The 130,228-nt window shown below is 47.6% G+C and overlaps 1 protein-coding gene across 1 annotated transcript; it reads right to left on the bottom strand.

Moving 5' to 3' along the window:
• Window positions 1–48,919: 48,919 nt before the first annotated feature.
• Window positions 48,920–87,508, bottom strand: LOC149362550 (sodium-coupled monocarboxylate transporter 2-like). Its single transcript, XM_089569752.1, has 15 exons — window positions 87,170–87,508; window positions 85,309–85,374; window positions 79,688–79,739; window positions 75,908–75,975; window positions 72,399–72,550; window positions 70,902–71,042; window positions 67,209–67,338; window positions 65,843–65,931; window positions 61,369–61,478; window positions 60,985–61,052; window positions 59,228–59,314; window positions 56,512–56,684; window positions 50,361–50,461; window positions 49,726–49,820; window positions 48,920–49,042 (listed from the first exon to the last, which is right to left on the bottom strand). The coding sequence occupies exons 1-15, from the start codon at window positions 87,506–87,508 to the stop codon at window positions 48,920–48,922; spliced, it is 1,794 nt and encodes a 597-aa protein (XP_089425878.1).
• Between the last annotated feature and the right edge of the window lie 42,720 nt (window positions 87,509–130,228).

The raw sequence follows: 130,228 nt of genomic DNA, 5'->3' as shown, positions 1-130,228 counted from the left end.
AGCACGCTTGTTGCTACGCCGTCGCTGCGAGATTCAATTCTTTACGGGCACAAGTCAGCCCAAATAAAGAGTTTCGTTTAGGAACCATTCTCGATGTTTTCCTGTTTGCCAGACTGCAGTCCACACTACGTGAAAATATCATCCGCACATATGGTAAAGTCGACATTTGAAAGTGCTTGTAGTGCATGCGAGAGCCTGAACATAGCAATGTCGAAAAGCAGGCGAGAAATAGCTATTTGAGGTGTGCCTTTGTGTGGCATATATTTGATGTCGGAGCAGGTGTGACCGATGCCTATAGCGGCCGTGCGCCCCGTGAAGAACGCATGCACGTAAGCAAAGACCTTTTGACTAGCGTTAACGTCATTTATGGCTTGACTGATTGTCCCGCCGAGTATGTTGTCGAAGGCGCCCTTTAAATCTGAGGCCAAGATGAAATGTACTTGACATGTGGGGATGTTGTAAGCACTTCTCAAAGGAACGGGAAGGCGTCTTGGGCTGAACGCCCTGGACTGAACCCAACCAGAGGTGGGAGGAAGAGGTCATTGTATTCAATATAATTTTGGAGGCAGGTGTCGATGACCCGTTCATGGAGTTTTCCTAAACATGATGCTAGGGAGATGGGCCGGAGGAAATCAAGTGAGGTCGCTTGTCGGGCTTGAGAATGGTGATAATTTCATCATGCCGCCGGTCCTCAGGTACAATGCCCTTCTCTCAGTGTTCATCATTGAAGCAGTCAGTCATGGCTTTGATATGCGCATGATTGATGTTCCGAATATTAGCGTTTGTGATTTAATCCGCTCCAGGAGCAGTTTTGAGCTGCGATGCACGGGCCGCGGCTTGCACCTCGGCTATTGCTATTGGGACATCAAGTATGGGGTTTTTCAGACTGTTGTTGGTGGTTCGACAAAGTGGTAATGGAGTGTCGCTAATATAAAGCTAATATAGTTCCTTGACGGACCCATGGAGTTGTTGAGCTATTGTTTGGATTGCACGATTTGTGGCCGATTTGGCTTTGTCCTGTTCAATGAGACTGCGGAGGATGGACTAGGTTTTAGCAGTACGGAGGGTTCCTTTCAAGGCGGCACAGAACTGTGCCCAATTCTGTTGGGCATGTTGGGTGGAGAATCGCAGAGCTTCCTCCGCGGTGGTGGGAACGCGCAGGCGGAGTTATTTATTAAGTCTCTGCTGTTTCCTAGGCCTCATGAGTTTCTCTCTCGTCTCCCACAACGCCAGAATATGTCGATCGACTTCCTGAGTGGCGGCCGTGCGTTTTATGGTTTGGGTAGCGGAAGCATGAGCATCTCGTACGTGTTGCGTCCACTGTTATGTGCGTGATCCTTCCTTCGGGCGGTGGGCATTTACGAAACGCTTTACAATTAGTGATCTCTCTATCCCCAGTGATAAGCCTGAGCTTGGGTTTGGAGATTGCTGCACTCAGGATGCAATGATCACTCCCTAGGGTCTCACCGAGGCTTGTTCATGTGAGGTTAGTAGTGTTCTTCGTAGAAGATAGATCAGGAGTGGTGACCCCGCCAATTATGTTGCCGATTCCGCTAGGTATTGTAAAGTCCGTGGCTAGCCTGAAGCCATCCATTACTGAAAGTGAAGAAATAAATGAATTTACATCTGAATGAATTTTTTTCTCTGTTCAAACGCTCTATTTGTACTCGCTGTGAATTAGACTTTTCTCGCTTCGTATGATCATGATTTTTTTTGCAAGCAGGGGAAGGAATACAGATTCATATTTTCACATCAATCCGAAAAAAGATGCATTGTGCAGTTGTCCAAGTACTTGTCTAGAGTGGTCGAACGGCGCTCTCTGTTCTGCATATATGGCAATTGCTGGTGCCTGCACTCTCCGATAGAACTTTTAAAGAGATGACTAGTTAAATACGATCCATGGGAATATGCATGCGCGATATGTTAAGGTTTCGAACGCTGGCCATTTGTAAATCAGAAATCTATAGTCCGCGGTGCGTCGTTCAAGAGCTGTACACCGGTGTGTGTGCGTTCGACTGCACTATGAGTGCACTGAAAGCTATTCTCAACTGTTTGGGAGATTTTTGCCTAGATGTCGCACTGAAACCGAGTCCAGAGCATCACATCCAGGTCGTCGTTAGAAGTGCTACATTTTAATTGACTGCTCTTTCCCGACAAAGCTTCAGTGCTGATATGAAGTGTTCTTTTTTTGGTGGAAATATCTCGTAGGTATTCGTTGCCTGACGCATCGTTGCCTATCCAGCATTCTTGGATAAAAAGTTTTGAATATTTGATAATGGTAAGCTACGGTTATAGAAATATTGAAGATAATGGTCCCTTTTTCCGAGGCGTAGTAAAATATTTATTTTATTTTTGCCATAGAAAACCAATCAGGAACATTTTTGCCGATACGAGAAACTTTAATAGTAAAAAAAACGCAAATGTGCTCACAAGAGATCTCCGGATATGTTAATTGTTATGAATAAATCTTACAATATGTGAAAATATTGCGTTGATAGGTGCCTTTCTTTTAGAAAGAGCTTTTTTTTTGTCCAGAATTATCGGGTGTGGGTGTGTTGTACGTATTCATATATCTATCTCACGTTTGATATCCCACCTGATAGCTAGCAGGTAATTGATGTCAATCTCTGGTTTCGCTAGGAAATGCTCGGCTGGCTACCGGCACAGATGTAAACTAGAGAGTATGATCAAGAGGTTTTATCTTCCGGTGCTTCTAGGTTTTGCGCTTTTTTTAACATATAAACAGTTTTCATTTAAAAGAGCAGAAAGTTCTTGATAGGAGCCATGCTCCGTGGGGTCATTGGTGTCCATGTACTTATCCGTACTTAAAGAGCGAGTGACAGGACAAGTCTTCGAAGGAGACCTCTGAATATGTGGCCGCTTGTCACAGCACGAAAATATATTTTATGCATTTAAAGCTCATATTTTAGTCCCAGGTTAAAGTTCTTCGTTTTTAGGTGTATTGTATAAAATTCTCCAAAATAGCTCACTGCTTTTTCCGCATTCTGCTTCTAATAAAACAGGCAAATTCTGCTAAACGCTAATTATAAGGGCCAAAGGGTCTACTTTTCCTCGAAGGTCTCGTGAGAGCAGCGGGTGTTATGAACTTCTTCAGGCTGCACAATGAAGACGACAAGATGGTTCATTTTTAAATATTTACTTGACTTGTGTTACTGAGTAACTTCTACACACAAAAAAAACTATGTCCTTGCAGTCGTGATCATCAAGTGGATTACAAGTTTCAGGTTTCTTTTTTCGCACATTCTTAGCCTAGCAAAGCATGCGGGACCAACAAACATTTTCCATCCCAGCCTGACAGTCTATTGTTATCGTTGAGTTAAAGGCACACTAGAGTCTGGATATCACGTAAATGTGGCCTCAAGATGAAAGCTGTGCGTCACTTATTTGCTTTAACCAAGATCATGACATCATAGCGTGAAATGACGATTGTCGTTTTCTTTAAAAAATTGTATAAATCTGAGAAGAGATCTGGTTTTGCTGCTGTTTCATGTGTCGTATACAAGAAATATTCCTCCTGCTAATATGAAATAGTCCTTCTGCAGGCGTTCTGTCAAAATGTCGCTACCTATTGCGAAATACTAACCGTATGAAGAAGGGAACAGAAACCAAAAAGAGGAACCTCACAGCTGTTGACATTTAACTGTTTGCTTCTCCCCGTGCTTTCAGTTTAAACGCACGCGTATAAGCAAAATAATGAAAACCTTTGTGAGCAAGCAAAACAGAGTCAACTCCGATAGGAATGAAACAATTTATAAATATAAATAATATGTCACCGCTCCTAAAAAAACATTCTGCACGGCTGAGAAACACGAAATGACAGCGCGCCTAATGCGAACTGCAATAAAAGAAAAGGACACCTCAAACTATATCAATCACTTGAGCTAGTTCAGCCCAGCAGTAAACACGCTAGAGCACAGTCTATAAATAAAATATTTGCGCCAACGAGCGAGAAAGAGAGCTAACGGCATCCAACAGAAATACAATACTTGAACGTGGGAACAATCTGTCAGTGCAACTTTGATAAACAGCCAGCACGAGAAAAAGAAGCACCGATCAAGGCAATCGTAATGGCAGGATAACCTTTCAAAAAAGCCATCTCGAGCGAACTAAAAGATGACACGCAGGAGCAATTGTCCCAACCTGCGCTACAAATATGCCTTTCCTAAATTCGCTTCCTATAACGTCAAAACCCTCCTTTACCAAGTTCATTGTATGCCGGTCTACTGTCGAGTACGTATGAAAACCTAAACCAATATCCCAGATGGTTTTGGCTGTCTACGGTCGAGTACATATAAAAGCCTAAACCAATACCCCAGATAGTTTTGGCTCCAGTTCAAATCCCGACTTGATTATTTTACTAGCTCGGCAAAAGAGCTGCATGCTATGCTCATTAGCTATCGTGCTCAGTGAGACAAACAATATCCAAGCGCATGCTGAAGCGCGCTCCGTATCTGCACCGTGACACCGATCACGACTACTTCCCTCGTGAACAGAAGGTGGCGCTTCCTGCAATCCGTATCGCCGGCACTTTCTCTTGAGATGTTCACTTGCCGGACGCAAAAGCCGTGAAAGCTTCAGCGTTGGGACTATATAGGACAATGGAGCAAGGGCCGATGAACCCTCTGGGTTCATCGCAATACTGCAGCAGTCCACGGAAGGCCGGGAAGGGAGGACCTGGCTTAGGGAAGACAATCCTAGACATAGCTACGGAATGATTCATTGTATCGAGGAGTCGGGGGAACTGGCAAGCTTCCCATGGTAAGGAAGTCTACTTGGAGAATGAGGTTTACCTACATTCTTGAAGAACGAAAACTCGCCTTTTAGAGGGGATTTAAAGGGAGCTACAATCTGTCATTGTCATTTCAAAAGCTCACTCTGTCAGGCTGCAATGCAAGCAGCCATAGACCGCCCTGACAGCCAAATTTCTCTTCCCCATATATCCCACCCGACCGCTATTTCCGCAAGACCGATTAGTGGAGTTCACCCGGTCCCGCACCCTGGCAGTGTGGTTTTGGTGCTCACATGCACATTAAACACGCATCCGCCTACATAAGAATTTGAGTGGGGCGTACGGCAATTGAAGTTCCATGCTCAAGGTACCGTATTTACTCGCATAATCCTCGCACTTTTTTTCGCAGAAAATTGGTGCGAAGTTAGGGGGTGCGATAATTACGCGGGGAAAATTTTTGAACAATGTTTTGGAGTGCTGAAAGCAAATGTAAATAGGCTGTGAACCGGGGTTCTCAAGCCAGCTATTGTAAATTTAACCAAAACTTCAATTGCAAGCAGGACTTACGTTTGTAATAAAACCACAGAGACGACAAACACTAGCTGCAGAAACACTTTATTTGCGAAGGCTGGCCGCCCGCAACATCACCATCACTCAGAGTCCGCGGAGCCCACGTCGACATTGCCATCGCTATCGCTGGCCGCTGCTTCGTCGGCTTCCTCAGCTTCACCCTCTTCATCTTCGTCCCACACCAAGTGGTCTTCTGTCGCGTCCAGGGCGTTGGAAATGCCAGTTTTCTTGAAACTCTTCACGACCACGTCAGCGCCAATCATGCTCCATGCATCTGCTACCCAACCCAACTGCACAGCAGCTCCACAGATGGCCTCTTTATCTTGCCACCCGGCGTAAGAGCGTGTTGGCCTTCGGCCATCCATTCTGCATACAGCCTCCGAACGTTATCTTTGAACGGCTTGTTCAAAGACACGTCCAGAGGCTGCAGCATCGATGTGAGGCCACCTGGTATTACTGCGATGTCCGTACGCAATTCCGTCAACTTCGCGCGAACAGAGTCCATGAGGTGACCGCGGAAGCTATCAAGAACGAGAAGCGACGGACAAAGAAGTGCTCCCGGTCGCCGTGCCCACACCGTCTTCAACCAGTCGATCATCAATTCTGCCGTCATCGAACCTTGGCAGAAAAAATGGCAGAACTATGCGCGGAACTCGGGAGAACGTGCGGCGGTACCAGCGGAACAAAACTGACGAAACACCTTCTCGCCTTCTCGCTCTCTTGAATGTTTTTATGTAGCCCAAAGATTCCGCTTTGCTTTGAAGTAATCATTTTCTTTCCTATCTGAGCTGTAGTTGTCTTAGGCTGTAGCTGGGTCATCCGCTCCTTTGTATCTGTTAGTCCTTTTATCATTAGTTTGGTAATGCTATATTTTGATAGTGCATGCACTTTTCCTTAGTTCTGTCGAGTGATGTTGGGGATGCGATGATTATGCGAGGAGAAAAAAAATTCCAATTTGCGATAGGCAATGTGGGGGGTGCGAGCATTATGCGAGTGCGAGCATTATGCGAGTAAATACGGCATATGAATTACCTTACATGGGATTATGTATGAATATGGCACATGCTGTCATCGAATCCCTTGCTGTACGGGACGACATAGAAAGACTGCACCGTTTGGCTCATTCCGTTTCACAATTTCACAACCGCAATAAATTTCCCATAAATGCGAATGATAGTTTAATCAATGGAAGATCGTTCAGTTGACCTGCTTGAAGTGGTTTCAAGGTTATTTACATGTGACTGTGAAGAGACCCGGAGCAAGCTCAACTGACCAACCGCTGTTATCCATACGCTTATTCAAACAGCTAAGATTGGTTATCATGGTCGTGACAATGTGCCTCATGCAGTTTATCATGGCTGCCAACATATCAAGCGCCGTCCGTTCTATGACTGCGCCGTTCCACCCGTACCAAAAAATCGAAGATGTCGCGAACCTCCAGCTCGGAGTTAGCAGATCTGATTAGACTTTGAATGCGGTTTCGATAAATTGAACCCTGCCTGTTAGATAGGCTGCTTAACTTTATCAATACGAACCAGCGACTTAGTGCTGGCCAAGTGTTTTAGTGTTTCGTAAAGACTACCTCGTTGCTTTTTGCATTTCTTTTGTGACAGTTTGACTTGAGTCTTGTCTTCACCTGAATTGCGAGGGTGGAGTTTGGAACAAACCTGTAGTTCACATCAAGCTGTTAGGCACGATACAGCCCCAAATGTGTTTTGTATGTGAATTTTGAGTGGCGGCCATAACAGCAAAACCGCGTGCGGTACGCTGCGCGGTGCGCAGCCGCAGCTCGCTCCGTATCGTCTCGTGGAGGTGTGCGTGGTGGAGTGGCTGCTCGCGCCGGCAGGCCCAGCCGTTTGTTCGACAGATATCGACTGTACGTTTAACGCGGCAGCGTTAAGGGCCTCGCATCGCAGAAAAGCCGGCGTCGTCATCGGCGGCGTTGGCTGTGAGCGAAAAATCTCTTCGCTTGGCGCGCATGTAGTGCCATCTTACGACGCCCATAAAACCTCGCAATGAACGCCTCTGCCCCAATAGAGAGCGCGACGGCATCGTCTCCCGCTCGTCTCGTTCGGGCGCAGTGGGGATTTGCGGGGTCGCAGGCATCACGCGGTGACCGGCGAACAACGCAGAGCACATCCTGGGCGCGTTCGCCACGAAGCTTGGGGCTTGCTGCCCGTTCGTTCGGTGCGGAAGCTATGCTGGCGTTCATGGCATCGGGTTTGTTGAGAGGTCTCTCAGAGACTCAGAGCAGTTTGTCGAACGGGCTAGGCGTCGCGCCAAACGGGCGATGGCGTTCCGTGGGCTCCCTGGCAGGCTGCGACAAGCTGTCGCGTTCCGCTCATAAGGACGAGACTCAAGCGTCCTCGAATGTTTTTTCTGTGGCGATGAGAAATGCGGTGTACAGATATCATAATCAAAAAGGTAGAGTCGCGAACTCTTGTGAAGCGCAGTACATGACGGGAAGGGACAAGTTTTAGTAAGTCCCATAATAACCACTCTCCGTCAATTGCTTCCGAAGCAGGCGGTAACGCCGCGGCTCGGACTGCAATATGACTCCAGCTTAAACTATTAAGCTGGAGTCCACACAAAAAATATTATATTCATTTCATAGAGCCTATTGATCTTTTATCCGTGCAGTTCATATTTTAAACTTACATAAGTAAAGAGTTCCAAACCTACGAAATGCTTGCAGAGCGCTGACATACATAAAAATTATAGACAAAAGCATTTTCCAAGGAGAAAGAGCTTATGGACGCAATTTTTTCATATATGATATGATTCCACTATACCAGTCATTATACCTGGACATCACCCTTCAGCATGGTTGAAAGTTTTTGCTATTACCGTCTTTCTGTCGTCAAAATTATTCTCCGTTGGTTTTTTATCTTAATTGCTTTATGCAGGCGTTGAATAAAGTTTAAAAGTGACTTTTCTACACATCAGAAGAACGGACTCTTACATTCTATATTTTCATAACAGAACCTTAATATTTTCCACTTGTCAGTCTTTGAACAGCCATGTGGAACATGAATCTTCAGACTAAAATTGTTACACCTGCATGGCTATTTCAAAATGTCCTGTTCAGTTTTTCACCATGAACCATTTAGACCTTCTGCATGTGCTAACCACATTAAAGCAGGACTAGAACCAAGCACTCATATTAATTCTCATAAAGATGCATTGCTGCCAATTGCGATGGCCGATTAAAATAATATTCCTGCTGCTGCAAAGCGTTCAGCTTGTGCAATGCGCCGACGACATTCGAGCGAATGATGGACACTATTCTCAGCATGCGAAGTGGCACACGTGTCTCTGTTACTTGCACGATGTCATCGTCTTTTCTAGAGACTTTTCGTCCCACCTGGTGCGCCTAGAGCATGTATTGCAACGTCCGACCGACGCCGGCTTGCAAATGAACTTGAAGAACTGATCCTTCGCTGCCTGACGGCTTCCCATCTTTGGCCACGTCGTCTCCTAAGAAGGCGTTCTTCCCGATCCTGCAGAACAACGTGCAGTCGCCGAGTTCCCTCGACCCACTTCACTGAAAGAGCTGCGTAGCTGCACCGGCTGTGCTCTTATTTTCGCCTCTTCGTGCGCAACTTCGCTTCCATCCTGTCTCCACTGACTGAGCTGCTTACTAGCGACCCTGACCTCTTGTCTTGGACACCAGCCTGTGATGCTGTGTTATCCACTCTTCGGCGCCTGCTTGGTGCCCGTTCGATAACCCGCCATTTAGAAATCCACTTCGACCTCGAAGTACATTACCACCTCTGCTTGGACGCAAAAATGGCATGAATTATTTGTTAATGAAATAAAATACAATAAAACCCCTGCGCGGCACACATCACGGATCCGGCATTTCTCCCCACAGGGCTGTCGTCTTCCTGCCGGCGAGTGAAAGGTGGCATCTGCCATCTAGGCTTTCTCACCTCCTTCCCTGCTTGCTCCAGCCACGACGCCCGCTCTCACGGGACCCCATCGTTTCTCGCGCAGCTTGACTTCCGCCGAATCGTTTTCGCTGCCGGCCATCCTTCGACATACTTCACCGCGGCTCTGGTCACAGTGGTTCCTTCAGGGGCCCAATTCCCTGCCACCGCGCGGCTACTCGACTCCGCGGCGAACACGACAAGTGCCTCGAGTTCAGCTTCCTTTTCCGACCTGTGTGTGCCCGCTACACTTCAACCTGGATCGCAAGTCCGGCCGTGCTGGCAGGCCTTCGAAAGGCCCTTAGTTGTGTACACCCATCGCTGTTTCATACTCACCTCGGGGCGTAGTTTTATGGATTACGAGACTCCCTCAAACAGCTTCTCGAGCCATTCGGACGGCGGTTCCGCGTGTTGCGGCAGCGCTGCGCGGCGGTGGCTGTCGATGCTGGTGGTGTTCGGTGCATTCTTGTATAGCCAGAGTTATGCCCTTTAGATCTGGGGAGGGACGGGGCTTTTTGTGTGTGCCGGGAGCAGCACTTTGTGCAGACGTGTCCGCCGGCCTAGCTCCGCGGAAGGTCTAAGCTGCTTAGTATAGCGCTGCATCCCGATGGATAATACTTGTCCCAGGGCTTGTCCTCGCGGGGTTGCTCTGGGTTTAGCGTTGAGTGTCCCCGTGGGGTTGGGACCTACCTCCCTGGATTATGCCGCCTCATACCTAAGGGAACAACCAAATTGGTTTTATTCTTCAGCTGTTCCCTTGAGCGTGGGAACCGTGTTACTGGATTGTGTTTCTGTAATATTTACTATGGTTACAGTACAATGCATCATCTGCACTACAATTAAATTTTTGCACACTATCACTCCGGCGCTCGCTGAAAGGATGCCAGAAAAAAAAACATCCCCTTCCTTGATATCAATGACTCTTGGCTTGCTTCATGTATGTCATAACGAACCCCTCTTTTCTTTTCCCTTGTCTCTTCAGTATCTCATGAGGGCTTCGATTCTGGCATTTGTGATGCCATAGGCAGCATAACAGGGTTCTCTCACAGCTTCCTTCCTCACCGTTCGATGCCGTTCCTACGTAGCACTCAAGGTAATACAGGGCGGTCTACACCGGCTGCTGTTTTGAAGATGGCGCTGGTGAATACTCTCAAGGTTCCGTCACATTACACGTAATCGTAATTACCCCCGAAAGCAGAAGACTGGACACCGGTCTCCGTAGCTCTGTTGGTAGAACACCAATCGCGAAATTCGGTGATCGTGAGTTGGGATTCCACCGGCGGCAAGTTGTTTTTACTTATCCTTTCTAATCAGTCATCGCTAAAAGAATAATAAAAATGAGTACCATGGTAATCTTCCATTCATGACCACCGCAAAATTAAGAACAAAAATATTCCTCTGTGCTTCTTGGTTTCCGTGTCTGTTGGCTTCCGTCACTAAAGCAAGAGAAACATCACTTGACAAACGACGCGTTAAGAGCATGTCGTGAATTTATGAGTAAATGGTCGCTTAATTTGGGCTTTGATAAAAACGTTTTTTTCATTCTGCGATGGTTATGCGTTTTGCTTTGTACACCTGCACTGACCTGCCGCCTACACACATGCAATGTGTGCTGAAGTGCGGTAACAAATTGATCAAAATTTTATAGTGCAGTAAGTTTTCAATACCGTTTTTATTCGTTTCTGGGACTAGAGTTCTTGCCAATATTTTTATTTTACAGACGTAGTGGTCGCTGTCTTGACTTTTGCAGGGTAAACTTGGGGTGTTCAGCATGAACGATGCTTGTCTTTATTGTTTGTCGGCCTAATGTCTTCGCTGAACTGAAATGATCGCAAGCATTTCGTGATCAAAACAGTCTATAATCACCTGAAAAAAAAACAAGATTTTTCCAGAATTTTTGAAAAACTTTGTGCAGGACAGAGTTCATTGGAGGAGGATGAACTTTATTTTAAGAAAAGTCTTCCCGTGAAGATTAAAAAGCTTTAAATAAATGCGTGTAATATTCTTTTCTGGAGAACTGTGGCGAGAGAGCTCGTAAGGATTTTAGAAAGTAGAACTACAGATAATGTTTACTACATTCGAATCCAAGAGAAAGCATGTATTGGTGCTACGTTAAGACGAAGGCAGTTCCGCGGTACGGAGCAGATGGATGTTGATGAAGACGACGCTCCGCAATGTGCAGCGTGAGAGTGTGGGGTAGCTTAACATGAGGCACGTTGGCTGCGGCGATAGAGTAGTGGTCTCGGTGAGTGGCCCTTAAAGGAGGTCTGTTCGAGCAGCAACGGATTCTACTGATAGTCATGGATATTGATGGAATTTCTTTTTCTCTTTTTCGTAGTTTGACCTCTACTCAGCTGAAGGAAAAATTTACACGGTCCGCGATTGAAGATCCAGGTCCCGTAGTGACGATTTCGCTTCAAAATAAGCTACACAATGTACGATGAACTGAGAAAGGTAACATGAACATGCTACAGCCAATTCCTAGCTGATATTACCTCCCACAACGATGACATTACATGGAGGCTGGTAACGTCCTCGCCAGTAGAGAAAAGAGTACTGCTGACTGTGTTCTTTAAATTTCGTAAATGCAGGGTAAAGCAATGGCAGACTACTTCCGTCAGAAACTTGCGAACATTTCACGTACCGATATCTGTCTTCAGTCAGGCGCATAAAGGAGAGCAATTTCATGCTGCAGGTGTAGCATCCGCAGGTCGGAGAAATCTGTCCTTCGGAAGCTTCGGATGGTTATTGACAAAGTGGACATAGAAAGCGCAGAGGAAAGACGGAGAGAGCGGAAGGCGGCGCGAACGGGAAGAGGGTGGAAACTGCATAGACGGCGTGTAAAACTGTGGGTGCTGGATTTGATCTTGAGAGTGGAGGGGGGTGCGACACGTCACACGATGATGGACGGACTAGTTAACGCCACCCATTCATACGATCTCAACCTATCAGCAAAAAGAGCTGCGCCGTTCGGGAGTAACGCTAATGATAACGTAAAGTGTACCGCATCAATTCTATTTATCGTCTACAGTTTTTCTTTATCTGACTGAGTAATTCCTCAGTTTCGGTGACTGCCGGCTTCCTTAATATGCGTGACGTTACGAATCTTTCACTTCCGTATCTTTTTCTGACCAATACTTTAAAAACAACCCCCGTTCTGTCAGTCTTGATGCCAAAGGTAGCATAAGAGGATTCTCGCGCACCTTCCTCTATCTCCATTCTATCACCTTCCAGGTAGCACTTTAGGTGATGTACAACGTACTCCGCCAGCCTCTACGGATGAGGATGGCGCTGGTAAAGATTCTATGTTGTATTTCGGACATCCGTTGTTACACGTACCATAAATACATCCTAAACTAGAAAACTGCACAGCCGCTGAACCAGCTCAGTTGGTATAGAGCATCGTACGGTGAATTCGAACGCCGTGGTTTGAGATGCTACGGGTGCCATATGGTTGTTTTTCTTGTTCTACTTTCTGCTAAGTTATAGGTATTTCAGTTATAACTTAACCGCAGAGTATTTTCTCTCTTATAAAAATTTCATATTAATATAATTTAAGAAAGAAACAATCTCTTACGCTCTCCATAGTTGTATGTACTGTTGGCTTCCTTCGTATAAATAAATGTAAAGTCCATAGCGATTTGCAAGCTCAGCCAGCAGTTAAACATTATGTGTTGATGATATCGACACCAAGCCAAACTGCATACATTTCGGAACGGATTACTTCAGGACATCGTCATAATTTTAACTTATTTAGAGAGTTACACTTTTCCTAATGCAAAAACCAGCTGAGGGTTCAGTATTGTTCAGAGAAGAAGGCCACATTTGACGGACTAACTACTGGCACATGCCTGCGTTACCTGATTTTTATGAATGAATTCGATATTTTTCTCGCACAGGTTCCTCCAGCAGAAAGAAGCTGCTTGGCATCAAATTTTTGTTTCTGGAAAGACAGGCAATAACCAGAAGTCCTGGGCAGGCATCTTTTCGCTGGTAAGTTGTTTCTGAATGCAATTTTTTCGCATATGTTAAGATTGCACCATATCAGTCACCATTGACTGCTATTTATCGTCAAAAACGCACCTCGCTGGTTTTTTATGGCAGCCTTGAATAATCGGTGGGAGCGCAGATGTTTGGTATGTGTCGGAAGAAAAGAACATTCCGTTGAATATGTTTATAATAATCGCTAACAATATCCTACGTTCGCCTAGCATATATTGTCAACAACGGACCCCCATGGTTTTCTGCGGTGGTCTTAAATACTTGGTATGAGCACAGGACAATCTCTATACGCAAGATTTTGCAACGTATTGGTAGCTCAGACTATTCCTTCCAATCAGTTTACAACACTACCTAAAAAGATTCCACAGTTGCGCCACAAAGAAAAGTGATGCCCAAGAAAAATGGAGTTACACTGTAAACATTTATAATAAGTAATTTAAGATAAATAAATAAACAGTTGCTTACACAAGTGATCTTGTAAGATTTCACAGTGGGCTTGCGTTTCCCTTGATCGTAATTTTAGTCCCACTGAGATTCATTCCTGTGGATGAAGGAGAATTTCATGAATGGTACCGGAATCTCTAAGAGGAATGACACGGCCTGTACTTATAAATGATCGTATCACTCTGTTCCTGTCTGTTCTTCATAGGGTTCCGTAAGAGAGTGCATTAAATCTTGTGTAATGTCTTCTTGTTAAACAGACCATTCTAAGCATAGATGCTGCGAATCATTTCATTATATACGCAAACAACAGCATTATGCTTAGCTTCGGTTGTAATGTTCAGCATATAAAAAGAAATCTCAGTAAAGTTTCTGAGATGTTATCTAATAAGGAAAAAAGAACTTAATTATGTTGTATGCATTTCAGATAAATACCATATACTTCATTGCCGTCGCGTTGGCTCAGTGGTTATGGTGCTCGACTGCTCACCCCAAAGACGCGGGTTCGATCCCGGCCGCGGCGGTTGAATTTCTTTGGAGGCGAAATTCTAGAGGCCCGTGTTCTGTGCGATGTCAGTGCACGTTAAAGAACCCCAGGTGGTCAAAATTTCCGGAGCCCTCCACCACGGCGTCTCTCGCTTTGGGACGTTAAACCCCATAAACCAAACCAAACCATATACTTCATTGAAGAAATAGGCGGAGATATGAGAAAATATTATTATTGAGGGTGTAGGGTCTGCTCGCGGGCAGGTCAAATCCCGCGCCGCTCACCGCGGGTAGCCTCGACCCCTTCTTCCCGAGTGGTGGGGCGAGGGGAGCGAGGCTAGGAGGAAGCCTTCTTAAGGCGCGACCGCGAAGGCTCGCTCGCTCTCTCTTGGACCAGCCCTGCCAGAGGACCACCTGACCCCGCTGCCCCACGACGACGACCGGCCCCCCTGCCCTTTCATACAAAGACCTGCCTCGAGTCACTGCCTGTGCGTCCCCGCGCAGAGGAATCGCCCACAAATAATGGCGCCCAGCGTGCGGCTTTAATTAACACCTTGTGGACGATTTCTCTGCCGATTTTGGGACGGGCAGCCAGACTCGTGGCAGGCCCTCTTTGTTCAGGGCCACGCCGGACCGCTAGGGTTAAGGAGCGGGTCAGGCGGAATGTTCGCGGGGTAGCGACTTGTGTAGTGTTGTAAATTTGTTAGGGGTTTTGTGTTATTTATGTAGTTTTCGGGCGTTTTCTGTTGTGTATTTCCGTGTGTTTGTAGATAGATTGTTGTGTATATGAATGTTCTTGTTGCCATGAGCAGTTAGCCGGTGCAGCCGCACAGTTAGCGCGAACTATGCCTCCCAAAAAGGATGTTTCAGCCACGGCTTTGGATGGTGGGGCAGCCGGTAGTGAGACGGCCGACGCGGCGGCCGTAATAGGGCAGGTGACTGAGATGTTTGCCGCATTAGCCCGTCAGCTCGGTTCGGTGGCTGGCGCCAACCAGGCCGCAGCATCGGTAGCATCGGCGACAGCATCGCGCCCGCGGATAAATATGGAGGTCCCCTCCTTTTCCGGGTACACGGACGCGAAATCAGTCCACGAGTTTTTACAACTCGAGGACTACCAGACTGCTCTGGGCGCCCCAGATGACGTAATGCTAGGGCAGGTCCTGCCTGTAGCACTCGTCGAGAGCGCGGCGCGATGGAGGCGCTGCCAGCCGACTTTCCAGTCGATGGCGGACTTCAAAGACCGTTTCCGCGCCGAGTTCTTGCCGCCTGATTATGAGCGCCGGATGCTGGAGGAGCTCGCGTTGCGCACCCAACACCCAGAGGAAAGCCTCCTCGAGTACGTACGCGCAATGCAAGAGCTGTACAAGAGGGTGATCCGACGGCAACCGACCGAGATCAGGTTGCGCGTGTGGTCAGGCAGAGCCATCCACGCTTCAAGCCGTATCTGCGGGGCCGCAGTTTTACAAACCTCGGGGCCCTAGCGCAGGAGGCCAAGACCATGCAGGCGGATTTACTGGCCGAACTGCGCTACCAGCCACCCCCCAGGCCAGCCGAATCGCTAGAACCGGGATGCGCATTGGATGGAGGCCGAGAATGCGCGATGAGGGCTCGGCGCGCCGAGGTAATGGCCGTGGAAAGGCAGGCGGAACCCCCTGTTGTACCTCGCGCGCTGGACCCGTACTCATTCGAGCAGCGGCGTCGTGCCGGCCTCACAGGCCGCGCGCCGAGCGAGCGTCAGGAAGGCGCGGAGAAAGGGGAGAGTCGTCCCCAACCGCTTCGTGGAACGAGGGGTCCTCCGTCCACGCGGCGGGTGAACGACCGGCTTTGCTGGAATTGCAACCAGCCCGGCCACATGGCACGCGAGTGCCAAGCTAGGCGTATGCAGGGAAACGCCAGACGCTGGCGGTGATGTCTGGTGGCACCGGCCTTTCACCGTCAGCGGGAGAATTTCATGGTTGTCAAGGCGCTAGTCAGGAAAAGAACCCCCGCGCCGGCGACGCGGAGGCCTTTGTCCCGCTCGCCTGTAGAGCTCAGGGAGTCGTTCCGCGCTCAAGCCCATTTATGCTAGTGCGGTTAGCGGGTCGATGCTACTCCGCACTCGTAGACACGGGCTCAACGCTGTCACTGGTCGGTGATGAGGTGTACGAGGCCTGCCGGATAGGTAACATCCGTGTCAGACCGGCCGAAACCCCGTTAAGCTTAGCAGCTGGGGCGGCAAAGGCAAAGGGAGCAGTGCGTCTTACGGTGCGCTTTGACGGCAGAAAGCGGAGACATCGCTTCGTCTATCTGCCTGGCTTGTCGATACCAGTAACTCTGGGAAGGGATTTTCTCTCGAGCGAAGGCATTGTGCTCGACATGGGGGAGAATGGCTATCGTTACAACCCGCTCGCCCCCCTCATTCCCTTCGAAAGCGCACCATTGCCCGGCTGTCCGGCACAAAAGGTGGGTGTCCACACCTGTGCGACAGAAAGGCAGGGGAGGTCCCTCGAGATGCTGAGAGACGGTGGCCCGTTAGAAGCGATTATTGCGTCTTTCTCAGGAGCCATTAGTCAGCGCCGAAGGCTCGCGGAAACTTTACTCCCGTTTTCGGATTGCTTCACGGAGAAACCGGGCAGAACCGACCTGCTTCAGCACGAGATTCAGACAGGTGATACGCGCCCTTTCAGGTGTAACCCGAGGCCGTTAAGTGCGCATAAGAGGCAGCCTCTCGACTGTGCCCTTGACGAGATGATTGATACCGGTGCGGTGAGACCCTCACAAAGTCCCTGGGCGTCACCAGTGGTTCTAGCACCGAAGAAAGGTGGATCGGTCAGGCTGTGTGTTGATTATCGTAAGCTCAACTCACTGACGCCTACGGTTGCGTACCCTTTTCAGTCGATCGAGGCTGTGATGTACGCGTTAGGGAACGCGAGGTTCGTCACAGTGCTAGATGCAAGCAGAGGGTACCTGCAGATTGAGGTGGCCGAAGGTGACATTGAGAAAACCGCATCCACCTGCCACCGCGGGCTTTTCGAATTTACTCGACTCCCGTTTGGTTTGTCTAACGCCCCAAGCACGTTCATGCGACTGATGGACATCGTGCTGGGCGATGCAAGGTTCAACTACGCCATGGCGTACCTCGACGACGTTGTGATATTCTCACAGTCGTTCGAGCAGCACCTCGTTCACCTGAATTCCGTTCTCGATAGAATGAGACGTGCCGGTCTAACCATCAATCCAAAGAAAGTGCAGTTGGCATCGAAGAGAGTGAACCTCTTGGGCTTTGTCGTGGATGATGGCACACTGAGACCGAATGATGACAAACTGCAGGCAATTCTGAACTACCCCTGCCCCATGGATGTGAAAAGCTTGCAGAGGTTTTGGGGATGGTTGCGTTCTACAGGCAATTCATCCCGCGCTGTTCGGAGCTTGCAAGGCCGCTGAACCTGCTGTTGCGTAAAGGCTCGAAGTGGGTCTGGGGCAAGGAACATAGTGACGCATTTGCTGTCTTGGCTCGCGCGATAGCGACTACCGCTAGTCTGCGCCTCCCCGACCTGAACAAGCAGTTTGTCTTGCAGACACGCTAGTGACTACGGTGTTGGAGCTGTTTTGTTGCAGGAACACGAGGGCAAACTGCGCCCTGTTGCGTTCGCTAGTCGCACGCTCACATCGGCGGAGCGGAATTACTCCGTGACCGAAAAGGAATGCCTGGCGATCATGTTCGCATTGTCGAAGTTCGACATGTACCTAGACGGAGCGGTCTTCACCGTGCAGACAGATCATCAGGCATTGTCTTGGTTAAAGAGGCTCAAGAACCCCGCAAGCAGACTCGCGAGATGGGCGCTGACGTTGCAACGTTACGCGTACGCCATCGAGCACCGCCGGGGCAGCTTGAACAAGGTGGCCGATGCTTTATCGCGCGCACCGTGGAAGGCTGGCGGAAGCGCTTCAGAGGCGCAGCCCAGCTTTGTAGAAAGCGGCGTCACCGCTGTTAGAGAGGAGGAGAGGGCGGACGGGAGTGTCGCGCCCGGTTTGGCGAAAGAGCAGGCGGACAAAGGTCCCGCACGGTGCTGTGAGAGAACGGAAACACAGCAGCTCGTGGCGGCGACCGCTCGCCTGCCAAGGAGCGAGGCAGAAATAAATCTGTCTTGGGGAGTAGCGGTCAGTAGAGGAGAGCTGATCGAGGCCCAGAAAGCAGACGGTCTTTGCCAGCGGGTGTTGAAGGAGCTTGCGAGCAGCGCAGCTTGCACCGGGAACGCTGAGGGCAAGTACGACGCGTGTCTGCTGGGCGATGATGGCTTGCTGCTCCGCTATATTCCCCAACTTGACGAGGAAGAGGCGATAGCATCCCCTTTCCGAGTCGTGGTCCCGAGAAGGTTGCGGAAACGGTTCCTGCAGTACTTCCATGACTCAGCGCTGGCAGGACATGGCAGCGGCAGTAAGACTTACGACAAGTTATGCCGTGTCGCGACCTGGCCAGGCATGAGAAAGGATGTGCTTGGATACGCCCTTACCTGCCCGGTATGCCAGGTAGCCAAGCCTCGGGCGGGCAAGCCCGCTGGCATGATGAAGGCGGTAGTTAGCAATTACCCGTGGCAAGTGGTCGCGTGCGATATCATGGGACCCCTCCCTCGGTCCGCGCGTGGAAACCAATTCATCCTGGTAATAACGGACCACTATTCCAAGTGGGTTGAGGTTTTCCCCCTTAGGAAGCTTGTGTCGGAACGAATTTGGGAAACACTGTTGGAGACTTTCACTCGTTTCGGTTTCCTTTCCGACCTGATTACAGACAATGCTTCTTATTTCACAAGCAAAGTCTTTGTAGACTCTTGTCGGGCGCTTCAAATCCGCCACAGGAGAACGAGTCCCTTCCACGCTCAGAGCAACATAACCGAGCGGGTGAATCGAAATCTGAAGAGCATGCTGGTCGCGACGACCGAGCAGCACAGAGATTGGGACGCGCAGCTGTTCGAACTGGCGTTCACTACAAGGACAACCGTGAACAGGTCAGTGGGTATTACACCCGCTTACTTGAATTTTGGGAGAGAGATCGCTTTTCCGCTAAAGAATGCTCTACTCGACGCGGCGGGGCCCGCGCCCCCTCCGCTTTCGCAGTACGCGGCAAGGCTCCGGGAGCGCCTGGAGGCAGCGCAGCGCGCAGCCCGCGAAAACCACGATGTCGCGCGCATGGAGCAGGCGGATCAGTACAACAAAGGTCGCCGTCACGTCGTTTTCAACACGGGCGACTTAGTACTCAAGAGAACGCACCCACTTAGTAACGAAGCGCGCGGTTTCGCCGCGTCGCTAGCGCACAAGTGGGCTGGGTCGTACGAAGTTACGGCTCGGACTACGCCGCTCACCTACCAGCTGCGGTTGTTGACAAACGGCGAAACCGCCGGTCCGGTGCATGTCGCTGATTTGAAGGCTTTCCACCTTCGCAAGGACGATGGCTGCGAAGCGGTGGAAAATCAGCGCGATGCGGCGATCTCACCCCCGGGGGGACGAGCAGGTAGCGGTGCGGTTCGCAACCGAGGCTACGACCTGAAGGCCAGGTAGCACCCGTGTCTATCGATCAATAATCACTCGCCATGCTCTCGCCCTCTCAGTATGTCTTCTAGGAAGCTCCAGCGGACCGACGCCCGTGGCTCGGACTCCAGAAGGCAAGGCAGACCACCGTCCAACGGTGGCCGCCATCAAGGCACGCCACCCGGCTGGCGGCAGGAGCCGCGCGAGTGGCGCAGGTTCCACGGCCGCGGTGGCCCCCACCGCCAGCCAAACCACGTGCCTAACCACTGGAGAGCACCTCCCAGTGGTGCAGGCCAACGCAAGGGCGCCAGGGATCATCAAGCGCAGGGCACCCCTCAGCACCCAGCCAGCGCTTCGGCCGCCGAGCAGCCGCAACCCAGGCGGTCCAGGAGCCATCGGCCGCTTGTACAACGACGCGGAGCGGGCCGGCCTGTGCTCGCTCTGCGGCACACTTGTTGTGCACCGGCTCCGCCATGAGGCCGGTGCGTTGCATACCTGGCATACCGGCGGCTGCAGCACCTTTCCCTGCTGCGCCACTGCAGAGGGGCAGCCCGGAGGAGGCGGCCCTCCGCATCCTCCAGTCCAGCCGCCCAGACCTGCTGTCCCCGGCGGCCGAGGAGCTTTGGAGGGCGCTGCCGGCAGGGCCCCCAGTGGAGCCAGGCGCCTCGCTCCCCCAGGCGGCTCGTGAGGAGCCTATCCAGCTAGCGGTGAGCGGCCCCCCGGCGAGCTCCCCTCCCCCCTGCGACGACTCCATGGATAACGACCCGGACCCAGGGGTCATCGAACGCCTACTGGCGGACCCCGGGACGGACGTTTGAGGGGGGGGGGATGTAGGGTCTGCTCGCGGGCAGGTCAAATCCCGCGCCGCTCACCGCGGGTAGCCTCGATCCCTTCTTCCCGAGTGGTGGGGCGGGGGGAGCGAGGCTAGGAGGAAGCCTTCTTAAGGCGCGACCACGAAGGCTCGCTCGCTCTCTCTTGGACCAGCCCTGCCAGAGGACCACCTGACCCCGCTGCCCCACGACGACGACCGGCCCCCCTGATATGAGATTAAACCTTTTCATACAAAGACCTGCCTCGAGTCACTTCCTGTGCGTCCCCGCGCAGAGTAATCGCCCACAAGGGTCAGAAAAACGATATTGCTACCGAACATAAACTTTCTGGTGTTCCTTTGCGGTTAGCATGAAGCGTGGATATACACTTCATTTAGTTGAGCAAAAAATAATTTTCGCTTCGATTCATAGCATGACGCTGCCCAAAGTTGCTTCCAATAGATTGGCTTCAAACTTACAAAGCAGGACTGCATTCACACTTGGCCTACTGAATCTCAGTTAGTGCACATCAATAAACTAAGCAAAAGATATCTTTCGTATACCCTAATCAAGAGCCATATGAATATTTCAACTCTGTACTCGTGAAAAATTTGCACGGGATACTTTTACTGCAGCGAGCCTACCACATTTCCTTCGAAATCCCAATTATATAGCGCAGGTACCATGAGTAAAAACATCAATTTGAAGTAAAGTAATCGCCAGAAAGACAGCGGTTGGGGCAATCACGAATTTTTGAACTTTCTGCAGTCATCAAGCTGTGATGTGCAACCTTGCGCTTGGATTTCAGACATGTTTTTTTGAATGAGAGTTTCAGTCGAAGGGCGTTGCGGCAGTATTCTCCTAAATACTTATTTCAGCTCTTGTCTTCAGACACTAGTATTCATATTGGCGCGTGCTCATTGGAGCGCGCCGACGATGAAGACGAAGCGTGCGTGTGTCGGTGGATGAATACGAAGTGTGTGTGTGGTTCGGACAGCCATCTTGTGAGTGGCCTGCTGTGCGCTGAACTTCGCTGAAGCTGTGATCTGTGACGGTCCTGTCCTCGTTACATTTTTGGTGGAGGTGCTGGGTGCTTTCCAACATCTACGTGCCCCGAAGGGTGTCTATGAGCACAGATTTGACTCCGATTCATCGCAGTGTGAGCCGCCGACTCCAAGGTCAGTCACCAGAGTTCGGCCCGTTATCCCCTAAGACCAGGGCTCCAGCCGCGACGCGCAGGACTGACGCGGCACCTATGGCTAACAACGGAGACGCGGCAGCTATGGCTGACAACGGAAACTCAGCTGCTCATTTGCTGGTACTCCAGCCGCGAACGCCGCCGACCTTCCATGCGAAGTGTTTGAGGACGCGGAGGACTGGCTTGACCAGTTCGAGCGCGTTGCCAGGTACAACGGCTGGGATGCGGAGCGGAAGCTGCACAATGTTTACTTCGCTCTTGACGACTCGGCGCGGACGTGGTACGAGAACCACAAGACAACGTTTCCTTCTTGGGAACGGTTCCGTAGCCAGTTGCTGGCGACCTACGTCAACACCGACCCTCGGGAACGAGCTGAGTCGGCACTGCAGTCAAGGAACCAGCGACCCAATGAGAGCGTCGCAACGTATTATGAGGACATGACACGACTGTTCCGAAGGGCGGATCCAAACATGGCCGAGGTCAAGAAAGTGCGCCACCTGATGCGCGGGATAAAAGAATAACTATTCTCTGGGCTTGTGCGAAACCCACCTAACACCACTTCGGAGATTCTATCGGAGGCCACTACCGTCGAAAAGACCCTGCAACAACGCGCCCGCTATAACAATCGCGCCGTGAACACCGTATGTACTGCGGACTTTGCGCCAGCCTCCAGCGACTCCGCTGACACCCTGCGGGAGCTGCTTCGATCTATCGTCAAGGAAGAGCTGCACCAAAATGCACCTCTCTGCCCAGTCGCAGCCGCAGTGTCCGTCGTTAGCACAAAGTATCCGAGAGGAAGTGCAGCAGGCGGTCCCTGAACCTGTTGCCCCTGCTGCCCTTACACCGACGCCCCCGCGCCAGACGTACGCGTCGGTACTCCGGCAGAACTGCGACCTCAGCCATTCGAGCGCAAGCCCATCTGATTTCCAGCCGCGGCCCCCGCCTGTCCCTGTGTTGGCCGAATCGAGGCTGCGGAAGACGGACGTGTGGCGGGCACCTGACCAGAGGCCCCTTTGTTACCACTGCGGTGAGGCTGGCCATATCTTGCGGAGGTGCCCTTATCGCCGAGCTGGAATTCGTGGATTTCATCCGCGAGTCCGCTCAATGGCGAACGGCCCCGCGAAATTGAGGAGCACCTGTCAACGTGCCGGGATCACATTGATTTCCCTCGCCCTGACTACCGCCCACCAACCTCTACCCGCTATCGTTCGCCGAGTCCCCGTCCTTCGACAAGCCGTTTCAGCCGCTCACCGAGTCCTCGCCGGGGAAACTAGACCCAGCGGCCTGCGGAGGTAAGGCCGCTGACAAGCGAACAACCGAACATCCTCCATCGCGTTCCGTACCAGACGACGGCTATCAAACCAGGGGACACGTGACGGTCACAAAGAATGTGCAGCTTCGGACTTACCGGTCGATATCGACGATTTAGCAGTTACGGCATTGGTTGACACGGGAGCGGACTATTCGGTTATGAGCAACGAGCTAGCAAAGGAACTGAGGAAGGTTTTAACCGTGTGGACTGGGCCTCAAATTCGCACAGCTGGTGGGCACCTAATCACCCCTGTTGGCCGGTGTACGGGGAGAGTCACAATCGGTGGATTTGTTTATGTTTGTGACTTTGTTGTTCTACCTCACTGTGCGCGCGATGTCATTCTCTGCCTGGACTTTTTACAGACTAACGGCGCCGTTATCAATTTAAAAGAGCCGCGCGTGACGTTTTCGCGGACGCAAGCAATTGAAAGAGCCAACCCAGACGACTCCAGGATGCCCGCCCTGCGTATTGCTGCTGATGACGTGACGGTGCCTCCGCGGTGCAGCATGATGGTCCCCGTGCAAAGTGACTCGCCCGGTGATCGAGACGTTATGGCAGAGAGAAACGCCAGCCTTCTACTCGAGAAAGGAATCTGCGCTGCAAGAGGGCTTGTTCGCTTACGGGATCGCTCTGCGATACTCTTGATCACCAACTTCGGAACCGAGTTCCAGCCTATTGCAAAAGGAACGGCCGTCGCATACGTTACCGACTTCGTTGAGCCTGCAGAAATATGTGCTCTGGAGTTACCGTCGCCGGACGGACGCGATGCAGCAGCCGTTTTGTCTACCGTGGACATTAATCCCGGCTTGTCGGTGGGTCAGAAGCAGCGCTTGTTAGAGCTCCTTAACGATTTCGCAGAGTGCTTCGCCACGACATCAAAGGTAGGGCGCACCCCGGTAGCCAAACACCGCATCATCGTCAACGAGGAGACTAGCCCCATATCCCAACACCAGTACAGAGTGTCGCCGATGGAACGGGAGGCTATACGATCCCAAGTGCAAGAAATGCTTGCAGACGAAGTAGTCCAGCCGTCCACGAGCCCCTGGGCTTCGCCTGTGGTATTGGTGAAGAAAAAAGATAACACCTTGCGATTCTGCGTCGATTATCGGAAGTTAAATCGTGTCACGAAACGTGACGTTTACCCCCTTCCACTTATCGACGACGGCTTGGATCGACTGCGTGACGCTAAATATTTTTCTTCACTCGACCTTAAGAATGGCTACTGGCAGATCGAAGTGGACGAAAGGGACAGAGAGAAGACAGCGTTCGTGACACCTGACGGCCTTTATGAATTCAAAGTGCTACCCTTTGGACTCTGTTCTGCGCCAGCAACCTTCCAACGCATGATGGACACCGTTCTTTCTGGGCTGAAATGGCAGACATGCCTAGTGTACCTTGATGACGTTGTCATTTTTGCCCCTAGCTTCGAGGAACACCTCAACCGGCTGCGAATGGTGTTACAGGCGCTCCGTTCGGCACAGCTGACGATAAAGCCACAAAAGTGTCACTTCGGTTTCGAAGAGCTCAGTTTTCTTGGTCACGTGATAAGCGCTGACGGAGTCCGTCCTGACCCGGAGAAGACTGCCGCTCTGGCACAATTCCCGCTGTGGCACAAACGATGAAGACGAAGTGTGCGTGTGTCGGTGGACGAAGACGAAGTGTGTGTGTGGTTCGGACAGCCATCTTGTGAGTGCCCTGCTGTGCGCTGAACTTCGCTGAAGCTGTGATGTGTTACGGTACTGTCCTCGTTACAATATTTATATGGATGCTTGTCTTTCTGCTTTACGCCACTGCAGTGAAATCAAATTATTTTAGTTCTGGAGGAAGATAAAAACTCAACTTTACCGATTTCATAACATTAGGCTCTACGTTGTACGTGGTCTGCTCTGGCACATAAGTTATACAGCCAGGGGACATCTAAGTCACCATAATCTTGATAATTGGAAAGCGTATTACTGAACTTTGTCATAAAGGAGGAAATTACTCATTGGCATCCACCCAAGCGCAGTACTACGCCTGCAAAGGAAAGCTATACAGGTTCCGCAGAAGCTTCCTATTCTCCTTCGATTTATTAATGCGCAAGCATTTCTAGGCTATGTAAGCGCGATCGTGTCACCAAAACGTCTCCGTAAAACGTTCCTGCAGCATTTTTGACGTTCTCAGAAGAGGGAGCATCAAACGAATGATTGTGAGCGATACAGAATAATGCGAGGATGCTGCGCAAGAAATTATGTCTGAAGTTACGGAACGTAGCCGGTGGGTGGAACAAAGAATGAACGTTTATTGCTTGGTGTCACTGGCTTTATAAAGTCACAGCAAAGGTCACATGACCGGTGCTCATAAGCAAGAGTGTGACACGTGTGAACCATCCTTCTCATGCTATACATCAGCACGCGTGCTTGATAATGCTACAATATCGATAAGCCGATTAGTTAATCATTCTGAGCCAAAAATGTCGAAAAACATCGAAATAGTGAGGACGTCGATGTAGATAGTGGACGGCAGAACAGCCGTCGACGAAAAACAGGGGATAAATAGGCAAAAGAGTGAAAATAAAGCTTGAAATGGATTGAAATGTATTTTAGGAGTGATAATCAATCGAACAAAAACGTTTCATTCACATAGAGTAATTAGTTAATTATTTTTCAGCAAAAACCATTGGACAGCTGAATAGGCTGAACGGGGATACAGTAGGCTGGCGGGAAAGTAACTACGGCGCCAAATTTGAAAAATCAAAATGATTGATTAAGATAAAAGGAGGTACAGTCTGAGTAAATAAGTCAATTTTAATTAAAGCATGAGGTAATTACACTAATTCAGTTGTTAAATTAACAAACAAAAAATGATAAATAGAGGCAAAGAGAGGCGCCGAGTGCCGAGGAGGCGTAAATGCTTTCGCATTTTCCCAATGCGGGTCGCCGCAGTGATGTCTAATTTTTGATCAATTCGCTGTCGCCCTACCTTTGCTAGCCATGCGGGTTAGCTCAGTTGGCAGAGCCACTGCTCTGGTGAAGCACATATTTTTCTTTAACTATGAAGTTTCCGTTGAAGCTGGGTAGCTTTTCTTTGTAGCCGTATGGATGAACTTGGGTGGATGCCAATGAGTAATTTGCTCCCTTATTAATGCAACAGCATTTCTATGCTATGTCGGCGGGGTCTCGTCGCCAAAACGTGCCCGCAAAACGTGTCCGCAGCACTTGTGACGTTTTCACAAGAGCTAGCCTCAAACGACTAGTTGTGATCGATAGAGGACGTTGTGAGGATGCTGCGTAAAAATTATGTCGATAGGATGATAAGTTAATTAATTAGAGCCAGAAACGTCGAAAAAATGTCCAAATAGCATGTACGTCGATATAGTGACTGGACGGGAAAACAGCCGCGGATAGCAAAATAATGGCAAACTAGGCGAATGAGTGAAAATAAAGATGAAACCAATTGATATGTATATGATGAGCGATAATTAATCGAACAAAAAATGTTCATTGGCACACAATAAGTAGTTAATTCTTTGTCTGCAAAAACATCGGGCGGTTGAATTGGCTGGATGGGGTTATAGTAAGTGGAAGGGAAAGCAACCAGGGCGCTAAATTTGAAAAACCAATATGGTTGCGTGTAAATGTGGTTGCTGGTAAATTAATTAACAAAACAGAAAATAATAAAGCGACGGAAAGAGTGGCGACGAGTGCCGATGAGGCATTAATGATCCTCCCAATGCGGGTCACCAGAGTGATCTCTAATTTTTACAGATTTATTCCACCTTGAGCGTTTCCCCTAAACATCTGTCTGACCTTACTGAACTTTTTAGCTAGTGTAGCTAGCGTGAATGCCTCAGTTTGAGACATGGAGATTGATGCATTTCTTTACTACACTGCTTGATGCAATTCTTGGGGACTGTGGCTAAGATATTCGCCCCCAAAGGTCCCAAAGGCGGCGGCTGTCAGTGCGAAACTTGTCATTTGTGTTATCTAGCTGTGGCCATGGGTGTTTTTTTTCTATTTCGAGAGCCGAAAGTGAATGGGGAAGAGTTATCAGCCTCACCGGTAACTCTACGGCGTTGACAGAAGACAAAACGCGGTCTCACGCCGGGAGGAGTTTCGCTTCAGTGCGACCGCAACGAGGATTGAGCAGAAAACTTGCAGACGAATATCTCTGAAAACACACGTCCTTGGAGAATTCTACGAAGTGGAATGCTGTGTTGAACCGAGGCGATGGTCTTGTGGAAAAGCATTGGCCTTACATTATGGAGGTGCTTGATACTATCTCCCGTGCTTCCGGGGACCCACTGGCTTTCTAATGAGTTCAAGATCTTTCCGTCCTGATGCTCGGCTCTCCTAACATGCAATGCATGAGAAAATAGTAGGGCACTGAACCGTTGTTTCCAGTATAAACATTCCCGTTTACACCCACTGCAGGGCAAAGGCCTCTGCCATGTCTCTCCAATTAACACTGTCCTTTGCCAGCTGCGGCCAACGTATTCCCGCAAATTTTTTAATCTCATCTGCCCACCTAACTTTTTGCCGCCCCCTGCTACGCTTGCCTTCTCTTGGAATCCACTCCGTTACCCTTGAGGACCAGCGGGTATCTTGCCTTCGCATTACATGCCCTGCCCAAGCTCCACCTCAGATCTTGTGCATCCTTCATTCCGTCCCTCCGGGCGCGGCTCAACCGCCCATCAAGACAGACATAGTTACTACCCTCTTCCTTTGTTCAGCCACGTGTCCAAGTTAAAGATGGTGATCTCACCGACCAGTTCCAGTGAGCCCAAGACATCCGCGGCCCGGCTGACACCGTGGCTTTCCGTATGCTCTCCTGAAGTATCGTACTGACCTTCTTGTTGTTGCTTGTAATATTCTATTGTTTCCCCCTGCAAGGCCGGTGCTGCCGCAGTGCCTTCAAGAAGCACTAGAGAAAAAAAGTCATGAATCAACTACAAGCGGCCATCTGCGGCGAACGTAGGCGAACATCACTTCTGCCGCAGGTAAGTTTACGTGCACATGTAAGTTCATCGTAATTTCCTAAAAAAGTCCCGAATTTCCCCAAGTATAGCTTAAATTGCTCACCTAACCTTTAGCTTCCGAACTTATCCTGCCAGCGCAACCGGAAAAAAAATATTATAGTCAAACAGATTTGTCGTGAAGATCACAGGATGTGCAAAACTGCGCTTATAAGCTTAAGGAATCTCCGTCCGTAACATCTCAGCTACCCTAGTCAGAAATCTGGGAAATGTGAAAGCTTGCTTGCCGAAGCAGTTATTCCATTGAATTTTGAGTATAAGCAATGGACAATAATAATCTAAATGTGTTTTATACTATGGAAACTGAAAGCAGCCGTCGGGCTGGTCGCCGACTACCGCTCCTTGTATTCGCATCATAGAATAACTTACGCCCTTATTATATTGCACCCGCTATGTAATGTACCATCAAGTAATCGAAAGGAAGTTATCAGCGACTGATTTAATAAATCAAAATTCGAAAGTCATCAATTACCGAACAACGAAAGAAAGATCATGGAAAAAGCAGGAATGAGCACTTTGGCATCCATTCTTCGTTCTCTCGGGTAGACGAAAGGACCCGTGCACCTCTACAAAATGAAAAGAAAGGAATTGTGTACGGCAACGGCTGAAGGCGAGCAATCTGGTTTATCATGTGCCAAAAAAGAGCAGAGTTATTAGCCATAACTGAAAATCGAAAAAAAAAGCATGTAGCAACGGAAAAAAAAATCGCGGTGAATACGCCTTTAAAACACAAAATTCGGCGAAAACAATTTGGGCTACGGTTTGCGCCATTCAGTGTGCCATTAAGTACCGCATTTTATGCGCTGTAGGATGAAAGACGCCAGCACTTGTTGAAAACACTCTGAAAATTGGAGGCCATAAATTCAGGGTGTGGGAAGAGCACCACTATTCTGTGCACCTCATTTCAACTTCGCGGGACACTGCCGCCAAAGCCGTTAATGCTCCAAAACAGGCAAGTGCATCTTTAAAACCGCCCGCCCAAATGCACCAAATGCACCAAATGCAAAGCACCGCCCAAATGAGAGTGCTTCGCAAGCGTTGTGAACAACACTATCTGGGGACGCTATTCTTTATGGACAATGAATCTCGAGTAGATAGTGAAAAATATAACCAGTTCCCAAAATTACGATATTGCTATCCTGATGATTCCTTTAGCATGAACAAAAGACGGTTCCACTGAAAGGAACAGAACAAATTCTTGTAAGGAAACCAACTTTCTATAGATACAGAATAATAAAACTGCATGGAAAGCAACTGGTCGCCACCGCGCTGAAATCAGCATTGTCGTCTTCAGTCGCTGACTATGTCATAGCACATATTTCGGCAAGCCTTAAGGGATATACGACTATAAAGGTATTTACGACGAGCAACTCTCAGAAAAGAATTCGGCAAGGAAATATGCTGAAATGCATAGCACACTTAAAGAGGCCATGGCATGGTCATTCTTCAAATTGCAGTTTTGTATTTCAGCCACTAATTCAAGAGCCCATGATTCAATTTACAAAATTTCGGTGCCCAGGACGCGCTGTATACTCCAAAAAATACGATTGAAATTGAGACAGAGAAACTCATCCCACCGGCAGCGACCGCCATATTGAAATCTCTCATGACGTCACAAGGGCATGCACGGAGCAACATCGTCTCCTACCGTTGCTGCAGTGCGCGCACCGAACTCTCTTGTCCCCTGTACTTTCGCTGGCGGTCGAAGTAGCAGTCGACCCTCATATACGAGTGACTAGCACCGAAAAAGCGAGAACAATAACGCAGTTTTTCTTCTGTTTAGTTAGGGCCCTGTCATACTAGGCGGATGCTACGCTGATCAGCGGTCGGTGGTCTGCTTGGTATGCAGATGCCATCGCTGACACACGCGGTCTGTCACGCTAGACAGAAGACGATGCCAGCAAGACCAACGACTCAATCGGAGTATAGTGTACAGAGGGTGCGTAGTGGAAACCAGAAGAGTGTGGTGGGGGGCTAGTTGGTATTACATTCAACATAAAAAATTTTAAATCCTACTGGGCCTCATGTTAGCCATGGTGACATACGCAACGTGAGTCCACCACCGAAGATGTGCTTTCAATCAGTGCCTGCGCACAGAAAGGAACGGCCAGGCAAACGACACAGGCAAAAAACATGTCACGACGCTGCTGCTTGTTCCTCGCCGCCGTCGTCTGGGCTTTTGCGGCCCAGCAAAAGCTTCACTCTTGGTGAGGCGACGGCCTGAAAAACTGCGCTTGTGTGTCCGTTATCCGCACCGAAAAAGAGAAACGAGCGGCTGTATTTCATATCTATCACTTTAATAGCTCATCAGCGATGAACTTTTGCCAGATCTTGCCAATTTTTAACAATTGTGACGAGGCCTAGCGAGTGTGCAAGTGTCGTGTGAGCGATTTCGGCCATTTCGTAGAGCAAATTCACAAGTTTTAGCGCATGAAAATAGCCGTCCAGTGAAGTTTCGGCTACAGTGATCTCAAAAGCGACGACTGTATACATCGCAGGAAGCGCGTACAATAAGGAAGATGTGCCAATGTGACCCAGTCTGCAGAGCACAAGCTAAACGCATGCTGGCAGCAGTCATGGGCGTCGACTGTGGACAACAAATTTTGCTGTTTTCATTAATGCAAGTGGTATCCGAACGCAGTTTTAGGCAAAGCGATTTAAAAATTTGAACAGTACTAATTAGGGGGAAGCGCCGCTCCTACGCGAAGCGTCTCCCAGTCGGCGTTTATTTCGTCGTGTTATCGTAGTGTGTAAGCGAGTAAAACAACAATTTCTGAGCATCTGAACAAGAGTAAATAACATTTAAGATACGGAGAGCACACCTTGCGTTTCATGTCATGTAAACGAGCAGCACTTTTTGTGCACAGCTATATAAGCGACTTCATCAAAACTTCTTTTCAGGCTAATTGGTGCATTGTATCTAAGAAAAATAGAAGAGCTAAAGCACGCAACCGCACAAGAACAAAGAAGACACAGCGCTTGTGTCTTGTTCCTTCTTCTTGTGTGGTTGCATACTTCAGCGCTTCTGTTTTTCTTAGATTCAATATGTAAGCGACCTCAGCGCGGTGATCCAGTTATCCTAATCGTCGCATTCCTCGGGAACTTCGAGTCATGTTGGGTTTTGCCAGCGGCCAGTGGTTCTGCAAAAGGATTCTAAGAGCCGAAAGGAATGCATGTTTGACTTACACACCCACACATGCAGTGGGAAGCCGTCGCATTCGGCACTTTTCTCTGCTCTTTTCGTGCCGCAAGCTTACTCTAGTGGCACCTTGTGATAATTTGGGTTTGATTATTGAGCCGACGAATAGCGGGAAAGAACTTGGTAGCCAGCGAAAGAACACCACGCCTTTCGCGGGGAACTTTCGCGAAGGCATGCACGCAGGCTTAGCGATGCTAAGGACCCCTGAGCTCGCTTTAAGCTGGAGGCATCCGAAAAGAAAACACGAAAATGCATTTTATTTCTCTAAGCTAGAAAAAAAAAACATTTCGAACGACCGCCGTCCACAGTGTGCATGTAAGCCACCTCAACGCAGCCAACAGCCCGCAGCAAACGACGTGGGACGGGTATGCCATTGTGATGTCAACGATCAGTAGAGCAAGCAGTTCGCGAAAGAAACGAAAAAAAATTTGTTTATAAAATATCTGCCGCACAGCACCGAAACTAGAGAAAATTGTAATTTAATGAGTTGGGAATGAAATGCAATCAGCAGGGTACGTGCGAAAGTAGGATGTCATGGCCCCTTTAACATTTTATTGCGAGTGGCGATATAACCCACAAAATGAAGGTGCAGGACAGTAGATAGGAAACTATTATGCAGGAGTTGCAGCAGATATGACGTTAACAAGGTTAACAGATGAAACTCGTTGGTATTCGGTATCAGCCCTTGGCGCAGGATAAGGTTCAAGGAAAAGCGTGCTGATTTGGAAGATGGGTCGTTTCTGGCAATTAAAAAGAAACTCCAAATTTTCCTACTTCTTGCACAAAACAACACCAAAAGCGCCCATCTGCGACGAAAAAGTACTAGGTAAAGGGTCTTATGTTTCATGAATAAGTGAGGATGTCATTTTTCCGATAAAGAGCTCGGGCACATGCTTTGTTTTAAAACAAAATGCTTAGCGAAATTTCCTCCTTATTTATTTTTCCGAGTAGAAAGCGACCATCTTCCGGTTATTCAACATTAGTCGCAGTTTGGACAACTGGGCAACGAAGACATAAAAGATTTCAATACATTTGGCACACGAGAGGTTCCAGTGGCGCCATATTCACGAAAAAAAACTATACCACGACATCACTTTCGATATAAACGGTCGATATAGCGGATCTTCGGCTCTAAATAGCGATGTGTGAAGAATAAAAGTTTTCTTTGATTGCTGCTGAATACAGCTCTAAGAAGAAAAAGAAAAATGTCAATTTTCTCACCTGTTGTATTAGCAGAACATACGTCTTCACTGATCAGAATTCTGAGCCTTCTTTCGTACGCATGCAGGCTATATTTATTTATTCCCAATTATGCTGTATTTCTGACTCTCAGAGCAAACAGCGAAAGGATACCATACCTCTCCGAAATGATAGCGCTAAAAACAATGGCGCCCACACGTGTGCTTCAAATACTCTCCTCTAAACAGGCTGTGGAGCGCAACGAACTCTATTTGCATGCTCAGCACCGGATGAAAAGACTGCATAGAGACGACATCTGACCACAGCTGTATATCTAGGCTAAATCCGCAACACCGCATGCGTCACACTCTTTCGAACCAAGCTTGACAGTTCCTTAATTAAGGTCTGTCTCTTCCATAGCCAGGCGCAGGTTGCCAACCTGTTAGCGAAAATTCTGCTTCTGCACTTGAATTGATAATAATTGCCCTTAAGTTCAGAGGAAACAGCAGGGGTGGTCGAAACGCGTAAATTAAATTAAACTAACATGAAATAGCCTATAAGAGTGGTCTCAATCATGCAGCGTGTCCGACGGCAACGCTATGGTGAGAAATCACTTACTTGAGGTGAAATACTGAAGCAATTCGAGCGTAACGTTTTGGGAACAATTAACCCTAATCTTCAGAATAATCTCACAAAAGAATGAATGACGAAGTCATTGCCAGTTTATTGTCGTGAATTGTTACGGCGGAAGGGTTTTATAGATGGAGCAATCAGTTTACTCGCAGCGGCCATATTTTTCTTGCATTCATAAAAAAAGAAATACTTTACGCACACACGTATCGGTGAAAAGCTTTTCTGCACTGCCACACTAGCTATGAACCTATAGTGGCTCATAAAGCTTCGTGCATGTTTGTGAGCGATCGATGAAGCCCACGAATGAATGACAGGGTGCAGAACGAGAATATATTGTTTAGTTTCCGGTTTGGGCTTTCTCCTTCTCGGGTTCAATCCCGTGTTCGCCCCCGCAGCGGAATTCCTTTACTGTTCAAACCGCTTGAATGGGGCTCAGAGGGCTTAGGAAATAAAAAAGCGAACATTGATAGTGTTCAGAATTAACGCTATTTTTTCGTTGTGTTTTGCGCCACGTCGGCAGAGAGACTCAAACAGACAAAATTTTCTTTGTACGAAATATTCTACTTGACTCAACTCCTATCGCCTGTCACCCACGGTACTCAAGCCCAACAAAGGCACAGCTAGGGCTCCGCAGTCGGTGTGATGCTATTCGACACGGCAATGCTTAACTTCGCCAGAAAGCCGTTAACCAGCGAAGATAACGGCTTCAAATTCTAGGCAGACGACAGCACCGCATGGGCAACGCAAGCATCCCTGGCGCAGGAGGAAGAAGCAGTGCAAAAGGCTGTAGACCTAGTCGAATAATTCGCCGGAGAGAGCAGTATTAAATGTTTACCAGAGAAATCCGCACATATCAGGCTATACATGAAATTTGACAAGTCCACGGGAGGAATACAGCGCAAACTGGAGACTATAAAATTCAAGAAAAGAAAAATATCGGGGTTTCGAGGCAGTAGTCACAAAGGAATTTGAGAGCGTAATGTACGACCGAGACTCTCAAAGCCACAGTCAGCCAAGGTTCAAGGGTGATTAGAAGGGCAACCCGGTATCGGAAAGAGTTAAGAGAGGAAGACATATCCTACGTAAAGTACAGGCCGTAGTCGTAAGCAGGATTATCTACGGTCTCCCTTATCAAAAGATTTGTATAGTCTGTATAAGTGCCTTCGGCACCATCAGAAGCGGATCCTATAAACTTCCCTAAACCTTTCACGAACATCAATCTAAAGTCCGGGGTACACGAGACCTACAGGGAGCTCAGGGAGACGATTCTGAAGTCAAAAACAACACCTAACAAGAACGAAGGCAGACAAGGAAATCCTGTCGAGGCTTTTCTATAAGACTAATGACTGTACTAAAGACTAATGAGGTCAAGTCCCTAATACTGACACCCGCGAGAAGGAAGATCCATGTAAACCCGATGCCCAGACTCATGCACTACACGTGGCCGAAAAGTCGAAGGAAAATGGCATTCTACTGGGCCAGTTAGGACGACTCCATATGCGGGCCAGCCTGAACTTTCGGACGCGGGGACGTAGAGAGACACATTGAATCACGGAACACAGCACTGACTAACAACTTTAATTAAAAAAATGGCGAAACGGGCAGAAATATATATAGCGCTATAAAAGTGGAGAGAAGGCTGAAGGGAGGTCAAAGCGCATGGCAAATGAGGCCGCAGCAAAAACAAAACAAAAAAAACCTTGTAAAAGATGGCGGAACAGCCGTCAATCGGGAACGCGAACCCCGGTGAAACCAGCTGTGTTACTATTCTCTGCGCGCACGTCCAGCCTACGTGCTTTTTTTCCCTCTAAGGCAAGTGCATGGCAAATCGCAGGTTGGAAAGTGTAAGGGAAAAAAATGTGGCACACGAGACTTCTGTTTAAAAACCTTCTTCAGTAATAAATTACAAATCATTACCTTTTTATGACACGTGGTATTGAGCGTTATTTCTGATTTTAGTGCGACAGCACTAATCCGCTGGGCAAACCCGAGCAAGGCCTTGCGATGTTTGTGGATTTGTTCCAAGTAAAGTAAATGAATAAAAATACATAACACAATCATTGCCACTACTCGGATTCGGACCCGCGGTGGCGGAAACATATCAGCTTCGCTGGCCAATACACAAGAGCAATAGGCTGCGATCTAGCGCACTGCCCAGCGGCCGATCATGCCCCGTGTTAACTAAAACAGACTAGCGCTGTGCACTGCACATCGCCGTCTTCATCAACATCCAGTCGCGGTGCGAAGACGAAGACAGAGAATTCTTTCTTCATTTTCGTAATCTTTCATGTAGTTCTGCTTTCGCATGTTTATAAAATTTAATCAAAAAATAATTTTTATATAATTGAACTCTTGTTCTTTCACATTTCACGAAGCCAGCAACTGCGATCAAAAGGATTGCTGCGACTATGAAAAGTTCCGCGCTAGTTATCTGCTATTAACTGCAATAAACTTTAAATAAATGGTTTTTCCTTTAGACTTTCTCAAGTACAAGCTTTATTTATTCATAACAGAATGCAGGGATTGCTTGAGTGCTTCAACCCATGCGAGACATTTCTGGACTTAGGCTTGCCGTCGGAAACAGTCTATGAGCAGGGTCTGTAATATTTTTTGGCTCAGGTTATTCTACCTTTTTCTCTGCGCGTATCCCTCACCTCTACGGTGCAGTCTGCGCTTTAGGGAAACTATAAATAAATTTCCGCAATCAAGCTCAACCAATCCTAACAAGTTGGTAACTAGAGCATCCTATATTAAAGCGGCTAATTTTACTCCCTCATTAAGCAAGCGTGAAGTTTGGAAAGCACATGCGTCATTAGATATGACAGGATTCGTGTACATGTAAAGGTACCGCCGGATGTCGTCAGCATGAAACATTTTTATCTTGTGTTGAGCAGACTAGACAGGCTGTTGCCCTTCTAGGGCTATTCAGAGCGGCTCATTCTAAAGCACACGTGGCGTGCGTCAGGAACGCCACCATCCAGTGCACGACAAAGCACTGTTGTTTCTCACCGCATTCGATTCCGAGAGTTCTAGTATCCTTTTGTTGCTTACACTGAGATTCAGGTACTGCACGTCATTGCGAACAAATAATTATACCAGTTTTTAATGTTGCGTGCTTAAAAAAGAAGGCTTAGCATTCTGATTAGCGAAGTCTGATATTCAATAGCTGTGCTGAGGCGCGAAAATTGTAGTGTTGCCTTCAACTAATATTGTAGGTGTCATGTGCGGCGCCTGCAACTGGCAAGCACTTTAATAAGGCATGTAGAAATAACTGCAGCCGCAATCCTTCCGAAGGTGTCAGTTATAGCAAGCTTGTTGCGAACACGCACGAGATCGGGCGCACGCTACCTCCGACTGTGAGCGGCACAGCGAGGGCTTTTAACAGCCATTATAAAGATGGTCAATAGACAGTCTATAGACTTCTTATTTACACTATTGACTTCCTATAGATATTGCTTTTTGTCTATTCATAGTCTATAGACCATCTATAGACAAAAGTCTACTAAAAGTGTATGGCCATAAATCTGTAGATTCTCTATAGACTATTTCATTTTTATTGCCTGTAGACTTTTGGCTATTGACAGTGTATAGACTTCATATACAGAAGTCTATAGACACTCTATAGACTGTCTAAAACTTTTTTGTAAGGGACGAGAGCATTAATAATGCCATAATGCTTCTCTGTCAAGCCTCCGCGTGCCAAGCGTGGCATGGGGAAGATGGTGCGTCGGGGGCTGCCGCCTGCCACCTCCAGACAGCAGTAGGTGACAATGTTTCAGGTTGGCAGGTGGCAGTTGAGAGAGGGCAGTACATCACGCAGGTGGAGCTAGAGCACTCCCCATTTCCACTTGTCGGGGAGAGAACGCCTGTGTGATGTACGATGTCTGCACACGTTCGTTCCCTCCCCTAGAAGTGGAAATGGGGATTGCTCTGCCTCCACCTGCGTACTGTGCTGTGCAGTGTGCGTGCACGTTAAAGATCCTGTAGTGATCTAAATTATTCCGGAGGCACACCTACTACAGCACCTGTTTCTCTCTTCCTTCTTTCACTCCTACCTTCCAACTTTTCCTTACGGCGTGGTTCAGATGCACACCGACGTATGTAAGACAGATATTGCGCCCTTTCCTTTCCTTATAAACCAATTAGAATCAAAAGATTAGAGAACGCAGAGGCCTGACTAAGCATGACTCAACCAACCGAGAACAACGCAGCGAAAATGAGTACGGCATGAGCGAGATTAAAATGAGATTTTGCAGCAAATGACGCGGGAAAGGCAAATGCTAGTGGATGATATACGCCTGATGACATGTAAAGATGACAAAGGCGGCCTCTGCGAAAGCTTAAGTTACCGAAGCGGAGTGAATAATCTCTCGTTTCTGCCACGTCAATGCAATTTATCACCAATCGATTTTTATCCGCGAAGTAATGGCCTGGCCCTTCATCTTCCTTGAAGTAGGAAAGAAAAGTTCGCCTGAAGCGGACACCGGTCCCCCACCCGCATTCCAACCTTCACCACCACCCTTAACCACTCCCCCACCCCAACCTCAATGAAGCACTTTAGTTCTGCCGCAAGGTATCGGCCTACTAAATGCAGAAATAAAGACGTTTAAAAAATCGATTTTTATCCGAATCAGGCAACACGTATTGCACCGCAGGTATAGCCACGTTAGCTGACAGGGGCGTCACGATCAGCATTGATAATTGAATGCTTTTGCGCAGAAGTCCGGCATGACGGTGTTGAGCAGGCTACGTTGACGTCGCCCCGAACTGGGCTGTAATTCGGGTACTCGCATCGGACCGGAAATATACCCACGATTAGATGATATTGCATGAGGCAATGACGACGCCAGGAAGTAAACTTGCTTAAATCACAAAACGCACCCATGAGCCACATAGTATACATGCAAAAAATACGCATAAAAAACAACAGAATGGGGCATGGCGGCACGGCTTGTGGTGTTAACTGCAAGAGTCCAAGACGGCCACCGAGCGGAGACCCTGCACGACAGACACTAATTCCTACCAGGTGTGCGAGAGCTTTGAAGCTGGTGGTATGGCGCTTGTTTCTGAGAGAGAAAAGCACGGCTAGGATGGAAGGATCCACAACTATATTGTAGTAACATATGTTTTTCAAAAGATAGAAACGCACAGGAATCGCGAAGTTATGCGTCAAAAAAGTGTTAGCAGCATTGGTTGTACATTTCGATTCTATAACGGTCGCCTTTAGAGAGGCTGCTGAAACTGAATTCGGTCGTCGCTTTTCCGCTCCAGGGCTGCGTGGCCTTCTCGTGATTGAAGGCTTCTGGATCGCGAAACTGAGCGGATGGGTGCAGCGTAGGACCTGCTGGATGGTGTAGGTGAGTAGGTTGGTGGTGGTTGAGGTCCCTGTAGGGAGGAGGTAGGCTGGTTCCTGGTGGGTGGGAGCTTCTGCATGGTGAAGGTTGGTTGAGGGGTCGCGGGTGCATGACTTCTTGAATGTGTAAATGGGTGATTGATTTTGGGCTAGCCTTCTAAGGGGAGGTAGGTTGTTTCGTGCTGGGTGCGAAATTCTGGACAGTATAGATGGGCAGGGATCAAAACTAGTCGGAGAGTGGCAAGGGGCCTTCTGGACAATGGAAGTAGCATCATTCACTATACAGAAAGGTTTGGAAAGGTGATGGTAGTAGTGCTAAATAATTAAAAACAAAAAGGTCCTATACTCATCACCCATGTGCTTCACTTCCACGTTCCGCAACGTCTGCTGTACCTCCTCGGTTACACTTCTTTACAGTCACCTAGGGTCGTGCTAATATGAATATTTTATGTAAGTTGTGAATTCGCCTGCAGCTTTGCTTACGAGTCGATAAGCAGTCTGCATCGCAACGAGCGGTCCGTGTCTGAGGGCCTTTCAACTATACCCGCAGTCCTCGCTTGAGTTCTGTGTTGAAATGCGCACTCCTGGTCTCTTTGTCCTGCTGTGTTATGCAGTATCCCCTCTTCCCAATAGCACGAGAATAGTTTTAGGGAACATTAGTTGAACTGTCTGGTTTCAGTAACTAGCTTGCTTCGTCACTCTCCCATTCTTTAGTTACCTTTCTGTCTCTGATAAATAATTCGAAGCGCACATTTTCCAGCAACTGGCATTCCAGTGTAACCCTATATGCATTGTTGTGCGATTGCGTACTTAGGACATCCCTTCCGTACTTAAGAGATTCATGTCCTTTAAGTTCTTTTCTGCAGTGCCGCGACAAACGTTACATTATGGAGTGGTGCGGGGTAGAAGCGAGACATGGTTTCTAATCAAGGTTCCTTTCTTGGTGACAGTAATTTATGAACTCCAGAAACAGCACCACAGACATTATCAACATAGTAGAGTTGTACCCTCCTCCTCCTTCAGCAAGGCTGCCTAAATTGATACCTTATATGAATACGCTTAAAGACAAAATTGCGCGGTAATAAAAAATGCACCTTAAGTTCCAGACGACGTTAGCGACAAACCGGCGACATGGATTGCGCAAAAATATGCACCAACCTTTATCCGTAGCTATAGGGGCTTATGTTGTGTACAAGAGATGAATTTTGACTAAGTACATATATGGAGAATTAATTTCTCCTGCCTTCTGATTGCTCCTGCTCTTAAAGGTTCTCGCTCACAACTCACGTCAATAAAGCTGATCTCATTTAGCTATATATTTTCCTTCTGAGATAATTATAATGGACCGGAGTAATTTATACCCGGAGCAACTGCCAGGAAGTGCTTCACCATTTTGACTAGTGGAAGTCATTTCTCAAGTTATCATTGCTGTCTGAAGTACTGTGTGGCCAGAGAGTTACAAGTTAAGGAAGGTTGCTTTATTTTTTTTTCTGTACGTTTCCCACCTACGCCATGCAGGCGGACTTAAGAATACTGTCAATAAATCCAAAGGAAGCAACACCACTAAAGAGAACAGACTGGTAACCACTGCCTGCACTATTCAGGGACAGATGTTATTTTCACCTTCAGCAAGCGTCAAGGTTGAAAGGCATGTCCGGCATGAAATATGATAGAACTACCGTACATGTAAAGCTACAGTCAGATGCCATCCGCATACATCCTTTTCATCCGGTGCTGTGCAAAAACAGCGGCAGTTCAGAGCGGCTTGTTTGAGGCAGTGTGACGGCCGCCAGGCATATAGCCAACCGGTGCACAACGAAACTCCGTTATTCCACCCGCAATTGATTCCGTGAGGTGTGGTATCTTTCTGCTGTTTCAGAAACACAACTTGAATGTAAGCAAGTAGGTAAGAACTACTTTTAATGTTGCGTGCATAAAAAAAACTCGACATCCTTATAGGCGAATATTACTTCGATTTAGCAGTATCAGAAGCTGTGCTGAGCATAAAAGCCACCAAAATACAAATGTCATTTAGTGCTGCCTAGAGCGTCTTATCATCAGCAGTAATTAAGGCAGGCTTTTAAGACATCAAACAACGCTGAAAACAACGTTTCTTTATCTTTACCATTGAGATCGAAAATAAATTACGCATTTTGAATTACATACGATACCTATAGAAGCTCTCTTGTGTTGTTCTCACTGCAGCCCTGTCACGTAATAGTTTTATAGCTTTCGTGAGTAGTAAACAACTGTGCACGTAATTCCAAATGAGAAAAAAAATGATTGACGAAGGATAAGAGCATGTATCATGTTCGCAAACAAATTACACCCCTGAGTTTTTTGTGATCGTCATGCACAAATCATCCTCCAAAGGCCGTCGATTCTTATCAAACATCTACTCAAAGCGCCATCACTGCACCGCGGTGGCTAAGTGGTTAGAGAGCTCGGTTACTGACCCAAAAGACGCGGGTTCGATGCCAGGCGCGGCGATCGAATTTTGATGGAGGCGAAATTCTGGAGGCCCGTGTACTGTGTGATGACAGTGCACGTTATAGATCCCCAGGTGGTCGGAATTTCCGGAGCCCTTCACTACGGTGTTCCTTATAGCCTGAGTTGCTTTGGGGCGTTAAACCACTATATACCATAAATCGTTCAAAGCGCCATCACATAATACCCGGATATTTCATTTTTAATTAATTTATGGTCATATCTGCTGCCGCCGATTTAGCAGTAGTTTGCTTTCTTTCTGCCTTCCTGCAAGTGCCATATATCGACATTACGCGAACTTTTTAGCTTTCGGTGCATTTCATGAAATCCATGCGGTCTTTTCTACTCAAAGCTGCTTGTCTTTAGTTTCTTGATGTAACCACAGTAGACTTGGTGAAAATAGATGGGCCGAAACATTTTGCTTCGAGATGGCCACAAAAGGAAGAAGACACTCGTCGCAGTTTTAATGAGGTCGTGATCGGCCGCTACACGTTTCTGCCATTCTGGATGTAGATGATGATCTTTCATTTTCATGATCTTTCATTTTCATTTTCATTTGCCTTCGTTTAGGTCGGGCCGACTTGCGTGCATGACAGAATAATGATCAGTTATCTTGATTTGCGAAGTGAGCATATTTTTTACCATATACTTGAGATCTCTTGTCCATGAACTAAATAGCCACAAGAGTACTGCCTAGAATGATTCATCAAACGCAGTTTTAGGTTGAATGGAGCAGCCACGGCAGCTAGTGGGGTCGAAGTTGAATCTGACGCTGCATCTTCCCGCGAAAAGCATTCATGCCACGGAATTTATTATGCCTATCTTTCTTTATAATATTCATATGAAGGAAGCCAAGAGCCACCGAAACCAATATGCATAGGAGAATATTTCTATATAAATATTTTTTTTTAACTTGTGGCGTTGCTCAATGAGAGAATATTGCTGCTAATATTCTGTTGCTTAAAGAAAATTGCTTACAAAGCTGAAGGAAAGACAATCACGCCTCCGCTGGGATCCGAACCCAAGACCTACGAATTTCGTGGGTTCGGATTCCAGCGGAGGTATGATTGCTTTTGTTCTGCTTTATAATTAATTTTCTTTAAACGACAGATTATTCAGAGTTTTGTTCTTATATTGATAAAAAAAATAATAAAAAAATATGTATACAGAAATATTTCCCAATGCGTCTTGGTTTTGGTAGCTGTTGGCTTCCTTCATATATATGTCAAACGAGTCTCTCATTTCCCTTCCACTGTGTGCTAATTACCTTTGTAATATTGACTTGAGGATTGCTGAATGGTTCCAGCAACAGCTTGAATCTACCTAGTACTCAGCCCCCAAAATTCGTGTTGCCACGCGGGTTAGATAAAGCTTTTTGATATGACAAAATGAGCCCGCATCAGTGAAAACAGGGGCTGTCTCGAACACACGGAAACTGACACGATTTCTAAACCTATATATTAAAGACTGGAAATCTCCAGGACGATGTTGCTGCTCTTATTCAGCAGAAAATGGTGGATGCGTTCTGGATTCCAGTTTTACGATCTTTCCCTGAAAAGGCGCTTGATGGTTTACGGTGACAAGGGTATCAATACTCTTTTAAACGTTCAATAATAGGGAGCACTGCAGTTGTCGATATTTTCAAAATTTTCCGACACAATACATAGCTTTTCTTTTTAAGGGTAGAATTCACAACTCTTGTTATCCTTCCGTGGGATTGCTTTCTTGAAATATATGCGGGAAACCCTACGATTGGATAGTTTCTTTTTTTCACTTGGACATTACAGTAGGAAATGTCCGGTTCGTTTTGTGAGTTTCAAATCGAGTTCTTGAGATACTTGATAAAAGCTCCTGCAAAGCCACAATAGGAATTGTGCGTTGATGTGCAAGACAAACATTTTCTGTTTGGCACGAAAGGCGTTCTACGGATCTTTTGAAGAAAGCCAGACTTGGTGACTGACGGCGTTTTGTTGCTTCAGTTGTCCTGACGACTGAATGCTTTGGATAATCTAAAATTTACATAAAACTACACGCTATTTACCGCACCAACAGCCACCGCACATAGAAGAATGCGTACGGATTGCAAAACCAGCCTTCCTCATTATTACAGTGTTGCCCTTTAATATAGGTCCAAGGCAGAAGATTTTGATCACCGGTATTCTGCATGCTCGTCGATAAGCTCCAGGCTACTGGGTCCTTCTGAGCGTCGTTGCCTCTGTCTTCACATATGTCCAAATGAAGGACGGGCGCCCACAGGTGCCGACGTTTTCCGTCAGACATATGAAAGTGCATTCGGCACGAAGAAAAATCTCCACTCAAGTCTGGAGAAGCGAGTCAAGTGAAACGGGGTGATGTGGGGTATTTCTGCTTTGGGAAGGTAAGTCAGGACAACTTTTATTATGGATTCAAGTTTCTACGCTGCTGGAACCCACTCATCATTATTCAATCGTGAAAAATACCTCGTTGAATTGAAAACGGAGAGTGAAGTTCGCGGTACTGTACTTTGTTTTGCCGAATCCGGTTCGCGTTAGTGGAATGCCCATTACGTTCTTTCTCTTGCGTCCTCCGCACAACTGCACAGAAGGGGGGGTGTCACACTCGCTACATTGCGGGATAAGGGGGGGGGGGGGGGCACCGGATAGCGGAGGATTACGGGAAAGGTCAAACTCCCTTCAGGGGCGGATTCATTAAATCGCATCCCGTGTGCACGTGCTTGCGGCGAGGCGGATCCGCGTCACAGTGCATGGCTTTTATCCCATGTCTGCAGCGGCGTGCGTTGACAGCTTGAAGCGCGGTCAACACGATATTGCCACGCTAGCTGCAGGCGTGAGGAGCGACGATGCTGAACAGATGGGTTGAAGTGACTTTCCTCGAACTTTGGTGAACCGGACGTTGAAATAATGTGCATCATAGGAAAGGGAGAGTGTTCGCGAAGCTCGCCGCAGGAAAGCATAATTCTCCAAAATCGGTATGGTAGAAATTTTACATATGTGTACAGTGTTTGTCGCGATCACTTACCTTCTTTCACCAATCATTGATTGGTTGTGTTGTCCTTTCCGAATTGTTGATTGGTGATGTTTTCCTTTCCTCAGTAATTTATTGGGTGGATGTTTGTGCAGTTACCTGATTGGTTATTCTCCCCACCGAGGGCGGGGACACTGGGTTTAAAACCAGTTGTTTCAGCAGGACCGAGGGCTGGTGTCGTCACCTAGAACTACGAGTCAGTGAAGTGTAAATATGTTTTCTCCTTGCTTGTGTCTGCCTTTGTGTTATTAATTTTTATTAAAAGTTAACCTCTCCAGAAGTATCCTCTAGCAATGTGATTGAGCAATTCGAAACAGCAAGACGTCAAGCATCCTACAACAGTCATAATCAACCCAATTTCCCTCAGAAAGACCTAGAGGGGATATCAACCCGGAGTAAGGATGTAATGGAGTATTTGGCGAAAACAGATGGCACGTCCTTCCTCGCGTTCACTGACCGTTGCGTAAAGGCAATGTAAAACGAGCAAGGCCGGCATTCCTAATCGCTCTTCACAAGTGTTCAAAACATAAGAGCGTGGTTAAAAATACGGGAAAGATAAACAATGTGTTAAATACGATCTGTTAAAGTTCGTTTAATACACGCAATGACAGGTCCAAGCTGTAGCTCGAGATTTTGATAGCCTATTCATTTGTCAGACGGGCAGCTTCTTCACAAACAGTAGCAACTCAGTGGAGCTCTTGACCAATCCCTGCATCACATGTCGTCGAGACGCAGGCTCTACAGAACCAACTGTGTACCAGAGGCGAAATACAAATGGGGGCAGGGGATCATTACAGCATCTGCTAACCGTAAAAATTAGAACCGCATGAGCACGGTGTCAGCTTCTTTTCCCCTTCGAAAGAATTTATGTTGATTTTCATCTCCCAGGCGCTTCCAAGTTCTTTCTCAAATTTGAGTGCCTTTGCTCGTCGTTTTCACTTGTACCCTTGCTACATTTTAGAGGAGAATAACGTTACACTCGTGGTTTACTAAGGAATTGCGCAATTGATGTCCGGTGCCTATTACACGTTCTTTTAGGTTGCCATTGGTGTGATTTATGAGTGTACCCACGAATTTCTATAATGTGATATCAGACATTTGTGCCTGCAGCTACACAGAAACCTCTGTAGGTTGTAATATACATACTGTGTGCGTTAGGCAGCTTCTTTTTTATAGGATATGGTGTTTTATCGAAGTTTTAGTGTCGGCTAATGGGCACTGCGGCACGACATTTTTCTGACAGAACGCCGATAATTAACTGGGTAATTTCGCTGTTATCATCATTGTTAGTATACTATTTCTAGCTTCCCCCTTAGACTTTCCTTCTTGTTTGAATGCTGACTGACAATATTTTGTTTTCGATTATTCGTCACTTTATTTTCCAGTATGCAGGCCAACTTTCGAATGTTTTATGGTGATTCTAATGTTATGTGCATTCCTTTCAGAGGGACGGTGGCGTTGGCGCTTATTTGGCGGGAAAGAGAAATGAAATGCAAAACAAAACATGTGGCACTGCTCGCCACACCCCCAATTTGTGGCGTCCTCTGTGCAGAGTAGCGTGAATTAGTGCGTAGACCTTTCGCACTGCGGCCAGTAGAGGACGCCACCCGACAGCACAGCGTGAAAGACGTTCAGCACCATAAATAAGCGCTGTACCTCGCTGTAGTTGGAATTACGCAGGTTCATTAACTAGCGATCAGTTTTACGTGATAGCGTAAACAGCTTGTTCGGTGGAAAAGCGGTTGTCCTAGTAGTAGTCAGCACCACGTATCGGAAATGATCGGGGGCTGCGTAAAAAAACCACATCATGGTAATTTTTGGTTTTAATGATTGATGATTGATTGGTGTGTGATAGGCGATGAAGAGTCGATGATATCATTGTAATCAAGTGAGTAATGAAAATAATGCAATAATTAAAAAGATTGGAAGAGACGGTTTTAAGAAATGTCAGAATGCTCGCAGTGAAAAACCAGTCCTTTACGATGTTAATTTAGAGAATTTAGAGCATGTAATTCATCAACTAATTATTTGAAGTAATTGAAAAAAATCAAAAATGCGGTCAAAGTTGTCAAAGTGCTCAGAATGGAAATCAGAAGTAAGCCACTGCGCTATCGCCTCCTACCCTTAAGTAGGGGATGAAATGTCCTCTCCAATTTTTTTTGTATACTGCTTATTGACTGCCTAAATAAAGTTTAACATGCGGGCCTGTTTACGTAGTACGTGTTTACTTTGCTTCCTGTTTGAGATTATGACAAATCATATTGCTTTGTTGAGAGGGAATAAATGTGTTGTCTTCCTTTAGGCGCTTCCCGGACTTTTTTCTGCTTTCATTTCGTGGCGTCACAATGATCGCCGTATTCTCAGACCCGAGAAATCAAACAATGGATGCAAAAGTACTATTTTGTTTCTTTAGCCAACAGCGATGCTCTCATTCCGTAAGTGATCGAAATCAACTATTACTCGTTCAATAAACTTATTAAAATATCATGCCATAATTTGCTTTCAATATCATCATTAGGCATTACATAGCGGGTGCAAATTTGTGCACAATATGAGTGTTTAAAAAATTAGTTGTCACAAATTCGTACTGCTGCTTTCACTTGCAACATTTAAACTGATTTTCTAGCAAGCGGTGAAACGAAATGCTGACAGTGGAGCGCCTATAGGCACCGCTCTGTTCGCGTTTCTTGCCATCGCACCTGTACGCATTCATGCATATACTGAAGAAATTTTCCTCCGCGCACCCGTATAACATACCAACAGCCCCCGTAATGACAAGCAAAACGAACCAGTCGACAATCATACAGTCACATTACAGTGCCAACTAGGCCGAGCCACACATCCGCCCTCATATGATTGAGTAAACAGGATCAAAACATTCTTTGGGGATTATATCCCCGCTCCTCTATATCGAGTGCACAGTGTGAAACTTGAGCCCAACTTCCATGAATCTCACTGTACCACATGGAAAGCACCATATGCCGACTTGTTCAGCAGCCCATGAGCAAACCCACATCCCATGAGCGTGTCCCTTATCCCCTCTCGTTCTCGTACCTCTTAGAAAAACGCTCTGGTGGCCGCTAGGCCGAGCGGTCATTTGAAGCAGGTTGGCCAGGCCCTTATGAAGGCGGCAGCGAGAGGCCTTCAGGAGTGACCAGCGCTTCCAGGAATCCGCGGTCAATTCCTGCTTTGATGTAACAAAGTTTATTCCTCGTTTTTCTTCCTCCTACACTTCCTGTCTAGCCTCTTAAGGCTTTCTCCTTCGCGTTCCTAGCTGCACCCTCCTGCCTTTTCGATTTTGCTATCTGGGTCGTTTGTCGATGAAAAGAAAAACAATCGAAAAGTTGCAAAACTCCGAAGAAATACTCGGGGGTCTGGTTTTTAGTATTGCGTATTCTGGATGATTTTTTTGGTTTCTACGGCAGTGATGACTGTAGCCTCAGAAAATGCAAATAACATTTAGGGCATCGATACTGCTGCAACTTCGTCGGTAAAGACGAATGACATATAAATGCAAACGAAACGGCACCCACTGCTGCAGAACAGAAATGGTTTGGTTTGGTTTATGGGGTTTAACGTCCCAAAGCGACTGAGGCTATGAGAGACGCCGTAGTGGAGGGCTCCGGAAATATCGACCACCTGGGATTCTTTAACGTGCACTGACATCGCACAGCACACGGGCCTCTAGAATTTCTCCTCCAAAAAAATTCTAGCCACCGCGAGTTTTGAGAACTGTTCCCAAAACTTACTTTTACGGCCAAAAAAAATCTACTGATATGACCCCAACATCTACACTTCAAAATGCTATTACTTCCCCTGTTACCACCTTACTCCAACATCCAACCCATCTTTGCCTTCTGATGCTGTGGCTGCCGCCGCACGCAGATGAAGCCCAAAGAGGCAAGACCGCCCTTTGTAAACGCGCAATGGCCGCCTTATGGTCCATTTATAGCACCTACCAGGATAAGAGCTAATAGCAGAAGCAGAACATCGCGTCAGAGGCGCAAACATTCCTTTATTTAGCAAATCGGTTTGCGAAACTGTTCGTTCTGCTTGTGTGCATGGATTATTCAAAGCGCATGGAAGCGGTGTGTAACACTCAGTCAAGTGGTATAATAATTTATAATCACAGAGTGAATAAGGGACGGCAAACCTAAGTGTCCTTTCCAACTTTTCGACAAGACGACTTGTCTTCGTCGGGTCCTCTGCATCTGCATGCCATAGGAGCATGCTATATAGAACCATTCCATAAAACAAGCAACGGGGCAGTCTTCTGCGGTTTTTAAAACTATATCGCGTGTTGCGGAAATAAACGCGCCCCGTAAAATGCTTCTTTCAGCTAACCGGGCGCATTGTTCGAGCTCAAATTACGCATAGAAATAGTATTTGGCCGGCAGAATTGTTTAAAACCACGTTTGCTTGGGGTACTTACCTGATTCGAACAGAATAAGTCGGATATTCACATCGTCTGCGGCGACGACGAAGGAAATTAAGCTGCTCTGTCAGATATCGCACCGGTGGCGCTATCTCGTTTGTTGGTCGTGAAGAATAAGCAAAGGAGGGGGATCGTCGGGTTTGAAGACGCTCTTTCAACTGGTTTTTTAATGCTCACAAAAAACTTAAGTTGCTGAAAACTTAGTTTTGCCAAGGTAAGTTTTCTGTGACCATTAACAAACCAGTTGAAAGAGCGTCTTCAAACCCCCCGAATCCCCCCTCTTTTGCTGATTCTTCACGACCAAAAACGAGATGGCGCCACCGGTGCGATAGCTGACACAGCAGCTTAATTTCCTTCGTTGTCGCCAGAGACGATGTGAATATCCGACTTCTTCTGTTCGAATCAGGTAAGTACCCCAAGCAAATGTAGTATTAAACAATTCTGCCGACCAAATGCCATTCCTATGCGTAATTTGAGCTCGAACAATGCGCCCGTTTAGCTGAAAGAAGCATTTTACGGGGCGCGTTTATTTCCGCAACACGCGATATCCACATCGGCTATTGATGAGGCAGGATAAGCCTATAAGAAAAAAATCACGCTGCACGATCTGTCCCTTGATCTTCAGCATTTCTCGCATCGCCGCCAAGCAGACTTTCATTCGTGATTCTTGCATTTTGTAGAAGTGGTTCATTTATTGCCATTGCAGTAACCGTATTCTGAAATAAAGGCAAGCACAGGTAAAACAAAAACATTCACTAATGACACGTAGAGTGAAGCATCATAAGGGGGATGTTTAGGGTTTTGACCGGGCAAGCCCCCTCTATTCCCGAACACTACGTAAATCCGAACTTGGCATTGCCTTTCACGGCGATTTCTGCTTGCTCCCAAGCACGATGCAATGGTTCAATATATAAAAAATGCCCTTAATCCTTTTTCTTCTTTTCTTGGTCTGGAAATTTGAATTTAAGAACTCATCTCTCCCTCACTTGTAGCACTTCGGTAATCGCATATATTATTTATATTAATTTAAAGTAAACAAACAATAGGCAACCAGGAGCTGGTTAAAAGTCACAAATATGAGCAGCCTTAATGGGTTTTCGGCAGCACAAGTTGGTGTCATGCACCGAGCCTACCCTGTACAAGTATTTCGTCCTATAATGCAGTAACTTCTTAAGGGCATGCACTCACGCAGGGATGCGGCGCGTCGAAATCTCATCGAAGTATGAATTTTGGCGACCAGTTTAATGTACCAAGCACAGTCAACAACGGGTGTGAAATTTGCATCTGCTAATGAGCGGTGGTTGGGCCTAATATGGCTGTATGTCGCTAAGGAGCCCAGGTGTGGTTCTTTTTCATGTCAGGAAAATTTTAGGTGGAAGATGGTGTTGGGAATACTCACAGGACCGTTATCTGAAATTAGGCCCTTGTTTACCCAAGTTTTCAAAAACCAGCTGCTAGTCAGGGGCAGGTTTTTCTTGTATTCTTCTGAACCGTCTATAAAGCAACAAAAATTTTGTAGTTATATTGTATTCTTCGGAAAGATTTTATCGGAAGTCTCGCTTTGCCAACACATTTGACACATGAATTGACACGTTTCACAGCGGACTTTATTATTGGTTAAATACCTTGTACTGCTAATATAAGCACGGCTGGACAGAGTGAAAAAATGGCGTTAAATAATTTGCGCAGCTTGTTTACCTACAAATTTGAAGTGATATTCGGTTCTTCAAATACCGTCTTCTATTCCTTAATGTCTCATTTTCTTCCTTTAAACGTTGCATCTTGAAAAACGTGCGACGTATTACTCGGCCCTCAGAGATGTATGCTTCACAAATTTATTTTTCTTTAAAAAATGACCAGCAAAAAGGGCATGCGCACAAAGGCGTCATCAGCTCAGCTCGGGCACGCAATGACAGGTTACCTGGTCACCGTCTCGAAACTGCTGCTCTTGACTAATTAGAAACTGATGCTTAAGCCATTTGCCTTATTAAAAAACATACTTAGGGCACACACCATCTGACTGCAGAAACTTACCTGTAAGCAAGCTGAGAATCACACCTATAAGAATTGTGACGCTTGTAGAGAAAAAGCTGCTCCAGTAGGAAGAAATGAGAAATATGGGTTGGTTGCTGGGCCTAGAGAAAGGGGGATGTTTTGCTGCACATTAGTCGCACATTATATTGTGGCAGCGCTAATGTCAAAAGTTATTATTAGAAAATCGACCGTGTGAACAACAAAGGTGGACGATGACCTCATAAGTTATAACACCTGCCCTACGCCGTTGATATTATCTTCCCACTGTCACAATGTCGCAGTTTAGTGCAAGTAACGAACCTAAATTATAGTTAGCTTCTATATACATATGGACTTACAACAAATCAGTTTTGCTTAATGCATGTCGCAAAAAACAGCAGCGATGCGTCTAGTCGTAAGACCCGCCCAATATTTTACAGTTTACCAAATGTAGAGCAGCACACAACTACGACGGCTGCAGCTATCTAACCTCAATGATGCTGTGATTTAAGGCAGGGTTAAAATAACTTTCCACTCAAGCTTCGTTTACTCTGAAGGGCTTAAACTCCTGCTTTAAAGGTTCCTTCGTGGTCACGCAAAGGTTCCTTCGTGGTCACGTTCCACCACTGCACAGTCATGTGCTTGCTGTGAATAATGTGTAATGTCTACCTTTCCTTAAAGCATTCTAATCGAACACATGCTGAATATAACTTCGGTTTGCAACAACCGCCAAAACGTTTTCATGAAACTGCGTACATCACGCAATTTTTACGATGTTTTCTTCCCGTTTTCTTAAGCAGCCAATCGTTCGCGAGAAATTCTAACTTCAAAACTAAGCACTCCCGCATGAATGACAGTGGGATATTAAAATAACGCATCTATCCTAACAGAACCATCTGGGATTATATACATTGATGCGGGTAGACGACGACGACAAAGAGCGATGGCACGAGTGGGAAGAGTAGAAGACGACAACGAAGTTCGGACTGTGTTCTCGGTGCCGCTCGCAGCTGTTCTTGTCTATTTGTAAATATCTGTAAATATATTCTTTCCCGCAACATATTTAGTGGAGGTGCGGATTTCCCCTACGTCTACCGACGACGGAGCTCCGCAGCGGCCGCCAGTTGCCTTCACTCATCATGACCCAAGACGCCGCCCAGCAAACCTCAGCTCCGGCCATGACATCACTCGTTCTTTCTCCCCCTCGTGACCCTGGGACATTTTCTGGTACCGACAACACTGACGTCGACGACTGGATCAACATGTACGAGCGAGTGAGTACCTAAAACCGCTGGGATCCGACCCTTATGCTCGCAAATGTAATATTCTATCTAAAAGACACCGCCCGGGTCTGGTATGAGACGCACGAAGACCATCTGACCATCTGGGACGTGTGCAAAGAGAAACTCCGCGAATTGTTTGGACGGCCGCTCGGCCGAACGCTAACGATTGGCGGACAACCGACGACAGGCCCATTTGTTTCCATTGCCACCGCATTGGCCACATCTCCCGCCACTGTCGAAATTATTGATCCCGTCGCAGCACATACCGTCCTCTCAGCTCCCACCGCAACGACGAACAGCCCAGCCACTACACGCCCCCTCCAGCCCAGCACAGTGCAACAGTCGACGGCCAGATTCCCCGCTCCAGCCGCTACCCGTCCCCCCTGCGTCGACAGTCTCGTTCGCCCCAACGCCGTCGCTCCTCTCCTGGCCCCTACGGACGCTCGCGAGCGGAAAACTAGACGCTGCAGTGTCTGGAGGTGATGCTGCAGTACAACTCCAGTCCCAAAATCCTCGATTAGCCCTTCGCGCACAGCATAATTTACTCGCCATTCATGTCGATGGAGTGCCTGTGCGAGCCCTGATCGATACAGGCGCGCACGTATCCGTCATGAGTTCAGCCCTACGACGCCGCCTCCGAAGAGTACTGACCCCTGCACCCAAAGCCGTTCTCCGCGTTGCCGACGGCGGAACGCCTCTTGTTGTTGGACTATGCACAGCCCGTGTGACCATATCCGGCCGCCATACATCCGTTCTGTTCTCTGTTCTGGACCAGTGCCCTCATGAAATCATTCTTGGCCTCGACTTCCTGTGTGAGCATTCAGCCCTCATTGACTGCGCCACTAATGTTGTTCAGCTTGACCTTCCTCTTTCTGCTGAGTCGCCGTCCCCAGTTATACACTGTCTTTGTGCTGTCGACTTTGTCCGTCTACCGCCTCAAGCCGCAACTTACATTTCTTTCTAATCTGTTCCCCCTGTACCTGATGGTCACTACGTAGTCACTCCGGAACTTGACGTCGCCCTGACGCGCAGCATTGCGCTTCCACACATTTTATTTACAATGTCGGCCAACCGAGCGTACCTTCCGGTCCTGAACTTTGGTTCATCCATCCTACCGCTCCCGCAAGGCATCTCACTCGCCACGCTGTGCCCTGCTGCCGAATGTGTGATATCAGTGGTGGACAGTTGCTTACCTTCCACTCAGCAATGCCGGCTGCCTGCGGCCCCATCAACAGTGAACCCAACGGACGACTACGCCGACATGATCGCTCCTGACCTACCGCCGCTTCAAGCTCGCGATCTTAGGTGCCTCTTATCATCTTTCCGCGAGATCTTCGACTTTGATAGCCGTGTTTTGGCTCGGACCTCTGTGGTGACGCATCACATAAACACCGGTGATTCCGCTCCTCTCCGCAGACGTCCGTACCGAGTGTCCAGCGCCGAACGCACCCTCATAAATCAAGAGGTGGACAAGATGCTCGCAAAAGACATCATCGAGCCCTCGTCAAGTCCTTGGGCTTCACCAGTCGTCCTGGTGAAAAAGAAGGACGGCAGCTGGCGCTTCTGCGTTGATTATCGGCACCTCAACCGCATCACAAAAAAAGACGTATATCCACTCCCAAGGATCGATGATGCATTAGACTGCCTCCACGGCGCCAAATATTTCTCTTCAATTGATCTTCGATCGGGGTACTGGCAAATTGCCGTTGATGAAAAGGACCGCGAGAAGACCGCCTTCGTGACGCCTGATGGCTTATACCAGTTTAAAGTCATGTCGTTCGGCCACTGTAACGCCCCGGCTACCTTCGAACGAATGATGGACTCCCTTCTTCGTGGCTTTAAATGGTCCACTTGCCTCTGTTACCTAGACGATGTTGTGGTTTTCTCGCCTACTTTTGCCACGCACCTCGAGCGCCTCTCCAATATTCTGACAGCATTTCGTAACGCCGGACTTCAGCTGAACTCATCGAAATGCAAGTTCGGTCGTCGCCAACTCACTATTCTCGGACACCTCGTTGACGCTTCTGGTGTACGCCCAGATCCCATCAAAATTCAAGCTGTGAAGGACTTTCCTCTTCCAAGGTCGTCGAAAGATGTGCGCAGCTTTGTCGGCTTGTGCTCGTATTTTCGCCGTTTTATCAAAGATTTCGCCGGCATCGCTCGTCCCCTCACCGATCTTCTGAAGAACGACACCCCCTTTACCTGGGGCCCTGCTCAAGAGAACTCATTTTCAACCCTCGTCCATTTGCTGACCACTCCGCCCATCTTAGCACATTTTGACCCGTCGTCTCCCACAGAGGTTCGCACGGACGCCTCCGGATATGGCATCGGCGTCGTCCTAGCCCAACGTCAACAGGGTCAGGATCGAGTCATCGCTTGTGCCAGCCGCCTACTTTCAGCCGCAGAGCAAAATTACACCATTACTGAGCGCGAGTGTCTTGCCCTTGTCTGGGCAGTGGCTAAATTCAGACCCTACCTCTTCGGCCGTTCATTCGCTGTTGTCACTAATCACCACGCTCTCTGTTGGCTGTTTTCACTAGATCCCACCGCTCGCCTTGGTCGCTGGGCATTGCGCCTCCATGAATACTCATACTCCGTCGTGTACAAGTCAGAGCGCCATCACCAGGACGCTGACTGTTTATCCTGATACCCTGTGGAACCACCTGACCTAGAGGACGCTGAGACCTTGCCCTGCCTCTTAGCTATCTCCGATCTTGCCGATATTGCCAACGAACAGCGCCACGACTCATCTTTACGTCCTATTTCTGATGGCATCCGTTCTGCAAACCGATCTCCCTCTCTGAACCTTTATGTGCTCCAGAACGGCATTTTAATCGCCGAAACCTACGCTCCGATGGCCCTCCGCTCCTGCTCGTGATACCCCAACGTCTACGCTCTTCTGTCCTTGAAGAACTGCACTATCTGCCGACAGCCGGTCACCTTGGCGTGTCCCGCACGTACGCTCGGGTGCGGCATCGCTTCTTTTGGCCTGGTCTCTATCGTTCCGTCAAGAGTTACGTGGCCGCTTGCGACCTGTGTCAACGTCGGAAAAGGCCCACCACTTTGCCTGCTGGTCTTCTGCAGTCCATCGACATCCCTCTGGAACCTTTTCACCGTGTTGGCCTCGACCTTCTTGGCCCTTTTCCGACGTCCCTCTCCGTCAACAAGTGGATCGCTGTCGCAACTGATTATACGACTCGGTACGCCATCACGCGTGCTTTGCCGTCGAGCTGCTCTACCGATGTTGCCGATTTTCTTCTGCAAGACGTCATCCTTCACCACGGCGCCCCTCGTGAACTGCTCACCTACCGCGGTCGTTATTTTCTATCCAGAGTAGTTCACGACATTCTTCGTTCGTGTGGCACGCAGCACCAGCTCGCGACAGCTTACCACCCACAAACCAATGGGCTTACGGAAAGGTTCAACCGCACGCTCACCGACATGTTAGCCATGTACGTATCGCCAGACCACCGAGATTGGGACGCAACCTTGCCTTATGTGACATTTGCATATAACTCTTCCCTTCATGACAGAACAGGCTATTCTCCTTTCTACCTTTTGTTTGGTAGGCATCCCACCTTGCCTTTGGACACACTCTTGCCGCCTTCTTCAGCCCCCACCACTGCTTACGCTCGGGACGCCATCTCCCAGGCCACGCTGGCGCGCGAAATAGCACGTAGTAGGCTCCAAGCCTCTCAAGTTTCCCAGAAGTCAGCCTACGACCGCCGTCACCAGGCCGGCGAATTTACCCCAGGATCACTCGTCCTTCTCTGGACGCTCTCTCGCAGCGTCGGTCTCTCGGAGAAGCTCCTTTCGCACTACCGTGGCCCTTACCGTGTCGTGCGCCGTGTTACCGACGTGAACAATGAAATTGTTCCCCTTGAAACCTCGCCATTGTCCTCTGGCGGCACCACCGACATCGTCCACGTCTGTCGCCTTAAACCTTATCACGACGCTCATACGTCGCCGCCCTAACGCCGAGACGGCGTTTCAGCAGCCGGGGGTCCTGAAGCGGGTAGACGACGACGACAAAGAGCGATGGCACGAGTGGGAAGAGTAGAAGACGACAACGAAGTTCGGACTGTGTTCTCGGTGCCGCTCGCAGCTGTTCTTGTCTATTTGTAAATATCTGTAAATATATTCTTTTCCGCAACAATATGGTCGAGGCAACCATGTTTCCCTCATCGAAACACATTATCCTCCACGCTTTGATAATCGAAAAGCTTATGATAATTGTTTAAACGGCTTAAAACACAAATTGAAAGCATTTGGCCAACAAGCTCAGAACATTTTCTCCACATGAAACAATTCATTTGTCTTTTGCGTAGTAAATCTAACCTACATATTGCGAGACATTGCGCATTAGAGACTTGCATATTATTTTCCACCGCATTGGGTTCTATAGTGTGCGCCAAACATACAGTACGAGGTTACGACTGTGAATAGTATTGTCGTGATCCGATTGAGAAAATTAATAGGGTACAGAGAAAGTGGAGGCAAATAGTTTTAAATTAAGATGTTAATTCTTAAGTGAGTGCCATGCCTGAGATCGTTACTCTGGATCTAAAATTATATCTAATAGCTCCTTTAGAAGATCCCAAAACATAAAACTGAAAGCTTCTGGAATAAAATTTGAGTACAGTCGAGATAAATCTATGCCAGCAGGGACTTTCTTAAATATCTGTAGTCAAGGGAAAAAGTGTGCTTTCAAAAATTTTGCACGTTGCTTGAAAAGAAAACGCGCACATATTTTTCGCTTAAGGTCTTCGCTAGAAATTGCATGATTGAAAAATTTTTTGTACGCTTCTAAAGTTCTTATCCGTTTAATTTTATCTATACATGCTGTTGCAGCAGCTAAAATTTCCATCTTTCAAGCGCGTCATACTTACGAATCTGCAAGAGACGTGGAAATGCTCTCATGTGTTATCACAAGCACAGTCTCGTTCGGAGTACATCCATGCGTAGTAGCTGGCATTCGAGGAGGTGGAATCCCATACGTCATGTCGAGCCCGGTATAAGCAGCTTGCCAAATGCATCCAAACAAGGCTGCGATTACGGCCGCCTAGTGCAAGAAAAGTGCATGGAAAGTTGTACGAATGGGAGAGCATGGTATGTGGGCTATTACCAACCTGTATTAGCAGTGCAGCCCGGCGCCATTAACGTATATATTGCAAAAGTGTGCGTAAGCTCGCCTGGGAAACTCTCTTTTTTTTGGAGGATGTGATTAAAAATTGAGTGCTGTTTTCGGACTGGAGGGCAGAGGATGCATGACAAAGAATATGCTCTGGATACGGAAGACATTCGCTTCGAATCCTTCACATTGTATTACGCCTTGAGCAACACCATAGGTACAAAGCCAAATTTTTGGTGAAACGACAATATGCACTCCATTCGCCAGCTCAGAAGTCAAAATCAGTGGTAAACTGACCGACCCTTATAGACGCAGCACAGCTGCTGAAATAATTTCAGCATGTAGTGAAAATGAGACTCATAATACAGGCGCAATGGAGTGCAACTACCTCTGTTGAAGAGGTACCGCCAATTAATGTTGAATGCGACTGACTTAATACCCTTTTTCTAAGCTCGACGGTTCCTGTGTAATGCGCATTATTATCCCTTGACGAGCTCTTGTAAAACATTTTATACGTTCCACAAATGTCCAATGCAGTTTAATTCTTGCATCAATTCTTTCCTCCGCAGAGGAAGATCTTGCGAATGTATTAAAGGAATACATGTAGCGTGTTCGTACCAGTTACGCCTGTTCTAAGGAATTGATAAATCAATTGAACGTGTGCGTCTTATTTGCCTGATATCCTCGGAAAAACCTGTCTAGAGAAAAATTTTATTCCAGTAGTCGTGCAACAGTTTTTGAAGCACATAATGTGTCCGAAAACCTATTCGTTCATTCAACCACGCGGGCTTCTAGAACATAGGAATAGCGCTTGTGCTGTTTTCTTTTTTCCCTATTTTCCTCTTTGTGACGCTTGGGGGCATGAATGTGTTTATTAGGGGGTCAAATTTGAATACATGCTTGTTTGTGTGTGTGCGTGCGTGCGTGTGTGCGTGCGCGCGCGTGTGTGTGTGTGTGTGTGTGTGTGTGCGTGCGTGCGTGTGTGTGTGTGTGTGTGTGCGTGCGTGCGTGCGTGTGTGCGTGTGTGTGTGTGTGTGCGTGCGTGCGTGCGTGCGTGCGCGCGCGTGTGTGTGTGTGTGTGTGTGTGTGTGTGTGTGTGTGTGTGTGTGTGTGTGTGTGTGTGTGTGTGTGTGTGTGTGTGTGTGTGTGTGTGTGTGTGTGTGTGTGTGACGTTTCTTGCAGGGGCCAGCGGAAAATTCGAATAAATGAGTTGTTTTTCAAAGTTACTTGAACTTACAGTGTATATGTATATACGTATATACACGAATCGTAGATAGAGTTTGAACACAAACTGAGGTAAAAAAATTTAATTTACACCCGCAAATTTAGTCTTCCCATTCGCGATACTATTTATATTTACTCAGAAAGAATATGCAACCGATCTTTGTTGAATTCCGCAACAAAACGAAGTCGAATGCGTGCGTGAATTGAAATAGAGCAATCTCGTAGCTTTCGATTTTCCAAGTTATGACACATCAAAACTAAAAAAAATAAGTGCCTTGATTGGTTGGTCGAAATAAGGCCTCAAATCAATGTGGTGGGGTGACCAACTGCCAGAGGAAGTGCCCGTAGACAAAAATATAGCAATACACAAGGACAAAGGTAGAGATTATTCTCGAGCCAAAAGTGACAGCGATTGTGATGAATTGGTTTTTTATTCTGGAAATAGCTTCTACTCTTTAGCGAAAGGTAGTTGATGAACGGCTGACTCCCTCTCGTTATCACGTGTAATACTGCACTCAATCTACCAGTTAAGCTGCCCATCAACGCTTACGTGGGCCACACATACATTTACATACGACCCAGATTGCTTTTTTTGAAGACCTTAAGAAGAGCCTTTTTCGGATTCAAGGGTGCATTTTTTGTGCAGATAATGCTGTAATTCTCTTTGAAGTGCTCGCGCCTCCTAGTCAACCACAACTCAAAATAATCTTCATGGGGCCTCTGCTGAAATTCCGACATGAGCTTACATACACCCCAAAACGTGAATACCAAGAATGTCCTTCATAGAAAGCTATGTCAGGAACGTCAGGGCGCATTTTATGGAAGTGAGAACAAAGCTGTATTCGCTGAAACATATAATACAGCGTTCAGTGTAACTATGTGAATGCCGTTAACTTGAATTATCTGTCTAACAATATTGTACTTGAGAATAAATAAACGATTTTAAGACAGTAGAGTCGTTATCTAGTTTGGAATGCAGAGTACAAAGCAAAGGAATCGAAAGAGTTCCTTTACACTCACATAGCTTCTTTTCTGCTGGCCATCAGCAGCAATGGTGAAGTACATGTGTTGTAAACCTGGTCACGAATCGTCTTTTTGTTTCGTTTGAGTAATATTTCGCGAACAAATTTCAAGGTGCATATTCATTCCTTCTTGCAGTTCAGCAATTAGGTTCAGCTTACAGTGATTAAATGACACCTAAAAGAACGCGTTAGGCAGCTTGTCAGGCCACACAGGCTCGTAATTCTTACCTTCGTGTTCACACACGGGAATGCAAGACCCAACACGGACAGACTTACAAAAGGTGCTGCGATACAATTCTGCAGTGCCATGAGGACCTGCAAATGCGATCGTAAAGAAAACAGCCTTTTAGTCCCCTATTGAAGGAGAATCTGGTCTGAGAGTGCTGCCCTAGAGGATACCTTAGCGATGGGGAAAGCAGTATAAAATGCAAGGTGTAAAGCTGATACTGGAGGCAAAAACAGATGACGCAGTATTTTAAAGATTTTGCCAAATAATGCATATGATGTGTCTAATCATGCACATGATCCTTCATAAATGATCTGTGGCTGGGCATGCATTGCTACCGTTGGTCATTATGCTATATAAGTTCGCTTTAGCAGTAAAAAGTGATGTGCCGATTTTAGATAATGAGATTACTTAGGCCACTCAATAACATAGCTAGCAATTATAGCTGTAAGTTTAATTTGACTGAAATATTCAGTTCACATTTCAATTTTTTTTTTATTTGAGAAGTTTGTGTTGCGCAAGACTGAGCTGCTTCTATTTTTGGACAATCCTTCGAACACTTACAGAATATGATGACGAACTAACAGAAACAAACAAAGTGATAAAACACAAGATGCAACAAAACTTATTAGACGCTATGGTGAACTACAGCCGTTACAGACCAGTTTTTTTGAAACGTTTTTCAGCATTCCATCAAACTAACCAGTCAATCGCGGTAATGGAGGATGTACTACATCCGGCGCTATGGACGAGGATTATTATTATCAATTACAATCACTTATTTTTTAATAAATTTACAATAATATTGTTAATATTAACAACAAAGAATAATGATTATTATTAAAAATAATAATCTTAAAATAATAATCTCTTTTGCCACTTTGTATGCAGTACAAATGACGTTCAGGCCCGTCAAAGCCAATAAGAGGCTTTCTGTAAATCGCACAACTTTGTTTTGCACTTCGCCTTATAAACATTGTGCCAAAATACCTCCCCTGCGATATTACATGCCGAAGCACGGGCAGCTAACCACTTGCCAGATAACTAATTAGCCTATGGAAAAGTGTATGGTCCTCTAGTCAAGAGATATATTTCTGTACCTAAAAATGCGAAACATTTGCCGGTTTCGAGACATTAGCACCTCAGAACATTCACCATTCTGCCGATTCATATTGACAGTGTTTTCACTGCAACAGCACAGTTCATGCAGTTAGCTCCGAAAGGAAATCATAACCAAGGCTTTGAGCCGCTTTTCACATCCAACCGCTCGACTTCTTTTCCTACAAGAGGGCTTGTCATGGGTAAGTTATTCAATCCATGAAAATTTATGTCATCTCAGTCACGAATAAGCTTCGAAGTCATCTATTAATCTGACGGTAAAGGAGTTAATTTTCATCACAACTGCAAGCCAGTGCTTAAATTCATAACAACACAAATTGACCGATGCAAGATAGTTTTCGGAACCTGTAAGCGTTACTACAGGCGGAATAAGTGGTGATAAATTTTTCAAGCGGTAAGCGTAACCCCTTTCAAGCAAGTAGAATTCAAGACACTGACAATGGCTTGTTTACGGAGCCATAGTTTACGCTCTACAGACAGTTTTTCTGTTCGGCAAAAGTTCGTTTGAATTGAACTTCAAGAGCCTTAGCACTTTGCCCTCTTTTTAACAATTTGCGCATTTCTTATTCTCGAGTTTAAGCCCATGCATGTTATAGAAGGAGGCTGAATGTCTCAAAGTAAAGTTTGGCCGCCCACTTACCCTGCCAGCGGACCCCATGTATGGAACAACAATTGCGTAGAGACTCATGATTGTGCCACAGGTCATTGCTGTAGATTCAGAAAATGAATTTTCATTAAACAGATACTTTCCATTCAGACTACGGTTGAAATAACATCATTTCGCGCATATAATGGGACTGGTGGAATTTCCTTCCACTTAAATGGTAAAGTTCAATTTTGTTGTACTGAATGCAGTCAAGAAGGGCTGCAAAAATTTCCTAAATCTAATCAAAATAAAAATATGTTAAACTGCATACGAACGCGTGAGAGCCTCTAAATCTTGGCATTTCCTGACGCTGAAGCCAAAAGGTAAGAAAAAAAGCCAATGAAGGCAATACTTGGACATCTGTGAGGCGTACCTTACCTAAACACTTTGGGAGGAAAATGGAACCGTTCTTGGATGGTTTCCCGAAAAGGGCTACAAATTCGACATATGTCACTGCAGCCAATGAGTTGATAATGGACGATATAGTGCTGTAAAAATAAAAGAGTCGTGTTGCAGTTATTGTATTCAGTCTCTTGTTCTTCGCTATTTTCTGCATGCATGCTATTTGACTGTCAGCCAATGGCTTTCTAGGTTTCTTTTGCTTTCCAAAATGTTTTGCTCTTTTTGCGGAAGGATTTGACATTTCTCCCTTCTTAATAATGCGCACTTATTATTACCATAACATACCCTCTGGGAGAGAAAAATACGCTTCTTGCTAGGCCTCTCCTCAAGCAGAGTAATAAAAAAAATCAACATTAATGACTTCCCTTGTTGTATAATTCTGATGCTTACACGTAAAAGCGCGAAGCTACGAATATGATTCCAAACTCGTCGCAATACAGTGGTGTTGAGATCTACGCCAGCGCACGAGCCGTCGTGAGGCATATCGGCCAACGCACGCCTGGCCAGTTATTTTTTTTAACCTGTGGTCGGGAAGGCGCATCGTAGGAGTATTTATCTCTAAACGACAGATTGAGGCAAGCTTTCTCGCTAACAGTATCCGCTACCAAAGGCCTCGCCCGACAAGTCACCAGTATCTTCATCATCAGCGTGACTACGCCCACTGCAGGGCAAAGAACTCTCCCATATTCTCTCGAAGTAACCCTGTGCTTGCCCAGTTGCGGCCACCCCATCTCCGAAAACTTCTTAATTTCACCCGCCCCCTGCCCCGCTTGCCTTCTCCTGGAATCCACTCTGTTACCCTTAAGGAGCACCAGTACAACCTTTGCGTTACATGCCCTGCCCAAGCCCATTTCTTCCTCTGGATTTCGACTAGGATGTCATTAACCCGCAGTTATTCGTTCACCCACTCCGCCCGCTTCCGATCTCGTAACGTTACATCTATCATTTTTCTTTCCATGGCTCGCTTAGTTCTCCTTAAGCTGAACCCTCTTTGTTAGCATCCACGTTTCTGGCTCATAGTTGAGTACCGGTAAGATACAGCTGTTCTATACTTTTCTCTTAAGGAATATTGGTAAACTGCCATTCGTTACCTGAGAGAACCTGTCATATGCGCTCCACCCCATTCTTCTTCTACCGTCTCCAGACTACGCCCACTGCAGGAGGAACTTACATATCTCATTATAGCCCCTGACTCTTATGCCTCGTGCCACGTTTACTTTTCCTTCAGATCAACTCCATTACCTAAGGGACCATCGAAACGTGGCGGTCTCATTTCGATGGAACCCAGCCATGAAGGCGCCCTAGTGCTGCGCGATATCAGCGCTCGTTAAAGATTTCCATTTGTTCAGAAATGTTCCGGATACCCCCCACTATGGCCCCTTGCCCTCTCTTTCTTCTTGAACTCTCACATTTCACCCTGCCCTGAGGGCACGCTTGAGGTGTCCACCAAAATGTGAGACAGTTAATAAGAATTTCATTTCGGCAAATATTATTTCATATACTATTATCCAATATTGTGCCTTCGCAAATTACACGTTATGCCCATGGGCAGTACCTAATCCTGAGTTCGACTAGGATGTCATTAACTCGCATTTTTTCTCGTATACATTGTGTTGTCTTCCTGTATCCTTAAGTTTCGCATTCCATATCTCGCTGCGCTCTCCACAATTTAATTTTAACACCTTTCGTCCACCTTGAAGTTTAAGCCCTATAGGTTAGCACCGGTAAGGTACAGCTGTTCAATGCATTCTACTTGATTGAAATGGGCTATATGTGAGAGTCCCTGTCAAACACACTCGACCCCATTCTGATACTGCGAGTTACCGCACGCTCGTGGTCTGCATAAGCGGTAACTACATACCCTAAAAGAGTATATTTCTTTGCCACTTCCAATGTTTCGCAGTCTACCGCATACTACCGCTCTCTTAGGAGAGCATTGGATGATATTGCAACGTATAATCTCTGTAAAGACGACGTGCAGGAAGTGCCCGGTGTGCGCGCTACCCGCCGGTGTTCGCCGTGATCTGTGCCCTGTGCTACGGCCGTCCTTGTGCCTATCTATACTTCGGGCCACGTAACAATATTTGACCCACCGGTCTGGCTTGCGTGTGTGGGACTTCTCTCATACTTTTCAGTTCAGCACCTCATTTAGTTAGCGAAGCAATGTGGAAAAAAAATTGAAGATTTCCAAGATACTCTCCCATAGCTTCATTCCGGAATCTTCCCAATCCAGTTCTGTGATTACCTGCCTTAAACACGAAGTGACTAGTACTGGAGTAATTGTGCCTCCTTCCATAGCAGAATTCGGTAATGATTTTTTGTCACTTTGCCTGTGAAGGACTGAGCTCGCTTTGAAACCTGTTCTACAACCTCCTTACTTAATGCCTGCATGTTTTCTAAGGTTTGAACTGAGTGAAATGCTGTCGTAATCTAGCGAGACTACATACAGAGCCCTCTTCTATATGAACGCTACGCAAAATAAGTAACCGATTGCAATTTGTATGTCTGAAATGTACCTGGCTAGAGTAATCAATTACAAGCCCAGAAAAATACGAGGACGATTAGAGAAAATTATTCGATCACTATTTCGCTATTTGCACTGCAACTTCAATTGTCATACAAGAAATTTGTTGCGACAACAGTAACGAACTGCGGCTTAATTGCTTGATATTCGTGCGACAGCACTCTTCCGAAGTGTAAACTTCGACCAAGATCTTGCGATGCTTGTGGGTTTGCGAGATTTGTAGGTTTGCACGAAGCAAAACAATTGAATTTAAAAATCCACAGACACATTGCCGCAATTTCGATTCGAACCCGCGGTGATGCGAGCGTTTCAGCTTCTCTGGCTGCTGCACGAGAGAACTAGGTTATCGCCGCTACCAGTGCCCGCCCTGGGCCGGTTCGCTCCTCCTTAGGCGACCTGGCCACCACCGGGTGCCCCTGGGGTCACCATATCGACGCCCAGCTTAGCGCGGACACCCGATCAAAAAATTTTCACCTGCCGTGTCAGTGCAAGTGTTGCTGACATGTTTTACTTCTTTGTACCCGTTGTGAAAATGCAATAACGAAAAAAAGAATCGCCGCTACCAGTAACATGTCGTGTTAAACTGCTACAACCTCTCGCGCTGTGGATAGCACATCGTCTGCATCATCAAGTGATACAACTATCAACTAATATTCGCGATTCGGTGGTAGTGACCGATAGATTTGAGCTGCATGCGCTGGCGTGAGCAGCGTTGTGGAGAAACACTCCTCTAGAGCAATATGCGTTGGCGTTGACAACATTGGTGCAGAAACGCGGCACTTGAGTGTAGGCACTGGCACTGACAATGAAAGAGTTGAATACGCGCTTAACTGGCTTTGTGGGCAAGTCGGTACCTAAGTCGAGCTTTCAAATACGTGGTGGTGGTTTCTACCTCCTAAATGCTGCGTTTTCGCTCAATATTTCGTGTTCAGCAATGCTAAACCGCATCATTTTTTTCTACACTTTATATTCAAGGGGAGCATTGTTAGAAGCTGTCATCGCTAATTTTTCTACCTTTCCTTGTGAACAGATTAGTAGCTACACTGAACGCTCACTGAACACTACTATAGACTAGACACTACACCAAAGAGGCCAAGTCTGATCTGATAAGGGGGCTCGCTGTCGGCTCTTGTCACCAAGATCTGGTCCCACCTAAGGACTGGTACTTCTTTTATCAGGTGGAGATCAGCGTGGCACCGAGATTCGAACCGTGATTCCTTTTTATACGACGTAGATGCTCTACCCCTATGCTATGGCTGCATCGCCGGCTTATTCTGGAGCAAATAAATCATGACATCAAAGAAGGTGCAGAAAATGTGAAGGTTACAACGTCGATAGAACAACACAATACCACGACTCCACTAGTGCAACGTGTTTCGAGGGATGAAGCGTCTCAGGCAAGTTACAGGGAGTAGCACAAAGTTCCTACAGAAACAGCAATGCGCAAGCCTCACCTAAACGCGGCACAACGCTGCGCCCGTCGTGGGAACTTAAGATGGTTTATTTCGGCTTAACGCGATGTCATCTGACGGGGTGATCCGTGTCGCAGCCACTCACAGCACATTACACGCCAGGTAGTGCTGCTGCCCGGACGGGAGGGACGCCCCTCCCCAGGCACTGTGTATGAACGCCTCGCAGCAATCGTGCCTGAGAGATGATACAACCATGTGCGTGGGCACTGCTCCCGCGCTTTACTCCGTTAGGTGGGCTGATGCTTCCGCAGTTATCTAGCCGTTACCGCGGTCACTTGCCTCTTCAACGCGCTGCCGGGGAAGAAATTGCTGTGCACGCGCAGTGGTTTTGTAGCTGAGTGCATTCGCGTGGACAAGAACGATGCCGAAACCGAGGGCGCGTGCGGTGCAGCCCTGTCCGCATGGTCGTAAAGGGTCATGAGCCCGAGAAGGTAAATCGCCTTCATATGCTTACCTGGTAGTCGCTCCAACAACGCCTGCCAGAAATATTCCGCAAAATCCCAAAAATGTCGAAAAATGAGTGTTGACATAATAAGGTATGATCTGAAAATATTTTGTACAATGCCATTGTAGCTATAGTGGGTGTTGTACAACGAACTTTCCTCTTGTATTTACTGCTTCAAAGTTTTTAAGCACATTTGAAAATTTATGACCTAGAGAATTTTATTGAAGTTAGGATAACTCTTCCTTTGCTTTAAGATAACAATACTCTGCACAGGTAATTCTTGAGAAATTTAGTTTCAAGATTTATTGCTCATTAGCTTAAAATGAATGCGTTGCCTAACAAAATACTTATGGGTGCAAAGCAGGATATCAAGTCGTAGTTAAGCAACAGTGTAAGCAATAGCAATAGTGTAAGCGCAGTATGGTTTTGTTGGTGGATTTATGGGGTACGTTTAACGTCCCAAAGCGATTTAGGCTATGAAGGACGCCATAATTTCGACCACCTGCGGTTTAACATGCACTGACATTTTTAGCGTTTTATCATCAACATAAGCGTTTCGCCTCCATTGTAACGCGTCCGCCGTAGCCAGGATCGAACTCGCGGCTTTTGGCTCTGCAGCCGAGCACCAGGACCTTGCAGCTACCGCGGCGGCTCCCAGAACGGTTCATTGCCGTACATCTACTCGTAGCAGGAAATTAAAGTGCATGTTTTTTGTAACACATTATCAATGCCACAGGATGCATTGTCCACATATAAGCGATTGCAAAAGCGTCCGCAAACCTTTTAAATTTTGTTTAGTGCAGTTTTTGAGCCACATCAACCAGGCGAGCTGAACACTTTATATTTCAAAAGAAAGGCAGTACTCTCAACAAAAACTACCAGGAACATTCAGCACAGTAATATAATGCAAGGCATTCATTTGGACTGAAGCTAAAGCACTTCAATATAAAGAATATGCTTATTGGAATTTTTCTCGGAAAGAATTGTTTGTCGTGCGAAGCCATGTATTAAAGAAATTTTGAAATTTATAATCAGTCCCAGATTATGTAAAGATCCTACAAAAAAGAATAAAATGAGCAGAAAAGCTACGGTAATTCGGTTCGTTCGTTGAAATTCCTGTTTCAATTAATTCGTCTTCTATATATCATAAGTCCTTTGCAAGCAAAGCGCAGAAAAAAAATAGGAATTGTAACTGCGCACTTTATTTTTCTTTTGCGGAATTAGAGCAGAACACTCTAAAAAAATATACTTCAGAGAGAGATGTAGAAGCGGTTTTCTATGCTATTCGATACCCTGCTTTGAACAAGGATGTAATATAATCAGTATAACGCAGCTAACAGGACACAGCGGTTAAGTTCATTCAGGATTGTCGTACCTGGTCAGTCCTACTGATGACACCTGCTAGCAAAGGGTCACAGTCCCGATACCAGTATGCCATGATTAGGCCCAAGCCGGCAGCCATCAGGAAGTAACCAATGATAAGCAGCGTGCCCAACCAGGCAGTTCTGCGTAGATGCGTGACAAAGTAAAAAATGTTTTCCATTTCAATGTAATAATCTATTCATATCTGCGCGCAGGATGTCATAGGCTCCGGAACGTAACAGGCGACCTTAGCTGTATAACAATGAGCAATGCTATTAACGCTCACGAAAGAACTTGTACATGATATTATTAAGCACACAAACATTTTTGGCTAGAAATAAGGACGTTTTCAGTCTGCAGTCTTCCTGTTTGACTATTTCTGCTGCGGAAAACTATGGAGCCAATGTAGCGAGTGGTCACCATGCTACTTTTTGTTCACAATCATAGCCTAGACACTTTTAATGTTTTATGGTTTGTGGGGTTAGTGACCTAAAGTGACTCAGGCTATGAGAGAGGCCGCAGTCAAGGGCTCCGGAAACTAAGACCACCTGGAGTTCTTTAACGTGCACTGACATCGCACAGTACACGGGCCTCTAGCATTTCGCTTCCATCGAAATGCGACCGCCGCGGCTTGGATCGAACCCGCGTCCTTCGGGCAGCAGCCTAGCTGCATAACCGCTGAGCCACCGCGCGGCAATTTTCAAGTTTTCAATTTCTGCATGTTAATGAGGCCCCACAAGGAAGAGGGCGGAGACGTAGAAAGACAGAACCTTGTGGTGTCTCTAACACGTATCAGTACCAACTCGCCGAGTTTTCCACTTTTTGCATTTCAAGTTTAGTTCTACGCGTGAATGAGGGGTCAAGTTTCTTACAGACCTATGTTTTCTCTTGGCGAATCTGATACAGTTCTTCCGAGAAATTTTTTTTCTACCTTAAGGTAATTTCAATAGATGGTAGAAACTCCTGTAGTGTGGACGAACGTAATGACAGTGCCATAAGGAAAGCCGTTAATTTCAGTAGCTGAAAACTCGCAACGAATACCATGACTCACGTATATTTATGAATCATGTTCTAAAGGCTTATGCAAAACCACGAAGGAAGCGACTGAACCTTTCATTCATTTATAACTTCACAGTTCGCGGTCTCTCGAAAAATAAAATATGTTGGTACACGCAAAACGACATTTTCGCACAACAGAGAGCTTTGTGTGCACGTATATTGCAGTCAGGATGTCGACTGGATAACAAAACACGCTAACAGCAAGTGCAGCGAAAATCGTTGTATGAAGATTATCCGTGCCCACATTGCTCTTTGATGAGACGCTACATCTCCCATAAATGCCCCAGCTTAGGAACATGAACAGTATTTAGAGTGAGCCTGCATATACAGATTTTAGCATGCTATTATTGTGCAGAGACGGGATACTTTTTGGTTTAGTACAATGAAAATCATAGGCGTAACGTTAAGAGATCGGAAGAGGGCGTAGTGGGTGAGGGAACGAACGCGGGTTAATGATATCTTAGTTGAAATCAAGAAGAAGAAATGGGCTTGGGCAGGGCATGTAATGCGAAGGCCAAATAACCACTGGTCCTTAAGGGTAACGGAGTGGATCCAAGAGAATGCAAACGTAGCAGGGGACGGCAGAAAGTTAGGTGGGCGGATGAGATTAAGAAGTTTGCGGGGATACAGTGGCGGCAACTGACAAAGGACAGGGTTAATTGGAGATACATGGGAGAGGCCTTTGCCCTGCAGTGGGTGTAGTCAGGCTGATGATGATGATGATGACAATGAATGGGTTAGGTTATCTGTAGAGTTTTGGTTGTTAACCCGAGTCTGTCTTGTGCAGACAATTTTTTCGGTCATACGATCATGCGAGAAGGTAAGAGTACCGTTGTCTGATTTAAAACACGTGTTATAAACAAAACAAAGTTTTATTTTGCTTGGAGCTGTAAAACCATCCTAATATGATTCAAGCCTAAGGGATATATTAATGTACGAGAGACTTCACACCCAGATTATAAAAGGGGACACAACATCGACAGCCCTGGGGTTTGTACCACATTAAGAGAAACTGAAACTCTAGTTGTGCTATTTGTGTATACTGCACTCAGGTATTGCAGTATACTGCAATCAGGCACTGCAGTATACTGCATTAAGTATATTGCATTCAAACTTACACAGAATGCAACAGGCCTTTCAAAGGCTTTCGTGCCCTACATTTGAGATGCGGATTTCAAAGACCTGACGCTCGATGGTTGTCGGTTGTTCTTTGTACTCCTGCTACATTTTTCTAAAGCGCCAAGAAGATTTAAGATAAAGAGAAACAAAACAAAGAAAGCGGCCTGGAGAATTCTTTTTCCAGTCGCGTGAGTCATACTTCAAGTAAAAGAAAAACCGATAAAACACCATAAGTGCGCTCTCGTAATACCAACTAGCTGGGACGAAAATTACAACGCGAGGCCGGTATCTTCGTTCTGAATATAAAGGCGATTTCGGAATAAGATTCCCTTTTTATTAAAGGCATCAGTTAAAAGCGTATGTCTTCATAGGCATTGCGAAGGAGCCGCCGCGGTGGCTCAGTAGTTATGGTGCTCGGCTGCTGACCCGAGAGACGCGGGTTCGATACCGGCCGCGGCGGTTGAATTTCTTTGGAGGAAAAATTCTAGAGGCCCGTGTACTGTGCGATGTCAGTGCACGTTAAAGAACCCCAGGTGGTCGAAATTTCCGGAGCCCTCCACTACGGCGTCTCTCATAGCCTTAGTCTCTTTGGGACGTTAAACCCCATAAACAAACAAAACAAACGCATTGCAAAGGCTATGGAGCATATTTATAATTAGGCGCATAGCTATGCAATTTCTACTGTGGCACACATGCATGATATGCACATGTGAAAGTTTGATTGTTTCTCAGTTTTGTGTGAGTTTTCATTTGAAAAAAAAAAAAAAAATCTGCCTCATAATTTTTTGAACGCAGCCGCCTCGAGTTGCTCATCAGTGTAACTTTTTTCGCCCCAGTTGCTGTGCTGGGCAGATTTTAACGCTCATAAACGTTAATAACGCAACGACAGCTTTGACGAAAAAGCGAAATGGAAGAAGGCTTTTTATCGTCTCTTCGTGGTGAGGTCGGAAACGCTTCCCCCATTATTTGACTCCTGATAAACCCCCGGATGTATAACCGGTGGGTGCCCGACGGGACTGCAGATCTTACCCGGCACCTCCTGCATGAAAGGCGGATGCTCAAACTACTAGGACACTGCCGCAGTACTTGGGAGCCTTCGTGAGAAAATGGATGAACAAATAGCATATATTACATGACCGCTTCGTCATCCTCCCTCAAGAAAAACTGGGACGAAAAAGGTTACACTGATGAAGAAGTGGAGACGCCTGCGTTTAAAAAAATTTTGATGCAGGCTTTTTCAAATGTAATCTCACTCGAAACTGCGAAGTCATCTAATTTTCACTACCTACTCCACTATTCCAGTAGTATCCAAAAGCATTTCGAGTATAGCCAAACTGCTCCTGAAAACACTAACATGCAGGCCAAGATCGGTGACGCCCGAAAAATAGGTTACGCAATCAGCTCTTGTTCGCTCATACCCGCAACGCACCACTATGTACGACGACGCTATCAGGTTTAACTCCAAAAAAATGCACATGTGCAAAGCATATTAGGCTGTTTCCTATTTGATGAAGCAGAATAATGCCACCTTTTCGCGTCGCGGAGAGACCTGGAAGCCAAGTACCGCTGCACCATGACCTGGTCAAGACCGGCGCGGTAGATCCAAGACCAATACAGTCCGATGAGACATGACCACATGTTTTCGTCTTGAGTGAGGTCTAGCTTGTACCTAGAAAAAATGAGAGCATGCATGTCAAAGGCTGATCTCTTGACGGTACGAAGGTATTTTGACGACATAAGGAAGAATTCACCAAATTTTTGAACCACAATCTATTGGCGCTGCTTTAACATATCGCTTATTGAAGAACATAAAGAACTTTGTTAGTCTGTGGGTTAGTTCGATAGCGCTTTAGTTTATGAAACATCAGCTTCGCAAAAACAGATTTATCATAAACATAAAATCGCTTTACCGCCCTACCAAGAGCTTGAAGTAATTGCAAAGGAGTAACTTCAACCGTGTTTTTTTTCTGATACTGATTTGGCACAGAATAGCAGGAACCTGGGCTAGTTGATTCGTGTGGATCCTTTTAACTGGGCTACTTTGCTAACACGCACGGACAACAAGAGGGCAGTTATTTTTGTCGATGTCTGCTAGCTCAGTAATCTGAGTTTCAGTGATTCGCTCTGGAGAAAATAATCAGGCACAGGAACCATGAGTGAAGGTGAATAACACTGCATAGTTGAAACACACTGCTGTCCTAACTGGTTTAGGGCATGTTTTATAAATGTCAGTTTTTGGCAAATGAGACGAAATGCATAACAAAAGGCATCGAAATCGATACACAAGGAATTACATGGATTAGCAAATGTTATGCCTGTGTTTATAATTTCAAACTTGTTCGTTTATTTACCTGCGCATTTTTAGTGCCACACATTATTGCGTGTAGACACTTCTGCTCTGCACCCCTGCACCCTACAGTAGGTGCTCCTTGGCATAAAATAGGTCTGTTGGTAATACTGGTCATATAGTGTCCTGTTGTTTCTACTGTGTTTTTTAAATACTGAATCAATACTAGTTCCATTTGAAGAAAAGCAGGTGGCACATCTGTGTGTGTACTTGCAGATGGTACAGAAAATTCCAGCTGTGGCATCAAAAGTAGGATAACGTCATCAAGCGACCGTATTACGCGCACAGCAAGCCAAGCATCGCAAATTAAGGCGATGTTACACACGTCGTTCATTTATATATACTCGCCGCTTGCCGACATACTGTGCCGCCAGTGCTCCCAACATTCGTACCAAAAATGTGACGCAAGAATTTGTCGTACAGCGATTCAGGTGGCGTCATACGCGCGTGCGTGTGCGTGGGTAGGTGTCAATGCACCCAGGAACCGTAATGCTTTCGCACTCCCTTCGTACAATATTTTTTGTGTGGTCGTGGTTCTTGTACTCCTTTATTAATTTTTCTACGGCAAGCGCTACTTTCCTTAAGGCCACGGAATGTCCGCGGTTTTGCTTAATTCGAAGCCCGAGTGTATTCTCTGTATTACAAACAAATCCGTTGAAATGTCGGAAATTCTCGTACTCGAAGGCGTACGGTTTGAAATCTTCGAGTGTGAAGGGCCTCAGCTGCCGCGTTCGGGCGTCCCAGAGAACCTTAATGACGATGGTGGCCGGTGCGGCCACAATGACGACAGCTTGCACACAGTCGGTCCATACCACACCTCGTAAGCCACCCTGCACACGTAAGGCATTGTGGTGAACTTCTGTCTTTTCTATAAGCGATTGTTACACAGAGATACTAGAAGTAATACTGAAGTTTGCTTAGATATATAGGGGAGCATAAAAAAAGAAAAATCTCAGAACATATTGGGGGGAACACATATATTTCAAAAAGGCGGTATGGTACGTAGAGATTCTGAATTCGGAATGATACCTTTACTTAGCCGTAAAAAAATCTCATTGTTTTAGTACTAAATTATTTACGAAAACAAGAAAAAACCGATTGCGCTGCAACCAGCGTTAAATTTGATAAATGCGCTCTGTATTTAGGGAGAATAATAAATGAAATATTTGCGGGCGTAACTTATCTCTGTTACTTCGGTCACCTCTTTCCTTCTGAAAACTGTGGAGTTCAAATTTTTCTCGCAAAATCAGGTCCTTGTGATCTTAATATTTAAAGTGGTTTTTTGGCGCAGCCGCGGGAAGGCTGCTTGATATTTACTTCTTCCCGACGTCGGGTTAGTTATCGTTTTTAAGACTGATAGACCAGTCAAGAATGTTCGCAAGGGAGAGATCACGCGCAGGCAACCCACGGTGCAAGATATTGGTAAAGATAATAAAATACCTTAACTCTGAAGGCTGCAAGTCATATTTAATGAATGTCCCACCGGCAGCATCGGTCATTAGAATGCAAAAGCTTGGTAATGATGAACAGCATTTATTCAAAGTTTATAACCCTGAATCGTTACCTATAAACATTGAAATGAGGCCCTTATAGCATCAGAGGAAACCGTAAGCATTAGAGGCGGAAGGAGCAATGCTGCTGTGGTTTTCAAGAAATTTAGAGCGCTGCAGAAATATAACGAACCACGCGGTGTGGTGCAGAACCTAACCCCCTTGGACTCCATATACAAGCACCGGAAGAATTTTCCATATCCACTTAACGTTCCAAAAATATGAAAAACTTGTATCAGCACATCTCCAAAATCTGTGTATGTAGTTTCGTCCCGAGAAAGCAACAAGGAATTGGGTGAACCATAAATCTCTAAGATAATGGATAATAGTGCCGTTTACAAGAAATGGTTCGGAGCGGAGCGGGAAACGTGTCATGCATTTTCATCTTAAAAGTGTGGACCACCACCAAATATATCCACGAAAATTTTTGTAATGTGCAATGAGATGTTGATTCAAGGACAATACATATGAATGAGTGATGGAGTTTCATTTGCAAAGGAAGGCCCGTGGCGATTTTCGGGGGATGGTGAAGCAGAACATTCATCACATAAAGTAATAGTGGAATTCGAGTTCATACGGCTACAAACCGGAAAGAGGGCATCAGCAACCGACTAAGTGGGGTGAGAAGCCCTGCATCGCAGCGCTTGTATAAGGCTAGTTAACGGCAGCAGGTTTCCCCTTAATGTTGTGGAGGGGAAAATAAGGCAGTTGGTTAAAGTCATTGATATGTGTGAGTGCGCCATGCTTGGCTGCCAGGGCGCCACTGCCTCGATCAAAGAAGAAACATTGCCGTGTTAGTCGAAATAGATCATGTTTACAGTTAACCAAGCAGTACGGCCATTTCAGTAATCTACGCTGATGTCAGAGAGGTAACGGCGAATGTCGAATTGCGCGCGAGCCATTTTAGAAGAATGGTTCATGGTGCAGGAAGCATCAGCACAAACTCGTTAATGAAAACTTCGCCCGCCCGAGAACAAAAGCCTGAGCGTTGGTGTCGAGAAGACAGCAATGAATGGATTCCTGAGGTGACTAATTAATTAGAAAATGGAAGAATTCAATGCTCTTCTGATCTAATGGAGGTACGGGAAGGCACACATGGACATCCTTCTCAACATGGTCCAGCAGAGCAGTGGAGGTAGGCAGACTCTCCCTGGCCGCGTCATGAGCGTACTGATTCCCTGTGCCTGCATCCGTGCAGTCTGAAGTCCATCGGAAGCAATGTAACACCCGCGCTCTTCAAACATGGATACGATGTGATGGAGCATCGTTTGAACTAGGTTGGTAGAGGTAGGTCGGTTTAGTTCCAGTGGCGCATGACAATGTAGGATAACCCTCATCGGCAGTGATGTCGAGCATGACGGATTAATGAGTCGATTTAAGGCGTTTCAGAGCATCGTGCAGCCCCAGAAACAAGCTGTCGACCAAGTATCCCATTGGGCGATATCAGTACGAAGAATGTTCAGCGACGGGTACTCTGGAAACCTTAGGCTGTTGATAGTACGTCGTCTTTTAGACACACAGCTAATTACATGTCCTTTTCATCATAATCTCTGTCAGAAGCTGTTCGTTGCACTCCAAGGAGATGTTGCAGAGGGTCATCACGTGCAATTGGTCGAAAGCCATGTGAGCCCATTTACGTGTCCTGCCGTGGGGGTAGGTGCATTCCTGCGACCTCAAGAAAGACCCGTTTCATTACTATAATTCTGCTTGTAGTTCCATACATCGGATGAATATGCCCCTATCAGTGTCTGTAGCCATATCAACACAACACTCTTTAACTTAACTGATTGCGAATCACTCCTGAAATCATAATTAAAAATTATAGCGATGAAACCAGGAGTACCATATACAAGGTGTCCAGGCTAACTGTAGCCAAGGGTTAAAAAATAAGATATTTGAGGTAGGCCAGGGGAACCTACTTACCAACCGGCTTAGCATCATAGGCAATTTTTTGTTTTGCAATTAATTCATTAGCAATTAAGATTGCTTTCCTAAACGCGTAAATATTGACATTAGACAGCAAATACGACTAGCAAAGTTAGAGAGCACCTTCAGAAACCCCCCATTTCATTTAGTTGCGATAAAGAAAACCTTATGTGTATCTTTTTTACGATCTGCAAAGAAAGCCCGCGAAGTACAAAAAAAAAATCAAGTGAGTAGCGCATTCGCGCGCCACGATTGTGCTGCTCTAAATCCTTGTTTGAGTGAATGAAATCAGCGTCTGGTATGGCGCGACGACCCCATTGCTCCGGCAGGCCCATATATCGACGGTGATTGCGACTACCGCGCGAGCCAGTCTGCAAGCTTGACGGGGCAACCACCGTCGAAAATCCAGACCGTTGCTAATCGTGAACGTAGCTCACTTTGCTGAAATAAATGCGGGGGTGTCGATAGTATGGCCTGAGCGTCCAGCCTCGCTGTAGGCACTTTAATCGTAGAGGAAGGGTGGCGTACATTTGTCGTTACTGATTTGAGGCCCCAGGACCAAAACAACCCTGCCCCTCCGACCTAAGCTCGAGGTTGTAAGTAGGCCGGGATTAGGAGACGTTTTAGCAGTTTGATTTTTTTTGCGCATAACTTGCCAGCTAGCACCGAATTCAGCAGTATATTACGTGTATTAGAGAAATGATGTCTTACCAGGGAAGTGTACACAGTTCCCGTAAAGCCAATTGCCAGGCTGCACCAAGTAACAGGAATGTGAAATCCTGGTAAGGGAAATTACAAGCACAGTTTCATTAATGCAGTCGTTCAGGTATGCCGTTCTGCCATACAGCAGACACAGTATAAGAAAATGAAATCTCTGTAGAGTAAGCCTTGCATATGTATGGAGATGATTCAACAGGAAAATGGCGCAAAAGACGTGGACAAAAGGGACAAACACGGCAGGACCAGCGCCAACTTACAACTGTTAGCACATGTATTACATTTACATACATGTTAGCACATTTACATACGTGTTAGATGCATGTTAGCACATGTATTACATTTTATTTAATTGTACGTACAGTGTGTGTTTGAGTGCCACAAATTGTGACAGTGGGGGATTGAGAAACCAAAAGAGGATATATCCACGACATTTCCCAGTCTTTCCGACATGACAAATTGCCAAGTAATATTTTTATTTGCTAAGGCGGTACTCAATACAACCCTACACCGCCACATCTTGCAACCTACTCAGAAATATTCTGGAAGCTATCAGACTGGCGTGTTGCGACCATACCCATGAGTGTTTCACTTTAGCGGAACATGCATCGGTAAACGCTCACGGCCCACCCCGTTTTAGTGTGCGCACACATCTGGTACCAGTAACAGGAAATTATGCGCAGTTAGCACCAGAGGGGGAAATTTGAGATCAAGTATGTCGACCTCACCTCAGCCTGGAATAAAATCTCGTGACCTCGCTCGACCTCATTAGTTGAGGTTGATGTTTACGCAGGTAGCGGTCTCCACTTTATGAGAATTCACTAGTGATATCACACAACCTTACTTCAGCCTTACATTGCTATGTTGAGGACGTGGGCTCGATCTAAAAATTAATAAAAAGTGATCAAGTCATTTTTAACTTTTATTTAAATCATTCATTCAAAACCCCTGCTACTATAGTGACTATACTGATTATAGTGACCATTTATAACAGTGATATCAGTTAGACATGTACGACATTTAATACGTATCCACCTCTAGGCGTCAGAAGTCTGCAGAAAGCGTGATTAGTGATCTAGGCGTATTGCAGGGGTGTTCGTTCTTTAAGTATTGCCTAATTTTAACAAGTGTAACTTTTAAATTCAAGTGTGGTTTCACTGCACCGAGCGATGGCAAAGCTATGCGCTTCAGCTCTCTAAAGCGCACCTTGGAGAATTCTGTCCACAAGAATATAATACTACTGAAGATAGACGCCATATACGAAGAACCGGCATTGTGTTTCGAGAGCTCGGAGTGTTAACAGGTTGCGCGTTGAAGAACTTGCACCATGCACTGTTGCTAAAGGGAGCGTGAAAACCGGGGCCACTCATAGCGGCAGGCCCTTTGTGCTAACAGCCTGCAGACCGCAATGTGGCGTTTGCGGCGACCACGAAAAAGTCTTCTGTACTACTTTCAGTATTATTTATTTATCAGTTTATTTACTTAATGTACAATTTCTGTAGCATTGCAAAAACAAGAATACCTGAAGTTTATTTTGAAAAATTATGATGGCGTTCTTTGGGGTACGCCATTTCACTTTAAGTGTAGTTGATTTCAAGGTCCTTGCAGTTTTCCTACTATTCTTTAATCCCACAGCACCTTGAAAGATCTTCGAACAACACGCTCATTTTATTTACTTTATATGGTTCAAAATAAACAAGACGACTATGCCATTGCCAAGCATTGGCTCGTAGTCAAAATTCGCTCTATAGAAATAATTATGGGAGGCTTCTTGGGCTCAAAAAAAAAAAATAGGCAGCTCAAATACGCGTTCCCATGCGCAGGCTTCTGCAGCCTCTTCCTTCAACCAAACTCAGATTAGCCCCGCCGCGGGCTCAGTGGTTATGGCGCTCGGCTCCTAGCCCATAAACGCGGGTTCGATCCCGGCCGCGGTGGCTGAATTTCGATGGAGGCGAAATTCTAGAGGCCCGTGTACTGTGCGATGTCAGTGCACGTGAAAGAAACCCAGGCGGTCGAAATTTCCGGAGTCCTTCACTACGGCGTCCCTCATAGCCTGAGTCGCTTTGGGACGTTAAACCCTAATAAACCAAACCAAACCGAACTCAGATTAGAAGCAAAAAATTGTTTGAACTCTGTATCTGCAATATAGAGCTATACCCTCAAAGCTACGGCGGTGCTTGCGGCATCGCGTGCATTACGCAAAGCCTTTCTTGTCTTTAGGTTCAAGGTTTGAGTGAATGCATAAAAATATCTTCCGGCAACCTACGCTGCCGATACCACGAGCACGTTATGGAAGCCTTCACTTCTTCGCACTCTGTTTCTACGTGATATGGGTTTGCTTAAGGGTCGAGCTATGGAATGGCCCGAATATAGAACCCTTCCCCCCCCCCCCCCCTCCCTTCCAGCCACTGAATCCCTGTTTTGGCTCCACTCTGAAGGAAAAACGCGGCTCCGGAAAAACAATTGAAGAAAGCTTAGTAAGTTGTTAAGCATGTGGCCGATTCTCTCCTAAGCAGCTCACCAACCTACGTCATCTGATAACCACCTTTTAGCGTAACACAGGACGAGGACACAGAACGGTCGGTGTTTAAACGATTGTCTCTGAGAGCACAGCGCAATGTAAAGAAAAAATGAACAAATGGGGTGCTATTATAGCATTGTAATGAATGCTAAGGGTGTACACCTCTCTATGATAAGACAGTTCAAATGTGCTAAAAAAAGCATGGATAAGCGCGCGCGGGAAACAATTGAAGCTGAAAAATTAGATCGATTAGGAAGTGTCTGCCTTAGTGCCCCCTTTGTTAATATTCCCCCCCCCCAAAAAAAAAAAAAAATTGCATTCATTCGGGCTCGATGACATCACGTATAGACGGTGATACCACGGCAGTGCAGTACGTATATGCAGATGTGTTTCTTCACAATAATGTTTTTGGAAGTTAGCGCTATGCGTGTGTCCACTCGTTCTGTGTCCTTGTCGTGTGTTGGCCTAAAGATGGTTTTAGGTCAGAACCAACAAGCCCAAGTTTCTACCTTATAGAACCAGCTAAACCCTTTCGAGGAAAAGGCAGGAAAGAACGGTGATAAAAACTTACAGACCAAACTCTCTGACTAAAAACAAAAAAGGACCTCTATACACGCTGTTAAGCGCGGGTTGCCCGCGGCAGCACCACGGCTTCCATGAATAGCGGGCAACGTTCTGCAGCAGAATCAGCCCTAAGGGTCATTACGGTGGAGCCGTCGAAAGCAAGGAGTTGGCCGCGGAATCCGTTATTCCATAGGTGGCAAACTGAATATCAAGAGCCATTGCGCAATTCGGTTATGTGCTCTAAATTCGCTTCGGAAGAGGCGCTATCGCCGTAAGAAGGAGAGACTTCCAAAGGCAACGGCCTCACAACCATACTATGCTGAATGACGACCTCATTCGCCATCAAATTCACGCAGTATGTTGAGGTCCGATTTGCTGACTTCATTTATCAAGTTTGGATCTGGCCCTGGCCCCTACCTCACTTCACATGGTGAAGCCGAGATCACTTGAGGTTGGTGTCGACATCGTGCTGCAGAAATCTCATGATGTGTAGTGCTGTATGTGACTAGGTTAAAGCTGTTGGTGAGCTAAACAGGCAATTTTTTCATACCCCTGGCTTCTGATAACACTGCCACTGAGAACGCAGCGTGATATGGGAGTTCTCGCAAGCACACTCGGCAGTGCGCTCTCTGTCCAAATGTGTTATTTGCTTGCACAAAAGGAAGACATGCACGTGTTCATACTCGTACCTGTTGACACTGCTAGTGAAGCAGTGTATATGCACAGCGCCCCCAGAGTTTGCTGGAAATAAGAACACAATTTATTGCGGTCATGCAGTTGTCTTTGTTCATGAGCATTTCATACAAAACCACATAAAAGGTAAAATACACGTATATCGCCTATAAAGTATAAGAAAGAAGGATTAATTCAGCTGCTAACATATATACAGGTTCTTCAACGTCTATCATTCGACAACGAATTTTTCGTCTTCGCTATCTCTGACACCGTATTGCATAATCGTGCTCCAAAATTTCAGGGCATAAATATTTGCGGACGCTTAATTATTATGAAGAGCTTGGCATGCAGAAACTTGGTAGAAGGCCGCCTTCAAAGTGATTGAAAAAATACGCTGTATCGTACAGTTTTTAATGAACTGTTTTTAATTACTAAGAACACTAGATATCAGATGCCAGCGCGCTTGACAATTGACTTGCTACGACACTTTCTTCCCATAGTTCTTAGACTCAAAATTTGTTTATTCATTTTATCAATAATATTGATACTATAGACGCAGTGATTGAGAGAGATGCAACAGATGGTTCACATAAGTATGTAACAGTTGAGGACTATCATGAGAATGAAACTGAGGAACAGTTGTGACAAATGAGAGGTATGTTCACAATAATTACTAATATCAACAGCACCGAAACCCTTCCAGGAGGTTTTACTCTCAGTATATGTTTGTGAAAGTGTGGAGTTCTAATAAGTGTTTTGAATGGTGTACAATGACCTATGACTCTAATGTGTAGTGAACCGTAAAATTAGAAACTTGTTTACCCCTGATATAACACAGAAGCTATAAATACAGCGGCTGATATCAGCTTCCTCACAAACAGAAAGACGTTGGAAGAATTCACCAGAAGATTATTTCCAAGGTTTACACCTGGAGCGATGTATGAAACAGCGCTTTCGATTTCGTAAGCATTTAGCTGTCTCCTGGGCTGTAGCAAGATATCAACTTTCAGTCCAGCACAATGGCGTCAGGAAAAGCAGGGCTTGCTCGGCTAGTGTCTTTTGAAATTCAACTGAGAACTAAAAATGTACTGTACTACGACCACGTATGCGTATGCATTCGCTGCCCGCCTAGGTCGCATAATGAAAACTGGCATGTTTGAAGCAGCGATAAGTCGCTTGCGCTCAAGCCTCTTGCTTGCGGACTAACTTGAAATATTTCTTTTCGCCATTAAAGATGATGATGATGGAAAGCGACGTCTGCAAACCGTTGCAAACTTCTGGGCGAAGAAGAAGCCAAACCTGTCGTAAGCATTCTGAAAATTTCCGCTCCAATGGTATGCTAATAGATGCACGCTCAAGGAGCGGATGTGCCATGAACTACAGCCACGCCATTCGGGGCGCCAAACATTCTCAAATAACGAAGAAATTCCCCGGGCTGCCAGTGCCAGCGCATTAGTACTATGCGTCCAATGGCGATTCCCTTGTTCTGAAGACGGGCACCAGGACCAAGCCTGTACCGTTGGCAAGAATACATTACGCTTAGTATGTCAAGCTTTAATGCTTGTGAGCCATAAGGCTGGAGCTAAACAAGGTACAGTGCTTTTTTTTTGTCGCTACAGCGTGTCTGCTGGCATACAGTATTTTTTACGAATAGAGATACACACTGGACTCTTGATGAAAGCCCAATAACGTCCGGTGGTGCGGCCCAAAAATCTGTTTTCTGCATCTGGTGGACGGCCTGGGGGCGGTCCACAGCGGAGCTGGCGCTTATGCCGGATAGCACGTAAAAAGGGCACAGGTGTTAAGCGTCCTCCTCGCAAAGAAGAGCCGGACAGAAGGGGAAGGAGTGACCGAAAGGGGAATGGTACTGTGCTGACCAAAACTAGGTTACATCACGGTTGAGGACGACACGGATGCGTAGCCATCAAAGACATGGCACAGTCGCGGGCTGCCATAAAATGGTGATTAGCGCCGATAAACAACAGGTGCAGAACATGCGGCGTTGTACGTGTTCGAATGAGCGCTTCCGCACGGGTCACCTACACTGCCGATCAACGCTTCAAACTAACGGACGAATGGGGGCTGTCCTTGAAGCCAACATATTTCGTAGGGAGAATTCCTTGAAAATTATGCACCTTTCCAGCGATGTCTATCATGCTTGCATGTACTCTTGACGAAGTGAGATTGAAGGCCATAACAGGAGGCTTCTTTTGCGGCATGCTTCAATGCCGAAGCCTGCAGAGGCCCCACTTCAGAAAGTCCCTCCTACTCTTATCACTTCAATAAACATTAACGCAAGCAAAATTTTGTTTCATTCTGTTTCTTCAGGGCCACAGAAATTAAAATATTTCGTACGCAGGCTGTGCAAACACACCCTAGCGTTAGCGTGTCGCTATTCTCCGCTGTCCCAGCTAAAGCGCGCTGACAAATCAGCAATTGTTAGTTAGAGCATTCGACTGTTGAGAAAATTCTTACTTGAGGAAAAATTAATATGCTTCGACTAGCACTTCTAAAAAACAAGAGCCTTAACGAATCGAAATCAGAAATTGGGTCATGGGCTAGCTGTGGGCGCTGCGAAGGTAAGAGACTCGTAATTTCTGTAGGCCGACTGGTTAGCTGGGGGTCTAATGTCTGCGGCGTCCCCGCCACGGAGCCAATAAGCTGAAAGGTGGTTCCTGACAAAAGATGCAGACTAGAAAGACTAGTAGTCTTTGTCACCTCACCGGGTGAGGTACACCGGCTCTGCTAGTTAAACACGAGGAACGAATAAAACACCCAGGGAATGTCGGATGTGCTCTTCTCCTTTCTAGGGCACTGTGAAAAAACTGAATTTGCTGTGTACCGGTAGATTTTCGTGTTCAAATCAGTGAGGCTACTTTGATGGAAAAACGAAGCAATTCTAAGCTAGAAGAGGTCTCAGAATGAAGTTTTCATACCGGCCTCCGCCGTGCGTTCCCACAAGCACATAGCAATAGCTTGAGTACTTTTCCTTTTTGTTGCTGCGAATCTCTTAGGATAGGCAACCCTGTTGACTTGCAACAACGACCACAGACTCCATTCTGTTCTGACGTCTGAAGTTTTGAATTCAGGGCCGGAAGAAAAATCTTTTCTTCTACACATTTTGCGTTCCTCATAGCCTGAGTCGCCTTGGGACGTTAAACCTCCATAAGCCTCATGAACATTTTTCCCAGCAATTGATGCCTCTTTTGCTGCTGAACAAGTATCGACACAGACACAAAGAGACAAACAAACAATCGATGTTTATAAGTACTTAGAGCTACCTAGAACGGCATCCTCAGTGTCGCTTTGAAGAGGTTGTTACAGTGGGCAAGGCTGACTGAGGCTACGTCACTGGCCGTTCTGTTAAGGAGACTGCTTTTCAGCAGACTTTGTTTAGCGCATCATCTAGCGTTCGGAGTTCTTGGATCGATTTTAACCTATGGAGTGCATCTATCGCTTTACACCTGAGGCTTCGCCGAGGCTCAGTGCATATGGTACTCGGCTCCTGCTGACCCTAAAAACGCGGGATAAGACACGGCAGCGGCTGTTGCATTTCGATGTAGGCGAAATGCTAGAGGCCCGTGTACTGTGCGATGTCAGTGCACATTGAAGAACCCAGGTAGTCGAAATTATCCGGAGCTCTCCACTGCGGCGTTCTTCATACCCTGAGTTGCGTTGGCAAGTTAGACCTCATAAAATCTAAAGCTTTACATTTAGCGTTTTACTCCTCAGAATTGTTCAACTTGTCTAACAGTGACGTTCAAAATAAAAAGCATTGCGAACTTCTTCAGAGCACTCTGTGTCATTCAGAACAAGGAGCCTAGGTGCTGTGCTCGGCCTATAAAAAATGGTTTAAAGTCTACCAACGACAGCTGGAAGGGAGCATCCTGCCGGCTTTAATACGAAGCCAGTGCCGTCGTTGGTGTCGTAAACAAAGACATCCATGTTCGCCAGTTGCCTCCACTGCAGGTTATTTGGGTCGACGTACGCTACAAACGGCACGTGGCCTGACAATTTGGAGCTGTGCAGAACGAATTATCTCTGTCTATGCGAGCCGCGTAGCCCTCCTTATGTGCCGTGAGGGTGGAGGAGTTGGTTATTGCAATGCCGTAACTAGTGTAATTTTTTTCACTAGGAGAGGCCAAATATGCCGAATTCTTCGTTTTGTTTTCTTACTCTGTACTTTAAGTGGGACAATCTGTAGCGCTGAATGCGTCGGCATTTGCCTTCCTTCACTGAGTACTTCTGCTTTTCGCCGCTTACAAATTTCACTAAAGTCAAATTTGTGGTGATGTAATGCAGTTGAACTTGGAAGGTTGCCATCTGATGTGATGTTGAGTGGACAGTCGGCCAAGGTTTCTTTACCACTTCAGATCTCTGACGGAGAGTATGAATCTCTGCGCTTTTCTTTGTGTCATAAGAAAGCAGTCTTTAAAGCCCACAGCATAAATCCCTGTTTTTGCATCTTCAATATTGGGTTAATTTCACGCTAACAGAGGCAACCTTTCCTCGATAGTAGAAGATGTAGTTGAAAAAATTCAGAAATGTGGGGGGGGGGGGGGGGGGGGGGGGGGCGTTGCAAAAATTTTTTGGGCTAATCGTTCCTTCTAAAACTCTACTTGCGCTCCTGAGCGTCTACCTTCGTGACAAAAGCAATGCAGGACAATTGGCGAAGATTACTTTATAAGGACAAATACCGTCTAGTCATATTTCTTGCAAATGATTAAGCGAAACGTTCATCAAATCGCATCACTCCATTGTGCACGTACCCCATGGCAGTCTCTTCGCCACCGAGCATCTGCGGTGCTCCAACGCTAGCAGGGCGGAAAATTTTACGTGGCACAAGCCCCAAGTAGTAGAAGCAGTACTAGTAGTAGTAGTAGAAGTATTACTAGCAGTAGTAGTAGTAGTAGTAGAAGTATTACTAGTAGTAGCAGTAGTAGTAGTAGTAGTAGTAGTAGTAGTAGTAGTAGTAGTAGTAGTAGTAGTAGTAGTAGTAGAAGTAGTAGTAGTAGCAGTCGTAGTCCTAGTAGTAGTAGTAGTAGTAATAGTAGTAGTAGTAGTAGTAGTAGTAGTAGTTTAAAAATAAGAGCAATAAAAGGAAGGAAAAGATTTTTGCTAGCCCCGGCATCTGCCATCGCTACGGTAAGCTCTTCAGCTGCGGAAGCGGAAATAAACGGGTAGAAGGCAGACTGGCGAAATGGAATGAAAGAGGTGAGGGGACAGACAGAAACGATAGGGGGGAGAGAGGTACAATGCACATGTATTCTATTCACACTATAACATGTACAGATCGGGCGCGTGTGATGTCCATCCCAAGGGGGACGCAATTTGATACCCCGGCGGTGAGGGTAACAAATTTAAAAAAATATATAACTGGTATTGCTATCACTAACGGTCGGCTACGAACCTAAAATTTTAATCAGGTGCCTACAGGTAATAAAAAAGTGAATTATTTAAAAGTAGTTCAGCGCTTTCCTAGTTAGCGACGTCTTCTAAATAGGGTACCAGTGTGCCGTAGAAAGCTTCCCTTTACTCAAAAACCCTGCTTTTAAAAATTATTGGCGAGCTATAAACGTTACCAAGTAAGAAAGTCACGGCTTCTTCGAAATTCACGAAAATGATGTTTGCTCACCGCGAGCAGGAAGAAAAGCACGCAAGTTGCAACAGCGATGCTGCTCCCAAATCGCATTCGGTGGTACTGTTGAAAAAGAAAGATGTTAATTTTATGCGCTAATCTACCGCTCATTAAAAACTATCCTGTTTCGTAGCTGATAGTGACTGTTCTGTGATCTGGAAGAACGAATCGTGACGCTTCAAGTGACAGCGCACTTACGCTTAGAATATACGGCACGTAGCTTCGGAAATGTTTACTGATTGAAAACTCTTGCAAAATATATCACCAGCCAACCTTTAACGACAAAATACCAAAGCTACTAACGTAACAGGCAAAGGCGAGGGTTTCCGTGTGACACTCACTGCACGAAGGTGGAGAACACTCGAGTGTCATTATCGTGGTTGGCATGTCTGCTGCCTCGAAGGATATCGGCTACAAGGCTGCGAGAGCTCGCACGCAAGGTTTCTTTCGGGATTTGCTTTTTCTCTCCACATCACGATAGTGGTAGTTTCAAACATGGCGTAGTCGGCCCTTGTATTTCATTCCTCCAAATATTATTTAAGGTCAACAGAAGAAATTTTACTAGAAATAATAAATTGTTATCAGAATGCCTAGGATCGATTCAGTTTTCACGGCAAAATGCGTAACAAGCTATTAAGAAAATGCGCCCAAACAGCTTAATTTAGATGGAATGTCACAACGTTGATAAAAAGCTACGTGTCCTAACTCTTGGATACACCAATATTGGGTACAAGTTGTTCCGTTGCTAATTTTCTCTTGGCTTGGTCTTATCTTAAAGGTGCACTGAAGAGGAATCTGAACTCCTCTTTTTGCCGCTGGAACTCAATCTGCACGTTCCGAACATTCTTGGAAACTTCGACTTATTGCCCTGTGTGGCCGATTTCTCTAATTAAATCGAATTCACGTCCGGCTCCCGCCTTTATTTTTGAATTCTCCCCGTACGGTGGGAGGAATCGACCAATGCGTGGAGTGCCTTTCAGCCAGCTCCGTGGAGGCTTTGCTTTCGCTTTATTTTGTTTTAGGCTTCCGTGAATAAGTAGTTCCATTCGAAGATAATATAGCCGAAAAATAAGCCCGCAGAAATAAAAATACGCGCGGACTATTTGCTTCTACACATTACTACGTATTACTCCGCCGATGAAAGAGCGGCAAGCCGCCACGGGACTGGGTGAAAGGCACTCCACGCGTTGGTCGACTCCGCCCACCGTACGGTGGAGAATTAAAAAAAAAAAGGCGGGAGCCGGACGTTAATTCGATTTAACTAATAAAATCAGCCGCACAGGGCAATAAATCGAAGTCTCTAAGAATGCTCGGAACGTGTAGATCGAGTTCCCGCGGCAAAAAGACGTGTTCAGATTCCTCTTCAGTGCAGCTTTAAGTCAATCACTTGTTTAAAAGCTGAAACCGCGCATTTGCAGACTGCCGATTCGCTTAACAAGAAAGAAGAAGCGCTTTCGGGTGAAAGTGCGTCGTTTGCGCCGACAGTGCTTGTTTAATTTTGCCAATTATCATTTGTATGCTTTTTATTTGCGTGCGTTCACACACAGGGACTTTATAGCTGCACATTCAGACCTAGTGTTCAGCACGTATGGAGGAGCGTACTATCGCGAATTTTAGGACATGTGCAGAGGAATAAAGGGGGCGGACAAAAGGTTATCAGTTTTTATTTATCCGGCAAAGTATTGGAACTGACATGTTTGTTTCAAGTCTAACGCAACACGTCCAGCAAGAAATCTGATTAAGTTCGTTTCACTGCTACCCTATCGCCAGTATTTTGCTGAATTTCGCTTGCAATCGACGACCTTCATGTAAAAATTTCCGTGAACTCCGAGAAAAATAATAGTTTAGGCGTGCTTACCTCAAAAACTGACGTAATCTTTAGTCTGTAAAACACCGGCACGATGATTTCCGTGATGAGTGGAGTCGTGAGGAGTATAGGTATGATACTCCACATCATGTGTACACCGTAGGCATAGTAGTGCGCTGTGAAGCCCACGATTCCCAGCGCTGACATCATGGATGCGAGCACAGACACGGCTAGAGGGAACACTGCCAGCGAGCGCCGGCCGAGGAACACTTCGTCCGTATCTGTGTCATCGCGACTTCTTTTCCGAAAGGAGAAATATAGGCCAATGACAATATTCCCTCCAACTAAAATTGCGAATATCACGTACTCGATGGGGTGGAGAGATGCCATTGTTCGTCAAGCTTGTGAAGGGTGCTGCAAAACAAAGTATTCATGATTTTAACTAGTAAGATTAGAAACTCCCTCTAGGTCTTTGTTCTGCTGATTAATAATACAGTCGTCGATTCTCGCTTTCTCTAAACAAGCGACAGGATCGTGGCCCTGAATTCTTTATTTACATAAAAGAGGCCTTTACATAACCTGCTAAAAAAGAGCGCCTTTTAGCAACTGCTGCCGCCAGCGCGCGTTGATAGCGTGTCTTGTCTAGGCACTGTTTTACAGAACTACCACGAATCTATTTGCCCAATAACGCAACTTCGACACATCTTCATTTCGTTCGAAACAGTGAATATCGTGCGCGGTAGGACAGAGAAAGTGATTCACAAGAGACTCACAGCGAAATCTGCGCAGTAGAGCACGCACGTATACGTAAAGAATACTTCTCTGCTGGTCCAGCGTGGCATACGGCGTCACGTGTCCAGCAGCTATACGCCAGAGGCAAACGTTGGCGACCTATATCGGAAGAGAGTGCGTGGATAAGTGACAGTGCGGTCTAAAACAAAGACAGCAGAGAGCGACAGCGGAAATTAAAGCTAGATACGTTGTATTTGGGACATGTGCGCTGCTGGTCATGTAGACGCAGGTGCTTACTGCGCTTGTTCTCAGCCCATCTAAAGTAAAATTTTAAAGCCACAGTAAGACATTACAAACTATGAGTGATTGCAATGTGGACAGTGGATTGCAATGTGGTTATAACCTGACCAAAAGTATTGTATTGAAGCATTGGATGTTCAAAAGTATTGAAACCTGGTGCCACGAGTTCTTGTACGTTTTCTTTTCGAAGAATGTGCTGTCATCCACATCGGTGGGCGTCGCCCAATCGTTGGTACCGTTGTTTTCTTTTCCACAAGTAGTGTGTGACCTCAATCTTGGCCCTTAAACGCTACTTGAGTTTTGCGTTAAGATTCGCAGTACTATGTGGGTGATTCTCTGCCGCTGCAGTGTACATATTGAAGCGATGTGCATTCACTTTTTTGCGTGAAGCATAAGTTTATGTTTAAGTTGTAGCTTTATAGTACTGTTGCTGAACAGCTCCTTCGTAGTGACCGCTGCGACAACCACGTGCAGCTTTACTTATCGCTGTCTCTGAGTCGATAAATTTTAGCGGGCACAAGTCCGTCGATTAACAAATTCGTTTCAGTTATACACAGCATTCCTTTTTGTAGTCGACTCATGTGTTTCTGCCTCTCATAACCGTGAAATGACAACAACTGGAAGTAGCAGGAAACTAAAGAAAGAAACAAAGAGGTGTAAAAACGGGAGGTTACAAATCGATTCTTTCAAAAATAAAGCAGAATCATTGAAACAAACAGGTTTCTATCTACATCTTTTAGCCTAGCTGCCAATAAAACCATGAATTTGCCGAAATTTATATCAGAAAAGAACTAAATAGGATGAAAAAATTCATCATCAAGCATTATGTGGCAAGAAATTATTGAATTCATTTTCACGTTTGAACTAGCAATAAAATTAGTTTCAAAGAACGCAGAGCCTCGGGAATAAAACTCGCAAACAGTCCTCGCTGTTACATTAAGCCATCGAAAAGAACTTTTGTAAGCCCATTTCAGTTGCTCTCTAAAATCATGGAATGAACATATATGCCACTGAGAATACGCAACAGATGTTACATGAGTCACTTAGGCAAATTGTCAACACCTTATGGGTTTTTGTGGTGCCGCGTTATGTTCTCTAACTTCCCGCAGCTACTTCCGAGTAAATTCAGACATCAGCTCAATACGCCCGTTTCGCATGAAATAAAACGAAAGCACACGGCTTAGCAGTGCGCAAAACCAAAACAAAGTGAAAAGGAAGGGGGAGCCTCAGGATGCTTAGCTATGCACGCCAAGGCTGCCCGTCGATTGTTGACTTTGTTTTGTGTCGTCAAGAAACCCATCTTCCCACCGTCGGTTTATATAGAGCGGAAAAGGTGAATGGAGAAGTAGTTTATTCCCATTGTGTTTTGACCTTATAATAAAAAACGTACAGGCACCCAGCGTAACTTGTTTCAAAGGAACGCCAGCAACAAACTGACGTTGAGCTGAAGCAATATGGCACCGCGTTGAAATCACCAAACCGAGTTTTCACAGCTGGAAGGAGCCAAAAAACTAAATAAAGGTGTAGCCGTCAGATGCCGATTTCCAAAATAAATTATCGTGTGTTGAAAGAATTTTTTCGCCGCGGACCTAAGAGGACAGATTACAGCGACATTTACTTCAAAACGGTGAATAAACAGACCGCTTTTGTATGGACGTCGTCAGCTTGAATCGAGGGACGGGAAAAATTTTTTGATATTGTCACGGATTAGAAAACGACAAAGTGGGCAGTAGCGCGACGCAAAGCGCTCGAGCTAGTCCCGCGGCCCTGGCAAAAATGAAACGCGGCACCGCTCCGGGTCGAGACAAAATTACAGTCAAATTGTTAGCCAACCTCCCCGACCCAGCGTACCTGTCTTTATTGAATTACATTAACTCAATCTGGCTTGGGCAAGTGCCACTACCCATCGAGTGGAAGACCACCCTGGTCACCTTCATTCCTAAAGCTGGCAAGGCCATCAACACGGACAACCTCCGCCCCATCTCTCTGACTTCCTGTGTGGGCAAACTCATGGAGACGATGGTACGTGACAGGTTGTCCGAGTTCATGGAATCCAAACACCTATTCGCAGACACCATGTTCGGGTTTCGCCCACACAGATCTGCACAAGATGTCCTGCTACAACTCAATCGGGCTGTCCTCGACCCCGTGGAATGCCCTCACAATGACAAGGTCGTACTCGCCTTGGATTTGAAGGGTGCATTCGACAACGTTACCCACGAGATCATTCTCACCCCTCTCTCAAACTAACTGCGCCAGAAATGCCTTTCAATACATTCGGCAATTTTTAACCGACAGACAATCTTACGTTCGGATCCAGGATAAAGAACATGAGGAGTTTTTTTTCGAAATGAGCCAGATCCACCAAAACAGAAACTTAGAACAAGGCCATAATTTCTTGTCTGAAAGGAATGCGCTGCTATTCAACCTAGTACCTCACAAGTTTTATGGGGCAGATAGAGCAGTCGAACAGCATTAATCGCCAAAAATTTACGTGCATAGTTTGGCCTCTACAACAATGGAAACATTGGATTTGGCTCATATCGAAGTGAAGCATTAGATTCGACCCAGCTTTCTTCTCGAAACTTTATTATTACTGCAGTATGTTTCAGGTTACATTCAAAACAATATGGAAAAATGCTTGTGCTGTGACTTCAGCAGAAAAAAAAATTACAAGTATGCGTCACCCGCTTTACACTCATACATGGATAGCAGGCCTGTCTTCCTGGCAGCATAAGCAGCTTTCTTCGCAATCTGCCATGGGCTCCTTTTCTTGACAGCGACGAAAGGCAGCCTCAAAATACGCAAGTTCTTCGTTTTCTTTCCATGACACACCAAAGTGAGTCACCAGAAGGTTGGTCACGTCTCTCACCTTCAGTTCGTTGAGGTGGTGTACATACAGCTCGCACTGTTTCGGTGTTTGTACAAGGGTCTTTCCCCTCTTTAGAACCGATACAAAATTAGACACTGAAACCCTGTAGTGGGGTTCGGCTCTAATTTGAGGGCTTCGGCCTGTCACATTTCTTTGAATGTAAAAAACCTTCGTTTCAGTAATCTTGAAAGGCAGGTTGGACGTTGATCTCATTACTTCCGTACAGTACGCCTTCCAGTCATAGACGTTCCACTGCTTTCCTATTTCTAGTACAATGCCGTGGTTAGCAAAAATTCTCTTGTAGCCTTCTGGATTTAGAATTTCTTCATGTCTTCTGACATCTTTCTCAATCCGACCGAATACTCTATCCGGAGGTAAAAAACTGTGGCCTGTGACAGGGAACACAACAGAAACCAACGAAACACAAGCTGGAGCCTCATTCTGGATCCACCAAAGAATCATGCAAAGCATAGTTGAGTTTTTGTTTTGACCAGCACAACCGTCCGCTACCAGCCGCACTTCTTTAATTCCTTCCAAATTTGCACCTCGAAGCGTATTGTGCACTGCACTGGCAACTTGGTTGCTTCCCTTGCTGCTCTGATCTTCACTCCATGTGTAGCAATGGACAGCATCTTTGGGCATCGATCCATCTCTCTGGTTTTCTACCACGCACAGGTGGTATTGATACAACTGGCGGCTGTAATAGGCTTGTTGGTCTGGAATCTTGGGCATCACTTGATTTTGTTGGCAGTCAAAGGAGAACGTCTTTAGGTCTTCTCGCTTCTCACGTAGCAGGGAATAAAAAGCCCTATACTTCAACCTGTGCACCCTTTGATCTGTTAGAACCTTTTGCTTCTGTGCAGAATCTTTCAAATTCTTGATGTCGTAGGCGTTTTTTAATCACACAGAGCAAACATCCGTTCTCGGTGTTCCAAACGAGAGATTGAACTTCGTGCGGAAAATTCGGTGAAAAAAACCGTATTTCACTCGGACATCTTCAGTAGCCTGTTGATTATTGTAAGGAGATAGCGCCACCCAGCGGCGTTCGTGAGGAGAAGACAAAGCACGAGGAGCGCGTGCGGAGGGGAACGCGGGGCAGGTCGAAGAGGATTACGTGGCAGAGAAGAGAAGAGCGCGGTGGGCGACGGACGTGGACGAGTTCTGCTGGCTCCCCGAGTTCCGGGCTTGGGCCTTAGCCGCAGACGTCCGGGCCACCAGACCTGGACTTCCATCGTCGAGAGCCTCAACCACCAGGCTCAGGCGCTACTCTTCTCCGTCCATCCGTCAGCTGCTCCACACAGGCCGCCTCTGGCGCCTACGTGACCTTTTCCGGGATACCAGACCTGGAAACCGTGCCGGGAGCCCACAGACGCCGACGCTGCGGTAGCGTCGCATCAACATCGGAACGCCAAGAGACTCCTTGACTGCCCGACACCCAGCCAGTCCTCTCCGCTCGTTGCTCAAATAAGACAAGTAGTGTGAACTTTCCTCTTTGATTTTCTTTTTCCCTGTATTGTCCGTAAGCACTTTGCTCTGTTCCACCGTGTGTTTCTTTCCCGTGCGTTGCCGCCCTGCTCTCTTGTTCCTTTCCTTTTTTTTCTCGCTCGTATTGAAATTGGTTTCCTTTCCGATAAAAGCCGCCTCGTTTATTGTTTGTACTTTTGTGTTTATTTAAAATAAGACCTGCAATCTCACAGAGTCCTCACAAATTTGGCGTCCACTACGACAGGACGAGGTCGGTTTTTATTCATTTGCCTGTTGTGTTAATTTAGGAACAATATGAGCGCTTCAGATTTGGTTGCTTTAGGCGAGCGCATGGGCTTGTGCGGCGCGGAGTTACGAGCGTGGGTGGAGGACGAGCTTCGTAAGGCACGGGAAGAGAGAGCTGCGGAGCGTGAAGCTGCGAAGCAGAAATTGGAATTAGAGGCACGGAATTTAGAGACGGAGCGTGAAGCTGCTAAGCAGAAATTGGAATTAGAGGCACGGAATTTAGAGACGGAGAAACAGAAATTGGAGTTAGAGGCGCGGAACTTGCAGCTACAAATAAGGCTCATGGAGGGTGGCGCAAATCCTCCGAGTGACCGTGGAGAGCGTAGCGTCGCACCGGCTAGCTCCATTAACCCGCACAGCCTCATACCACAGTTCAATGAAGCGCGGGATGACCTCGATGCCTACTTAAAGAGGTTTGAGCATGTGGCCACGGGGCAGGGTTGGCCAAAAGAAAAGTGGGCAACGGCGTTGAGCTTGTGCCTTGGTGGTAAAGCACTTAGGGTCTTCGGTCGGCTCTCGCCTGAGGATTCCGTGGATTATGACAAAGCGAAGCTTGCCTTGCTTCAGAGGTTTAGGTTCACCGCGGAAGGGTACCGAGAGAAGTTTCGCCAGAGCAAGCCCCAGGATGGAGAAACGGCCTCGCAATATGCTGCCAGGTTGTTTAGTTTCTTTGACCGTTGGGTCGAGATGCGGGGAGAAGGCCGCACTTTTGAGGTAGTTCGTGAGATGGTCGTGAGCGAACAATTCCTTAACAACTGTCATTCCCGTTTAGCCCTTTTCTTACGTGAGCGGGAGGGCAAGACAGTTTCCAAGCTGGCGGAGGCTGCCGATCATTTTCTTGAAGCACAGCGGCAAAATAACTTGTTGTTCTTCAAAGAACAGGGGGAGCATACGATGAATAAAGCCAAGGACGAGGTTTCAGGTTCACAATCTCGCCTGCGGTGTTTTCTTTGCGAGAAGACTGGGCACAAGGCGGCGGATTGTCGGACGAAGCCGAAGCAATCGTATTGCACCTGGTGCCGCGAGGTAGGACATGATGCCCAGTCGTGCAAGGCTAAGAGGCCAGGAGACCGTGAGGAGTCCGCCTGTTGCATGACACCTCGATATTCACATCCCGATAGCACTGCAGTGGTAACGCGCGTAGAGGGCCAGTTGGGGGAGATGGTCTGTCCTTCCAACCCGGTGGAAACTGCTATGCCCGTGGGGCACGGTGAGGTGTTCGGCCAGCCTGGTTCGGTATTACGGGATACGGGCAGCACCGGCATTGTTGTGCGTGAGTCCCTTGTACCGGCAGCGGCACTTACAGGGAAGCAGGCTACATTATTCTTGGCCAATGGGACCCGTGTAGAAGTTCCGGAAGCGGAGGTGGTGATTTCCTCACCACATTTTTCGGGTAAGGCCATCGCGCGGTGTTTGTCTACACCCCTGTACGACATCATAATAGGCAATGTCCCTGGCGCTAAACCTCCATTCTCGGTTGACCCGCCAGTTCTAACTGATCAGGCAGTTTCCCTTGCCATGACGGGTGCGGTCGATGTTCCTTCCCTTATGGTGACAGCAAAGGTTTCAGAGAATAGTAAAAGCCCCACTCTGAACACACTCCACTTGTCACGGCCGGAGTTTCGCCTGAAACAGGAAGAAGACTCGACTTTAGAGGTGTGTCGCAGGAAGTTGGGGCAAATATTTCGTGGCAAGGGACAGAACGCCCACTCCTTTGATACAGATGACGGTGTTCTTTTCCGGTCGTACCAAGTGTGTCCCGGCCAGGTCGTTGAGCAAGCGGTGGTACCGAAGGGCTTACGCACGCAAGTTCTTAAGTTGGCACATAAGAGTGCATTATCCGGCCATCATGGAATACGGCAAACAATAGCTAGGGTGCTCAGTGAGTTTTACTGGCCCGGTGTACAGGCTGACATTAAGAGTTATGTCAGATCGTGTGATATGTGTCAGCAGACTGTGTCGAAGGCAAGGGAGAACAGAGTGAATAACATCGTAGGACGGGAACATGTAAAATCAGGGTGGAAACCGAGGTCGGTTTGGAGAAAACGGTTTCACAAAGGAAAACGGAAGTACTAGCCGAAAAAGTTCTCGCGACGGTGAAGTGGTTTGATGTGAACAATGGAATACGGAAGAATGTAGCCCACACCTGTTGTTGGAATTGTTTTTGTTTGTTCATGCTTGTTTTTGAATGTCGGCTATCTACTTTTTATGCTTTCCGTGTTTCTTCGCCCTCTATGGACGCTTTACGTTGACTTTCCATGTGCTCTCTGTGCTGTGTGTGCGAAGGTCCGTGAACGCTTCGAACATTGACGACTGTCGTATTGTGTGTGGTGTGTAGTGTGCGCGCTGTGGTGCGGTGTTCTGTGTTGCGATCATCGAACGCGTCTGGTGTCGCTCTCCTGAAGTCGAGTTCTTTCCCTTGGAAAAAACTTCCGAAGAGGGGGCCTTCTGTAAGGAGATAGCGCCACCCAGCGGCGTTCGTGAGGAGAAGACAAAGCACGAGGAGCGCGTGCGGAGGGGAACGCGGGGCAGGTCGAAGAGGATTACGTGGCAGAGAAGAGAAGAGCGCGGTGGGCGACGGACGTGGACGAGTTCTGCTGGCTCCCCGAGTTCCGGGCTTGGGCCTTAGCCGCAGACGTCCGGGCCACCAGACCTGGACTTCCATCGTCGAGAGCCTCAACCACCAGGCTCAGGCGCTACTCTTCTCCGTCCATCCGTCAGCTGCTCCACACAGGCCGCCTCTGGCGCCTACGTGACCTTTTCCGGGATACCAGACCTGGAAACCGTGCCGGGAGCCCACAGACGCCGACGCTGCGGTAGCGTCGCATCAACATCGGAACGCCAAGAGACTCCTTGACTGCCCGACACCCAGCCAGTCCTCTCCGCTCGTTGCTCAAATAAGACAAGTAGTGTGAACTTTCCTCTTTGATTTTCTTTTTCCCTGTATTGTCCGTAAGCACTTTGTTCTGTTCCACCGTGTGTTTCTTTCCCGTGCGTTGCCGCCCTGCTCTCTTGTTCCTTTCCTTTTTTTTCTCGCTCGTATTGAAATTGGTTTCCTTTCCGATAAAAGCCGCCTCGTTTATTGTTTGTACTTTTGTGTTTATTTAAAATAAGACCTGCAATCTCACAGAGTCCTCACAATTATACATCCGCCATATATTTCGGATACTCTTCAGCTCTGCCGGGAGATACAGTTTTCGAGTCTTCTGTCGGTTGTAGTGCGACTCTCTTGCACGAAGGCGCTTTATGAACATCACAACAGCCGATCGCTTTCGACCATAGCGTTGGAGCTTCTGATCGCCTCCACGGGCATCTGCCTTCAATCCGCCTTTTTCGTGCCTGTGCTTAACGTAGCGGGTAACTGTACTGTGGCTAACAGCAAGCACTGCACAAAACATATCACGACAAACAGGAACCTCTCTTCCATTTTCAAGCCGTACCTTGTAAGAAACGGCGAGGCTTCGACGATGTTCCTCATGTTTTCCTCTCCTGCGTTTGGCTGCAGAAGATGTGCACTGCATCAATATGAATGCCTTTTGCTTCACACTGCACAGTTCATTAAACGTCTTCTTGAAGCTTTCCACCGATGTTTCTGTCACAAGCGCGCACTTGAGAGTCTTCTTTGTGTGCTTACATTTCGGAAGCGGCAAATTCTTGCTTTTTCGGCGTCTTGAAGGGCGACTTTTGTTTCGTCGTCTGGGCAGGGAGCGTTCACCCACCTCTTCATAACCGCCGCAATCCATGCGGAACTAAGTCCGGCAAAGCAAAAGTCTTGAAAAAACCAAGGAGCTCGCGAAACCGACCACGCAGTCCGCGCTATCACGCACGAGCAACGCCGGCACGAGCCTACAAGGAGGCTGCCATGTTGGCTGAATCACGTGGTCTCCAGGTCAGTCTCCTATTGGTTGAACGGATTTGGCTCATTTCGATCCACGCAGTGGAAGGATTTGGCTCGTTTTCGATTTGAAATGTGATCTGCGGGCTAGCTAAGTTGGTGTGATTTGACCCATTTTGATCTGATCTGTTTTTTAAAGGAAAGTTGACTGGCTTAGCTTTCCACTACAGTTGGGGTTCCGTTACTTTCGGTTTGTGGATTTGGCTCATTTCGAAAAAAAACTCCTCACATGGCCCTTTTCATTTAGGAACCAGGGGTACACCCCAGGGCGCGGTGCTCTCTCCCCTCTTATTCAATTTGGCTATGATGCGCCTACCAGCCCAGCTGGGCGCTGTTGCCGGTGTTCAGCATGCGCTGTATGCTGATGACCTCACCCTATGGGCCACGCAGGGTTCCCTTGCAGACATTGAGGCTAACCTGCAGGAGGCGGCGACCATAGTGGACCGTTATGCTCGCCGCTGCGGCCTCCAATGCTCCACCCAAAAGTTTGAATTTGTGCACATACGACCCTCATCAAAGTGCATAGCCAAAATTTCATTGTCTCTCGAGACAGGTCCAATCCCTGAAAATATCGAAGTCCGGGTACTGGGGCTCTTTATACATCAACACAGACGGTCAGAAACAACATTGGCCAAACTCCGTCAGGTGGGGGACCAGGTGGGCCGCTTGGTCCGCCGGGTTTCTAACAAGCGCGGGGGGTTACGATGTAAGGACGTCTTGCGGCTGGCGCATGCATGTGTAACCAGTCGAATCCTATATTCGACTCCATACCTCCACCTGCAGAAGCAAGACGAGGATTCACTCGAAGTCATCCTCCGCAAAATTATTAAGCGGGCTCTAGGCCTCCCCGTGACCACCTCCAACAAGCGCCTCCTGGGGCTAGGCATGGTGAACACATTTCACAGACGGTCACATCAACACATCAACACAGACGGTCAGAAACAACATTGGCCAAACTCCGTCAGGTGGGGGACCAGGTGGGCCGCTTGGTCCGCCGGGTTTCTAACAAGCGCGGGGGGTTACGATGTAAGGACGTCTTGCGGCTGGCGCATGCATGTGTAACCAGTCGAATCCTATATTCGACTCCATACCTCCACCTGCAGAAGCAAGACGAGGATTCACTCGAAGTCATCCTCCGCAAAATTATTAAGCGGGCTCTAGGCCTCCCCGTGACCACCTCCAACAAGCGCCTCCTGGGGCTAGGCATGGTGAACACATTTCGGGAGCTCCGGGAAAACCCACTTGACTAACCAATACACACGTCTCTCGAAGACATCGTCGGGTCGCCGCCTCCTTGCCCGACTACACATCCAACACACCACTCTCATGGAAGAGCGCGTACGTATTCCATCCCAGTGGAGATGCGCCCTCCACGTGCGCCCTCTTCCCGCGAACATGAATCGTGAGGACCATAATGGCCGGCGCCTGGCGCGGGCGGAAGCCCTGGCCCGCCACTATGGATCGAAACCCGGCGTATTCTACGTGGATGCCTCAGGCCCCCACCATGGGGGATGGTACACAGCCGCAGTCGTCCACCAATCCAAAACAGTGAACGGCCTTACTTTCCGAGCCCGTGACATAACACACGCGGAGGAGCTCGCCATTGCGTTGGCTGCATCTGATTCCAATTCAAAAACAATTATTTCCGACTCGCGAGGGGCATGTCGGAACGTCGAGCAGGGCTGGGTACCGTATCTAGCCTACCGCATTCTTCAAAACAGCGTCTACACCGGTGACCCCGCGCACCGGCGTATCGTTTGGGCTCCCGCTCACATGGGCCTTGAGGGAAATGAGGCAGCTGACGCCGCCGCCCGCGCGCTCTCTCACCGGGCATTCCCCTCCGACCCTGACGATCAGGAACTCGAATTTATTCCAGCTTACACCTTCAAAGACATCGTTTTACTCTATCAATCTGGCCATGGTCTTTATCCCCGCCAGTGTAAAGTTCTGTCAAAGACGGAGGAGCGGCTTCTGCTCCGCCTGTATACTAATACTTTGCTGTGCCCGGCAGCTCTGAAACACTTCGACCCTTCTTTCTCGGGCAGCTGTCCGCACTGTGCGGAGAAGTCTTCGGACATCTACCACATGGTGTGGGCCTGCCCCTCCAGCCCTGCTATCCCCCCTCACCCCAACCCAACCCGGGAGGACTGGGAGGCGACCCTGCTCGGCTGCTCTGACCTGCAGGCCCAACGGGCCTTGGTCGCGCGAGCCTGGGCGGCGGCCGATGCCACTAGGGTCCCGAACTAGGGACCTCCACCTAGTATTTGTAAGGGCTGGCCCCCTCTGGGTCAGCTCATGCATAAACTCCTGTATTATACCTGTACATAAATGTTTTCCACCACCACCACCGCCATTAAATCTTTCCAACATCATATGTAATTTACACCTGTATTCCTCGGCTTGCCGTCACGTAACATATGGTGTGTGGCGCGGGGTAATCATCACCATGCTGGTCTTGGAGCTTTGGCATGCTGCGTATACCATGGTCGTGGGCCTTGTGTTCCTGATCAGCACCGCCCGGCTGTGCACCAGTCCGCCTGACCATAGCTGACCTTGCTTTGTACCTCAGCCCCGATGTTGCGAATTGGTGACGCGTCCCCGACTACCGAAGGGGAACCCTATCGCGTGCAGGTTCGAATAACAAAGCAGAGAGATCAAGCAAAACGAAGCCGTATTTATAATTTAAAGGAAAGGAGCAAATAAAAGAAACGAAGACACCAAGAAAAACACACACTCGACACGCGTAAAACACTACAGATTAAAGGAAAGAGTTCACCAGACATGAAGCATCCGAGGTGAAGCGGGAATGCCTTGCTAGCAGCAAGGATGCGGGTTGATGACTTGCGATGCGTCGCTGGCATTGCGTCGAAGGAAGTGGTGACAGGTGATAAGGTGGAACACGGGAAGACGCCGATGGAGTCGTCAGCCGATCCAAAAACTTGACAGCACCAGTGCAAAAAGCGTAGCCAATCACGTCGACGGCGTGCCGAAGCGCCGTAGGCTTATGCATGCTATTTATGAAAACCCCAACGCACGGATCCTTAATCCATCGGCTGTTACTTCCAAACCTGAAAGGGACGCAGTAGGTCTGCGTTGGTGATCCAAGGGAAGTCTCCGGTGGCACAGGCTCAACGTCTGACGGCAGCCACCTCCACGCTAGTGACCAGACTTCCGCTGCGGTGTCTTCCTTGACAACTCGGTTTAATGACACGACAGCTCTCCGCTCCGCGTGCCCTCCTCGCGCACACGATTCGCACGTGGACACGCGCAACGCGGGGCTGGCAAGCGCGCGGCGCTCCGCTCGACGCAACACTGTCGACACGCCACGTTCCGAAAATCCCCCGACGATTGCACGTGCACATAGCTTATGTCTCCCCTTCGGAAAAGTTGTTTCACATAGAAAAAAACTGCCGTTAGTGCACACAACACTAAGGTTCATGTGGTAAACGGACAAGTTCGATGACGCCGTTGTCAACGAAGGCACTTTACACATGTCACACATGAAGACACATGGCAACGCGCACAGAGGGAACATGGGGTGAGATAATATATATGTAGCAAAAGGCAAAACAAAATCCATACCAAACATCAGGCGTAAACTTTAAACACGTCTGTACCATGAAGGTGAATATGTGCACACTGAGCAAACCATAACCGAAGAACGAAGGAAGAAGAAATAAAAACAACCCACAAACACTACCACACTGCATTTACACAGTTGCTAACAACGGATAGTAGTACTATACATTGGGCATCACCCTCTGGCAATTAACAAACGGTCTCTTACAAAACGGTCTTTTGGGACGCACGCTCTACGTACCGTTTGACCATAATGATCTGGAATAGCTTCTTGTGTGGCCCACGTCGATCCAACAATCGACATCGTTCTTTTTTCCAGAAAAACAGAATGGACCTTTCCAATGCATCGAGAGTTTGTTGTGGCTACTCGCCAGATAAATTGAGAGCGCGATCTCCAACCCTTAAATACCGCTTCCTGCTATTCCTGTCATAGTAGCTCTTCTGAGACTTTTGATCACGCAACAAATTTTCATGTGCCACTCTCATAGTTTGCTCGAGACGTTGTCTTTGATCAAGAATGTAACCATATGTAGTCTTCGTGTGTTCTCCAAGCTCTTCCTTTGTCTAGAGCTCTGTGGTTGGTGGTGGTGAAAGCATTTATTACGAATGAACAGGAGGTATGTTTGGATCAGCCCCTAAGGGAGCGATCCTTACAAACACTAGGTGGAGGTCCCTAGTATGGGACCCCAGTGGCGGTTGCCGCCGCCCGGGCGCGCCCGACTAAGGCTTGTTGGGCCTGTAAGTCGTGGCAGCCGAGCAGGGTCGCCTCCCAGTCCTCCCGGGTTGGGTTGGGGATGGGGGGAATAGCGGGGTTGGAGGGGCAAGCCCACACCATGTGATGGGTGTCAGAAGACACTGCACTACAGTGTGGGCAGCTGCCGCTAAAGGAGGGGTCAAAATGTTTTAGCGCTCCCGGCCACAGCAATGTATTGGTGAGAAGGTGGAGAAGGAGCCGCTCATCCGCCTTCTTCAGGCCTTTACATGGGCTAGGGTAAAGGCGATGGCAATTTTGATAATATGTTGTAATATCTTTGAATGTATATACCGGAATAAAATCTGGTTCCTGATCGGATGGGGAGGAGAAAACAGCCCGGTGAGAGAGCGCGCGGGCGGCTGCGTCTGCTGCCTGGTTTCCTGCCAACCCCTGATGAGCAGGGGCCCATATGAGGTAACGGTGCGCTGGGTCGGTATCCCGTATGCAATTTTGGTACATTCGATAGGCTAAGAAGGGAGTGCAGCCTTGTTCGACTTTCCGACAGGCCCCTCGCGAGTCGGTGATTATGTATTTTGAATTGGAATGTGAGGCCGCGAGAGCGATCGCGACCTCTTCTGCTTGTGTTCCACTGCGGGCTCTGAAAGTTAGGCCGTTAACTGTGTTGCTGTTGTGAACTACCGCGGCCGTGTACCATCCCTCGTGGTGAGGGCCGGAGGCGTCCACGTAGTATACACCTGTTTTGTTGCCATAATATCGGGCTAGCGCTTCCGCTCATGCCAGGCGCCGACCATTATGGTCTTCATGTGACATGTTTGCTGGAAGAGGCCGCACGTGGAGGGCACGTCTCCAAAGTTCCGGGATGCGAAACCTGTCTTCCATTGGAGTGGTGTGTTGGATATGGAGTCGAGCAAGAAGGCGGCGACCCGACTCCGTTAGCGACAAGCGCGTGTACTGGTTTGTAAGGTGCGCCTCCCGGAGTCCCGGAAAGTATTCACCACCCCAAGAGCCATAAGCCGGCTGTTTGAAGTAGTGATGGGGAGGTCAAGGGCACGTCTGTGAGGACTGCCAGCGGTCCTCGCACATGTCGTCCGAATATCAACTCAAACAGAGAAAACCCCATACTCGCCTGCGGCACCTCTTGGTATGCGAGCAAAAGCGTAACGATATAATGGTCCCATGTTGTGGGCTGGTCCTGACTGAGCTTCCGCAGCATCTGCTTGAGTGTGCCGTTAAATTTCTCCACCATCCCTTTGTACATTGGATGGTCAGGGGTAGTGCTGAGATGTTTCACCGCCAAGAGATCATTTAGCTCCCTCATCATTTCCGAAGAGAAACGGGAGCCCTGGTCAGAGAGTATCTCTTTCGGAAAACCTATTCTTGAAAACATCTCCCCCAAACCTCCTGCCACGGTTGCTGAATCTATCTTTGGCAGAGCCACGGCATCGGGATATCGCGTGGCAAAACCGACCCGAATGAGAATGTATGTACCTATTCTCTTTCACCGATGGGGGCAACAGCGGACCGATGATATCGGCAGCCACCCTTTAAAAAGGAGTGTCGATAAAAGGCAAGCGTCACAACAGGCCTTTTCCTGCTTTGCCTTTCGGGCACGTCGTTTGGCAGGTGTCGCAAGACCTGGCATACCTTTTAATCTCCTCCTGCACTCCTGGCCAGTCTGTAGTGTTCTGAATGCCCCGCCAACGGGCTATAGTGGGCAAGCCTTAACACCTGCGGTCTGCAAGACTTTGGAAGCACTACCTGTCGAACCTCTCTGCCAAAGACGAGATAATAGAGGCGGTACAGCAAGCCCTTTTCGACGAAATACGAGTGCGAACTGCCGCGCTTATCATGGAACACCTTTCCAACTTTCACCCAACACGCCTTCAATGAACCATAGTCTCTTTTCTTCTTTTCTAACAACTGCTTTGTGAAGTCCATAGGACAGTAAAGTTTCGCTCTTCTTCTTCTTCCAAAAGCGAATAGGTTCTTTTCTCTTCTTTCTTCTGCACCAGGGGTGCCCCGTCGGAGACGGCTTGTTATTACTTGAAGGCTGAAGGTCTATAGGAGATGATACTTGCAAACATCAGAGAACTTTCAGGGGATATAAATTGAAGCTTTATATACAATAGTTTACATATATATACAAGTTGAGCAGTGAGCACAACAACAACATGGAACTGGCTAACATTTAGGGGAGGCCCCTACTCGGCATAGCCGAAGATGCGTTACATCTGTCTCCGTAGCCCAGAACCCCTTTTCCGGGCTCCGGGACCCAGTTTTAAAGACACATGGGCCCGGCCCACATTCATCAGCATCCAATCGTGTCAGACCCTTAACACGATTGGTTTTTAGCCGCGTGGTCCGCCCCCCCAACTTCCTTAAGGCACATAACTCTCTCAAATGTACATATTGTAAAAAGGGCATCATTTTCCCTTAAAACACAGTACATTCCGAGAATTCACACACATACGGATTGGCCCCCCGGGTTACGTGCCCCGCCCCACACTTCCACTGTATTACACAAACTCTCTCCCCTGTGGAAAGAAAAGCAAAACACTTACAAACCACATAGCAAAACACTCCCACTATATCAGACCAACTCTCTCCCCTAAGGAGGAAGAAGCAAAACACACAAAACAACATAGCAAGACACTTCCACGGGTACGTCTGTCTCCCCAGTACCCGTGACCTTGACGCTTCCCGGCACTAGGGCAATTGTCGGCCCCAACCCGGCTGCGACTGTCGCAAACCACACCCGGGAGCGCAGATCCACTTTCCGATAAGAGTCGGATCACAATGGAGTGCCGACCCCCCCCCCCCCCCCAGCCGTCCTCCGGGGTCCGGGCGGCGACATGAGTCAAGCGGCCGCCACGGTCCCCAATTAAGCAGGTTGCTGTGCTCGTTCTGTCCGGCGGTGTCTTCGAGCCTCGGGGCTATACCGGACGCCAACCAGCTGCACCGCCGCCCACAGCTCCCATTCATCCGGACGCGCCTGGCCCCGCTTCGTTCGGCAGTGTTCTCTTCTCAAAAGAAAAGCGGTCGAACCTCCGAACGAAGCGTCCGAAACTTAATTGGGCCGCAAGTGGTGTTTGTGAAGCCGCGGTGAGCTGTAGGCGTAAGATGAAACGGCGGCTTGACCTTTTTATGCTCTTGGTTCTTTGTGCACTGGCACCAAGCGGCCCCGGCGAGAAACACGCGTGCTTCCCCAAAAGGGGACAATGGGAGGCATTGGGTGCGCCGGCCGCTCCCTCCCTGGCTGCTGCTAGCTGCTGTCTGCCTTGCGCGTCACTCGCTGCCGCCCGCTGGGGCCTCCGGCAGCGACGGGACCCCCCAAAAAAACGGACGTTCGCAATTGCCTCCCAAAACGAAAGCAGACTGCCTCCGTCCCCATTTAGGTTTCACACAGTACGCCGGGTGCCGGCGATCCTCGCAAACGTCGTCTTGGCATCGGCAAAAGCCTACTGATTCCTTACACGCCCCTCCCAAGATTCTAAAAAGGACCTAAATGTCACTTTTAGAATTATAACAAGGGATCAGTCCAACTTACAAAATCACTCTGAGGGTAATGTACTGCTACACGCGTACACTACACTCCAAAACGGCGTCATTGTTAATACCAACAATAAAACCACACCCCACATTCCAAAAGAAAAAAGGTTTCAAGCATGCTGTGTTTGCATCACGGGTGTCCAGGTCCATTGGCTGTGCTTATAGTCAGTGCCACACACGCGCGTACGCGTTTCACACATTCAAACACAGCGTCTTGACCGAATTCCAAGTTTTTTCGCTGCGACCAGTTACCCCTGCACGCACACTCTCGTCCTGCTCGCGAATGAGCACACATACACACAGACACTCCCCACTGAAGCACTCGTACGAGGTCCGCAAGTGGCCGCGTGAGCCACCTTAGTCGCACTGGGTGTCCCTGTGTGCATTCGAGCCCTCACGTGTTACTAATCAACACGACTACCGCCTAACGGTCGCTTGGCTCATTAGGCCAGTGGCACAACGGGGCGTGAACTCTGGTTTCCCCCAGGATCAAAAACGTCCTGGTCCTCGCTGGGTCCAGATCCCCGACAATGCGATGCCCCTGAGGGCCCGCTTTCTCCTGCGCGCCAGTACGAACTGCGCGCTGCGTACGGAGCATAACCCCTGCTCAGTCTGACCACACCACTGCGGCCGGTTTTGCTACACTTGGTCTGGTGTACTGCAGCCCGGAACACACTGTTCCACGCGTCTGCTTTCAAAGCAAAAGTCACGCACCTACCTCCTGCTACTAAGCCTCGCTTAGAGCCATCTGCACCTTTAATGCACTTGCAAACCTTAAAATTGCCGCTCCCTGATTGATCTGCTCCTGCCGGTTTCGTGGCCTCGTCTGAGGCGGCATGAGCTTCCTCGCAGTCACCTGACCCGAATTTGCCTTTCGGCCAGTCCCCACGCATCTCCCTGTCCTCACCTGACCTGATCGGACACACATTGGGTGCGTTTGACCACTGCGCTGTACTTTGCCTAGTCGGCCCAGCAGGCCCGCCTCCGTTCTCTGCCTCGGGTGAAAGGCTTTTTCCATCAGCAAAGTTACAGGGCTCTTCCTGCCCTATGCTCGGCACAGTGTGCCGTTGCGGCAAAGTTAGCTCTCCTCCTGGCGCCAGCTCCCCGACCTTACGTCTTTCGTTGCTGGCCGTTTCATACCGAACGGACTCCTCTTTTTCGCAGCTTGCTTGCGACCGGGTTTTTACTCCCGAACTCCCGCCCTCGAATGTTTCGCCTACAAGAATTTGACCGCTGTCCTGTTTGTTATCGGACAATTTGGTCTCGATTACCCCCAGATCATCAGAATTTGGCTGCTCCCTTTCGTTATGAGCCGCCCGCGATGGCGGAAAATCTGTGACACCCTCGCGCCCCTCAGGAATCTCGCCCTCACCCTCTGGGCTTTTTGCCCTCTTCCCGCCAGTAAAGTTTCGCCTTCTTCTTCTACCAAAAGCGAATAGGTTCTTTTTCTTCTTTTTGACTTTTGCACCAGGGGTGCCCCGTCGGAAACGGCTTGTTATCTCTTGAAGGCTGAAGGTCTATAGGAGACGATACTCGGCAACAACTGAGAAACTTTCAGGGGATATATACTGGAGCTTTATATAAAATAGTTTACATATATACATACAAGTTGAGCAGTGAGCACAACAACAACATGGAACTGGCGAACATTTAGGGGAGGCCCCTACTCGGCATAGCCAAAGATGCGTTACATCTATCTCCGTAGCCCAGAACCCCTCTTCCGGGCTCCGGGACAAAGTTTTAAAGACACATGGGCCCGGCCCACATTCATCAGCATCCAATCGTGTCAAACCCTTAACACGATTGGTTTTTAGCCGCGTGGTCCGGCCTCCAATGTTTTGCCTACAAGAATTTGACCGCTGTCCTGTTTGTTATCGGACAATTTGGTCTCGATTACCCGCAGATCATCAGCATTTGGCTGCTCCCTTTCGTTACGAGCCGCCCGCGATGGCGGAAAATCTGTGATACCCTCACGCCCCTCAGGAATCTCGCCCTCACCCCCTGTGCTTTTTGCCCTCTTCCCGAACGAAGAGGCGTTCGCGCATACCGTCTGATTGCTTACGGCGTCCTGGCTGCTCTTTCCCTGACCTGTTCCCGACGAGCAGAAGCCTTTTCCTTCCGGCGCAGGCGGCCTCACCTCCCGGAACTCGGAGTTCTCCCTGGCTAGGTCACTAGCTCTTCTAGCCTCCTTGAGCTTAACCAGCTCCAGCGCTAGCTGCTGGCTCTTTGCTCTCACCACCTTAAAATCCGGAGGTTTTGCCTCGAAGATCAGCGCCTTCCCACCATTGATTTGTGCGAGCTGCGCCTGCAGGTCCGCTAAGCGCGCCTTCTCTAATTCCAATTGGTACCTCCAATTAAGTGTGGGTCGACATAGATGGCCCTCCATACCTTCCGTACCCCTCGGCTCTCCTACCGGCTCGAACACATGAACAGGGACGTGAACAATACGACCAAGGAAACTCACCGTTTCGATGTGCCGATCCGCATTGCCAGCTCCTTGGGGTCGACGTCCACCGCCACTTGCACCGCCCGCTGCGATGAGCTGTCGCACGCCGCTGGTCGTGTGCCCGCCGCCGTCACCTTGCTTTGACCCGCAGGTGATCGTCGAGTCTCCCCCTCTACGCGCTGATTTCCGGACCGGAAGCACTCACGCGTCGCTGGGCTATTGCTGTGGTCCTTGTCGCTCACTTGTTTGCTCTTGCTCCTCCTGAAGCTGTCCTCCTGCGAACAGCTGCCACCTGCCGTTCGGTGTCCTCGACTGTCGCCGCTCCACTGGAGCCGATGGCAGTTGACTTCCGATGACTGGACCTGGCCTCCTCGATCGCTGCAGCTTCTCTCTGCCCGCCCCTGCTCCTTCCAAACCGCCGATGATCGGCTTGTTGATGCCTGGACGTCTCTCCTTTCTTGCCTTCCCCTTTTCCTGTGCTTCGTTCCTGACAGCAACAGGATCCTGTCGGCTGCGCCAGTAAAGTTTCGCTCTTCTTCTTCTTCCAAAAGCAAATAGGTTCTTTTCTCTTCTTTCTTCTGCACCAGGGGTGCCCCGTCGGAGACGGCTTGTTATTACTTGAAGGCTGAAGGTCTATAGGAGATGATACTTGCAAACATCAGAGAACTTTCAGGGGATATAAATTGAAGCTTTATATACAATAGTTTACATATATATACAAGTTGAGCAGTGAGCATAACAACAACATGGAACTGGCTAACATTTAGGGGAGGCCCCTACTCGGCATAGCCGAAGATGCGTTACATCTGTCTCCGTAGCCCAGAACCCCTTTTCCGGGCTCCGGGACCCAGTTTTAAAGACACATGGGCCCGGCCCACATTCATCAGCATCCAATCGTGTCCAACCCTTAACACGATTGGTTTTTAGCCGCGTGGTCCGCCCCCCAACTTCCTTAAGGCACATAACTCTCTCTCAAATGTACATATTGTAAAAAGGGCATCATTTTCCCTTAAAACACAGTACATTCCGAGAATTCACACACATACGGATTGGCCCCCCGGGTTACGTGCCCCGCCCCACACTTCCACTGTATTACACAAACTCTCTCCTCTATGGAAAGAAAAGCAAAACACTTACAAACCCCATAGCAAAACACTCCCACTATATCAGACCAACTCTCTCCCCTAAGGAGGAAGAAGCAAAACACACAAAACAACATAGCAAGACACTTCCACGGGTACGTCTGTCTCCCCAGTACCCGTGACTTTGACGCTTCCCGGCACTAGGGCAATTGTCGGCCCCAACCCGGCTGCGACTGTCGCAAACCACACCCGGGAGCGCAGATCCACTTTCCGATAAGAGTCGGATCACAATGGAGTGCCGACACCCCCCCCCCCCCCCCCAGCCGTCCTCCGGGGTCCGGGCGGCGACATGAGTCAAGCGGCCGCCACGGTCCCCAATTAAGCAGGTTGCTGTGCTCGTTCTGTCCGGCGGTGTCTTCGAGCCTCGGGGCTATACCGGACGCCAACCAGCTGCACCGCCGCCCACAGCTCCCATTCATCCGGACGCGCCTGGCCCCGCTTCATTCGGCAGTGTTCTCTTCTCAAAAGAAAAGCGGTCGAACCTCCGAACGAAGCGTCCGAAACTTAATTGGGCCGCAAGTGGTGTTTGTGAAGCCGCGGTGAGCTGTAGGCGTAAGATGAAACGGTGGCTTGACCTTTTTATGCTCTTGGTTCTTTGTGCACTGGCACCAAGCGGCCCCGGCGAGAAACACGCGTCCTTCCCCAAAAGGGGACAATGGGAGGCATTGGGTGCGCCGGCCGCTCCCTCCCTGGCTGCTGCTAGCTGCTGTCTGCCTTGCGCGTCACCCGCTGCCGCCCGCTGGGGCCTCCGGCAGCGACGGGACCCCCCAAAAAAACGGACGTTCGTAATTGCCTCCCAAAACGAAAGCAGACTGCCTCCGTCCCCATTTAGGTTTCACACAATACGCCGGGTGCCGGCGATCGTCGCAAACGCCGTCTTGGCATCGGCAAAAGCCTACTGATTCCTTACAAGGACCAACGCTTAAAGCAGTATTTTCCCTATTGTGTCCTGCAACTTTCTGTCCAGCCAATACCACTTTTGGTCCCTCGCCCTCATTTCCACTGGCAACCTCGTCATTGACTATGCAAGGACATAATTTAGCAACGCCCTCGATTTCTTCCACTTAATATCTGGATTTGACGGCTCAGGGGCCTGTAATATATTTCCAATCATGTCATAGTACAATGCTGTCTCCATGCACTTCACCAGGGCCGTGCCAGTGAAATAAGGGGAAGCGATATAGACTTCTTCCTCGGGAGCTTCCTGACTACTGCCATCAACGAGGAACATCGTACATCTCGAACCGAGGAGAGCTGTAATGAACTAGGGCCCTCACACAACCACCGTATTGCAACCCGTGTCCCGCAAAACACGTACGGGTAGGCCTCGTAGCTCGCCCTCTAGGACAGGCATTTGTTGTGCATCTGCAGGATTTTTCTAGACAAGCCCTTCCGCCACCTTATCCACAGCTGGTTCAAGATTACATGCTGTTGTGGGCCCCGTTTCAGGCGCAACACCCTCTGGCTGAACATAACAGGATGACTGCTTCTGGTTTTCGTGCTTTCTTGAGCAAGAACTTCATGCCGTTTTCCGGCAATACACGCAATAAAGCTGTTTTAGCTTTGAGCGGCAGTCGGCAGCCTTATGCCCTGGTCGATTACAAAGAGGCACCTTCCGGACTGTATACTTTATGCAACATCTTTGACTTCAGGAATGCCCGCCATGTAACGATTCTTTGGGCAAAGACAAGTTTCTTTGGCGCCGGGCCTCTAGAAAGTTGTCTGCTGCCCCAAACATTGTGTGCAGCGTCTTGCATTCTCTTTTTGGAAGGAAAACCGCCAGACGACAATGGTAGTTCCTCGTGAACTGTTCGGCCACCACCAAGTCACGCAAATCACTCTACGTTGTGGCCGTTCTCGACATCTCGTCCATCGATCAAAAAGACTGAGCAAGAGCGCTGCGTATTGCTTGCCTGTTTTTTTATGAAGCGGCTTACTTTCACGAAACCTTTCGCGATAACCTTCTGTGTGAACCGAAAATGTTGGAGCAGGGCTAGTTCTTCCCTATCGTAATCCATTGAATCTGTTGGAGACAGTCAACCGAACACACAGAGAGCCTCCCTAGTGAAAGACATGCTGAGTGCTGTAGCCCATTTTTCCTTAGGCGAGCTGTGCCCTTCTGCGATATGCTCAAAACGTTTGAGGTATGCATCCAAGTGATCCCTGCGACCTTCGAAAGGCGGGATCAACTTGTGTGGGCTACCCGCTGCTGAGGTCCCCGGTGCGGGTTCTCGATTACCCCCACTAGCTTCTGCGAGCCTCAATTGGAGCTGCAATGTACGCTCTTCAGCCTCTGCTAGCGACTTCGCATGCTCGCATTCGGCTTCACGTGCAGCGCGTTGGGCCTCTGCTTGGTTGGATGGATGGAAACAACTTTATTACACACAAAAAAAAATCTTCCAGGGTGGTCCCCTACTGGTCCAGGAGTCCACGGGCTAGTGCTTCACGTAAAGCCCGATCCACTAGCCATTTCTGGCTGGCGGGCTGAGCGGTCCGTAAAGTAGCCTCCCAGGAAGAATGAGTGGGATTGGGGATGGGGGATACTGCCTTTGGGGAAGGACATTCCCAAAGGTAAAGGAAAAGTGTGGATTTGGGCACGCCACAGGTGTTACAATCAGGAGGAAAGGTAGGATGAAAGCATGAGAGGCGGTGGGGTGAAATAAAGCAGCCTCTCTGTAATTGCGGCCATGTGGCGCTGGATAAGGGGGACAAGGTACTGTGGGGTGGTGGAAGTGTCACGCGGCTGAATTTGTAAAATATGGTAATTAGGTGATATGTAGAGAGGACCGAAGGGGCTTCTTGCGCAGGGTTGGGTGCCTGATCCTCCGGGGTCCGGGAGGAGAGTTCTCGGGCCAGCGCATGAACGCGCTCATTACCGGGGATCGAGGCATGCCCAGGGACCCACGACAGAGTAACCGGTCGGTCGAGAGAGGTGGCCGTGGCAAGAATACGGTGTGTTGCCGGAGTCGCCACGCCCTTTAGGTAGTGGCGGTACGCGGCCTGTGAATCTGTGCAAATTTCTATGATTTTGTCAATGATGGAGTGGGCCAGAGCAAGTGCGATGGCGGCTCCTTCCGCCTCTGCAGGCGAATTAGTTCGAATAGTGGCGGCGGCCCCCACTGTGCCGTCTTCATAGGCTGCGACTGCCGTGAAATATCCTGGTTTAGAATTTTGTGCCGCGTCGACATAAAGGATATCGGAGCGGTTGCTGTATGTTTTGGTGTAATAGCTCGCTCGTGCCTGCCGCCTACCGTGACGGAGACTAGCACTCATATTGCGCGGTAGGGGCTTCTGATATATGTGATCCTGCGTGCGCAGAGAAATCATGTAAGGTGTAGGACTTGTTGGGTGGGAATTGGTGGATTGAGACGTAGCTGTCGCAGTAGGCATTGTCCTGTTTCCGTGCGACTCAGGCGGACTAATTGGTTGGTGCGTTGAGCCTCTATTAATTCGATCACTGTATTGTGGGTACCAGTGGCCAGGAGACGTTTCGTGCTAACCGTCCGTGGAAGACGTAAGGCAGAGGTGACAGCCGTGCGTATTAGGATGTCTGCCTGTTGTCTTTGCCGCTGAGTGAGTATGTGGTATGGAAGGTGGTATGTAATGCGGCTAATGATTAGTGCATTTGTCATATTGAGGGCCTCGCGTTCAGACAGCCCATGATTGCGTGCTGCCACCCGCCTGATAAGTGCAGCGACCTGTTTGGTCTGTCTCTGCAAGAGCTGAAGGGTGGCGCTTGCATCGAGTGTGCACTATTTAGAAGGCCTAGAATCTTCACCTGAGGCACAATGGGCACTGGATTCCCATACATGTGCAGTTCAATCGGGGGGTCACTGGGGAGGGGTTTCAGCTGCAGGAGTTCCGATTTATTTGGAGAGCAACGGAGGCCTGTGTTTGCTAAATGAGTGGTGGTGATGTCTATGGCAGATTGCAGGATATCCTGGGCTGTTCCAAGGGATCTTCCCGTTGTCCAGAGGGTTATATCATCTGCGTATATGGCTGTGTGGAGCCCTGGGACAGCAGCAAGGGCCTTTGGCAGTGGCGCTAGGGCAATGTTAAAGAGTAAAGGTGATAGAACCGCCCCTTGTGGGGTTCCCTGGTTAGGCAGGGGGAAAGGCTGGGAGGCAATATCCCCAAGGTGGAGGTCTGCCGTGCGCCCCTGAAGGAAGGTCCGAATATATTATCATATGCGGGTGCCACACCCCGTGGTGGCTAATGTCGTCAGGATATGGTCATGGCTTATTGTGTCGAAAGCCTTATGGATATCCAGGGCCAGTATGGCTCGCGTAGAGGCTGTACGACGCTTAGTGCAAAAGAGGGACTCTTTAAGCGCGTGAAGTACGTCTTGCGCCTAGATGTTTCGGCGGAAGCCGAATTGAACGTTTGAGAGAAAGCCTGTTGTTTCTAGGAATGGTTGCAGGCGATTGAGAATGGCATGCTCGAAGAGCTTGCCGAGACAGCTCGTTAAGGAGATGGTTCATGGCGTGCTCGCGTTCGGCTTCTGCTTGGGCATTGGCATGCTGCGTAAGGCTTCACGTGCATCTTGTTCAGCTTCTGTTTGGGCTTTGGCATGCTCGCATTCAGCTGCACGTGCAGCGCGTTCCTCCTTTTGCTCAGCGGCAACCCAGGAACGCAGCTCGCATCTCTCAAAAGGTCAAACGGTGGCGAGGAGGACAAGCGGCGGCGCACATGCGCAGTAGCTCGCGGCGGCGGTGAAAGGTCAGGCGACAGAGTCAGCGGCAGCGGCGGCGGCGACGGCAGCCACCTGCGCCGTGCGTGACGTCGCTTGGTTTCGCGCATGCGCAGAATTGGCAAATTTGGCCTCCGGTTCACGAGATGCGCGGTGTTGACTAGCGTAGTGAAGCTTTCTGCTTTAAAGCGCAGCCTCAACACGCGTAAAACACTACATCCGTAAGCGTTGCCGTCGTTTTTTTACGGACCCACGAAAGAAACAAAACACGGCTTCTTCCTGTCGCGCGGTCGCCAAATTGTCGCGAACTGGTGACGCGTTCGCGACTGCCGAAGGGCAACGATATCGCGTGCAGGTTCGAAAATGAAAACAGAGGTAAAACAAAACAAAACGAAGCTGTATTTGTAATTTAAAGTAAAGTAGCCAACACTAGAAACGAAGACACCAAGAAAATATTGGCTGTGGCTTAGCTAAGGTTAAACCTGGATATCTCGAAGCGAAAAGCTCTCGCTGCTTTTCAGCCAACTCCCAAGCTACCACTTCTGGATCGGTGTTTCAGCACCGTCCGACTGTTGCTTCTCTTTCCATGGCGAGTGTATGCGCCTGTTTTCTTGCTGTGTTGTTGTGACTGGGAGAAGGATGAAAAAAAATTGCACGGGCCTGCCTGCTGGCTCGAGCCGAGCCACCACCGCTTCCGCGTGCAGATAGAGGAGAATTAAAAGATCAGAGATAACAGAAAAAAAAGAAAAGACGCGCGTCGCAGCAACAACCGCGTCCGCCGCTGCTGAAAAAAAAAACAGATAAGCGGCCGAAACCGCGATGGGCAAGCGCGCCTTATAAACCCCTCCTTTCAAATGCGCACTGAGCACGGCTGGTGGTGGTGAAGAGCATTTATTTAGTAATTTACAGAGAGGTGCTCGGGGAGAGGCCCCTAATGGGTCTCCCCCTTACAATACTAGGCGGAGTCCCTCATTCCGGGATCCCGTTGGTCGAGACCGCTACACAAGTCCGCCGAACCAGGGCCTGTTGGGCCGATAGTTCCTGGCAGCTGAGCAGGGCCGCCTCCCAGTCCTCTCGGGTAGGGGAAGGGGTGATTGGGGGGAGAGAAGGATTTTTTCTGCATGCCCAAACCATGTGGAAGGTGTCGGCCACCTCCCCACAGAATGAGCAGCGGCCGTCAAAAGAAGGATTAAAGTGCTTGAGAACCGCCGGGCACAGCAGGGTGTTTGTAAAGAGCCTGAGGAGAATTCGTTCGCCAGCTTTACCCAGTCCTTTCATAGGAACTGGGTATCGCCGGTGTTCGGCACGATAGTGCTCAGTAATTTCTTTGGCGAAAGGTCAAACGGTGGCGAGGAGGAGAACGAGCGGCGCATATGCGCAGGTCAGCGGCGGCGGCGACGGCGGCGACGGCGGCCACCTGCGCCGTGCGTGACGTCGCTCGGTTTCGCGCATGCGCAGAATTGGCAAATCTGGCCTCCGGTTCACGAGAAGCGCGGTATTGACTAGCCTAGTGAAGCTTTTTGCTTTAAAACGCAGACTCAACACGCGTACAACACTACAAATTAAAAGAAAAATTGGCTGTGGTTTAGATCTGATTAAACCAGGAGGATTGCGAAAGCAACATCTGCGCGTAGCCATATATTGTTGCGTGAGCTGTATTGCCCAGTCTCGCCGTTTCGCGTGCTCTGGCATGACCATACTGCGGATGCGCAAGGATCAAGTGGCGTCACTACGCACAGCTGGCGTGCCTCGTCGCGTGCGCTGCTATTCCTTTCCTTAAAATGATCGGAGCGTAAAGCGAAAACGTTGACAACGCCAACGCCAATGAACACAATGAACGCCGATGGCCTATGACTTCAGCGCCGAGTTTCTGACACAACCTCGTCAATGCCTGCAGCTCACGCTGTCATCACCCCACGTACCTGTAAGCATGATTCCCAGTGACCCAGGGAGCCATATGCGCACTTCCTTTCCTTAAAATGATAGGAGGAAAACGTGGTGAACGCCAACACCAATGAACACAACAACCGCCGACAGCCTATGGCTTCAGCGCTGCGTTTCTGGCACAACGGTGTCAATGCCATCGCATGCAGCGCACACCTGTCACTACCGCGATTTATTAAAGCATGGTTGAAGTGTCCACTTTTCCAAGAGGGCAGGCGCCTTCCCACTGCTTCAGGTGTCCACCGAGAGGTGGTGGTGGTGGTGGAAACACTTATTGCCAATGATGTGAATCGTGGGGGCGAAGCCCCCTACATGGCACTTGGATACATCCTCAATGTGAGCAGGAGGCACCCTTACAACGCGAAGGATAGCCCCTGGAGCGCAATCCGTCTGTCAGCGCTGGTGTTGATCCGGCGCTGGTCTTGAGCGGACGAGCTGGTCAGAAGAGACTCCCAGTAAGACTCCGCCGCGGTTGGTGATGGGGGATGAGGGAAGGTGGGGCATGTGAGGAGGGTGTGTAAGAAGTCTCCTGGTTAGCCGCAAAGTTTGCATGATGACGGGAATTGGTCTGGGTATCGGGCATGCAGCAGTATTGGGAATGGAGCAGTTCGGGCTTGTAGTTGTCGCCAATGTGCAGCCTGCACTATGGTGAAGGATGGAGCTGGTGGTGCGTATTCCCTTCATTTGTCTCGGTAGTAGGAGAGAATATCACGGAAGGAGGGCAGGCGCTCCGAGGCTCGTAGAGGGGTCTCAACTCCTGCCCGGAATGTGAGACCTCGGGCTAGGGAATGAGCCTCCTCGTTGCCAGAGAGGCCAGCATGTGCTGGCGTACAGATGAGGGTTATGAGGCGCCGTGGTTGCCAGAAGCGTAGTAAATGAGCAGCGGTGCTGGATATCTAGCCCTTGGCATAATTCAGAATGGCAGATTTGGAATCGGAGCTAATTTTTGTGGCACATGTAGAAATGAGAGCAAGCGCGATGGCTGCCTCTTCTGCCTCTGTGGTCGAATTGGTAATGTTTGAGGTGGAGGTTAGAAGCTTTGCATTAGTGTCGGCTACCGCCAGGGCCATACGGGAGCCTATCGTACATTCTGATGCGTCCACATAGACCACCTCATGGTCCTCGATATACTGTTTGTGGAGGGCCCTAGCCCTTGCTACTCTGCGTTCTCTGTCTCGCTCAGGGTGCATGTTCTTGGGGATGGGTGTTATGTTGAGGTTAGAGCGGAGGGTAGCAGAAAGGGGGACCCCCTCGGTAGGCTCTGTTATTGGGGTCAGGCTCAACTGAGACAATAAAGTACGACCAGCCTCTGAGTTGGATAGACGGGATATTTGTGACGTAAAGGTAGCTTCTTTGAGCTCCTCAAAGCTGTTGTCTGCACCGAGTTTGAGGTGTCGGTCGTTGGATGTGCTGGGAAGAAGACGTAGAGCCGTTCTCGTGCAATTACCTAGGAGCGCATTTACCCGGTCTCTCTCCTTCTGTTTGAAGGGTAGGTATGAAGGCCATATGTTGTGCGGTTTATGATGTAAGCCTGGGTTAGGCGAGTCGTGCTTCGCTCGCGGAGTCCAGCTCTGCGGTTCGCTATGCGGCGAATCAGTCGAGTGGTGTGTTCAGCGTGTGTTTGCAGTGTCTTTATGACTTCTCCGTGCACACCGTGGAAGTGAAGAACTAGGCCTAGCACGCGGATTTTGTGTACTAGTGGGATGGGATGGGTACCTAGGGTGAGGGAGATGGGTGCATTTACGGAATCGTGTTGCTTCGGCCGGTAGAGAAAGAGCTCTAATTTTGAAGGGGAGAAGATCAGGCCATGCTCCCGTACATATGCGTCGATGGTGGTTAGTGCCAATTGTAGGTGTTCCATTTCGGAATCACTGTCATGGTTTCCCCAGACAGTGATGTTGTCGGCGTAGAGAATTAAATGGATGTCGGGAATTTGAGCTAGTGGTTGAGGTAGGTGAAGAAGTGCTATGTTGAATAAAATAGGGAACAGGACGGCTCCCTGGGGCGTACCTCGTGCTCCCAGCGTGATCCCTGGTAGGCTGTGGTCGCCGAAGGTAAGTGTGGCTGTGCGGTGGCTGAGGAAGTCTCGGATGTAGTTGCACATCCTGGCGCCGACTCCCAGGGTCGTAAGGGTTTCTAGGATAGCTGAGTGTGTAAAGTTATCAAATTCCTTAGTGAGATCCACCCCTAGGATAGCTTTAGTGTCGGAGGTCTGTGAGTCGAGAATGTGGTGTTTTAGCATGCTTGGATTTTGACCAGGGCTTTCCACACAGGACCGAGATGTGTGAGCGAAGGATGAAAAGGAAATAGCACGGGCCTGCCAAATGGCTCCAGCCGAGCCACCACCGCTGCCACGTGCAGATAGAGAAGAGTTAACAGATAAGAGGAAAGATAAAAAGAAAATAAAAGACGCGCGTCGCAGCAACAACCACATCCGCCGAAGCGGACGCTGGCTGAAAAAAACAGATAAGCGGCCGTAGCCGCGCTTCGTCACCACCTCCTCTCTGAGCCACTGCCAATTTTATATACACCACAAACCACGCACGCGCACGCACGCACACATGCGGGACGTTCCTTTGTCCGACGCATCACTGTCGACACGCCGTGTTCCAAAAATCTCCCGACGATTCTATGAGCACATCACACCCGACCACAAGACGCGACGAACTGATCCTACCAAGTGGACCCTACGCGACCCGACCGATCTGAAACACGTGCGCACACAGCCCCCCTGCCCATGCCGTTTGGTGCACCCGTCTGGTCATCGCCTCAAGGTGACCTGTGGCTCGGAAGCTTCCAGGACGAGCGCTCATCCACCGTCATCTACGCCAATGCCAATGAACACAATGAACGCCGCTGGCCTATTGCTTCAGCGCCGCGTTTCTGGCACAACCTTGAACCAGATATGTCGGATACTTCGAGGCAGTGTGCTGCTGACGCAATCGGAAAACAAATTTTCGTGCACTTGATTTAGCAGTAAATCTGTCCGCCTTCATCGGTTCTTTCGACAAGATGGCAAGAAAGCTGGCCTATTTAAGAAGTTTTAAAATATTTCCAATTGAGTGCTATAGCAGTAAATTGCTCATCGCAGATGAACCGCCAAAATTTTGGACCGTCTATGAAGAAGTCATTAATGTGATACCTGGCTCTACTTGTCTTTAGTAATTGAATATTCACGGTGAAGCTCTGGTAGTGACCTGAATGAAAGATTCAATAAAAGCATTATGTCTTTATTGCCGGACTAGATGCGGGTAGATCAGTTTTGGATGCAATCTTTGTGAATGAAGTTAGTACACAAGGCTCCTTTTCCTACACTCTACTGATGAATACGGGAGCGAACACATTACTGATTTTTTAAAGAGCGATAGTGCTCCAGGGCCCGATCATATTAAACGACGGGCAAACAAATCAGTCGCCTCCATTCTTGCCACCCCGCTTACAGACGTGTACATTTGTATACCATGCGGTGTACACTTTGCACATGAGCTAAAGTCACATGAGCAAAAGTGATGCCTAAATGCTGCTACAAAGACGACCTTAATAACTACTGCTCTATATCGCTGATGAGTCTGTTCGCGAAAATAATACGTTGTGTGTTCGCGACAAAAGATTTTCTGCGTCTGTAAATCGTGTTTAGATACTTTCCTCAAAACAGTTCGCCTTCTGCAAGAACAAATCTACTGAAACAGCACCACATTCAAATGAAAGAAAAATTAATACAAGATATGAAAGAAGCTTTATACAGTTTCCAACTACCTTGATATCATAAAAACATTTGATTTTGCTACTAGCAGTATAGTGCTTAAAACCTAAATTAATATGGAATTCGCGTTCAATTAATTCCTTATTGGGTGACCTAGTGTTCCAACTGAAAACCATTAGTAAGGAAGTATCAGAGAGGTCAGTTTCAGGCCCTTTTCTCTTTCGGCCTTGTCTTATTGATAATGTAAATATTCCTTACACCCAACGCATTTTGTTGTGTGCTAATAATACATATGCACTCTTCTTTGCATCAAATTGAAAGGCCTACAAGCCGCAGCAAATAGTTTATCTGCACTGATGGCCAGATAAACACAACGAAAACAATATATACAATCTTCAGAACAAGAAACACACCTGTTGACGCGGAGATTAATCTCAACTTCGCTAATTAATGCACACAGCAAAAAAAAAACTATGAACACTTTCGCGTGTACTCTTCGGACAAAACAGGCGTGCATGCTTTCATTAAACATTCTTTTATGCGCGCCTGCTTCTCCACTGCACACCCTTTATGCTGCTTTCTCAGCTCTTCAACACATTCACGTATACCTCACCGATATTCTTGCTGGCAACGATCTGCTTTTGGAGACGCAATATAACTAACAGCCGTTGAACTGTACCCTGCCGCTAGGGCTAGTTCAGCCTGCTTTTTATCGCATTCGTCTAATTGCAGTAGCTGGGAAGTGCTCGTACTCCGCGTACAGTGGGTTCGTCAGTTCATGGCTCGGCGATGTTGGTGTTACCATCCGCACTATTGAAGCTGTCCCAGCCGGTGATATCAGGTCCAAGCAGTTGCGTACCAACGACGCCTTACGGAACGTCCTCGTTCGTCTCACTATATGGGTGATAGACTGTGTCATCTGTCGTTCCCAGGCCCATGCAGCGGCCACAAAATAGTGCAGCGCATTTCTCGCACGGGGCAGCACCGTACATGGTAGAGGCTGATTGGGTAGACCAGTCAAGCAGGGCCAGCATGGCGTAGCACGTTGTATCCAAAGTTCTAACATAGCTGCAAATATTGATTGAACCAATTGATTGAGTGAAGTACTGACAATGCTGCAATTGAGAAATTTAGCCGGTGGACCTGCTGGCCCGGCTACGGCTTGCTTGGCCAGTGGTTATCGACAGTTTCAGTGCAGCAATCTTTATTGCTTTTTACGATCTGCACATGTTTTATGAGCGTTGTCAACGCGTAAGAGGAGCGCCAGTTTATCGACTGCGCTGGCGAGTTGACGGCCTCTCCTCGTTAACTATAATCGAGGAGTCAGGCCACAGTTTTTCGTTGTATCTTAAATTCGATGCCCTTACCCCAATGCATACTTGGTAGTACTATTCTCATTCGTAATAAGCGAGCGTTCCTTATAAGTGCGACCGTTGCAATTCAGCACGACTGTAACGTAAATTTGCTGTGTCTGTTAGCTTTTTTCGTTCCTGTGAAGTAGGTTATCGACAACACGTTTGTGTGAACGGCGATGACGGTTTCGTAAAAGGCAAATTGCATGTTGACGCTTGGACTTTCATGCCGATGCCGGAACGCTGCGACGCTCACACTTCACGCGTCCGCGCGCCCAGGGTGACCCTCAAGACTGTACGAAATGTTCACGGCAGAAAAGACGAGAACAACTTCTTTGCATTTTTACAGGCTATCGGTGAGGGGGCGTTTTATCCAATGTCAGAAATCGGTTCCGTACTGATTACGTTTTCCTCTTGGGTTTTGATAGAATGTGAGTAGCGGGGACAGATCTCACTCATTATTTCGTGAATAGTTGCAGTGATAATGTACGAAAGCGGCTGCTCGTTGACGGTGTACCTGGCTGGGACCCACCTACGGTCACTCGCCACTACTTTCCATGGCTCGACGACGGGAATTATAACAGGTAAGAATACTTTAGGACTTAATGCACGCTTTTATGCAATTACATACTGACTATGTAAAAAAAATACCTTGCAAAGATTGTACAGTGAATTATTCCTTTTGTAGAACGGTAGAAACGTCATATCGCTGAAGCCAGGTTTATTTAACTGTCGATTCGAAGGGCGTTGAGAACGTACTGTGACTGGATGCATAACGTGGTTCCAGAAAGGTTCACAAGGTCCCACCGCGAACCACAAGAAGTTACTGTAGCTAAAGCACAGTACAGGCTTTCAATATTTGCACACCGTGCATACGTCGGAATCTGCAAGCTATCAGATGATACTACATTGTGCGCATAGGACACACAATCAGATTAAATATAATTTAAATTAAATAGCTTCATTTGAGCATCAATAGCCCAAATGCAATGCTCGTGATGTTACAGAGTGCTAGCAGAAAGCCTTTGACACCTTAGCAAAGGCCAGCACCCTCTTCGCAAAGCAAAACAGCAGTGGACAAAAAGGAGCAACATAAAGAAAAGCCTCATAAGCATACTACGGCATTATATAAATACCACGCACATTGAGCTTACAGGACAAAAACTGAGGGAACACAAATGAATATGTTAATCATAACCTGAGCAACGATACACAGAGTGTGCATAGGGTCCTACGGCTCGTTAACGGAGGCGTTAGGAGTTGGGGGCAGTATGTACGTCAAAATTTGGAGACGATAGTTAGTACAGGTACAGGGGACCTTCCAAATCTGACTACTTGGTGCGCTATACGCTTTTTCATGTGGAGCCAGGGTTGCTGGTTTCCCTAGAAAAGGGTCATTATTTCCATTACTCCTCACTGTATGAGGAATCCGCTCGAAGAATCTGCAAAAGTACTTGCTTCCAGAGAAATGCTTATGCATGAAAAAGCAGAGTAACTTACTCCGTCCACAGAAAACGCAGAACTCGATGTGGAGAAGACAGGAAACAAACAGAGTCCACGCAAATTTTAGCAATGGAACCACCATAGCATTATTCACATAATAGGGCTTATTAGGCAAAGAGGAAGCGATTTTAGCACTGTGGAAATTGCGATCATCAAACCGCTTCCTTTTCACTGCGTCGTCGTATTTGGTACAGATGTCGAACACGAAGCCACTAGACTAAAACGTGCTGAAATCGAAAGACGGACCACCTGCATGTCCTAGTGTAGATAGACAGCAAGAGCGAAGAAAGCGCGTCAAAGACGTCCTAGCTACACAACGCCTAAGCGCTTCTTCCTTATGTGCTTACACAGTAGCCATTCGTTTTTTTTTTTTGCCTTTTGGACGAAAATTTGGTACTCTCGCAGACGAAGTGCTTTGCCAAAGGAATTAGACCTTTTTGAAAGCAAATGCAGAGCGATTAACCATAATTCTAACACGAGTAATCACTTAAGGGCGCAACTGTTCACCCAGAGCAAGCAACGTAGCGGTGTAACTGTTCTTACAACAGAGACCAATAGGGGATTTATGAAAAGAAAATTGGACTCAAGGTGGTGATTGATCCCCTGTCTGATCGATTGGGTGCCGGGCGCGCTATGCACTAGACAACCGTTCATTTTTCTATTACTGCCTTTATTTCACAAAATAAAGTTAGACAAAATGAATCAAAGACGTGAAATGGTTTGCAGGAAATTGGTATAGGTGTAAATGGTTCTCACTTTCTGCAGTTCACTTAGAGGCTAAGGTACATATGACGGAGTTCTAAAAGTATCTATCATGCATCATAATTGCTGAAATACTCGCTACTATATCTGACATGAACATCAACATGGCGAGAAGTCTAAACTTGAAAGCATTAAGATGTCATATGAAACTTCGTGATTTTGAACTGCTAAAAATTGAATTGCATACTGGTTTAAAGGGAAATATTTCTGCAAAGTTTGCTATAAAACGCCCAAGACGAATACCCCATACTAACAAATCTCTAAATTCAAATGCCAAAGTTGTCAAATGCTAAAGAAGTGCCAGAACTGTTACATGGTCGCGTGGAGGCGCTGACGTGGGAGGCGAACCAAAGACGTGTGGCAGGGCAGCGACCTGGGCGAACGTGGTAGTAGGACGAAGAACATGGAGGTATGAGCCGTGATTGGTCAATTCCTCATCATACTCGAAATAATTAACCCATACGATATCGCGTCATACCCGTAAGTCGGAGCTTAATTGTCCGCTCAAATTTCGTTTTCCCTGCGAGCTTAAAGAAAAAAGGGGAGGGTGGAAGCAGTTGCCTGCTTTGGTATGCTGAAAAAATGGCAGTCAGCAGTCTTTGAAACCATGGGAATGGTTTAATAAATGAATGAATTTCGCCCCTGCTTCTCCGGCTTTCTCTCTGTGCTCATTTATCTCGTTCTTCCTTGTTTCCACAACACAAATCCCAAATCTATAGGATACCAGAAAATGTTGGAAGTCGCAGTGGGGAATTAAACTGTACCTCTAGCGGATGCGCATTTGGAGATCGCCGCGCTATCGCGACACGAACATCATCTAATAGAAATCTGTAGGTGCTAAGTGTTAGTCCGATAAGGAATCGTCGATAAAGCAAGGTTTTACGGTGGATACGCACGGTGCTGAGTCGAGAAACGCAGTCCAGATGCGCGTACACACCAGACGAGCGCTGAACAAACATTCTAAACAAACACCACATAAAGGACTGCCAACTCCACTTACGTTCCATAGATGCAGCGTCATGCCGTGTTGTTGTTTACCTCAGTAAACATGGCCCATACCCACGCGGGACGACTGGTACAATGCTGAATGGTGAATTCCAAGGAAGTATTTGAGCAGGAAAAAAAAGACTTGAGGTGGCAAAGTAGACTAGGGGAATGATATAAACTAGAAAAGAAATAATCATTGAAGTATTAATACAAATAACAAGTTTGAAGTAGCAGTTCGCAACCAGTGGCAAAGTGACAAGATTCCAGCGCCGGAAAAATGCCTTCACTACGAAGCACCCGCTTCCGACACCAATGTCCACCACCTACTGTGGACATCCCCAGGAACTTCGGTAGTGCGCGCTCGTATTCTTCATGAGCCAGGCCAGTCTTCAAACAATGACTCCAATTTACGCTTGTGGCTAATGAAAAACATTTACGCCCGAAGCTTATGTGACTTTGTTACATACAACTGGGCTTCATGCTTTTCTGTGACATATTATACCGTTCGTCACTAACATCACGTCTTAGGCCATGCGGCACACATAGCGTCAGAAATAAATAAATAAATAAATAAACAAGTAGCGTGCCACAACGAACATCGTCTTTAAGGGGGTGGCCGGGCGGTGAAAGATCAACGACCAAAAAAGGCAGGAAAGACCAGAGCGAAGGAAGCAGAGTATGAGTAAGGCGGCATCAATCGTTACAGCATGCTCTTAAGCGGTCCTTTCTGCGCTTTCCAGCTTTTTATTTCCGGAACCAGCATCGATGTAAACGTCACCTTTGAGACAACCACAAAATATCAGCCAGAGCACGATGACGACCGGCAACTTTCTGCCCATTGGAAGCCAGGGGCCACAACTGAAAATCCTCAGCTTGGATATAAAGGCCGTGACCGCTCGACACCATCAACTGGCATTCTGAAGGCGCTACATAAAAGCAGCATGCATCATTGTCTAATCTTCAGTGGTAAAATTGGTAAATTGGTTTTTGAGGAAAGGAAATGGCGTAGTATCTGTCACGCATATCTCGGCGAACACCTGAACCAGGTGTCCGTCGAGATATGTGTGACAGATACTGCGCCGTTTCCTTTCCTGAAAAACCAACTTACCAATTTTACACCTTGAATCTCTGAAGTGCTGCAAGGCGAAAGCGTTTCGTGGTAAATTGGTTAGTAAATTGGTTTTTAACTGTGCGGTTTAACGCTGTACCTAGCTATCTTTGATTTTTTGATGATCCCGAGTTTTATAGTTTGTATATCTTGTAGGGCACACTTATGAAGTTTGTTAAGATGAACTTTGAATTTCAGGCTGGAAAAGAACACATGCGAACTAAAACCAAGGCACGGTTTTTTGTACCGGAGTGAAGGAGACTACGGAATTTGACGCAGTTATAAAGTCAAAATTTTCAAAAACCTTTCAATTGGCCTTTATGTATGCCCGCAGGTGCGCTAGCCCCCACGTCTGATTTTGGCCAGTGGCTTCAGCAAAAGCTGCTACCAGTTCAAACCGCAGCTTGTGATGTTATGGGGCCTTACTGTGAATCTGCCAAAGGTAACCGCTGCCTCCTGGTCATCGAAGACTATTGCACCAGTGGATGAGCTTTTATCCTTTGCGCAGAATAGATTACAAGGGCATTTTCAACAAAATGCTGGAAACATTTATTTAGTTACGTTCGACCACAGCTTGTGAGTGACACCGCCACCTACTTTAGTGGCCAAATCTAAATAATACTTGTTCCGCTCAACGCGTTGAGCACCTTCTCTGCCCACACCCGCAAGCTCACAGGACGGAGCGTGTTGAGCAGAGCATGCAGGCTATGCTGATGGCTTTCTGGGAATGCCGCAAGGACTTTTCCCCGCCCGGGTTTAGGAAAAGATCTTAACCCCAAAACGACGATAATCCTCTCGAGGGGCGTTACATCCTATGTATGTTCTTCTGAATGGCCACGAAATATGAATCCCTCTCGATCCGTACATCTCCTATTAACAGGTCATTCCAAAGGTGAATTAGTACGCTCTAGTCCCTTGCAAACAACTGGACACATTCATCCGGGAGGTGAGAAAAGAGCTGGACATGCGGAGGACAGAGCACGTTGCCACTAAAAGAAAGGAGGGCGCCTTTTTGAATTCACCCTAGGCGACCAGGTGCTGTGCCAAAGCCATCACCTCATCAATGCCGCCAAGGGGTTTGCAGTACCATTGGGCAACTGATGGAAAAGCTTAAACAAGATGACAGAGGGTCTGTCACCTCTGCACTGCGGTCGCTGCAAAGTGGGAAGTGGGAAGCTGGTAGTAACCGTGAACGCGAAGGACATCAAGCCATATCACGAGCGCTGCACTAGTGAATAGCTCAAGTATGACCATAGTGGTTCGCAAACCTTGCATGCCTCATTTATGCAGGACATCAAATTTGACTCTGCAGTACTTCAAGTACCCGTCCAAAGCAGCCAGAAAGCACTCCCTCTCCTCCTGGTCTTCTCGCCTTCAGGTCCTTTGCCGTCTACTGCAATGGAGGGGGGGTTAGGGTTAATGTCACCCCCACGCTTACCAAGTTAGCTACATGGTGTCCTTGGTTCCTTTGCCACAATTGCTGTCTCGCAGTTCTGATTCTTTTTGTTTCCTTCGTATAAACCAATGTTTCGTACCTTTCTTGGGGCGTTTTACTCACCAGGTGGTAAACTCGCGTTTTACTCACCAGTGTCATTTTTAGATGCGGTAGCCTTCAACGCCAAGCTTCTTAAGCTTCTCAGATGGGGGTGGCATTCAACGCAAAGCTTCTTAGGCTAGTTAAAAGAAAATTTAGCGCCTAAATGCAAGATAGCAATGGTAGACCGAGGCTTTGAGTGTAAGCTCTTCTTAGCCCCTTCCGCAGATTTGTTCCGTTGTCGGCGCCATCCACACCAAAGAGCACCTGCGCCAAACTCTACTGTGGCAGAAGCAGCAAGCTGTGGTTGTGTTTTCATGGGAGCTGCGGCTGTGATTAGATATGGGGCGAACACAGCAATGCGACAAGACCTTTGTTAAATTATAAGCTTTCACATCACAGCTCAGGTTGAAACGTTCATGTTACACAGTCGTAACCGTCCTGTGAGTTTTTTTTCTTCACGCGATTTTTTTCACATTTCCGGCTTTTTAAACTCATCATATCCTTCGTAAGCAATCAACTTCGGTGAATATGACCAGTTCTAGAGGTGTCGATGGGTCAAGACTAGTACTTTCATTTGATAATTGGTTTTCAACGGGCAGTGGCAGTTCAGATGAGTGCATAAAAGAAACAGACTCAAGAAGAGCTGCGACGTCTTGTAGCAATCGTCATCATCATTAGCCTGACTACGCCCCCTCCAGGGCAAAGGCCTCTACCATTTATTTCTTGTAGCCATGAAGCAATGAAAAAAAATGTGAGTATGAAGAAGGAAACTTTCGACGGAAGTCCGCCTGGTTGGGGTTTTCAAACAATAGTTGAGAAATACTCACACAAAAGGATACTTTATTTTGAACCCGTCTTTTAGCGAACAACCCGGTCTCTACTTCAGGGGTGACTGTGATGTCAGCCTGCAGAAACTGGGAGCCCCCTTCGCTTTCCCTTTTCGAACGCGCGGCGAAGTCCATTAAAGTAAGCGAAAGGGAGTCTTCCCGCAGTCCTATTCATCGTCGCCTTTGTGAGCCGGATGTGCCATGACTCGACGTGTCGCATCATGAACGAATTACGCTCCACGGCCGAGATGCTAATCTTTTACGAAGACGGTTCTGCTGTCTGGGTGTTCGCAGTGATGGGCGAGGGGGATTGCCTTCCGAATTCACTTAACGGATGCTATTCTTCTGGTCAGACTTAAAAGAGAGCTGTGATCTTAAGTACGTGTTTCTTGCACATCGATTTGAATTGAGAGACAACTGTGGAATATTGTAAGGCACTGTTATGGAGGTATTGAAGCTAACGTTTCATTCTTCCGATGCGCAGGTGAATATTTCTTTTAAAATTTGCTATTTCTCTGCGAGAACATTACCTTCCGCCATTGGGCTATCAGTCGATCCCGATTTGTAGAAGACCTCGGCTCTATTTTAGTTTGACAGAGGCCTGGGCGCCCGCCGATGAAATATGCTCTCAGGCTGCTTATCTTGTATACGCGTTGAACACGTTCGAGACGTCAGAGACTGACGAAAGCAAATGTATAGGAAGTAGGCAGGCATACTGTCAAATCTGCAAGCCTTCCATGCGGGGAAGGGTGCAAGAAAATTGAGTAAGCGAGAAAAATATTGATAACTTTTAGGCTTGCTGCGTGATATCCAATTCTGAGCGAAAGGCTTGGGCTCGGTTTGTTTCCGCTGATCAGAGACGGTTTGTTTCCGCTGATCAGGCCTTGTGCCCAGTCAGCTGATGCAAAGAACGGCTCAAGTAGCGGCTACTATCTGCATATCCTTTAATTACGTCACGTAGGAGAGCGCGCCGATCAGGTGTGCATGTCATTTTTCACTGCTTGTCTTTTTCTGCCGTTCCTGCTTATTTCAGTGCGGAGCAACAAGCCAGTGATATGTACCTTCGACCAACGTCTCCCTCGTTCCTGACAATACAGCTTGCCTTGTCTCCAATCGTGGAAGTGTTCCCGCCAGTAGAGCTGGACTGAACATTTCTAGTGGAAACTGCTCAACGTAGGAAGAAGGTCGAAATCTGCCCGGCACTATCTTAGGCTCCCTATACCTTCAGCACTGTCTTGCATCAAATCCTAATTACCTCATGCGATGCCGTTGAAAATGTTATATTTAACATACACTGTAATAGAAAGAATCAATAATGCCTACCAATGTCATACCTGAGGCGTTATTTACCTAAAGTGATATTTTTCTGCGTGTAAATCCCGTTTACACTAATTAAAACATTAACTTTCCGCTTTCCTATAACGGCTTTGCTTCTCATTTGTGCATGATGGTTGCATAAATCCAGAACTACGTTGCATGCCGTCATGTTTCATACGTAGTAGTAATTTTGTGTCTTGTCGCATGTCACGGCTAAGTAAATCAGTTTTCTCGACGTTTCTCCCAATATTGCAGTTGGTAAGTTCTAGACTGTATAACACAGTAGCCGGCACTGCTGCTTACAGTGTGTTACTACATTTGATGCTGTTTAATAAGACGACTAAAGCCCACATTTGCGTTCTCTTCTTGGCAGTCAGCAGAATCTGGGCCAGCGTTATCGAAAATATGGCGGGGAGCTTTACCGGTGCTATTTTAAAACTGCGGCCTCGCCGGAAGTTTCCTTGTATGGTGCAGCGCCTGTTAGCATCGTCGTCGAATTGTTGCTGAAGATCTTCAGGTACCCGATTTGCAGCCACACATAATTTGTGCTGAGCGGACGTTGTCCTGACAGTTAAAAACAGGCCACCTTTCTAGCACATCCGTAGTGAAAGTTCACGCCCTCTTCTGCGGGAACATTCAAAACAGGAAGTTTTGACGCCCTCTTGCCCAACCTAAATGCAATAGCAAGATGCGACGAGGGCACAAGGCGCTCTGTGAACGCACCGAGCACTGTATACGAACGGTGTCCTCTATTCCCGCTATATCATCAGTGACATAATTTGAATATTCGCCAAAGAGTGGTTATATTTCTTGCAGTGCATTCTTTTTCAAGGCAGATCGTAGAGCTTGCTTCTCGCTTCTGTGCTTTAATATTACTCTGTAGTTTGTGTAGCATGGGAACAAAACCATGCAGTTCGAACCGCCGCATCTGTGCAACGAACTCTTCATTGCGCTCTTTTCCTGTACAACGCATTTTGAGTACAGTCGCAGCTGCAAGGAGTACCTCCCGGTATGTGCGTCAGGCGTAGCCTCATCTCGCCACGCTGGCTCGATGACGCATGGGCAGAGGAAGCTCGTGATAGTAACACAAGGACGGCACGTGTAGCTGATTTCCTCACAAACCGGGTACGCACAGCTGCTCGATAAGGGCAAAAGTGATGCAGACCGAAAAAGAGTGCACGCAGAACCGGAGTCATCGTATCGTTCAACTTTATTCGAGAGCTGAACAGATACAGGGGCCGTTTGTGCATCCCTTCGCTGAAAAGTTCCTGGAATGGTGATACTCTTTAATGTACCATGCACATACAGAGGTTATCTTCAAAGATAAAAACACTATGCTCTGTCTTATTCTATATTGGACATGTACGACGCGTCCAAATAAATACCCAAAAGAACCTTGTTTTGCTTTCTTGGTTCCGTGGCTCTATGAGGTTTAACGCCCCAAAGCAGCTCCGGCTAGGAGGGACGCCATAGTGGAGGTCTTCGAATAATTTGTGCCGCATGGGGCTCTTTAACATGCACTGGCATCGCACAGTACACGGGACTCTAGCATTTCGCCGGCATCAAAAATGCGACCGGCTTGGCCGGGAACGAACCTGAGTCTTTTGGGGTCAACAGCCGAGCACCATAACCACTAAGCGTGCGCTGTTTTGCTTTTATCTAAGGAAGGTGTTTCCTTTTTAACTAAGGAAACGTTTTCATTTTTCTGTGATTACACAGTCCCCTGAGTGAGGTCAGCTCCAGGCCCGCAGTACCCAGAAAAAAGATTTCAGCTCGACGAGAAAAGTCACATGCACTGCAGCACTCTGTACTCTAAAAATTATTGATGAACAGCTCACTGCTAGCAGCTTTGTTAAGGCACATGTCATGTTATATATATCATGCAAAACTGCCAGTTATGTAATCTTTTAAGCGACTTTCGAAAATCCATTATAACTACTAGCATCCTCCCTTTCCTCCCTTCGTGAGTAAATAAAGAAATCAAAAAAGACGGAATACAAAGAAATACAAGCCATATTGAAATTAATTTACAAAAAAAAAAGACACACAGTTGGCCGTCGGCAATGGTTTTCTCACCGCTGGCTTGGCCCTAGCGAGGGGAGGAGGAAGAAAGGATATTATCTTGGGTATCTCGACAGAAGGGTTAATCAGCGGTCAATAAGAGAAGTATTTTTAGAGTGAGAGGTGCCATGGCGTTTATTCTGGCTGAACTGGGCGGCCCCAGCCTCAGCCCTTAATAGTCGTAATTAAAATTAAATTTAAAGTAATTAAATGAGTGTATTTACCCAGATGGCCGGAAAGTGACCTCTCTCGATAATCAGCTTAGTGGGGTAATGTGTAATAGAGAGAGAGAGAGAGAGAGAGGCGGCGGGGGTGGTGG

This window comes from Amblyomma mixtum, chromosome 2, assembly GCF_055824585.1.
Source record: "Amblyomma mixtum isolate Tamu chromosome 2, ASM5582458v1, whole genome shotgun sequence".
In the NCBI taxonomy this organism is placed as follows: domain Eukaryota; kingdom Metazoa; phylum Arthropoda; class Arachnida; order Ixodida; family Ixodidae; genus Amblyomma; species Amblyomma mixtum.
This window is presented reverse-complemented; position numbering and strand designations above follow the sequence as displayed.

Excerpts from the sequence above, each read along its gene's own strand:
- LOC149362550 (XM_089569752.1), bottom strand. The coding sequence starts at position 87,508 with ATGGCATCTCTCCACCCCATCGAGTACGTGATATTCGCAATTTTAGTT. Across the intron at positions 79,740-85,308 it reads TGCTTTTCTTCCTGCTCGCG|CAAACTCTGGGGGCGCTGTG; the intron begins GTGAGCAAACAT and ends TCTTATTTCCAG. Across the intron at positions 59,315-60,984 it reads ACATGGGGTCCGCTGGCAGG|GTCCTCATGGCACTGCAGAA; the intron begins GTAAGTGGGCGG and ends TCGCATTTGCAG.